A 112555-nucleotide genomic window follows, 5' to 3' on the forward strand; every position below is an offset into this window, starting at 1 on the left:
ACCTCTCCTGGTAATCTGGTAACGTACTATCTAGACCTATCCTGTTAACCTGTTAACATTGTAGTATCTATAGACCTCTCCTGTTAATCTGTTAACATTGTAGTGTATAGACCTCTCCTGTTAATCTGTTAACATTGTAGTGTCTAGACCTCTCCTGTTAATCTGTTAACATTGTAGTATCTAGACCTCTCCTGTTAATCTGTTAACATTGTAGTATCTAGACCTCTCCTGTTAATGTGTTAACATTGTAGTATCTAGACCTCTCCTGTTAATCTGTTAACATTGTAGCATCTAGACCTCATCTGTTAACCTGTTAACATTGTAGTATCTAGACCTCTCCTGTTAATCTGTTAACATTGTAGTATCTAGACCTCTCCTGTTAATATGTTAACATTGTAATATCTAGACCTCTCCTGTTAATCTGTTAAAATTGTAGTATCTACACCTCTCCTGTTAATCTTTTAACATTGTAGTATCTAGACCTCATCTGTTAACCTGTTAACATTGTAGTATCTAGACCTCTCCTGTTAATCTGTTAACATTGTAGTATCTAGACCTCTCCTGTTAATCTGTTAACATTGTAGTATCTAGACCTCTCCTGTTAATATGTTAATATTGTAGTATGTAGACCTCTCCTGTTAATTTGTTAACATTGTAGTATCTAGACCTCTCCTGTTAATCTGTTAACATTGTAGTATCTAGACCTCTCCTGTTAACCTGTTAACATTGTAATATCTAGACCTCTCCTGTTAATCTGTTAAAATTGTAGTATCTACACCTCTCCTGTTAATCTTTTAACATTGTAGTATCTAGACCTCATCTGTTAACCTGTTAACATTGTAGTATCTAGACCTCTCCTGTTAATCTGTTAACATTGTAGTATCTAGACCTCTCCTGTTAATCTGTTAACATTGTAGTATCAAGACCTCTCCTGTTAATCTGTTAACATTGTAGTATCTAGACCTCTCCTGTTAATATGTTAACATTGTAATATCTAGACCTCTCCTGTTAATCTGTTAAAATTGTAGTATCTACACCTCTCCTGTTAATCTGTTAACTTGTAGTATCTAGACCTCTCCTGTTATTCTGTTAACATTTTAGTATCTAGACCTCTCCTGTTAATCTGGTAACGTACTATCTAGACCTATCCTGTTAACCTGTTAACATTGTAGTATCTATAGACCTCTCCTGTCATACTGTTAACATTGTAGTATCTAGACCTCGCCTGTTAATCTGTTAACATTGTAGTATCTAGACCTCTCCTGTTAATCTGTTAACATTGTAGTATCTAGACCTCTCCTGTTAATGTGTTAACATTGTAGTATCTAGACCTCTCCTGTTAAACTGTTAACATTGTAGTATCTAGACCTCATCTGTTAACCTGTTAACATTGTAGTATCTAGACCTCTCCTGTTAATCTGTTAACATTGTAGTATCTAGACCTCTCCTGTTAATCTGTTAACATTGTAGTATCTAGACCTCTCCTGTTAATATGTTAATATTGTAGTATGTAGACCTCTCCTGTTAATCTGTTAACATTGTAGTATCTAGACTTCATCTGTTAACCTTTTAACATTGTAGTATGTAGACTTCTCCTGTTAATATGTTAACATTGTAGTATCTAGACCTCTCCTGTTAATCTGTTAACATTGTAGTATCTAGTCCTCTCCTGTTAACCTGTTAACATTGTAGTATCTAGACCTCTTCTGTTAACATTGTAGTATCTAGACCTCTCCTGTTATTCTGTTAACATTTTAGTATCTAGACCTCTTCTGTTAATCTGGTAACGTACTATCTAGACCTATCCTGTTAACCTGTTAACATTGTAGTATCTAGACATCTCCTGTTAACCTGTTAACATTGTAGTATCAAGACCTCTCCTGTTAATCTGTTAACATTGTAGTATCTAGACCTCTCCTGTTAATCTGTTAACATTGTAGTATCTAGACCTCGCCTGTTAATCTGTTAACATTGTAGTATCAAGACCTCTCCTGTTAATCTGTTAACATTGAAGTATCTAGACATCTCCTGTTAACAGGTTAACATTGTAGTATCTAGACCTCTCCTGTTAATCTGTTAACATTGTAGTATCTAGACCTCGCCTGTTAATCTGTTAACATTGTAGTATCAAGACCTCTCCTGTTAATCTGTTAACATTGAAGTATCTAGACATCTCCTGTTAACAGGTTAACATTGTAGTATCTAGACCTCTCCTGTTAATCTGTTAACATTGAAGTATCTAGACATCTCCTGTTAACAGGTTAACATTGTAGTATCTAGACATCTCCTGTTAATCTGTTAACATTGTAGTATCAAGACCTTTCCTGTTAATCTGTTAACATTGTAGTATCTAGACCTCTCCTGTTAACCTGTTAACATTGTAGTATCAAGACCTCTCCTGTTAATCTGTTAACATGGTAGTATCTAGACCTCTCCTGGTAATCTGGTAACGTACTATCTAGACCTATCCTGTTAACCTGTTAACATTGTAGTATCTATAGACCTCTCCTGTTAATCTGTTAACATTGTAGTGTATAGACCTCTCCTGTTAATCTGTTAACATTGTAGTGTCTAGACCTCTCCTGTTAATCTGTTAACATTGTAGTATCTAGACCTCTCCTGTTAATCTGTTAACATTGTAGTATCTAGACCTCTCCTGTTAATGTGTTAACATTGTAGTATCTAGACCTCTCCTGTTAATCTGTTAACATTGTAGCATCTAGACCTCATCTGTTAACCTGTTAACATTGTAGTATCTAGACCTCTCCTGTTAATCTGTTAACATTGTAGTATCTAGACCTCTCCTGTTAATATGTTAACATTGTAATATCTAGACCTCTCCTGTTAATCTGTTAAAATTGTAGTATCTACACCTCTCCTGTTAATCTTTTAACATTGTAGTATCTAGACCTCATCTGTTAACCTGTTAACATTGTAGTATCTAGACCTCTCCTGTTAATCTGTTAACATTGTAGTATCTAGACCTCTCCTGTTAATCTGTTAACATTGTAGTATCTAGACCTCTCCTGTTAATATGTTAATATTGTAGTATGTAGACCTCTCCTGTTAATTTGTTAACATTGTAGTATCTAGACCTCTCCTGTTAATCTGTTAACATTGTAGTATCTAGACCTCTCCTGTTAACCTGTTAACATTGTAATATCTAGACCTCTCCTGTTAATCTGTTAAAATTGTAGTATCTACACCTCTCCTGTTAATCTTTTAACATTGTAGTATCTAGACCTCATCTGTTAACCTGTTAACATTGTAGTATCTAGACCTCTCCTGTTAATCTGTTAACATTGTAGTATCTAGACCTCTCCTGTTAATCTGTTAACATTGTAGTATCTAGACCTCTCCTGTTAATATGTTAATATTGTAGTATGTAGACCTCTCCTGTTAATTTGTTAACATTGTAGTATCTAGACCTCTCCTGTTAATCTGTTAACATTGTAGTATCTAGACCTCTCCTGTTAATATGTTAACATTGTAATATCTAGACCTCTCCTGTTAATCTGTTAAAATTGTAGTATCTACACCTCTCCTGTTAATCTGTTAACATTGTAGTATCTAGACCTCTCCTGTTATTCTGTTAACATTTTAGTATCTAGACCTCTCCTGTTAATCTGGTAACGTACTATCTAGACCTATCCTGTTAACCTGTTAACATTGTAGTATCTATAGACCTCTCCTGTCATACTGTTAACATTGTAGTATCTAGACCTCTCCTGTTAATCTGTTAACATTGTAGTATCTAGACCTCTCCTGTTAATCTGTTAACATTGTAGTATCTAGACCTCTCCTGTTAATGTGTTAACATTGTAGTATCTAGACCTCTCCTGTTAAACTGTTAACATTGTAGTATCTAGACCTCATCTGTTAACCTGTTAACATTGTAGTATCTAGACCTCTCCTGTTAATCTGTTAACATTGTAGTATCTAGACCTCTCCTGTTAATCTGTTGACATTGTAGTATCTAGACCTCTCCTGTTAATATGTTAATATTGTAGTATGTAGACCTCTCCTGTTAATCTGTTAACATTGTAGTATCTAGACTTCATCTGTTAACCTTTTAACATTGTAGTATGTAGACTTCTCCTGTTAATATGTTAACATTGTAGTATCTAGACCTCTCCTGTTAATCTGTTAACATTGTAGTATCTAGTCCTCTCCTGTTAACCTGTTAACATTGTAGTATCTAGACCTCTTCTGTTAACATTGTAGTATCTAGACCTCTCCTGTTATTCTGTTAACATTTTAGTATCTAGACCTCTTCTGTTAATCTGGTAACGTACTATCTAGACATCTCCTGTTAACCTGTTAACATTGTAGTATCAAGACCTCTCCTGTTAATCTGTTAACATTGTAGTATCTAGACCTCTCCTGTTAATCTGTTAACATTGTAGTATCTAGACCTCGCCTGTTAATCTGTTAACATTGTAGTATCAAGACCTCTCCTGTTAATCTGTTAACATTGAAGTATCTAGACATCTCCTGTTAACAGGTTAACATTGTAGTATCTCGACCTCTCCTGTTAACCTGTTAACATTGTAGTATCAAGACCTCTCCTGTTAATCTGTTAACATGGTAGTATCTAGACCTCTCCTGGTAATCTGGTAACGTACTATCTAGACCTATCCTGTTAACCTGTTAACATTGTAGTATCTATAGACCTCTCCTGTTAATCTGTTAACATTGTAGTGTATAGACCTCTCCTGTTAATCTGTTAACATTGTAGTGTCTAGACCTCTCCTGTTAATCTGTTAACATTGTAGTATCTAGACCTCTCCTGTTAATCTGTTAACATTGTAGTATCTAGACCTCTCCTGTTAATGTGTTAACATTGTAGTATCTAGACCTCTCCTGTTAATCTGTTAACATTGTAGCATCTAGACCTCATCTGTTAACCTGTTAACATTGTAGTATCTAGACCTCTCCTGTTAATCTGTTAACATTGTAGTATCTAGACCTCTCCTGTTAATATGTTAACATTGTAATATCTAGACCTCTCCTGTTAATCTGTTAAAATTGTAGTATCTACACCTCTCCTGTTAATCTTTTAACATTGTAGTATCTAGACCTCTCCTGTTATTCTGTTAACATTTTAGTATCTAGACCTCTCCTGTTAATCTGGTAACGTACTATCTAGACCTATCCTGTTAACCTGTTAACATTGTAGTATCTATAGACCTCTCCTGTCAATCTGTTAACATTGTAGTATCTAGACTTCTCCTGTTAATCTGTTAACATTGTAGTGTCTAGACCTCTCCTGTTAATCTGTTAACATTGTAGTATCTAGACCTCTCCTGTTAATCTGTTAACATTGTAGTATCTAGACCTCTCCTGTTAATGTGTTAACATTGTAGTATCTAGACCTCTCCTGTTAAACTGTTAACATTGTAGTATCTAGACCTCATCTGTTAACCTGTTAACATTGTAGTATCTAGACCTCTCCTGTTAATCTGTTAACATTGTAGTATCTAGACCTCTCCTGTTAATCTGTTAACATTGTAGTATCTAGACCTCTCCTGTTAAGATGTTAATATTGTAGTATGTAGACCTCTCCTGTTAATCTGTTAACATTGTAGTATCTAGACTTCATCTGTTAACCTTTTAACATTGTAGTATGTAGACTTCTCCTGTTAATATGTTAACATTGTAGTATCTAGACCTCTCCTGTTAATCTGTTAACATTGTAGTATCTAGTCCTCTCCTGTTAACCTGTTAACATTGTAGTATCTAGACCTCTTCTGTTAACATTGTAGTATCTAGACCTCTCCTGTTAATCTGGTAACGTACTATCTAGACCTATCCTGTTAACCTGTTAACATTGTAGTATCTAGACATCTCCTGTTAACCTGTTAACATTGTAGCATCAAGACATCTCCTGTTAACCTGTTAACATTGTAGTATCTAGACCTCTCCTGTTAACCTGTTAACATTGTAGTATCATGACCCCTCCTGTCTCAGCCTCCAGTATTTATGCTGCAGTAGTTTATGTGTCGGGGGGCTAGGGTCAGTTTGTTATATCTGGAGTACTTCTCCTGTCCTATTCGGTGTCCTGTGTGAATCTAAGTGTGCGTTCTCTAATTCTCTCCTTCTCTCTTTCTCTCTCTCGGAGGACCTGAGCCCTAGGACCATGCCCCAGGACTACCTGACATGATGACCCCTTGCTGTCCCCAGTCCACCTGGCCGTGCTGCTGCTCCAGTTTCAACTGTTCTGCCTTATTATTATTCGACCATGCTGGTCATTTATGAACATTTGAACATCTTGGCCATGTTCTGTTATAATCTCCACCCGGCACAGCCAGAAGAGGACTGGCCATCCCACATATGCTCTCTCTAATTCTCTCTTTCTTTCTCTCTCTCGGAGGACCTGAGCCCTAGGACCATGCCCCAGGAATACCTGACATGATGACTCCTTGCTGTCCCCAGTCCACCTGACTGTGCTGCTGCTCCAGTTTCAACTGTTCTGCCTTATTATTATTCGGCCATGCTGGTCATTTATGAACATTTGAACATCTTGACCATGTTCTGTTATAATCTCCACCCGGCACAGCCAGAAGAGGACTGGCCACCCCACATAGCCTGGTTCCTCTCTAGGTTTCTTCCTAGGTTTTGGCCTTTCTAGGGAGTTTTTCCTAGCCACCGTGCTTCTACACCTGCATTGCTTGCTGTTTAGGGTTTTAGGCTGGGTTTCTGTACAGCACTTTGAGATATCAGCTGATGTACGAAGGGCTATATAAATAAATTTGATTTGATTTAATCTGTTAACATAGTAGTTTCTAGACCTCTCCTGTTAACCTGTTAACATTGTAGTATCTAGACCTCTCCTGTTAATCTGTTATCATTGTAGTATCTAGACCTCTCCTGTTAATCTGTTAACATTGTAGTATCTAGACCTCTCCTGTTAAATGTGCAACAAGGGGAAAAAGACCTCTGGACCATCTTTACTCCGCATACAGAGACGCATGCAAAACCCTCCCTCGCCCTCCATTTGGCAAATCTGACCATAATTCTATCCTCCTGATTCCTGCGTACAAGCTAAAATTAAAGCAGGAAGCATCAGTGACTTGATCAATAAAAACGTGGTCAGATGAAGCAGATTCTAAGCAACAGGACTGTTTGCTGGCACAGACTGGAATATGTTCCGGGATTCCTTCAGTGGCATTGAGGAGTACACCACATCTGTCATTGGCTTCATCAATAAGTGCATTGATGACGTCATCCTCACAGTGACCGTATGTACAAACCCTAACCAGAAACCATGGATTGCAGGCAACATTCGCACTGAGCTAAAGGCTAGAGCTTCCGCTTTCAAGGAGCAGGACTCTAACCCGGAAGCTTATAAGAAATCCTGCTATGCCATCCGACAAACCATCAAATTGGCAAAGCGTCAATACAGGACTAAGATCGAATTGTACCTCCCTGGCTCTGACGCTAGACGGATGTGGCAGGACTTGCAAACCATTACAGACTACAAACGGAAGCACAGCCGAGAGCTGCACAGTGACACGAGCCTACCAGATGAGCTAAATAACTTCTATGCTCGCTTCGAGGTAAATAACATTGAAACATGCATGAGAGCACCAACTGTCATGGAAGGCTGTGTGATCATGCTCTCTGCAGCCGATGTCAGTAAGACCTTTAAACAGGTCAACATTTTTAAGGCCGCAGGGCCAGACGGATTACCAGGACGTGTACTGCGAGCATGCGCTGACCAACTGGCAAGTCTCTTCACTGACACTTTCAACCTCTCCCTGTCTGAGTCTGTAATACCAACATGTTTCAAGCAGACCACCATAGTGACTGTGCCCAAAAACACTAAGGTAACCTGCCTAAAGGACTACCAACTCGTAGCACTCACATCTGTAGCCATGAATTGCTTTGAAAGGCTGGTCACGGCTCACATCTACACCATCATCCCAGCAACCCTAGACCCACTCCAATTTGCATACCGCCCCAACAGATCCACAGATGATGCGATCTCTATTGCACTCCACACTGCCCTTTCCCACCTGGACAAAAGGAACACTTATGTGAGAATGCTATTCATTGACTACAGCTCATCTGTAGATCAACACCATAGTGCCCTCAAAGCTCATCAATAAGCTAAGGACCATGGGAATAAACACGTCCCTTTGCAACTGGATCCTAGACAACCTGACGGGCAGCCCCCAGGTGGTAAGGGTAGGTAACAACACATCTGCAACACTGATTCTCAGCACGAGGACCCCTCAGGGGTGCGTGCTCAGTCACCTCCTGTACTCCCTGTTCACCCATGACTGCATGGCCAAGCATGATGCCAACACCATAAATGAAGTTTGCCGACGACACAACATTGGTAGGCCTGATCACCGACAATGACGAGACAGCCAATAGGCAGAAGGTCTGTATCGGTTCCCCCCTGTATATAGTCTAACTATTGTTATTTTACTGCTGCTCTTTAATTACTTGTTACTTTTATCTCTTATCCGTACTTTTAAAGCTGTGTTGTTGGTTAGGGCTCTCGTAAGTAAGCATTTCTCTGTAAGGTCTGTTGTATTCGGCGCATGTGATTAGTAACATTTGATTTGATTTGCTGGTTGAAGATGAGGTGGTTTCAAGTGAGAACATAAATAACTAAGCAATGACATTTAGTTCTGATATTTTTCAAAGAAACTGTGAATCAGACTTTATTAATGTATGTCTATACCATTCAACAACATTTAAGACTGCAGTCAAATTATTAAAAGAGACAGAAATATGTGTTCCAAAGGGAAATCTTTATTTTCATCTATTCATCAAAGCATCAAAGCAAACATTCCTACAGTATCTAACAGTAAAAAAACAGAATTCATCAAATCTAACACCGATTCAATCTCAGTCTACAGAGAGGATTGACACATGAACTCAAGCAAAGCCCCCTGTTAGTCTACATGTCAGTGATCAATAAGGCAAAGAACATCTGATCTCAGAACAGAACAGAACAGTCAAAGCAGAGGAACCAACAGCCTGGGATTTCTGCTGGGCTTCACAGGTCACCTCTCCTGCCTTGGTCCAAACAAGTATAAAGTGGTTTTAAATAACTAGAGTTACTAGTCATATGGTGTCAGTTATACATGTTATACAGATATTGTTTAGGAATGGATCTGATCAGAACAGCCAAGTCATATTAATAGTATTTACATCACATATCATCCATGTTGGATTATCAAGTCAGTTACAACCATAACTGAGACCCTTTGTCTTCACACTAACAGTGAAGTCTACCATGAACAGAATGCAACAATGATGAATACTATATACAATACTATTAGTTATTATACCAGAATTGGGAGTTATAGTCTGCAATCATTCAAACCAGACGTAAATAAACTTATAATTTATCATTTTGATTCAATAAAATGTTATTTGAAAGAAGGCTCATTCAAAAGTATTGACTCACGACAACAAAAGTGAATAAAATTATACATTTTGTTGTTTACTTACTTCCAACATCTAGTCTGGTGCCGCTACCAAAAGTGTACCACTGTGATACAATCCCTATTTGTAACGTCTGCTTCCAACTCACACTCTCAAACACATAGATCCCCTGAACACAGCTCACTTTCCAACTCACACTCTCAAACACCTAGATCCCCTCTAGCTCACTGTCCAGATCCCAATCACCTGAATTCTGTTCACACACCTGTATGTCATTTACACACACTACTTAGTTCAGTTCTTTTCACCCCGTCATTGTGAGGTATTGTTTGTTTTGTGACACACTTCTATTCAGAGCTCTGTTTGTCCCGTATTCAGTCCTGTGTATGATCGTTTTTGGCCTGCCTCACTAACGATGCCTTTTGCCTATTCCCTGCCTGTACTTCAGCCTAACGGATTTCCTGTTATCAACCTCTTGCCTGCTCTCCCGGACTACATTCCTAGCCTTGTCGCTGCCTGTACGGTTGCCTTTTTGGACCCCTGTGTATGACCTTCTGCCTGTCCCTGGACACAGCTACCTGCCTCCTCCTGTTGTCCTTTACAAACAAACACCTGCTGCGCCCTGCACTTGAAACCAGCTCTCTGTCTCCCATCGTGTTCATTACACTATTACTGCTGGTACAAAAACCTCTCTGTGTTGTGATGCTGCAGCTGTTACAGTGAAGATCACTCATACAGAATCATAATCAACACAGATACACTTTAACATCTTCCAGGTAGAACAAACACTTCATATAAGCTGTTTCTAGATAATACAAATATGAATTGTATCTTAAATCCAGATATGAGTCATTTTTCCTTCCTCTGTGTATCAGGTTCTCCTAGTCTGGAGGTACAGTCCAGCATTAGATCAGTGTTGCTAGTATTCCTCCATATTGTCCATATGAAAGACAACAGCAGCAGCAGTAGTGATAGTGATCCATGTTGTATATTCCTTTATTAAACATGTTGATCTCACATTTAACAGTGGTGGTAAAGTCACAGAGGACAGACAACACTACCAGAGGAATCCTACCAGCTTTAGTTTAGAGAAGTGTTCACTAACTGATTAGAGGAACTTACATGAGAGACCGAGCATGAGTGAACAGACAGTTCATTATATCTGATCATCACCAGAATAATAATATAATGGTGGTGTGACATAAAAGTTACCATACATTAGTTATCAGATAAAACAGTTGCTGTTTGATGTTGTAAAAGGGGCAGCAGGTAGCTAGCGGTTAGAGTGTTGGGCCAGTAACTGAAAGGTCACTAGTTCAAATATCTGGGTTGATAAGGTGAAAAATATGCTGATGTGACCTTGAGCAAAGCACTTAACCTTAATTGCTCCAGGGTCGCCGTTGGCGACGGCAGACCCTGGCCTTGACCCCACTCTCCGAGGTTGTCTCAGGGGGAGTTGGGATATGCAAAAATAAATAATTCCAATTCACACTTGGGCATACAACTGTGTGAAATAAGACACATTTAATTACCCACCTAATTATTATGAAATAAATCTCAAAATGTATTCTGATGGGAAACTACTTGAAACCTGAAATAGATTTGAAACATTAATTTGCATAATGCATCTTCCCTGCTGCTCTAAGAGCATTTATATCCCTGTGAGTTGAGCACTTCATGACTGAGAGCTGTCCTTCATGACAACAGAACCCACAATAACCATGACTTTTATCACCATCTTCATCTGGACACTTGTTTTCTACATACAAGGTTACAATTTTCAGAATGTATTGTTGAAAATGAATTAAATCTACAGTGTTTACATGTACAGTATATCAATGTTAATATTTATATTCAGAACTGTTCATTACAATATGTAATATTTAATTCATATAAATGTTTTTACTATATTTTTCAGAATCCAGAGGACAGTACGTCGTGACACAGACTCCGGTAGTGAAAGCTGTTCTCCCAGAACAGACAGTCTCTCTGAACTGTAAAACCAGCAGTGATGTTCACGGTGGTTACTATCTAGTCTGGTACCAACAGAAACCTGGAGGAGCTCCTAAACTCCTTATTTACTATGCTACAACACTTCAGTCTGGGACTCCATCTAGATTCAGTGGCAGTGGATCTGGGAGTGACTTCACTCTGACCATCAGTGGAGTCCAGGCTGAAGATGCAGGAGATTACTACTGTCAGAGTGCACACTACTCCAACAGTGTCTGGGTGTTCACACAGTGATACAGAGTCGTACAAAAACCTCTCTCAGATCTCACAGTAGCTGCACTAGTTGAGTGTGACTGTAGGTGCTGAGGGGGAAGAGACAGTGACATTGTCACACCCTGGTCAAAGTATTTTGTGTTTATCTTTATTTATTTGGTCAGGCCAGGGTGTGGCATGGGTTTTTGTATGTGGTGTGTATGTATGGGGATTGTAGCTAGTGGGGTGTTCTAGCTAAGTCTATGGCTGTCTGAAGTGGTTCTCAATCAGAGGCAGGTGTTTATCGTTGTCTCTGATTGGGAACCATATTTAGGCAGCCATATTCTTTGAGTTTGTCGTGGGTGATTGTCCTTAGTGTCCTGATGTCATTGTTCTGTGTTAGGTTACACAAGTATAGGCTGTTTCGGTTTTCGTTAAGTTTTATTGTTTTGGTAGTGTTTGTGTTTAGTGTGTTACTTCATTAAACATGGATTGCAATAGACACGCCGCATTTTGGTCCGACTCTCCTTCACACCTAGAAAACCGTTACAGAATCACCCACCACAAAGGGACCAAGCAGCGTGTCAACAGGCAGGAACAGCCCAAAGTGGAGTACAGTATGGACTATACTTCTTGGGAGGAGATAGACAGGTGGGCGGTCGACCCAGGGAGAGTGCCGGAGCCCGCCTGGGATTCGATGGAGCAGTGCGCGGAAGGATATAGGAGAATGGAGTTTGCGAAGCAAGCAAGGCGGCGCGGACGGAGGCCCCAGAGTCAGCCCCAAAAATTTCTTGGGGGGGGGGCTCAGGGAGAGTGTGGCAGAGTCAGGAGCCAGACCTGAGCCAACTCTCCCTGTTTATTGTGAGGAGCCAAGGAGGAGACCAGAACCAGAGCCGGTGTTGGAGGTGAACGAAACAGAGACTGTGAAGGAGTTAATGGGGAAATTGGAGGAGAGAGAAATGAGGGAGTTGCTGTGTTGGTGTTTTAAACATGGAATTCGCCCGACGGAGCGTGTCGGGGATTTGATGGCACCTGGGTCAGCGCTCCATACTCGTCCTGAGGTGCGTGTTCGTCGGCTGGTGAAGATGGTGCCAGTCTCACGTACCAGGCCTCCTGTGCACCTCCCTAGCCTTGCACGTCCTGTGCCAGCACCGCTCTCAAGATCTCCAGTACGCCTTCACGGTCTAACCCATCCTGTGCCACCTCCACACCCCAGCCCTCCGGTAGCAGCTCCCCGCACCAGGCTTCCTGTGCGTGTCCTCGGCCCAGTACCACCAGTGCCAGCACCACGCATCAGGCCTACAGTGCGCCTCGCCTGTCCAGCGCTGTCGGAGCCCTCCTCTCCAGCGCTGTCGGAGTCTCCCGCATGTTTAGCGCTGTTAGAGCCTTCCTTCTCTACAGCACTGCCGGAGTCTCCCGCCTGTTCAGAACTGCCAGTTAGCATAGAGCTGCCAGTTAGCATAGAGCTGCCAGTTAGCATAGAGCTGCCAGTTAGCATAGAGCTGCCAGTCTGCAAGGAGCTGCCAGTCTGCAAGGAGCTGCCAGTCTGCATGGAGCTGCCAGTCTGCATAGAGCTGCCAGTCTGCAAGGAGCTGCCAGTCTGCAAGGAGCCGCCAGAGCTGCCTGTCTGCAGGATGCCGCCAAAGCTGCCAGTCTGCAAGGAGCCGCCAGAGCTGCCTGTCTGCAAGGAGCCGCCAGAGCTGCCTGTCTGCAAGGAGCCGCCAGAGCTGCCAGTCTGCAAGGAGCCGCCAGAGCTGCCAGTCTGCAAGGAGCAGCCAGGGCCGCCAGTTAGCATGGAGCAGCCAGGGCCGCCAGTCAGCATGGAGCAGCCAGGGCCGCCAGTCAGCATGGAGCAGCCAGGGCCGCCAGTCAGCATGGAGCAGCCAGGGCCGCCAGTCAGCATGGAGCAGCCAGGGCCGCCAGTCAGCATGGAGCAGCCAGGGCCGCCAGTCAGCATGGAGCAGCCAGAGCTGCCAGTCAGCATGGAGCAGCCAGTCAGCATGGAGCAGCCAGAGCTGCCAGTCAGCATGGAGCAGCCAGTCAGCATGGAGCAGCCAGAGCTGCCAGTCAGCATGGAGCAGCCAGAGCTGTCAGTCAGCATGGAGCAGCCAGTCAGCATGGAGCAGCCAGAGCTGCCAGTCGACCACTCTTCCAGATCTGCCAGTCGACCAGACTCTTCCAGATCTGCCAGTCGACCAGACTCTTCCAGATCTGCCAGTCAACCAGACTCTTCCAGATCTGCCAGTCGACCAGACTCTTCCAGATCTGCCAGTCGACCAGACTCTTCCAGATCTGCCAGTCGACCAGACTCTTCCAGATCTGCCAGTCGACCAGACTCTTCCAGATCTGCCAGTCGACCAGGATCTGCCGAAACCGCCAGCCAGCCAGGATCTGGTAGATTCATCAACCTGCCTGAGCTTCCTCTCACTCCTGAGCTTCCTCTCACTCCTGAGCTTCCCCTCAGTTCCGAGCTGCCTCAGTCCCGAGCTGCCCCTCAGTCCCGATCTGCTCCTCAGTCCAGTGGGGTTCTGGGTGAGGACTACTAGGCCATGGTCGGCGGCGAGGGTGGACTATCCAGGGACGCGAGGAGAAGGGACTAAGACATTGATTGAGTGGGGTCCACGTCCCGCGCCGGAGCCGCCACCATGGACAGACGCCCACCCGGACCCTCCCTATTGTTTTGAGGTGCGTTCGGGAGTCCGCACCTTAGGGGGGGGGTTCTGTCACACCCTGGTCAAAGTATTTTGTGTTTATCTTTATTTATTTGGTCAGGCCAGGGTGTGGCATGGGTTTTTGTATGTGGTGTGTATGTATGGGGATTGTAGCTAGTGGGGTGTTCTAGCTAAGTCTATGGCTGTCTGAAGTGGTTCTCAATCAGAGGCAGGTGTTTATCGTTGTCTCTGATTGGGAACCATATTTAGGCAGCCATATTCTTTGAGTTTGTCGTGGGTGATTGTCCTTAGTGTCCTGATGTCATTGTTCTGTGTTAGGTTACACAAGTATAGGCTGTTTCGGTTTTCGTTAAGTTTTATTGTTTTGGTAGTGTTTGTGTTTAGTGTGTTACTTCATTAAACATGGATTGCAATAGACACGCCGCATTTTGGTCCGACTCTCCTTCACACCTAGAAAACCGTTACAGACATGGAACTCTGACTGAACTAAAATACACTGAGATAAATATATCAGTGATGCTGACAATAATGTCAACTCATCCACCTTCATGTTAAATCATTACTTAAGTGATAACACCCATATGTCCAGATTGCATTAGTATTCCTCCTATGTTGCTGTAGTTCATATGTAAACATTGCCTTTACATGTCACATAATACATTGAATGGACTCTGTGCAACAACAAGTGTCTCACATCATTTCAGAACAAAAACCCCAGTCTCTGTAAGATCCCTCTGTCAGGAAGTGAATTTCAAGCAAAAATTCATCCATGTTTATTGAGATGGTATAACAAAGTCATAAGCCCCTAAAAAAACATCTCTCCTGCTAGAACCTTCCAGCACCTTGCCAGACTCTAATTTAGCCAGACACTAATTTAAAATGCTGCTGCTCACACAAACCTCTTCAACAGGTCTCTTACAGAGGTGATGGAAATAGTTGTAGGAGTTGAGCTGAGGAACCTATGGCAGTGGATGCCCCAGAGCCTGAGTATGTCATTGAAGGATCCTGATACACTGATCCTGAGAAGGTGGATTTTGAGGCATTTATTGTGCAGGTGATAAATTGTACTGCCCAAACGAACAAGAAATCCAAGAAATTGGACATAATTGTATCTGCAGCTGAAAGGTTTTTGGGTCTTCAGGAATTAACAGCCGAAGCATTGCAGGGAATACTGTCTGAAGATGTTTCTCCCTGCCAGCCCCCTGAGACTGTGTCGGGACCTGATTAGACAGGTGACTTTGACCTATGGAGTACAGAAATATTTCTTGATTTTAGGAAAATTTTTCTCCCTCTCCCTTTTCTCGGCATAAATGAAGTACAGTAATACAACTTTTTGGGGGGTTGTAGTCTGAAAAAAAAAGAAGAACCTCTTTGTAACGGTTTTCTGTATGGGAAAGAGAGTCGGACCAAAATGCAGCGTGGTGGTTATTCATGTTTTTAATAAAGGCAACTATACATGAACAGACTAAACAAAACAAGAAAAGTGAAAACTTAAACAGTCCTATCTGGTGCAATCACCCACAAACACACAGTGAAACCCAGGCTACCTAAGTATGATTCTCAATCAGACAACTAATGACACCTGCCTCTGATTGAGAACCATACTAGGCCGAAACATAGAAATACCCAAATCATAGAAAAACAAACATAGACTGCCCACCCAACTCACGCCCTGACCATACTAAATAAATACAAAACAAAGGAAATAAAGGAAAGGTGCGGACTCCGGCCGCAAAACCTTGACCTATAGGGGAGGGTCTGGGTGGGCGTCTGTCCGCGTTGGCGGCTCTGGCGCGGGACGCGGACCCCACTTCACTATTGTCTTAGTCCGCCTCATTGTCCGCCTCCGTGGCTCTCTAACCATGGCAACCCCTCTCCATGACCCCACTGGACAGAGGTGCAGCTGCTCGGGACAGAGGGGCAGCACGGGACAGAGGGGCGGCTGCTCGGGACAGAGGGGCGGCTGCTCGGGACAGAGGGGCTCTGGCGCCTCTGGGCTGAGGGGCTCTGGCGCCTCTGGGCTGAGGGGCTCTGGCGGCCCCTGGCTGACTGGCGGCACTGGCGGCCCCTGGCTGACTGGCGGCACTGGCGGCCCCTGGCTGACTGGCGGCACTGGCGGCCCCTGGCTGACTGGCGGCACTGGCGGCCCCTGGCTGACTGGCGGCACCTGGCAGACTGGCGGCACTGGCGGCCCCTGGCTGACTGGCGGCACTGGCGGCCCCTGGCTGACTGGCGGCACCTGGCAGACTGGCGGCACTGGCGGCCCCTGGCTGACTGGCGGCACTGGCGGCCCCTGGCAGACTGGCGGCACTGGCGGCCCCTGGCAGACTGGCGGCACTGGCGGCGACTGGCGGGCACTGGCGGCCCTGGGCAGAATGGCGGCTCAGGCGGCGCTGGGCAGACGGGCGGCTCAGGCGGCGCTGGGCAGACGGGCGGCTCAGGCGGCGCTGGGCAGACGGGCGGCTCAGGCGGCGCTGGGCAGACGGGCGGCTCAGGCGGCGCTGGGCAGACGGGCGGCTCAGGCGGCGCTGGGCAGACGGGCGGCTCAGGCGGCGCTGGGCAGACGGGCGGCTCAGGCGGCGCTGGGCAGACGGGCGGCTCAGGCGGCGCTGGGCAGACGGGCGGCTCAGGCGGCGCTGGGCAGACGGGCGGCTCAGGCGGCGCTGGGCAGACGGGCGGCTCAGGCGGCGCTGGGCAGACGGGCGGCTCAGGCGGCGCTGGGCAGACGGGCGGCTCCGGCGACGCTGGAGAGGAAGGCTCTGGCAGCGCTGGACTAAGGAGCTCTGGCGCCTCTAGAATGAGGGGCTCTTGCGCCTCTGGACTGAGGGGCGGGAGCTCTGGCAGCGCCGAACAGGCGGGAGACTCCGGCAGCACTGGAGAGGAGGAAGGCTCCGGCAGCGCTGGACAGGAGGGAGCACCTGTAGGCCTGATGCGTGGTGCTGGCACTGGTGGTACTGGGCCGAGGACACGCACAGGAAGCCTGGTGCGGGGAGGTGGCACTGGATGGACCGGACCGTGAAGGCGTACTGGAGATCTTGAGAGCAGGGCTGGCACCAACCGCCCTGGCTGGATCTTCACCCTAGCCCGGCAGATGTGGGAAGCTGGGATGTAGCGCACCGGGCTAAGCACGCGTACTGGGGACACCGTGCGAACAACCGCATAACACGGTGCCTGACCAGCACCACGCCCGCCACGGTTAGCATTGCTAGGAGCACTGTAGTGCTGAGATGGCACAGGACGTGCAAGGCTAGGGAGATGCACAGGAGGCCTGGTGCGTGAGGCTGGCACAGTCTTCACCAGACCCCTAGCACGCACCTCAGGATGAGTATGAGAGCTGACCCTGGTGCCATTAAATCCCTGACACGCTCCGTCGGGCAAATGTCGTGCCTCATGCACCAAACCAGCAATTCCCTCATATCTCTCTCCTCCAATTTCCCCATTAACTCCTTCACAGTCTCTGCTTCGCTCACCTCCAACACCAGCTCTGGTTCTGAGCTCCTCCTTGGCTCCTCACGATAAACGGGGGGAGTTGGCTCAGGTCTGACTCCGCCACACTCCCCCTGTGCCCCCCCCAATACATTTTTGGGGCTGACTCTCGGGCTTCCGTCCGCGCCGCCGTGTTTGCGTCGCCAACCTCATTCTCCTGTAACCTTCCGCACACTGCTCCATCGAATCCCAGGCGGGCTCCGGCACTCTCCCTGGGTCGACCGCCCACCTGTCTATCTCCTCCCAAGTTGTGTAGTCCAGATTCTGCTCCCATGTCCCGAAATCCTGACCTCGCTGTTGCTGTTCCTGCTGCCTCTGTTCCTTCTTCTGCTGCTGATTTTGCTGTTGCCCGTTACCACGCCGCTTGGTCCTGTTGTGGTGGGTGATTCTGTAACGGTTTTCTGTATGGGAAAGAGAGTCGGACCAAAATGCAGCGTGGTGGTTATTCATGTTTTTAATAAAGACAACTATACATGAACAGACTAAACAAAACAAGAAAAGTGAAAACCTAAACAGTCCTATCTGGTGCAAACACAGAGACAGGAACAATCACCCACAAACACACAGTGAAACCCAGGCTACCTAAGTATGATTCTCAATCAGAGACAACTAATGACACCTGCCTCTGATTGAGAACCATACTAGGCCGAAACATAGAAATACCCAAATCATAGAAAAACAAACATAGACTGCCCACCCAACTCACGCCCTGACCATACTAAATAAATACAAAACAAAGGAAATAAAGGTCAGAACGTGACACTCTTCAACTACAGTTTCCTAGTAGGACCAAAAAAGTAAGTTTGCAAAGAGAGGACACTTTGCATTGGCAGCACAAGGTTCAGTGGTCTGGGAGTGTTTATAGCCCTGTGAGTTTAAGAGACACTTCATGACTGAGATCTGTCCTTCATGACAACAGAACTTCAACAACCATGACTTTTATCACCGTATTCATCTGGACACTTGTTTTCTGCTTCCAAGGTTACAATTTTTTTGAATGAATTAAATCTACACTATCGACATGTATATCAATGTTACTATTTTGTTAAAAATGTTTGATTACTATATGTAATATTTCATTCATGTAAATGTTTTTATTTTATTTTTCAGAATCCAGAGGACAGTACGTTGTGACACAGACTCCGGTAGTGAAAGCTGTTCTCCCAGAACAGACAGTCTCTCTGAACTGTAAAACCAGCAGTGATGTTCACGGTGGTTACTATCTAGCCTGGTACCAACAGAAACCTGGAGGAGCTCCTAAACTCCTTATTTACCATGCTACAACACTTCAGTCTGGAACTCCATCTAGATTCAGTGGCAGTGGATCTGGGAGTGACTTCACTCTGACCATCAGTGGAGTCCAGGCTGAAGATGCAGGAGATTACTACTGTCAGAGTGCACACTACTCCAACAGTGTCTGGGTGTTCACACAGTGATACAGAGTCGTACAAAAACCTCCCTCAGTCAGACACCACTATGGTAGTTCCAGAGAGCAGCCAGCTCTGGAGATCTCCCTTTTAGATAAGTTGGGCTACTGAGTGGCGCAGCAGTCTAAGGCACTGCATCTCAATGCTAGAGGCGTCACTACAGATGCTGGTTCGATCCCAGGCTAAATCACAAACAGCAGTGATTGGGAGTCATAGTAAAAAATGATTTGTTCTTAACTGACTTGCCTACGTAGTACATTTAAAAATATATATATTTATATGTTTTTAAATGAAGTCAGTCAGCAGCATTTAAGTCTTTGAATGCCAAGTTAACAAACAGATCACTGACCATTTCGAATCCCACCGTACCTTCTCCGCTGTGCAATCCGGTTTCCGAGCTGGTCACGGGTGCACCTCAGCCACGCTCAAGGTACTAAACGATATCATAACCGCCATCGATAAAAGACAGTACTGTGCAGCCGTCTTCATCGACCTGGCCAAGGCTTTCGACTCTGTCAATACATTAAAATATTGTTATTGGCAGACTCAACAGCCTTGGTTTCTCAAATGACTGCCTCTCCTGGTTCACCAACTACTTCTCAGATAGAGTTCAGTGTGTCAAATCGGAAGGCCTGTTGTCCAGACCTCTGGCAGTCTCTATGGGGGTGCTACAGGGTTCAATTCTCGGGCCGACTCTTTTCTCTGTATATATCAAAGATGTCGCTCTTGCTGCGGGTGATTCCTTGATCCACCTCTACGCAGATGACACCATTCTGTATACATCTGGCCCTTATTTGGACACTGTGTGAACAAACCTCCAAACAAGCTTCAATTCCATACAACACTCCTTCCGTGGCCTCCAACTGCTCTTAAAAGCTTGAAAAACTAAATGTGTGCTCTTCAACCCATTGCTGCCCACACCCGCCCGTGCGACTAGCATCACTACTCTGGACAGTTCTGACTTAGAATATGTGGACAACTACAAATACCTAGGTGCATGGCTGGACTGTAAACTCTCCTTCCAGACTCATATTAAACATCTCCAATCCAAAATTAAATCCAGAATCGGCTTCCTATTTCACAACAAAGCCTCCTTCACGTACACTGCCAAACATATATATTCTGCCCTTGAGTTGCGTTCCCATGCAAAACTAGACAGATAGCTAACAACTAAGTCTTCAATAAAACTCCCAAGGCGTGACTATTCTTGAATGAATATATTGAAAACGTTTATGTTGTGAAACTGCAAAATACAGAAAAGAATATACTTTAGTATTCAATTCACACCGACAGTAGCTGTACATTATACATTTGAAGTTGCATAAATACAAAGCACGTGCTAAGGTACCATGCATCTGGCATGATGCCAAACCATATAGCTAATTGTTACTCATATGGTAATTGGCTCCTTTCATTACTCTAATAGTGTACAACCATTTATGTAGAATAACAAAGCATATTACACTAGGAACAGTAACAAACTACAGTATTGTATATATTACAATTAGTTTGCATGACGCACGAGCAAAGTAATACTGCTAACGACATACATGAAAAGCATTGCAATTTGTGAGTAAATGCAACCAACATTGACATGTAAGCAACTCTATCAATAACAAGATTATAATCATTAGCTAAATGCTTGAATTGAACTTACAAACAAATATTTTCCAAGGCTGAAGCGTGACAAGAAATAACTACATTGAAAGACCTGCACCGTAGCGTTGTTTGTAGCTGCTTCTATGCGTGCAGAACAAATTCTCTACTTCCTGTTTGCGTTGTCTTTCTAAGTACCAGAAACATCCACTAGGGGGCAAATAACACCATTGCACACAATGAAAATCCAATTGAACCCTTGTAATAAAATAATCTGTTACCTTCTAACAGGATGGCAGCACACTCCCCGCCTGGTATAATGAAATTGTGCCACTATGAAATAAAACATATCAAGAAACAAATAATGCCCTTTCTATTTTTATCTTTTCTCTAGGATGCTTCAGAAAGAAGAACAACAATCTCTGAGATTGGTCTCAGAAACACCTTAGCAGCTCCTTGCTTGACAATTTTTAGTTCTACTTTCCTAACCTTTTTGTCACTACTGGGAAAGGTTTTTACCACAAGCCCGACTGGCCAGTCATTTCTGTGTGCCTGACTGTCTTTCAATAAGACAACATCTCCCACTTTTACATTTGGCTTTTCTGCTGTCCATTTTCTGCGTCTCTGCAGCGTTGTCAGGTACTCCTGTCTCCACATTTTCCAAAAGGTGTCAGCGAGACACTGGACTTGCTTCCACTTTTTCCATGTCTCTTCTTTTTCTGTGGGAAGAGGGGCATCCCACTCACTCTGATCAGAAGAGAGTTCTCTGGTTAAGGCTTTACCTTGCATTGTTATTGGAGCCACGAACCCATGGGGGTCATAAAGACTATTCACTGTGGACAGGATGCCTCTCCGCGTAAAAGGCTTCTCATTGTGGGACACCTGGAATGAGAAGCTGTCTGTTTCCAGGTTCCAGGAAAGTCCCAGACTCCGTTGAAAGGGAAGAGGATCCACTCCTAGGTCCAGATCTTTTAAGTCTTTCGCACGGTCCTCCATAGGGAAGGCTTCCATAACTGTTTTGCTATTGGATGCAATCTTGTGTAGTTTCATGTTGGACTCCGCCAACATTGCTTGTGTTTTTCTTAGAATGTTGATAGCTTCTTCTGTAGTAGCTACTGATGTCAGACCATCATCGACGTAGAAGTTCCTCACTACATATTGCTTGGGTTCTGACCCGTGTTCCTTCTCACCCTGTAGCGCTGCTCGTCTCATGCAGTAGATGGCTACGGCTGGTGAAGGGCTGTTCCCAAATACATGGACTTTCATCCTGTACTCGGTTATGTTTCTATCTGGGTTGTTGTCTTCATACCAGAGAAACCTTAAGTAATCTCTGTGATCCTCACGTACACCAAAACAGTAAAACATTTGTTGCACATCTGCTGTTAGTGCAATGCAATCCTTGCGGAAACGCATTAGGACACCCAAGAGTGTGTTGTTTAAGTCTGGACCACTGAGCAGAACATCGTTAAGTGACACGCCTTGACACTTAGCACTGGAGTCAAATACTACTCTTATTTGTTCAGGCTTTTGTGGATGGTAAACACCAAATATGGGCAGATACCAACGTTCTTTGTCTCCCTCTAGTGGCTGTGAAGGTTCGGCTTGGTCGTTATCCAGCATCTTTTGCATGAAGTCAATAAAATGACGCTTCATGTCAGGTTTTTTGTCTAAAGTCCTGCGAAGTGATGTGAGACGGTTCATGGCCTGCTCCCTGTTATTAGGGAGGCGACGTCTAGTGGGGCGAAAGGGTAGTGGAGCCACCCAGTTGTTTCCATCATCCTGGAAAACCTGTTTGTCCATAATGTCCAAGAAGGCTTTGTCCTCCACTGATGGTGCTGGTTTATCATCGTCTTGTGTTTTGTCGAACACGGAACATCCCAGGCTGTCTGTGTTCACAGTTGTGATTGGATCTCTCGAGTGCACTGTAGAGGGAGAGATGTGTTTCTGAGCTACGCTGTTGTAGTTCTCTTTTACCTGGATGATGTCAGGGCAAGGGCTCAGATAGGATGTGCGACCATTTTGAAGTATGTTTGTCCTGAACACGTTAACATTGGCTGGTTGGTGAGCCGTTCCCAGACAGACCTCACCCACGATGACCCACCCAAGGTCGAGTCGCTGTGCATAAGGAGTGTCGTGGGGCCCATTGATTTGCTCTCGTACCTTGTGTACCCTTAAGATGTCTCGTCCGAAGAGCAGGAGGATGGGAGCGTCTGGGTCCACTGCTGGAATTTTGTCCATAACTGGTTGCAGATGGGGATGATGATACGCAATGTCGGGGGAGGGAATCTCCATCCTATCGTCTGGCATCATATCACACTCTATCAGAGTAGGGAGAGTGAGCTGCATGTGTCCATCTATAGACTCCACCATGAAGTTGACGGCTCTCCTGCCCGAAGTCTCTGTTACCCCAGAACACGTCTTCATTGTGTATGGAGCAGAGTTGTCATTGATGTTGAAGAGACTGAAAAACTCTGTCTTGGCCAGAGATTTGTTACTCTGTTCATCAAGCACTACATACATTTTGACAGCTTTCTCTCTTTTCCCAGCCGGATAAGCTTTGACTAGGCATATTTTTGAACATGATCTTGGATTGACTGCCTCACCACAGATCTCTGTACACTTTGAGGTGACAGATAAAAGAGCATCGTCACCTTGCTCCCCGCCATGCTCCGTCTCTGCTGTAGCGGTGTCTGTATTTGAAGGGGCTGGGCCTGGATGCAGAGCAGCAAGATGCCTGTCGCTGTCGCACTCAGAGCACTTGATTGAAACCTTACAGTCTTTAGCTCTGTGCTGAGTTGACCCACAACATCGGAAACAAATGCCATTGTCTTTGAGATATGATTTGCGCTCATCTAGAGTTTTGTATCTAAACCCACAACACTTTTTAAGAGGATGAGGCTTGTTATGTATTGGACAGTGATGGTCAGGGTTTTCAACCTTTGTCTTACTGGGTTTGGTTTGGTGGTCTGAGGCCTCAGATGACACATCTGTCTTGTATACAGTCACAGGTGTCTTGCTGCTGTACCTGGCAGGTTTCTCACTTTTCATGGGCACCTGGTTAGTTGAGGTGTAGAGGGTGAAGCTGGGGTAATTTCTAATTTTCGCCTGATTCCTGATGAATCTCGAGAAGAACGAGAATGGTGGGAATGCTACCCGATAGTCCTCCTTATATTTGGATCCCTGTGCTATCCATTTTTCTTGTAAACTGAATGGAAGTTTCTCTACAATAGGGTTTACCCCCCGAGATGTGTCCAGATAAGCGAGGCCTGGAAGGTACCCTTCTACTTTAGCACACTCCAGTTCGAGAAGAATGTCACCTAGTTCTCTTAGTTTGTGATTGTCTTTGTTAGCCAGTTTTGGAAAATCCTCAATTTTCTTCAACAGTGCATTCTCGATCACTTCGGGTGTACCATAGCACTCTTCTAGTCGTTGCCAGACCATGTTAAGTCCTGCTGTTGCGTTGAAAATATGGACAGATCTAATTCTGTTTGCTTGCTCAGACGACTCTGCCCCTAGCCACTTGGTAATTAGATCTAACTCTTCCCTGGCTGATAAATTCAAGTCTCTGGTCGCATTGAGAAAGGATGCTTTCCATGCCCAATAATTTTCAGGACGATCATCAAACTTCAGGAGTCCGGAACTCACCATCTCACGGCGTAGGAGGTACTTGATGAGGTCTGGTGCCACTTGTGACTCAGGGAAGTTTTGTGTGTGTGACTGGAAGTGGGCTTGTTTTCCATTTCCACCATGCTGCTGTTCATTCCTTTTGAACGGAGAGTCTCTGCTTATGCTCCGTTGTTTGCTACTTTCTAGATTGTGGCATGTAGCTGGGTCAACACTAAGCTCTTGTTTCTCCACTTCAAATGGAAGTTCAGCAAAGTAGGGCCTAGCATGTTGTTGCACATACTCACATGTACATTGGACTGGACTTAAGGGCTGTGTCCCTGTGTCTAGTTCTTTGCGAAGCTCTCTGCGTTCTGATTCTACAGCTTCTTCAAAGGCTGCAGCTTCAGCCAACGCAGCAGCAGCTGCTCTCTCAACTTGGAGAACATATAAAGTTGCCTCGAGGTCAGCTTTTTGCTTCAACAAGCTGGCCTCTATTTCTGCCCTTTGTTTCATCACAGAAGCTTCCTTCTCAGCATAAGAGACTTGTGCGCGTGCTGCGTCCGCCTTGGCGCGTGCTTTGACGGCTGCAAAACTCACCGTTGAGGATCTGCTTGACTGTTTTGATGACCTTGATCTTGTAGATTGAGACTTGGTCCCAATGTGCTGAAGAGGCTCTTCCATCTCTCTCTGTTGAACACCTGACTCTGGTTGTTGCATCGTAGACTGCTGGTCTTCCCTAGGATAAGAGGCTTTGTTGGCTGATGAACGTAGAAACATAACCACCGTGTGCAGTTATTATTGTGCTTGAGCCCGCTGTGATGATGTTTTTTCACTATTCTGCCCTTGAGTTGCGTTCCCATGCAAAACTAGACAGATAGCTAACAACTAAGTCTTCAATAAAACTCCCAAGGCGTGACTTTTCTTGAATGAATATATTGAAAACGTTTATGTTGTGAAACTGCAAAATACAGAAAATAATATACTTTAGTATTCAATTCACACCGACAGTAGCTGTACATTATACATTTGAAGTTGCATAAATACAAAGCACGTGCTAAGGTACCATGCATCTGGCATGATGCCAAACCATATAGCTAATTGTTACTCATATGGTAATTGGCTCCTTTCATTACTCTAATAGTGTACAACCATTTATGTAGAATAACAAAGCATATTACACTAGGAACAGTAACAAACTACAGTATTGTATATATTACAATTAGTTTGCATGACGCACGAGCAAAGTAATACTGCTAACGACATACATGAAAAGCATTGCAATTTGTGAGTAAATGCAACCAACATTGACATGTAAGCAACTCTATCAATAACAAGATTATAATCATTAGCTAAATGCTTGAATTGAACTTACAAACAAATATTTTCCAAGGCTGAAGCGTGACAAGAAATAACTACATTGAAAGACCTGCACCGTAGCGTTGTTTGTAGCTGCTTCTATGCGTGCAGAACAAATTCTCTACTTCCTGTTTGCGTTGTCTTTCTAAGTACCAGAAACATCCACTAGGGGGCAAATAACACCATTGCACACAATGAAAATCCAATTGAACCCTTGTAATAAAATAATCTGTTACCTTCTAACAGGATGGCAGCACAATATACATACACTGCCAAACTGACTATCCTACCGATCCTCAGCTTCAGCAATGTAATTTACAAAATAGCTTCCAACACTACTCAGAAAACTGGATGCAGTCTTTCACAGTGTCATCCATTATGTCACCAAAGCCCCATATACCACCCATAACCGCGACCTGAATGCTCTCGTCGGCTGGTCCTCGCTACATATTTGTCGCCAGACCCACTGGCTCCAGGTCATCTACAAGTCTTAGCTAGGTAAAGCTCTGCCTTATCTCAGCTCACTGGTCACCATAACAACACCCACCCGTAGCACGCACTCCAACAGGTATATCTCACTGGTCATCCCCAAAGCCGCCTTTCCTTCCAGTTCTCTGCTGCCAATGACTGGAGCGAATTGAAAAAATATCTGTAGATGGAGTCTTATATCTCCCTCTCTAACTTTAAGCACCAGCTGTCAGAGCAGCTCACAGATCACTGCACCTGTACATAGCCCATCTGTAAATAGCCCATCCAACTACCTCATCCCCATATTATTACTTACCCTCTTGCTCTTTTGCACCCCAGTATCTATTCTTGCACATCATCATCTGCACATCTACAGTATCTCTCCAGTATTAATGCTAAATTGTAATTATTTTTGCCTCTCGGGCCTATTTATTGCTTACCTCCCTACTCTTCTGCATTTGCACAGACTGTACATAGCTTTTTCAATTTTCCTTTTCTTTTGTGTTATTTACTGTACGATTGTTTATGTGTAACTCTGTGTTGTTGTTTTTGTCGCACTGCTTTGCTTCATCTTGTCCAGGTCGCAGTTGTAAATGAGAACTTGTTCTCAACTGGCCTACCTGGTTAAATAAAGGTGAAATAAATAGAGGAATTGATCAGAGAAACCTGCATGATATAAGTGTCCGTCTCATTACACTTTTTTAAATGTTTATCTCTGTCCTGTAGGTGACAGAAAATCCACATACTCTTTCTACCATATCCTATATCCCCGACATGATTTATGTTACATGATTATTTTCGACGGAACGTTGGTAGAACGCCGCAGCGATGTGTCTCTCCAACAGCACCCTGGAGAGGCGCACTGGGAATGGACAAGCAAAATGTTTTGCGCCCCTGCCTTTGTCAAAGTGGGCACTGCTTACCAACCAACCAATAACAACCAATAACCAATAATAGCATTGTATTTATGCCCTTTTTATTCACGTAATTTAATATTACTTGAAAGTTACAATCGCTTCAGGCTCCCAAGCCCTCAAAAAATCCACAAATAGACCTTACAACCAGCTGTGGAAATCCAATGGATGTGATCATCAACAGCAGCATATTAACTTTTTTCATGAGTAGGTTACGGACTGTTAGCTCTGTGAATGAGACCTGACGCTGGATTCAACATGAGACACATGTAAACTACTTGTCCATAAACTATCATCATAAAGTATAATACCCATTTTATCTGTCATTCATTACATGGTGGCATATCTGTTATGTCTCCCTTCCTGCATCCACCATAGAGGTTAAAACCAGTCACTCCCTCACATCTGGCCCAATCCAGGGTATTTCAGACAGTGAAACTGTTCAACTGCTAGACTGGTCGCTGTGGGAGTGAAACTGAGATTTACATAGACAGGGTTGAGTGGTTCTGCTTGTTCCAGAATAGAGCAGCGCTGTCACCAGATGTTCACTCTGTTCCCAGTGGGTTGGAGGTAGAAAATACTCTTTGACTATCTTGACGATATGATACCGGTGAAATGATGTGGATCTTGTAAAACAAACATTGCTTAATGTAGGTGTGATCACATCGGTGAGAGTCCAAGATATGTGTCTTTATGAGTCTATAAATCAAGCAGGGTCAAAAAATGTTCCAAAAATATGAATCAAATTAACCATCACCTACCACATGTGGCTAAACCTGTCATGTTAATCTGTTAACATTGTAGTATCTAGACCTCTCCTGTTAAATGTGCAACAAGAGGAAAAAGAACTCTGGACCACATACAGTGGGGCAAAAAAAGTATTTTGTCAGCCACCAATTGTGCAAGTTCTCCCACTTAAAAAGATGAGAGAGCCCTGTAATTTTCATCATAGGTACACTTCAACTATGACAGACAAAATGAGAAAAAAAATCCAGAAAATCACGTTGTAGGATTTTTTATTAATTTATTTGCAAATTATGGTGGAAAATAAGTATTTGCTCAATAACCAAAGTTTATCTCAATACTTTGTTATCTACCCTTTGTTTGCAATGACAGAGGTCAAACGTTTTCTGTAAGTCTTCACAAGGTTTTCACACACTGTTGCTGGTATTTTGGCCCATTCCTCCATGCAGATCTCCTCTAGAGCAGTGATGTTTTGGGGCTGTTGCTGGGCAACACGGACTTTCAACTCCCTCCAAAGATTTTCTATGGGGTTGAGATCTGGAGACTGGCTAGGCCACTCCAGGACCTTGAAATTCTTCTTACGAAGCCACTCCTTCGTTGCCCGGGCGGTGTGTTTGGGATCATTGTCATGCTGAAAGACCCAGCCACGTTTCATCTTCAATGCCCTTGCTGATGGAAGGAGGTTTTCACTCAAAATCTCACAATACATGGCCCCATTCATTATTTCCTTTACACGGATTAGTCGTCCTGTTCCCTTTGCAGAAAAACAGCCCCAAAGCATGATGTTTCCACCCCATGATTCACAGTAGATATGGTGTTCTTTGGATGCAACTCAACATTCTTTGTCCTCCAAACACGACGAGTTGAGTTTTTACCAAAAAGTTATATTTTGGTTTCATCTGACCATATGACATTCTCCCAATCTTCTTCTGGATCATCCAAATGCTCTCTAGCAAACTTCAGACGGGCCTGGACATGTACTGGCTTAAGCAGAGGGACATGTCTGGTACTGCAGGATTTGAGTCCCCGGCGGCGTAGTGTGTCACTGATGGTAGGCTTTGTTACTTTGGTCCCAGCTCTCTGCAGGTCATTCACTAGGTCCCCCCCGTGTGGTTCTGGGATTTTTGCTCACCGTTCTTGTGATCATTTTGACCCCACGGGGTGAGATCTTGTGTGGAGCCCCAGATCGAGGGAGATTATCAGTGGTCTTGTATGTTTTCCATTTCCTAATAATTGCTCCCACAGTTGATTTCTTCAAACCAAGATGCTTACCTATTGCAGATTCAGTCTTCCCAGCCTGGTGCACGTCTACAATTTTGTTTCTGGTGTCCTTTGACAGCTCTTTGGTCTTGGCCATAGTGGAGTTTGGAGTGTGACTGTTTGAGGTTGTGGACAGGTGTCTTTTATACTGATAACAAGTTCAAACAGGTGCCATTAATACAGGTAACGAGTGGAAGACAGAGTAGCCTCTTAAAGAAGAAGTTGCAGGTCTGTGAGAGCCAGAAATACTTATTGTCCACCATAATTTGCAAATAAATTCATTAAAAATCCTACAATGTGATTTTATGGATTTTTTTCCCTCATTTTGTGTGTCATAGCTGAAGTGTACCTATGATGAATATTACAGGCCTCTCTAATCTTTTTAAGTGGGAGAACTTGCACAATTGGTGGCAGACTAAATACTTTTTGCCCCACTGTATACTACACACAGAAACGCATACAAAGCTCTCCCTTGCCCTCCATTTTGCAAATCTGACCATAATTAAATCCTCCTGATTCCTGCGTACAAGCTCAAATTAAAGCAGGAAGCACCAGTGACTTGATCAATAAAAAGTGGTCAGATTCTAAGCTACAGGACTGTTTGCTGGCACAGACTGTAATATGTTCCGGGATTCCATCAATGGCATTGAGGAGTACACCGCATCAGTCATTGGCTTCATTAATAAGTGCATCGATGACGTCATCCCCACAGTGACCATACGTACATACTGGTGTCTGGTTAGACTGTAAACTTTCCTTCCAGACTCACATTAAGCATCTCCAATCCAAAATTAAATCTAGAATTGGCTTCCTATATCACAACAAAGCATCCTTCACTCATGCTGCCAAACATACCCTCGTAAAACTGACCATCCTACTGATCCTCGACTTCGGTGATGTCATCTATAAAATTGCCTCCAACACTCTACTCAACAAACTGGATGCAGTCTATTACAGTGCCATCCGTTTTGTCACCAAAACCCCATACACTACCCACCATTGCGACCTGTACGCTCTCGTTGGTTGGCCCTCGCTCCATACTCGTCACCAAACCCACTAGCTACAGGTTATCTACAAGTCTTTGCTAGGTAAAGCCCCACCTTATCTCAGCTCACTGGTCACCATAGCAGCACCCACTCGTAGCAAGCGCTCCAGCAGGTATATCTCACTGGTCACCCCCAAAGCCAATTCCTCCTTTGGTCGTCTTTCCTTCCAGTTCTCTGCTGCCAATGACTGGAACGAACTGCAAAAATCTCTGAAGCTGGAGACTCATATCTCCCTCACTAGCTTTAAGCACCAGCTGTCAGAGCAGCTCACAGATCACTGCACCTGTACATAGCCCATCTATAAATAGCTTTTCTATCTAACCCACCTCATCCCCATACAATATTTATTTATTTATCTTGGTCCTTTGCACACCAGTATCCCTACTTGCACATTCATCTTCTGCACATCTACCATTCCAGTGTTTTAATTGCTATATTGTAATTACTTCACCACCATGGCCTATTTATTGCCTTAACTCCCTTATCTTACCTCATTTGCACTCACTGTATATATACTTTTTGTTTTCTTTTGTTCTACTGTATTATTGACTATGTTTTGTTTATTCCATGTGTAACTCTGTGTTGTCCTATGTGTCGAATTGCTATCCTTTATCTTGGCCAGGTCGCAGTTGAACATGAGAACATGTTCTCAGCTAGCCTACCTGGTTAAATAAAGGTGAAAAAAATAAACATATCCCTACCAGAAGCCATGGATTACAGGCAGCATCTGCACTGAGCTAATGGCTTGAGCTGTCACTTTCAAGGAGCGGGACTCTAACCCGGAAGCTTAAAAGAAATCCCGCTATGCCATCCGACAAACCATCAAACAGGCAAAGCGTCAATACAGGACTAAGATCGAATCGTACTACACTGGCTCTGACACTAGACGGATGTGGCAGGACTTGCAAACCATTACAGACTACAAACGGAAGCACAGCCGAGAGCTGCACAGTGACACGAGCCTGCACAGTGACACAGTGACACCTACTACTTCTATGCTCGCTTCGAGGCAAATAACATTGAAACATGCATGAGAGCACCAACTGTCATGGAAGGCTGTGTGATCATGCTCTCTGCAGCCGATGTCAGTAAGACCTTTAAACAGGTCAACATTTTTAAGGCCGCAGGGCCAGACGGATTACCAGGACGTGTACTGCGAGCATGCACTGACCAACTGGCAAGTCTCTTCACTGACACTTTCAACCTCTCCCTGTCTGAGTCTGTAATACCAACATGTTTCAAGCAGACCACCATAGTGACTGTGCCCAAGATCACTAAGGTAACCTGCCTACCAACCCGTAGCACTCACGTCTGTAGCCATGAAGTGCTTTGAAAGACTGGTCATGGCTCACATCTACAACATCATCCCAGCAACCCTAAACCCACTCCAATTTGCATACCGCCCCAACAGATCCACAGATGATACAATCGCTATTGCTCTCCACACTGCCCTTTCCCACCTGGAAAAAAGGAACACCTATGTGAGAATTCTATTCATTGACTACAGCTCAGCTTTCAACACCATAGTGCCCTCAAAGCTCATCAATAAGCTAAGGACCATGGGACTAAACACCACCCTAGTCATAGACTGTTCTCTCTGCTACAGCATGGCAAGCAGTACCGGAGCGCCACGTCTAGGTCCAAGAGGCTTCTAAACAGCTTCTACCCCCAAGCCATAAGACTCCTGAACATCTAGTCAAATGGCTACCCAGACTATTTGCATTTCCCCCCCTCTCCCCCTCTTCACACCACCGCTACTCTCTGTTGTCATCTATGCATAGTCACTTTAATAACTCTACCTACATGTACATACTACCTCAACGAACCGGTGCCACCACACATTGACTCTGTATCGGTTCCCCCATGTATATAGTCTCTCTATTGTTATTTTATTGCTGCTCTTTAATTACTTGTTACTTTTATCTCTTATTCTCATAATTATTTTTTTTAAGCTGTGTTGTTGGTTAGGGCTCTCGTAAGTAAGCATTTCTCTGTAAGGTCTACATCTGTTGTATTCGGCGCATGTGATTAGTAAACTGTGAATCAGGCTTGATTACTGTATGTCTATACCATTCAACAACATTAAGACTGCAGTCTAATTATTAAAAGAGACAGAAATATGTGTTCCAAAGGGAAATCTTTATTTTCATCTATTCATCAAAGCATCAAAGCAAACATTCCTACAGTATCTAATAGTAACAAAACAGAACTCATCAAATCTAACACTGATACAATCTCAGTCTACAGAGAGGACTGACACATGAACTCAAGCAAAGCCCCCTGTTACTCGACATGTCAGTGATCAAAAGACAGAGAACATCTGATCTCAGAACAGAGTCAAAGCAGAGGAACCAGCAGCCTCTCTCCACAGGGGTGTGTGACTAGGGGGCCTACCCAGAACAGTCAGCCCTCCTCAAGGTCTTGGTGACTGGAGTCTGGGAATTCTGCTGAGCTTCACAGGTCACCTCTCCTGCCTTGGTCCACTCCTGGCCAGTGAGAGTCAGGGTGCTGCTCCAGCTGTACAGGCCATCCTTCTCCAGGACCCCGGGACTGGTCTTCTGGTTGTTGCTGGTCCCGTCCACTTTCCAGCTCAAGGTCCAGTCTGAGGGGAAGCCCTTGTTGGCCAGACACGTCAGTGTGGCTGTTGTTGTACTGGACAGCTCCTCACTAGAGGGGGGCAGGACGGTGAGGGTGGGGGCACTGTTACCTGTAAACAAACAGAACACATCAACTAAGTAACTACATCAAGTACAACAACATTAAGAGATTATCTCCATTAAGGTCCACAACCAAATAAAGGTAATTGGAAATGCCCACTAAAAATGAATGTAGAAGTTAGATAGTTTAAAAGATGTGGAGAAAACACTGAAGTAATAGAATACAAAGCAGATTTATGAACCAAACAAGTATAAAGTGGTTAAATAACTAGAGTTACTAGTCATATGGTGTCAGTTATACATGTTATACATGTTATACAGATATTGTTTAGGAATGGATCTGATCAGAACAACCTACTCATATTCTTTGTCTTTGTCTTCACACTAACAGTGAAGTCTACCATGAATACAACGCAACAATGATGAATACTATATACAATACTATTAGTTTTTATACCACAATTAGGTGTAATATTATGCAATTTTACAAATCAGACATTCATATAAACCTACAATTTATCATTTTGAGTCAATAAATATTTATTTGAAAGAAGGCTCATTCAAAATCTACAATTAACCAAAAATATTTGAGTTAAAGATAATAAAAATATAAATAAAAAATGGCACACAAACAGTAATACACAATGCAACAACTATATTCCATATTATTAAATAGTTATCATACTGGAACTCTCCTCTGCAATCCATCAAACCACACATTTAACTAAACACCTACATTTGAACATGTTATTTAAATAACATTTCATTTGAAAGAAGGCTTAGTCAAAAGTAATACAAAAAATATATTTTTTAGGAAGGAAAATATGAAAAATAACAATATATTCAGATAGACGAAGTTTCACAGAGTAAAATACCCCCAAAATAATCAGAAAGAAATATCAAAGAGCGTGTTACTTACTTCCAACATCTAGTCTGGTGCCGCTACCAAAAGTGTACCACAGTGATACAATCCCTATTACTGCTGGTACAACAACCTCCTGCATGTTTGGCACTCTTCATTTCATTAGACTGTGGTTCAAATAATTAACTCTACTATAGTATGAATACATTTCAGAAATGAATTATTCTACTCAATTAGAAATAAAGTGTTTTTCATGTTGATTTCCTTAACATGGACCAAACCTGACTTTTTCTTGTACATCTCCTACTACTGTAGGTGCAGCATGTTTATTCATACAACTAATCTCAAATGTAGGCTAATCACTTCATAGTTTAAAGGCAGGTCAGATTTGATTAGATGTAATAACATTCATATTAAAAGTGGCCATAGTATGTGTAGGCCTTGTGTATTTTGTTTAAATCATCTAAAAAAGTTCATTTGAAAAATCCTCAATATCAAGTCAAAATGTATAGAGAAATTGAAACACAACATCAAAAGTTGAATAAATAGTTTGGAATAAATCATTTGGACTTTACTTACTTCCAACATCAAGTCTGGTACCGCTACCAAAAGTACACCACAGTGATACAATCACTATTACTGCTGGTACAAAAACCTCTGTGTTGTGATGCTGCAGCTGTTACAGTGAAGATCACTCGTACAGAATCATAATCAACACAGATACACTTTAACATCTTCCAGGTAGAACAAACACTTCATAATAACATTTCTAGATAATAAAAATATGAACTGTGTCTTAAATCCAGATATGAGTCATTTTTCCTTCCTCTGTGTATCAGGTTCTCCTAGTCTGGAGGTACAGTCCAGCATTAGATCAGTGTTGCTAGTATTCCTCCATATTGTCCATATGAAAGACAACAGCAGCAGCAGTAGTGACAGTGATCATGTTGTATATTCCTTTATTAAACATGTTGATCTCAGATTTAACAGTGGTGGTAAAGTCACAGAGGACAGACAACACTACCAGAGGAATCCCACCAGCTTTAGTTTAGAGAAGTGTTCACTAACTGATTAGAGGAACTTACATGAGAGACCGAGCATGAGTGAACAGACAGTTCATTATATCTGATCATCATCAGAATAATAATATAATGGTGGTGTGACATAAAAGTTACCATACATTAGTTATCAGATAAAACAGTTGCTGTTTGATGTTGTAAAAGGGGCAGCAGGTAGCTAGCGGTTAGAGTGTTGGGCCAGTAACTGAAAGGTCACTAGTTCAAATATCTGGGTCGACAAGGTGAAAAATATGCTGATGTGACCTTGAGCAAGGCACTTAACCCTAATTGCTCCAGGGTCGCCGTTGGCAACGGCAGACCCTGGCCTTGACCCCACTCTCCGAGGTTGTCTCAGGGGGAGTTGGGATATGCAAAAATAAAAAATTCCAATTCACACTTGGGCATAAAACTGTGTGAAATAAGACACATTTAATTACCCACCTAATTATTATGAAATAAATCTCAAAATGTATTCTGATGGGAGCCTACTTGAAACCTGAAATAGATTTGAAACATTAATTTGCATAATGCATCTGTCCTGCTGCTCTAAGAGCATTTATATCCCTGTGAGTTTAACACTTCATGACTGAGAGCTGTTCTTCGTGACAACAGAACCCACAACAACCATGACTTTTATCACCATCTTCATCTGGACACTTGTTTTCTACATACAAGGTTACAATTTTCAGAATGTATTGTTGAAAATGAATTAAATCTACAGTGTTTACATGTACAGTATATCAATGTTAATATTTCTATTCAGAACTATTCATTACAATATGTAATATTTAATTCATATAAATGTTTTTACTATATTTTTCAGAATCCAGAGGACAGTACGTTGTGACACAGACTCCGGCAGTGAAAGCTGTTCTCCCAGAACAGACAGTCTCTCTGAACTGTAAAACCAGCAGTGATGTTTACAACAATAACTATCTAGCCTGGTACCAACAGAAACCTGGAGGAGCTCCTAAACTCCTTATTTACCTTGCTACAACACTTCAGTCTGGGACTCCATCTAGATTCAGTGGCAGTGGATCTGGGAGTGACTTCACTCTGACCATCAGTGGAGTCCAGGCTGAAGATGCAGGAGATTACTACTGTCAGAGTGCACACTACTCCAACAGTGTCTGGGTGTTCACACAGTGATACAGAGTCGTACAAAAACCTCTCTCAGTCAGACACCACTATGGTAGTTCCAGAGAGCAGCCAGCTCTGGAGATCTCCCTTTTAGATAAGTTGGGCTACTGAGTGGCGCAGCAGTCTAAGGCACTGCATCTCAATGCTAGAGGCGTCACTACAGATGCTGGTTCGATCCCGGGCTAAATCACAAACAGCAGTGATTGGGAGTCATAGTAAAAAATTATTTGTTCTTAACTGACTTGCCTACGTAGTACATTTAAAAATATATATATTTATATGTTTTTAAATGAAGTCAGTCAGCAGCATTTAAGTCTTTGAATGCCAAGTTAACAAACAGATCACTGACCATTTCGAATCCCACCGTACCTTCTCCGCTGTGCAATCCGGTTTCCGAGCTGGTCACGGGTGCACCTCAGCCACGCTCAAGGTACTAAACGATATCATAACCGCCATCGATAAAAGACAGTACTGTGCAGCCGTCTTCATCGACCTGGCCAAGGCTTTCGACTCTGTCAATACATTAAAATATTCTTATTGGCAGACTCAACAGCCTTGGTTTCTCAAATGACTGCCTCTCCTGGTTCACCAACTACTTCTCAGATAGAGTTCAGTGTGTCAAATCGGAAGGCCTGTTGTCCAGACCTCTGGCAGTCTCTATGGGGGTGCTACAGGGTTCAATTCTCGGGCCGACTCTTTTCTCTGTATATATCAAAGATGTCGCTCTTGCTGCGGGTGATTCCTTGATCCACCTCTACGCAGATGACACCATTCTGTATACATCTGGCCCTTATTTGGACACTGTGTGAACAAACCTCCAAACAAGCTTCAATTCCATACAACACTCCTTCCGTGGCCTCCAACTGCTCTTAAAAGCTCGAAAAACTAAATGTGTGCTCTTCAACCCATTGCTGCCCACACCCGCCCGTGCGACTAGCATCACTACTCTGGACAGTTCTGACTTAGAATATGTGGACAACTACAAATACCTAGGTGCATGGCTGGACTGTAAACTCTCCTTCCAGACTCATATTAAACATCTCCAATCCAAAATTAAATCCAGAATCGGCTTCCTATTTCACAACAAAGCCTCCTTCACGTACACTGCCAAACAGATACATACACTGCCAAACTGACTATCCTACCGATCCTCAGCTTCAGCAATGTAATTTACAAAATAGCTTCCAACACTACTCAGAAAACTGGATGCAGTCTTTCACAGTGTCATCCATTATGTCACCAAAGCCCCATATACCACCCATAACCGCGACCTGAATGCTCTCGTCGGCTGGTCCTCGCTACGTATTTGTCGCCAGACCCACTGGCTCCAGGTCATCTACAAGTCTTAGCTAGGTAAAGCTCTGCCTTATCTCAGCTCACTGGTCACCATAACAACACCCACCCGTAGCACGCACTCCAACAGGTATATCTCACTGGTCATCCCCAAAGCCGCCTTTCCTTCCAGTTCTCTGCTGCCAATGACTGGAGCGAATTGAAAAAATATCTGTAGATGGAGTCTTATATCTCCCTCTCTAACTTTAAGCACCAGCTGTCAGAGCAGCTCACAGATCACTGCACCTGTACATAGCCCATCTGTAAATAGCCCATCCAACTACCTCATCCCCATATTATTACTTACCCTCTTGCTCTTTTGCACCCCAGTATCTATTCTTGCACATCATCATCTGCACATCTATCTCTCCAGTATTAATGCTAAATTGTAATTATTTTTGCCTCTCGGGCCTATTTATTGCTTACCTCCCTACTCTTCTACATTTGCACAGACTGTACATAGATTTTTCAATTTTCCTTTTCTTTTGTGTTATTTACGTTATGTGTAAGTCTGTGTTGTTGTTTTTGTCACACTGCTTTGCTTCATCTTGGCCAGGTCGCAGTTGTAAATGAGAACTTGTTCTCAACTGGCCTACCTGGTTAAATAAAGGTGAAATAAATAGAGGAATTGATCAGAGAAACCTGCATGATGTAAGTGTCCGTCTCATTACACTTTTTAAAATGTTTATCTCTGTCCTGTAGGTGACAGAAAATCCACATACTCTTTCTACCATATCCTATATCCCCGACATGATTTATGTTACATGATTATTTTCGACTGAACGTTGGTAGAACGCCGCAGCGATGTGTCTCTCCAACAGCACCCTGGAGAGGCGCACTGGGAATGGACAAGCAAAATGTTTTGCGCCCCTGCCTTTGTCAAAGTGGGCACTGCTTATCATAGGGCTGCATCAGTGCTCACCTAAAAAGCCCATATGCCACTGGCTGAGAGAAATTATCATTGTTTTTAGGCAGAATTATGGGAGGTTTTATATGTTGCTGTATGTGTGTCTTGGTCAGTTTAGCTCAGAAAATGCCGCCCTCGTCAATCTAACGCCATAGGTGGCCACCTAATCCTGCCTAATGAGCGGGCTGGCCGTGCCAATGATCACTGGAAGGTGGAAACTGACTGGTTTCCATGGATATCAATATGTTACCATAGCATATTACCATAACAATAATAAACAGATAAAGTGATATATGTTCAGAAGTTACATGATATATGACTTTTGAAAAACAATCTCCATTATTCATTATAGTTTTGTCTTGCTAAAAAAACAACCAATAACCAATAATTGTCACAACCTCCGCCGAAGTGGGCTCCTCTCCTGGTTCGGGCGGCGTTCGGAGATCGACGTCACCGGCTTTCCAGCCATCGCAGCTCCATTTTTCATATGTCCATTGGTCTTGTCTTGTTCCATACACACCTGCTTTTCATTTCCCCAATCAATCTATTTAACCCTCTGTTTCCCATCATGTGGTTTGTTCAGGCGCATTACTTTTGTTATTTTCCGTTATTTTTGCACGTATATGTTTTATTGTGCTGTATTTCTGAACGGTATTAAAGTGTGCCTGTTGTCTACACTGCTGTCCTGCACCTGACTTCGCCTCCACTTCACATGCCTAACAATAATAGCATTGCATTTATGCCCCTTTTATTCACGTAATTTAATATTACTTGAAAGTTACAATCGCTTCAGGCTCCCAAGCCCTCAAAAAATCCACAAATAGACCTTACAACCAGCTGTGGAAATCCAATGGATGTGATCATCAACAGCAGCATATTAACTTTTTTCATGAGTAGGTTACGGACTGTTAGCTCTGTGAATGAGACCTGACGCTGGATTCAACATGAGACACATGTAAACTACTTGTCCATAAACTATCATCATAAAGTATAATACCCATTATATCTGTCATTCATTACATGGTGGCATATCTGTTATGTCTCCCTTCCTGCATCCACCATAGAGGTTAAAACCAGTCACTCCCTCACATCTGGCCCAATCCAGGGTATTTCAGACAGTGAAACTGTTCAACTGCTAGACTGGTCGCTGTGGGAGTGAAACTGAGATTTACATAGACAGGGTTGGGTGGTTCTGCTTGTCCCAGAATAGAGCAGCACTGTCACCAGATGTTCACTCTGTTCCCAGTGGGTTGGAGGTAGAAAATACTCTTTGACTATCTTGACGATATGATACCGGTGAAATGATGTGGATCTTGTAAAACAAACATTGCTTAATGTAGGTGTGATCACATCGGTGAGAGTCCAAGATATGTGTCTTTATGAGTCTATACATCAAGCATGGTCAAAAAATGTTCCAAAAATATGAATCAAATTAACCATCACCTACTACATGTGGCTAAACCTGTCATGTTAATCTGTTAACATTGTAGTATCTAGACCTCTCCTGTTAAATGTGCAACAAGAGGAAAAAGAACTCTGGACCACATACAGTGGGGCAAAAAAAGTATTTTGTCAGCCACCAATTGTGCAAGTTCTCCCACTTAAAAAGATGAGAGAGCCCTGTAATTTTCGTCATAGGTACACTTCAACTATGACAGACAAAATGAGAAAAAAAATCCAGAAAATCACGTTGTAGGATTTTTTATTAATTTATTTGCAAATTATGGTGGAAAATAAGTATTTGCTCAATAACCAAAGTTTATCTCAATACTTTGTTATATACCCTTTGTTTGCAATGACAGAGGTCAAACGTTTTCTGTAAGTCTTCACAAGGTTTTCACACACTGTTGCTGGTATTTTGGCCCATTCCTCCATGCAGATCTCCTCTAGAGCAGTGATGTTTTGGGGCTGTTGCTGGGCAACACGGACTTTCAACTTTCTATGGGGTTGAGATCTGGAGACTGGCTAGGCCACTCCAGGACCTTGAAATTCTTCTTACGAAGCCACTCCTTCGTTGCCCGGGCGGTGTGTTTGGGATCATTGTCATGCTGAAAGACCCAGCCACGTTTCATCTTCAATGCCCTTGCTGATGGAAGGAGGTTTTCACTCAAAATCTCACAATACATGGCCCCATTCATTATTTCCTTTACACGGATTAGTCGTCCTGTTCCCTTTGCAGAAAAACAGCCCCAAAGCATGATGTTTCCACCCCATGATTCACAGTAGATATGGTGTTCTTTGGATGCAACTCAGCATTCTTTGTCCTCCAAACACGACGAGTTGAGTTTTTACCAAAAAGTTATATTTTGGTTTCATCTGACCATATGACATTCTCCCAATCTTCTTCTGGATCATCCAAATGCTCTCTAGCAAACTTCAGACGGGCCTGGACATGTACTGGCTTAAGCAGAGGGACATGTCTGGTACTGCAGGATTTGAGTCCCCGGCGGCGTAGTGTGTTACTGATGGTCGGCTTTGTTACTTTGGTCCCAGCTCTCTGCAGGTCATTCACTAGGTCCCCCCGTGTGGTTCTGGGATTTTTGCTCACCGTTCTTGTGATCATTTTGACCCCACGGGGTGAGATCTTGTGTGGAGCCCCAGATCGAGGGAGATTATCAGTGGTCTTGTATGTTTTCCATTTCCTAATAATTGCTCCCACAGTTGATTTCTTCAAACCAAGCTGCTTGCCAATTGCAGATTCAGTCTTCCCAGCCTGGTGCACGTCTACAATTTTGTTTCTGGTGTCCTTTGACAGCTCTTTGGTCTTGGCCATAGTGGAGTTTGGAGTGTGACTGTTTGAGGTTGTGGACAGGTGTCTTTTATACTGATAACAAGTTCAAACAGGTGCCATTAATACAGGTAACGAGTGGAAGACAGAGGAGCCTCTTAAAGAAGAAGTTGCAGGTCTGTGAGAGCCAGAAATACTTATTGTCCACCATAATTTGCAAATAAATTCATTAAAAATCCTACAATGTGATTTTCTGGATTTTTTTCCCTCATTTTGTGTGTCATAGCTGAAGTGTACCTATGATGAAAATTACAGGCCTCTCTAATCTTTTTAAGTGGGAGAACTTGCACAATTGGTGGCAGTCTAAATACTTTTTGCCCCACTGTATACTACACACAGAGACGCATACAAAGCTCTCCCTTGCCCTCCATTTTGCAAATCTGACCATAATTAAATCCTCCTGATTCCTGCTTATGAGCTCAAATTAAAGCAGGAAGCTTTGTATCGGTTCCCCCCTGTATATAGTCTAACTATTGTTATTTTACTGCTGCTCTTTAATTACTTGTTACTTTTATCTCTTATCCGTACCTTTAAAGCTGTGTTGTTGGTTAGGGCTCTCGTAAGTAAGCATTTCTCTGTAAGGTCTACATCTGTTGTATTCGGCGTATGTGATTAGTAACATTTGTTTTGATTTGATTTGCTGGTTGAAGATGATGTGGTTTCAAGTGAGAACATAAATAACTAAGCAATGACATTCAGGCCTGATAGTTTTAAAGGAAACTGTGAATCAGGCTTGATTACTGTATGTCTATACCATTCAACAACATTTAAGACTGCAGTCAAATTATTAAAAGAGACAACAGAAATATGTGTTCCAAAGGGAAATCTTTATTTTCATCTATTCATCAAAGCATCAAAGCAAACATTCCTACAGTATCTAATAGTAACAAAACAGAACTCATCAAATCTAATACCGATTCAATCTCAGTCTACAGAGAGGACTGACGCATGAACTCAAGCAAAGCCCCCTGTTACTCGACATGTCAGTGATCAAAAGACAGAGAACATCTGATCTCAGAACAGAGTCAAAGCAGAGGAACCAGCAGCCTCTCTCCACAGGGGTGTGTGACTAGGGGGCCTAACAGTCAGCCCTCCTCAAGGTCTTGGTGACTGGAGTCTGGGAATTCTGCTGAGCTTCACAGGTCACCTCTCCTGCCTTGGTCCACTCCAGGCCAGTGAGAGTCAGGGTGCTGCTCCAGCTGTACAGGCCATCCTTCTCCAGGACCCTAGAACTGGTCTCCTGCTTCTGGCTGGTCCCGTCCACTTTCCATCTTATGGTCCAGTCTGAGGGGAAGCCCTTGTTGGCCAGACACGTCAGTGTGGCTGTTGTTGTACTGGACAGCTCCTCACTAGAGGGGGGCAGGACGGCGAGGGTGGGGGCACTGTTACCTGGAAAAAACAGAATACATCAACTAAGTAATTACAACAAGTACAGCAACACTAAGAGATTATCTCCATTAAGGTCCACAACCAAATAAAGGTAATTGGAAATGCCCTCTAAATATGAATGTAGAAGTTGGATTATTTAAAAGATGTGGAGAAAACACTAAAGTAATAGGATACAAAGCAGATTTATGAACCAAACAAGTATAAAGTGGTTAAATAACTAGAGTTACTAGTCATATGGTGTCAGTTATACATGTTATACAGATATTGTTTAGGAATGGATCTGATCAGAACAACCTACTCATATTCTTTGTCTTTGTCTTCACACTAACAGTGAAGTCTACCACGAATACAACGCAACAATGATGAATACTATATACAATACTATTCGTTTTTATACCACAATTAGGTGTAATATTATGCAATTTTACAAATCAGACATTCAAATAAACCTACAATTTATCATTTTGAGTCAATAAATATTTATTTGAAAGAAGGCTCACTCAAAATCTACATTTAACCAAAAATATTTGAGTTAAAGATAATAAAAATATAAATAAAGAATGGCACACAAACAGTAATACACAATGCAACAACCATATTCCATATTATTAAATAGTTATCATACTGGAACTCTCCTCTGCAATCCATCAAACCACACATTTAACTAAACACCTACATTTGAACATGTTATTTAAATAACATTTCATTTGAAAGAAGGCTTTGTCAAAAGTAATACAAAAAATATATTTTTTTAGGAAGGAAAATATGAAAAATCGCAATATATTCTTATAGAAGAAGTTTCACAGAGTAAAATACCCCCAAAAAGAATCAGAAAGAAATATCAAAGAGCGTGTTACTTACTTCCAACATCTAGTCTGGTGCCGCTACCAAAAGTGTACCACAGTGATACAATCCCTATTACTGCTGGTACAACAACCTCCTGCATGTTTGGCACTCTTCATTTCATTAGACTGTGGTTCAAATAATTAACTCTACTATAGTATGAATACATTTCAGAAATGAATTATTCTACTCAATTAGAAATAAAGTGTTTTTCATGTTGATTTCCTTAACATGGACCAAACCTGACTTTTTCTTGTACATCTCCTACTACTGTAGGTGCAGCATGTTTATTCATACAACTAATCTAAAATGTAGGCAAATCAGTTTCATAGTTTAAAGGCAGGTCAGATTTGATTAGATGTAATAACATTCATATTAAAAGTGGCCATAGTATGTGTAGGCCTTGTGTATTTTGTATAAATCATCTAAAAAAGTTCATTTGAAAAATCCTCAATATCAAGTCAAAATGTATAGAGAAATTGAAACACAACATCAAAAGTTGAATAAATAGTTTGTAATAAATCATTTGGACTTTACTTACTTCCAACATCAAGTCTGGTGCCGCTACCAAAAGTACACCACAGTGATACAATCACTATTACTGCTGGTACAAAAACCTCTCTGTGTTGTGATGCTGCAGCTGTTACAGTGAAGATCACTCATACAGAATCATAATCAACACAGATACACTTTAACATCTTCCAGGTAGAACAAACACTTCATATTAGCTGTTTCTAGATAATACAAATATGAATTGTATCTTAAATCCAGATATGAGTCATTTTTCCTTCCTCTGTGTATCAGGTTCTCCTAGTCTGGAGGTACAGTCCAGCATTAGATCAGTGTTGCTAGTATTCCTCCATATTGTCCATATGAAAGACAACAGCAGCAGCAGTAGTGATAGTGATCCATGTTGTATATTCCTTTATTAAACATGTTGATCTCAGATTTAACAGTGGTGGTAAAGTCACAGAGGACAGACAACACTACCAGAGGAATCCCACCAGCTTTAGTTTAGAGAAGTGTTCACTAACTGATTAGAGGAACTTACATGAGAGACCGAACATGAGTGAACAGACAGTTCATTATATCTGATCATCATCAGAATAATAATATAATGGTGGTGTGACATAAAAGTTACCATACATTAGTTATCAGATAAAACAGTTGCTGTTTGATGTTGTAAAAGGGGCAGCAGGTAGCTAGCGGTTAGAGTTGGCAACGGCAGACCCTGGCCGTGACCCCACTCTCCGAGGTTGTCTCAGGGGGAGTTGGGATATGCAAAAATAAATAATTCCAATTCACACTTGGGCATAAAAATGTGTGAAATAAGACACATTTAATTACCCACCTAATTATTATAAAATAAATCTCAAAATGTATTCTGATGGGATACTACTTGGAACCTGAAATAGATTTGAAACATTAATTTGCATAATGCATCTGCTCCACTGCTCTAATAGTGTTTATATCCCTGTGAGTTGAACACTTCATGACTGAGAGCTGTTCTTCATGACAACAGAACCCACAACAACCATGACTTTTATCACCATATTCATCTGGACATTTGTTTTCTACATACAAGGTTACAATTTTGAGAATGTATTGTTGAAAATGAATTAAATCTACAGTGTTTACATGTATCAATGTTAATATTTCTATTCAGAACTATTCATTACTATATGTAATATTTAATTCATACAAATGCTTTTACTATATTTTTCAGAATCCAGAGGACAGTACGTTGTGACACAGACTCCGGTAGTGAAAGCTGTTCTCCCAGAACAGACAGTCTCTCTGAACTGTAAAACCAGCAGTAATGTGTATTCTAATAACTACCTAGCCTGGTACCAACAGAAACCTGGAGGAGCTCCTCAACTCCTTATTTACTCAGCTACAACACTTCAGTCTGGGACTCCATCTAGATTCAGTGGCAGTGGATCTGGGAGTGACTTCACTCTGACCATCAGTGGAGTCCAGGCTGAAGATGCAGGAGATTACTACTGTCAGAGTTTACACTACCCCAACAGTGTCTGGGTGTTCACACAGTGATACAGAGCCGTACAAAAACCTCCCTCAGTCAGACTGTACAGTGACTGTACTGATACAGCTGGGACCTACTGCAGGTGCTGAGGGGAGGAGATGATCCAGTACAATGACTTGTGTAGTAGACCTGAACAACAATAGAGTCAAACCAAAGCTATGTCTAGAAGACCTTACATCATAACTGATCACTAAATGTTTCTCCTGAACATTAACTACATGTTGACTCTGTTAAGTAACCATCAACCAATCTGAATGGAGATATTGTGCAATTATCAAAACCCCTAAAGATGACTTGTGTTTTGAAAAGCTAGAATTCAATCAACATGATTCAAAGAGATACAATAAAGCCACTAAACATTACCCATACATCCTCCCTCACACTACTGTGGTAGTTCCAGAGAGCAGCAGGTGATGCAGGAGACTAGAGACGTCAGAGCTCTGGAGATCTCCCTTTTAGATCAGTCAGTCAGCTGCATCACAGACTGCAGTTACTGAGCCTGACCACTGGAGGGAGACATACTACTATCTGGTCTAATAACACAGTAATAACAATATGCTCCATTTGTAGATGTCTATAATCATTGCATCAGTCCTCATTCAGCACTTATATCAGAAACCATGTCAGTGATTACATAGCTATCAGGTTTCTACATCACACAACATTTATTAATAACATCTGACTGTCCAGGAAGAGTATTTCAGTGAAAAAGCCAGAGGAGGTGTTATATATGGCCAATATACCGTGGCCAAAGGCTGTTCTTAAGCACAACGCAACACGGTGTGTCTGGACACAGCCCTTAGACAGGTATATTGGCCATATATCACAAACACCCAAGGTTCTTTATTTATATTATAAACTGGTTACCAACATAATTAGAGCAGTATAAATAAAAGTTGTTTTCATACCCATGGTACACGGTTTCATAGACCACGGCTGTCAGCCAGTCATCGTTCAGGGCTCGAAACACCCAGTTTATTATTACATATTAGACACTTTGATTTGAGATATTATAACAGGATTATAAACCCACTTAAACAATCTAAGGTTCTGTCAAGTTATAACCTCTCTCCTGCTACGCCTGGCTAGAATCTTCCAGAACATTCCCAGCCTTTGATTGAGCCCAGATGAGGCTTGTTTACCATTCAAGGCCATGACTGGCTGGACAATCAGCCTCAACCATTAAAATGCTGCTGTTCACACAGATCCCGTCAACTACATTATCCCTGTGGCACCAAAAAGTATGTTTGAATAGTAAGGACACTTTGCATAGACAGCACATGCTTCAGTGCTCTGGGAGTGTTTATATCCCTGTGAGTTTAACACTTCATGACTGAGAGCTGTTCTTCATGACAACAGAACCCACAACAACCATGACTTTTATCACCGTATTCATCTGGACACTTGTTTTCTGCTTCCAAGGTTACAATTTTTTGAATGATTTAAATTTACACTATCGACATGTATATCAATGTTACTAATTCTTTCAAAATGATTGATTATTAAATGTAATACTTCATTCATATAGATGTTTTAATTATATTTTTCAGAATCCAGAGGACAGTACGTTGTGACTCAAACTCCTTCAGTGGAAGCTGCTCTCCCAGGACAGCAAATCTCTCTGAACTGTAAAATCAGCAGTAATGTGTATTCTAATAACTATCTAGCCTGGTAGCAACAGAAACCTGGAGGAGCTCCTAAACTCCTTATTTACCATGCTACAACACTTCAGTCTGGGACTCCATCTAGATTCAGTGGCAGTGGATCTGGGAGTGACTTCACTCTGACCATCAGTGGAGTCCAGGCTGAAGATGCAGGAGATTACTACTGTCAGAGTGCACACTACTCCAACAGTTTCTGGGTGTTCACACAGTGATACAGAGTCGTACAAAAACCTCCCTCAGTCAGACACCACTATGGTAGTTCCAGAGAGCAGCCAGCTCTGGAGATCTCCCTTTTAGATAAGTTGGGCTACCGAGTGGCGCAGCAGTCTAAGGCACTGCATCTCAATGCTAGAGGCGTCACTACAGATGCTGGTTTGATCCCGGGCTGAATCACAAACAGCAGTGATTGGGAGTCATAGTAAAAAATTATTTGTTCTTAACTGACTTGCCTACATAGTACATTTAAAAATATATATATTTATATATTTTTAAATGAAGTCAGTCAGCAGCATTTAAGTCTTTGAATGCCAAGTTAACAAACAGATCACTGACCATTTCGAATCCCACCGTACCTTCTCCGCTGTGCAATCCGGTTTCCGAGCTGGTCATGGGTGCACCTCAGCCACGCTCAAGGTACTAAACGATATCATAACCGCCATCGATAGAAGACAGTACTGTGCAGCCGTCTTCATCGACCTGGCCAAGGCTTTCGACTCTGTCAATACATTAAAATACTCTTATTGGCAGACTCAACAGCCTTGGTTTCTCAAATGACTGCCTCTCCTGGTTCACCAACTACTTCTCAGATAGAGTTCAGTGTGTCAAATCGGAAGGCCTGTTGTCCGGACCTCTGGCAGTCTCTATGGGGGTGCTACAGGGTTCAATTCTCGGGCCGACTCTTTTCTCTGTATATATCAAAGATGTCGCTCTTGCTGCGGGTTATTCCTTGATCCAGATGACACCATTCTGTATACATCTGGCCCTTATTTGGACACTGTGTGAACAAACCTCCAAACAAGCTTCAATTCCATACAACACTCCTTCCGTGGCCTCCAACTGCTCTTAAAAGCTCATAAAACTAAATGTGTGCTCTTCAACCCATTGCTGCCCACACCCGCCCGTGCGACTAGCATCACTACTCTGGACAGTTCTGAATTAGAATATGTGGACAACTACAAATACCTAGGTGCAAGGCTGGACTGTAAACTCTCCTTCCAGACTCATATTAAACATTTCCAATCCAAAATTAAATCCAGAATCGGCTTCCTATTTCACAACAAAGCCTCCTTCACGCACACTGCCAAACTGACTATCCTACCGATCCTCAGCTTCAGCAATGTAATTTACAAAATAGCTTCCAACACTACTCAGAAAACTGGATGCAGTCTTTCACAGTGTCATCCATTATGTCACCAAAGCCCCATATACCACCCATAACCGCGACCTGAATGCTCTCGTCGGCTGGCCCTCGCTACATATTTGTCGCCAGACCCACTGGCTCCAGGTCATCTACAAGTCTTAGCTAGGTAAAGCTCTGCCTTATCTCAGCTCACTGGTCACCATAACAACACCCACCCGTAGCACGCACTCCAACAAGTATATCTCACTGGTCATCCCCAAAGTCGCCTTTCCTTCCAGTTCTCTGCTGCCAATGACTGGAGCGAATTGAAAAAATATCTGTAGATGGAATCTTATATCTCCCTCTCTAACTTTAAGCACCAGCTGTCAGAGCAGCTCACAGATCACTGCACCTGTACATAGCCCATCTGTAAATAGCCCATCCAACTACCTCATCCCCATTTTATTACTTAGGGTTGAGCCTGACTCCCATGGTAAAGCTGACTTTGGGCAGGAGTGTCACTACTGTCAAGGTTCAGGTCATTGGAAAAACGAATGTCCACCTCTCAGGTCAAAGGGTGCTTACGCTAAATCCAAGCCTACCGCGTTAGCTGCACCTGTTCCACATCAGTTCACTCATGACTCATTTCCTCAGGCCCAGGAGAATGTGAAAGTCCATATTGATCCAGACTATTTACCTTTCATTACGGAAGGTTTTGTGTCTATGTTAGGAAGTAAAGACCTAGTGCCAGTAAAGATCCTGAGAGACACGGGTGCCTCTGAATCATTTGTGTTGGAATCTGTGTTACCCTTTTCTGCTAAGACTGATTCGGGGAATAGTGTTCTAATTAGGGGAATAGGTTTGAACACTCTGTCAGTTCCATTGCATAAACTGATGTTGGATTGTGGGCTGGTGAAGGGTGAAGTTGTTGTGGGGGTGCGTCCTTCGTTGCCTATTGAGGGTATCAACGTTATCCTTGGGAATAACTTGGCTGGTGAGCGTGTATGGCCTGTCGTGTTTCCATCTCTAGTGGTTTCCACTAAGCCGTCATTTGTTGGGATTCCTGATGAGTGTGTACAGAGTTTCCCAGAGGTGTTCTCTGCGTGTACACGTTCTATGAGCCGTGGCGAATTGGTCACTGCGCTGACTAATGATAATAATACAAAGAAGTATGTCACTGTTTTCCCTGTTATTCCATTATCTGTAACCCGTTCAGATCTAATTAATGCGCAACGGGATGACCCCACGTTAGAAGAGTTGAGTGACCAAATTGTGCCTGTAGAACAGTTGGGAGATTTTCTCCAAGAGGATGTCCTGATGAGAAAGTGGGTGTCTCATGATAATTGTTTTCTGGGGGAGGCAATTAGTCAGGTTGTTGTACCAGTTAAGCTTCGTGAGTTGGTGTTGGAAACTTCCCACAGCGATGTTGCTGGACATATGGGGGTGAGGAAAACCTACAATCGCATTTTAAGACATTTCTTTTGGCCTAAATTAAAGAGGGATGTTTCTGATTTTATCAAAACTTGTCACACCTGTCAATTAACTGGTAAGCCTAATCAAGCTATTAACCGGTACCATTGTTTCCTATTCCTGTACTCAGCCAACCTTTTGAGTATTTGATTATTGACTGTGTGGGTCACTCTCCGATCTATCACAACTAAATCTGTGTTAAAAGCTTTGACTCAGTTTCTCTCATTGTTTGGAATCCCTAAGGTCATTCAGAGAGATCAAGGATCTAATTTCATCTCTAATCTGTTTAGTCAGGTTCTTCAACAGCTCCATATTAAACACAATTTGTTTAAAAAAAGTCAAGGAGCACTGGAACGTTTCCATCAAACTCTTAAGTCTTTGTTGAGAGCTTATTGTACTGAGATGGATAAGGATTGGGAGGAGGGGTTGCCTTGGTTACTGTTAGCCGCTAGGGAGGTTTCACAGGAGAGCACGGGTTTCAGTCCAAATGACCTTGTGTTTGGACATAGGGTGCGTGGACTTTTGTCTGTTCTCCAGGATGACTGGAAGTCTCCCGAGCCTCCTCAGTCCCTGTTATCGTATGTGTGTGATTTCCGGCGACGGCTGTATGCCGCTGATGAAATGGCTAAAGAGGAGTTATCATCTTCACAGGAGAGGATGAAGGGCATATTTGATATCCGAGCTGAGTCTCGTCACTTTAGTCCGGGTGACCAGGTTCTTGCTCTGCTGCCAATTGTTGGTTCTCCTTTTCAAGCCAAGTTTCAAGGTCCATATACAGTGTTGCGCCAGTACACTGAGCAAAATTATCTAGTGGCCACTCCAGAACGGAGGAAAGCACACCAGCTGTGCCATGTAAATCTGTTAAAACCCTATTATGCACGTTCCTCTGAGACTGAACAGTGGGATTCTGCAGAGGACGCTAAACCTGTTCTTTTGGCTGATACCGTTGTTTCCTTGGGTTCTTGTCGTGCTAGATCTGTGTATGAGGAGAAAGATGTTCCTGGTCCTGACGATTGTATATTGCAGGGTAGATTGAAAAATTCAGAAACACTGGATATCTTAGACAGTCTTCTCACTCACCTACCTATTGATGGGCGGAAAGAGATGGTTGGTCTGATTCAGAGATTTCCAGGTTTGTTTTCTGATACACCTACACGTACAAACTTAATGGAACATGATATTGACATTGGAAATGCTGACCCCATTCGTCAGCGGTTCTATAGAGTTTCTTCAGAGAAACTACGTTGTCTGGATGCTGAGGTCAAGTACATGCTGGAGAGTAAGATAGCAGAGCCTTCTTTCTCCAGTTGGGCTTCTCCCTGTATCTTGGTCAGTAAACCGAATGGAACAAACCGATTTTGTACCTACCGTAAGGTAAACAGTGTCACAAAGCCAGATTTATTTCCTCTTCCTCGGATGGAGGACTGTGTTGATCAAGTCGGTGCAGCTAAGTTTGTGAGCAAATTTGACCTGTTAAAAGGCTATTGGCAGGTGCCACTGACGACTAGGGCACGTGAAATCTCTGCCTTTATTACACCCTTTGGTCTGTACTCGTATTCGGTTATGAGTTTCGGTCTGCGTAATGCACCTGCGACTTTTCAGCGACTTATGAACAGGGTTGTCGCCGGTCTGACCGGGTGCGCTGTTTATTTGGACGATGTAGTGATATATGCAGATACTTGGGAAGAACATCTGTCCCGTATTCAAGTCTTGGTCGACCGTCTGGCTGCGGCTCGCCTCACAATCAATCTGGCTAAATGTGAGTTTTCTCAGGCAACCGTTACATACCTTGGAAAAGTGGTTGGGCAGGGTGAAGTGTGTCCTGTTCGGGCTAAAGTGGTGGCTATTGATGCTTTTCCATCACCAACTGCTAAAAAGGAACTGATGCGTTTCTTGGGCATGATTGGTTATTACCATAGTTTTTGTAGTAACTTCTCTACTGTGGTCGCTCCCTTGACGGATATGCTGAAAGCTAAGGCTGTTTACGTTTGGTCTACTCGTTGTCAACACGCTTTTGAAGATGCAAAGAGGTTGCTTACCTCAACTCCGGTGCTGGCTGCTCCTCGCATGGATTTGTCATTTACCTTGCAGGTGGATGCTAGTCATGTGGGGGTAGGTGCAGTTTTGCTGCGAGCAGATGTGTCTGGGGTTGAGAGGCCTGTTAGTTTCTTTTCCAAAAAGTTTAATGATTATCAGTTGAATTATTCGGTTATTGAAAAGGAAGCGCTAGCACTCATTTGGGCGCTACAACACTTCGAAGTGTATGTCGGGTCGGGGGCAGTACCTATTGTGGTCTACACCGACCATAACCCCCTCACTTTTTTGAGGTCCATGATGTGTCCACCAGAGGATAATGCGATGGTGTTTATTTTTACAATCTTTCCATCTCGATGTGCGGCACATCAGGGGGAATGAAAACGTGATTGCTGATGCGCTCTCTCGTGCACCCTGTTCCTAAATGTTTACGTGACTGACCATTGTTTTGTATTGTCATGTTCTCTCTGTCCTGTCTTTTCCCTCCTGGTCTTGTTTCCTTCTTTCCTCTTAAATGTTGCTTCCTGTGCGAAGGTTGCTGAGGTTTGGGGAGGAGGTTGGCTGGGGCAAATTGTAAGTGTAACACATAACCCCTCACCAATTTGGGACGCAGGAGGCTGTGTCAATTTGGGACTGCAGGGGCTGGTATGTTGTTCCGGGGTCCTTGTTGGTCCCCGGTTTTATGGGGGGGAATGTGACGACCCTCCCACTCTGTCTGCCGTATTCTGTCTTTGTTTTTGTTTCCTTATTAGGATGCCGGTGGGCGGAGTTGAGAGGGTCGTCAGCTACATGGGCCCAGGTGTTTCCCAGGATAAATACACCACTTCCCCATTCATGGGGTAGACTCTCTCCATGCAGACACATTTGTAGATTGTGTTGTGGTTCTTGGTGGCCTTTTGTTGTTTGCTTTGGCACCTTTCAACACCCTGCATTATCACATTCATGCATGCAAAACACTCACTTACACTACTGATTACACACATCATTGTATATTTTCCTTAGTTGCTTTAGTTAATAAATGTATATTTTGTTACTCCTTATCTCCACGTTGTCTCCCTTTGTTACGGGCTTTGAGCCGGTTCGTGACAATCTCATTACACTTTTTTACATTTTATCTCTGTCCTGTAGGTGACAGAAAATCCACATACTCTTTCTACCATATCCTATATCCCTGACATGATTTATGTTACATGATTATTTTCGACGGAACGTTGGTGGAACGCCGCAGCGATGTGTCTCTCCAAGAGCACCCTGGAGAGGCGCACTGGGAATGGACAAGCAAAATGTTTTGCGCCCCTGCCTTTGTCAAAGTGGGCACTGCTTATCATAGGGCTGCATCAGCGCTCACCTAAAAAGCCCATATGCCACTGGCTGAGAGAAATTATCATTGTTTTTAGGCAGAATTATGGGAGGTTTTATATGTTGCTGTATGTGTGTACTGGTCAGTTTAGCTCAGAAAATGCCGCCCTCGTCAATCTAACGCCATAGGCGGCCACCTAATCCTGCCTAATGAGCGGGCTGGCCGTGCCAATGATCACTGGAAGGTGGAAACTGACTGGTTTCCATGGATATCAATATGTTACCATAGCATATTACCATAACAATAATAAACAGATAAAGTGATATATGTTCAGAAGTTACATGATATATGACTTTTAAAAATCTCCATTATTCATTATAGTTTTGTCTTGCTAAAAAACAACCAATAACCAATAATAGCATTGTATTTATGCCCCTTTTATTCACGTAATTTAATATTACTTGAAAGTTACAATCGCTTCAGGCTCCCAAGCCCTCAAAAAATCCACAAATAGACCTTACAACCAGCTGTGGAAATCCAATGGATGTGATCATCAACAGCAGCATATTAACTTTTTTCATGAGTAGGTTACGGACTGTTAGCTCTGTGAATGAGACCTGACGCTGGATTCAACATGAGACACATGTAAACTATCATCATGAAGTATAATACCCATTATATCTGTCATTCATTACATGTTGGCATATCTGTTATGTCTCCCTTCCTGAATCCACCATAGAGGTTAAAACCAGTCCACTCCCTCACATCTGGCCCAATCCAGGGTATTTCAGACAGTGAAACTGTTCATCTGCTAGACCGGTAGCTGTGGGAGTGAAACTGAGATTTACATAGACAGGGTTGGGTGGTTCTGCTTGTTCCAGAATAGAGCAGCACTGTCACCAGATGTTCACTCTGTTCCCAGGGGGTTGGAGGTAGAGAAGACTATATCTTGAAGATGTGATACATTTGTCCACATAATATTAAATGTATTGCAATTAAGCAAAATACAGGAATGATCACATTGGTGAGAGTCCGACATATCGAACAAATGTTCAATAGCATTAGACTAAGTCTATAAATCAAGCAGGTTAAAAAACTTTCCAAGAAAGATGAATAAGGAGTACCATGTACTACATGTGTCTTGACCTCTCCTGTTAATCTGTTAACATTGTATTATCTAGACCTCTCCTGTTAATCTGTTAACATTGTATTATCTAGAACTCTCCTGTTAATCTGTTAACATTGTAGTATCTAGAACTCTCCTGTTAATCTGTTAACATTGTATTATCTAGAACTCTCCTGTTAATCTGTTAACACTGTATTATCTAGAACTCTCCTGTTAATCTGTTAACATTGTATTGTCTAGAACTCTCCTGTTAATCTGTTAACACTGTATTATCTAGAACTCTCCTGTTAATCTGTTAACATTGTATTGTCTAGAACTCTCCTGTTAATCTGTTAACATTGTATTATCTAGAACTCTCCTGTTAATCTGTTAACATTGTAGTATCTAGACCTCTCCTGTTAATCTGTTAACATTGTATTATCTAGACCTCTCCTGTTAATCTGTTAACATTGTATTATCTAGAACTCTCCTGTTAATCTGTTAACATTGTATTGTCTAGAACTCTCCTGTTAATCTGTTAACATTGTATTATCTAGAGCTCTCCTGTTAACATTGTATTATCTAGACCTCTCCTGTTAACATTGCATTATCTAGACCTCTCCTGTTAACATTGTAGTATCTAGACCTCTCCTGTGAAAATAGTAGTATATTGTGTTAGTATGAACTACTGGTTGATGACGATTTGGTTAGAACATAAATAACTAATCAATGAGGTTTAGATCTGATAGTTTCATAGAAACTGTGAATCCGGCTTTATGAATATGTTGCTATATCATTCAACAATATTTAAGATTAAAGTCTATTTGGGTTTATTGAAAGAGACAAGGGCAATATTTGTTCCAAAGGGAAATCTTTATTTTTATCAAAGCAAACATTCCTACAGTATCTAATATTAATAAAACAGAACACATCACATCTAACACTGATACAACCTCAGTCTACAGAGTGGATTGACACATTAACTCAAGCAAAGCCCCCTGTTAGTCTACATGTCAGTGATGAACAAGACATAGAATATCTGATCTCAGAACAGAATCAAATCAGAGGAACCAGCAGCCTCCCTCCACAGGGGTGTGTGACTGAGGGGTCCTACCCAGAACAGTCAGCCTTCCTCAGGGTCTTGGTGACTGGAGTCTGGGATTTCTGCTGGGCTTCACAGGTCACCTCTCCTGCCTTGGTCCACTCCAGGCCAGTGAGAGTCAGGGTGCTGCTCCAGCTGTACAGGCCATCCTTCTCCAGGACCCCGGGACTGGTCTTCTGGTTGTTGCTGGTCCCGTCCACTTTCCAGCTCAAGGTCCAGTCTGAGGGGAAGCCCTTGTTGGCCAGACACGTCAGTGTGGCTGTTGTTGTACTGGACAGCTCCTCACTAGAGGGGGGCAGGACGGTGAGGGTGGGGGCACTGTTACCTGTAAACAAACAGAACACATCAACTAAGTAACTACATCAAGTACAACAACACTAAGAGATCATCTCCATTAAGGTCCACAACCAAATAAAGGTAATTGGAAATGCCATCTAAATATGAATGTAGAAGTTGGATTGTTGAAAAGATTTGGAAAAAACACAAAAGTAATTGATACAAAGCAGATTTATGAACCAAACAAGTATAAAGTGGTTAAATAACTAGAGTTACTAGTCATATGGTGTCAGTTATACATGTTATACAGATATTGTTTAGGAATGGATCTGATCAGAACAACCTACTTATATTCTTTGTCTTTGTCTTCACACTAACAGTGAAGTCTACCATCAATACAACGCAACAATGATGAATACTATATACAATACTATTAGTTTTTATACCACAATTAGGTGTAATATTATGCAATTTTACAAATCAGACATTCAAATAAACCTACAATTTATCATTTTGAGTCAATAAATATTTATTTGAAAGAAGGCTCATTCAAAATCTACATTTAACCAAAAATATTTGAGTTAAAGATAATAAAAATATAAATAAAGAATGGCACACAAACAGTAATACACAATGCAACAACTCTATTCCATATTATTAAATAGTTATCATACTGGAACTCTCCTCTGCAATCCATCAAACCACACATTTAAATAAACACCTACATTTGAACATGTTATTTAAATAACATTTCATTTGAAAGAAGGCTTTGTCAAAAGTAATACAAAAAATATATTTTTTTAGGAAGGAAAATATGAAAAATCGCAATATATTCATATAGACGAAGTTTCACAGAGTAAAATACCCCCAAAAAGAATCAGAAAGAAATATCAAAGAGCGTGTTACTTACTTCCAACATCTAGTCTGGTGCCGCTACCAAAAGTGTACCACAGTGATACAATCCCTATTACTGCTGGTACAACAACCTCCTGCATGTTTGGCACTCTTCATTTCATTAGACTGTGGTTCAAATAATTAACTCTACTATAGTATGAATACATTTCAGAAATGAATTATTCTACTCAATTAGAAATAAAGTGTTTTTCATGTTGATTTCCTTAACATGGACCAAACCTGACTTTTTCTTGTACATCTCCTACTACTGTAGGTGCAGCATGTTTATTCATACAACTAATCTCAAATGTAGGCTAATCACTTTCATAGTTTAAAGGCAGGTCAGATTTGATTAGATGTAATAACATTCATATTCAAATTGGCCATAGTATGTGTAGGCCTTGTGCATTTTGTTTAAATCATCTAAAAAAGTCAATTTGAAAAATCCTCAATATCAAGGCAAAATGTATAGAGAAATTGAAACACGACATCAAAAGTTGAATAAATAGTTTGGAATAAATAATTTGTTCTTTACTTACTTCCAACATCAAGTCTGGTACCGCTACCAAAAGTCCTCCACAGTGATACAATCACTATTACTGCTGGTACAAAAACCTCTCTGTGTTGTGATGCTGCAGCTGTTACAGTGAAGATCACTCATACAGAATCATAATCAACACTAATACACTTTAACATCTTCCAGGTAGAACAAACACTTCATATAAGCTGTTTCTAGATAATACAAATATGAATTGTATCTTAAATCAAGATATGAGTCATTTTTCCTTCCTCTGTGTATCAGGTTCTCCTAGTCTGGAGGTACAGTCCAGCATTAGATCAGTGTTGCTAGTATTCCTCCATATTGTCCATATGAAAGACAACAGCAGCAGCAGTAGTGATAGTGATCCATGTTGTATATTCCTTTATTAAACATGCTGATCTCACATTTAACAGTGGTGGTAAAGTCACAGAGGACAGATAACACTACCAGAGGAATCCTACCAGCTTTAGTTTAGAGAAGTGTTCACTAACTGATTAGAGGAACTTACATGAGAGACCGAGCATGAGTGAACAGACAGTTCATTATATCTGATCATCATCAGAACAAAATATAATGGTGGTTTGACATAAAAGTTACCATACATTAGTTATCAGATAAAACAGTTGCTGTTTGATGTTGTAAAAGGGGCAGCAGGTAGCTAGCGGTTAGAGTGTTGGGCCAGTAACTGAAAGGTCACTAGTTCAAATATCTGGGTCGACAAGGTGAAAAATATGCTGATGTGACCTTGAGCAAGGCACTTAACCCTAATTGCTCCAGGGTCGCCGTTGGCAACGGCAGACCCTGGCCTTGACCCCACTCTCCGAGGTTGTCTCAGGGGGAGTTGGGATATGCAAAAAGAAATAATTCCAATTCACACTTGGGCATAAAACTGTGTGAAATAAGACACATTTAAGTACCCACCTAATTATTATAAAATACATCTCAAAATGTATTCTGATGGGAGACTACTTGGAACCTGAAATAGATTTGAAACATTAATTTGCATAATTAATTTGCTCCACTGCTCTAAGAGTGTTTATATCCCTGTGAGTTTAACACTTCATGACTGAGAGCTGTTCTTCATGACAACAGAACCCACAACAACCATGACTTTTATCACCATCTTCATCTGGACACTTGCTTTCTACATACAAGGTTACAATTTTCAGAATGTATTGTTGAAAATGATTTAAATCTACAGTGTTTACATGTACAGTATATCAATGTTAATATTTCTATTCAGAACTATTCATTACTATATGTAAAATTCCATTCCTATAAATGTTTTACAATATTTTTCAGAATCCAGAGGACAGTACGTTGTGACACAGACTCCGGTAGTGAAAGCTGTTCTCCCAGAACAGACAGTCTCTCTGAACTGTAAAACCAGCAGTAATGTTTACAACAATAACTTTCTAGCCTGGTACCAACAGAAACCTGGAGGAGCTCCTCAACTCCTTATTTACTATGCTACAACACTTCAGTCTGGGACTCCATCTAGATTCAGTGGCAGTGGATCTGGGAGTGACTTCACTCTGACCATCAGTGGAGTCCAGGCTGAAGATGCAGGAGATTACTACTGTCAGAGTTACCACAGTGGTGATGTGTTCACACAGTGATACAGAGCCGTACAAAAACCTCCCTCAGTCAGACTGCACAGTGACTGTACTGATACAGCTGGGACCTACTGCAGGTGCTGAGGGGGAAGAGACAGTGACATGGAACACTGACTGAACTAAAATACACTGAGATAAATATATCAGTGATGCTGACAATAATGTCAACTCATCCACCCTCATGTTAAATCATTCCTGAACTGACAACACCCATTTGTCCAGACTACATAAATATGCCTTCCCTTTTGCTGTGGCTAACAAACCTTTTATTAACATTTCAGACAATATATTGAATAGACTCCATCTATGTGAAGTAATAATGTCTCACATAATTTCAGAATAAGTATCCCAATCTCTGTTAGGCCCCTGTATTGGGTAGTGCATTTCAAGTTAAGATTGAACTATATTAACTGAGATCATATAACATGATTATGACCCATAATAACAACCTGAGGTTCTGTCATACAAGAGACAGTGACATGGAACACTGGTTAGTGAAGTCAACTTTGAATATGTTTAGAAAGCATCATTCTAATCACATGTTCCCCATCATCATCATCATCATCATCATCATCATCAATGTAGTGCACCTTCAAAAGTTATTTGAAGTTCTGAAATAGTCACAATACCAGTCCAATATGCAAAACAAGATGTAGAGACGTAAATAAAAAGAAGGTGGTGTTACATCAGCATCAGCCCCCTAAATCAAATCCCCATATGAACCTCACAACCAAACATGTGATGTGATCATCTAGCATTATATTAACTATTTTAATGAGCAGGTTACAGCAGGCTGTTACATCTGTGATTGAGAAATGATGCTGGATCTGTGAATGAAACAAGCTGCTGGGCTCAAACAGACATACAGTATTATCTATCATTAATTACATGGAGGCATATCTGTTGTGTCTCCCTCCCTGAAGTACCTCAGTCAGGTATTGAATTTCTAGCAAAGATTCAACAATATTTATTGAGATTATCTAACGTTATTATAACCCTTTAAAACGTCCTGTGGTTATGTCAAGGCAAAACGGCTCTCCTGCCACACCTGGCTAGATCCTTTCAGCACGTTCCCAGGCCTTTAATTGAGCCGATCTCAGGCTTGTTAACCACTTAAGACCCTGATTGGCTGAACAATCAGCCTCAACCTTTAAAATGCTGCTGCTCACACAGATCTCTCCAGTGAATGGAGGTTGTGGGAAGGTGAAGGATGCAGGGAGAGGTCAGGAACAGAAGTTGGCTCTTGGAGAAACACCATCAGTGCTCTGTAAGCAATGTAGCTGATGGAGAGGCAGGAGCTTGGTGAACAGATAGATATGATTGTGGACAGCGAGGAAGAAGGAGAAGATGTGGGAAGATGTGTGTTGAGGAAGAATGGTGTCAGACATGATAAAGAGAAATCTGGACCAATAGGAGTGACATTTCTGATGTGGACCCTTGCCTTTTGGCAGATCCATTTCTGATTTCAGGTTGGGGCAGAAAGGAGTTGGGTGCAGTTGAATCAGTGAAGGTAACCTGTAGTGGACTTGTGATGTTTGTGTTTCTTCTTATTAGAGGGAGCAGGTGCTCTGTGTCACTCAATTTGGGTCATGATCTGTTTCTTGCTTTGCTTTTAGCAACAGGATGTAATGTAAAAATATTCCCAGTGTGAAGTAGCTCTTAATTGTTGTGATTGTGAAGTCATGTAAAACTTTTCAGTGTGAAAATGTTTCTAGTCAGTTGCACGCGTGTCTGTGGATGGCTGAGCTCCTACAGATGTTTCTCTCACACCACCTCGCCCTTGATTTAACTAAGTAGCATAATGAGCTGTAAACTGGTCAAGATAACTTGTTCTCAGAGGTGTACGGTTTTAACATGTTTGTATAGCTAACTTACTAACAAATATATGCACTTTCAATCGAAAATGTAGCATCCAAGTCTTTGCCATCGCTGTTAATTCTCTCCTCACATCAACCCTCAGCACTTTGACGTTCAAGTCCGGTTGTTTATATGCTGACCTCACGCCTCAACAAGCTTCTGATTGGTCAGAGTCAATACCCCTGGCCACCATTGATTGGCAGATGTGTGAAGCAAATGTGCGTGCGCACAGAACTGTTTGTCGAGGTCAGGGGACACAGGTTACATAAAGAGATGCGCATGCAATTATTGTATTGGGAACATTTTCACACTGGGAGAGATTTTACAGCATGATGTACAATCGGAAAACAATCAGAACGGTTGGACTATTTCACACTGGGAAGATTTTTACATGACACAGGGCACCATTGAAAGGGGTGAATTCTGGGCTATTGATAAGTGTGGAGGTGGAGCAATTGAAGTTTAAAATTCCTGGTGTTTGTGACGCCCGCCGTTTGGTGCGTCGTAGATCCGGTGGTGAAACAGAGGAGTCATTGTCTGTCCTTTTGAGTTTTGAGTCTATATTAGTTATCCTGTTAGAGCTTTTGTGCAGAATCCACTGTACTGTTTCAGGTACAACGTTCATGGTCATGTTGCAGCAGTGTGTAGGAGGGAGATTCCAAGATGTGGGAAGTGTGCAGGAGGGCATGGGACAGAGGATTGTGTAGTTTTGCTGGATAAAGTTGTGTCAACAGTAGGGGTGCTGATGTTGTTGGAGATCGTAAGTGTCAGGTGCGAGAGAGGCAGGTTGACATGACCAGAGTCAGAGTAGTGCAGAGGGTGTCGTATGCTGAGGCAATGAAGGAAGAGGATGGTTGAAGGGTGAGGGATCCCAGTGAGTAGTAGATTTGTGCCAGCACAGGGGGATAGGGCAGCGAGTGAATTATGCTTCAGTAAGGTTGTCTTAGCGTTCATAGCATTCATTATCAACTGTACCATAGAAATGGAACGTACATTTTTAGAAAATAGCTGTTGTGGTGGCAGCTGCAGAGAAGTATTTGGGTATATGAGATTTCACTTAAGAAAAGTTGCAGGGTGTGTTGAGTGGTGGTGTCCTGCCAGGTCGTTGGCATGGTGCAGGAGTAGATGGGGTCAAAGTAGTAATGGGGTAGTGGGTTTTAATGGGTAGGTGGTAGCTGAAGAGAAGTACCTGGTGTATGAGGTTTTACACTAGAACAGTTAATGGGGTGATGATTTTTATTTGTATGAAATAGTGGTATGTAGGGTTAGTTGGTGGTGCAAGTTTGTCCTTTCAGGAACAGGAATAATAAAGATAATTTAATGTTGATATTGTAGGCAGTGACTGGCCTTACAATTTAGTACAGTAGGGGGCGGTGTGTACACCTTTAAATTAGATGTGATCCTCTAACCCAATCCCAAAGAAGAAGAGCTCTTCAACTACAGTTTCCCTGAGGGACCAATAGTCTGTTTGCATAGAGAGAACACTTTGCTTCAGTGCTCTGGGAGTGTTTATAGCCCTGTGAGTTTAACACTTCATGACTGAGAGCTGTTCTTCATGACAACAGAACCCACAACAACCATGACTTTTATCACCATATTCATCTGGACACTTGTTTTCTGCTTTCAAGGTTACAGTTTTTGGAATGTATTGTTGAAAATGAATGAAATCTACAGTGTTTACATGTACATTATATCAATGTTAATATTTCTATTCAGAACTATTCATTACTATATGTAATATTTAATCCAAATAAATGTTTTTACTATATTTCAGAATCCAGAGGACAGTACGTTGTGACACAGACTCCGGTAGTAAAAGTTGTTGTCCCAGAACAGACAGTCTCTATGAACTGTATAACCAGCAGTAATGTGTATTCTAATAACTACCTAGCGTGGTACCAACAGAAACCTGGAGGAGCTCCTCAACTCCTTATTTACCGTGCTACAACACTTCAGTCTGGGACTCCATCTAGATTCAGTGGCAGTGGATCTGGAAGTGACTTCTAGATGTTAATCCTGTTAATCTGTTAACATTGTAGTATGTAGACCTCTCCTGTTAACCTGTTAATTTTGTAGTATCTAGACCTCTCCTGTTAAATGTGCAACAAGAGGAAAAAGAACTCAAGACCACATACAGTGGGGCAAAAAAGTTTTGTTAGCCACCAATTGTGCACGTTTTCCCACTTAAAAAGATGAGAGAGGCCCGTAATGTTCATCATAGGTCCACTTCAACTATGACAGACAAAATGAGAAGACAAATCCAGAAAATCACATTGTAGGATTTTTTATAAATTTATTTGCAAATTATGGTGGAAAATAAGTATTTAGTCAATAACAAAAGTTTATCTCAATACTTTGTTATATACCCTTTGTTGGCAATGACAGAGGTCAAATGTTTTCTGTAAGTCTTCACAAGGTTTTCACACACTGTTGCTGGTATTTTGGCCCATTCCTCCATGCAGATCTCCTCTAGAGCAGTGATGTTTTGGTTGTGCCGTGGCGGAGGTCTTTGTGGGCTATACTCAGCCTTGTCTCAGGATGGTAAGTTGGTGGTTGAAGATATCCCTCTAGTGGTGTGGGGGCTGTGCTTTGGCAAAGTGGGTGGGGTTATATCCTTCCTGTTTGGCCCTGCCCGGGGGTGTCCTCAGATGGGGCCACAGTGTCTCCTGACCCCTCCTGTCTCAGCCTCCAGTATTTATGCTGCAGTAGTTTGTGTCGGGGGGCTAGGGTCAGTTTGTTATATCTGGAGTACTTCTCCTGTCCTATTCGGTGTCCTGTGTGAATCTAAGTGTGCGTTCTCTAATTCTCTCCTTCTCTCTTTCTTTCTCTCTCTCGGAGGACCTGAGCCCTAGGACCATGCCCCAGGACTACCTGACATGATGACTCCTTGCTGTCCCCAGTCCACCTGACCGTGCTGCTGCTCCAGTTTCAACTGTTCTGCCTTATTATTATTTGACCATGCTGGTCATTTATGAACACTTGAACATCTTGGCCATGTTCTGTTATAATCTCCACCCGGCACAGCCAGAAGAGGACTGGCCACCTCACATAGCCTGGTTCCTCTCTAGGTTTCTTCCTAGGTTTTGGCCTTTCTAGGGAGTTTTTCCTAGCCACCGTGCTTCTACACCTGCATTGCTTGCTGTTTGGGGTTTTAGGCTGGGTTTCTGTACAGCACTTTGAGATATCAGCTGATGTACGAAGGGCTATATAAATACATTTGATTTGATGTTTTGGGGCTGTTGCTGGGCTACACGGACTTTCAACTCCCTCCAAAGATTTTCTATGGGGTTGAGATCTGGAGACTGGCTAGGCCACTCCAGGACCTTGAAATGCTTCTTACTAAGCCACTCCTTCGTTGCCCGGGCGGTGTGTTTGGGATCATTGTCATGCTGAAAGACCCAGCCACATTTCATCTTCAATGCCCTTGCTGATGGAAGGAGGTTTTCACTCAAAATCTCACGATACATGGCCCCATTCTTTCCTTTACACGGATCAGTCGTCCTGGTCCCTTTGCAGAAAAACAGACCCAAAGCATGATGTTTCCACCCCCATGCTTCACAGTAGGTATCGTGTTCTTTGGATGCAACGCAGCCTTCTTTGTCCTCCAAACACAACGAGTTGAGTTTTTACCAAAAAGTTATATTTTGGTTTCATCTGACTATATGACATTCTCCCAATCTTCTTCTGGGTCATCCAAATGCTTTCTAGCAAACTTCAGACGGGCCTGGACATGTACTGGCTTAAGCAGGGGGACACGCCTGGCACTGCAGGATTTGAGTCCCTGGTGGCGTAGTGTTACTGATGGTAGGCTTTGTTACTTTGGGCCCAGCTCTCTGCAGGTCATTCACTAAGTCCCCCCTGTGTGTTTCTGGGATTTTTGCTCACCATTGTGATCATTTTGACCCAACGGGGTGAGATCTTGCGTGGAACCCCAGATCGAGGGAGATTATCAGTGGTCTTGTATGTCTTCCATTTCCTAATAATTGCTCCTACAGTTGATTTCTTCAAACCAAGCTGTTTACCTATTGCAGATTCAGTCTTCCCAGCCTGGTGCAGGTCTACAATTTTGTTTCTGGTGTCCTTTGACAGCTCTTTGGTCTTGGCTATAGTGGATTTGGAGTGTGACTGTTTGATGTTGTGGACAGGTGTCTTTTATACTGATAACAAGTTCAAACAGGTGCCATTAATACAGGTAACGAGTGAAGGACAGAGGAGCCTCATAAAGAAGTTGCAGGTCTGTGAGAGCCAGATATCTTACTTGTTTGTAGGTGACCAAATACCTATTTTCCACCATAATTTGCAAATAAATTCATTAAAAATCCTACTATGTGATTTTCTGGATTTTTTTTCTCATTTTGTCTGTCATAGTTGAAGTGTACCTATGATGAAAATTACAGCCCTCTCTCATCTTTTTAAGTAGGAGAATTTGCACAATTGGTGGCTGACTAAATACTTTTTTGCCCCACTGTATATATATTTGTTTTATTTTACCTTTATTTAACCAGGCAAGTCAGTTAAGAACAAATTCTTATTTTCAATGACGGCCTAGGAACAGTGGGTTAACTGCCTGTTCAGTTAACCCACTGTTAAATATATATACATATTTTGTTTTAGCTAAACAAGTGGGGCTGCTCAGTGGTCTAAGACACTGCATCGCAGTGCTAGCTGTACCACTAGAGATTCTGGGTTTGAGGCTCTGTCGCAGCCGGCCGCGACTGGGAGGCCCATGGAGCGTCGCACAATTGGCCCAGCGTTGTCCTATTTAGGGAGGGTTCGCCGGCAGGGATATCCTTGTCTCATCGCGCACTAGTGACTCCTGTGGCGGGCCGGGCACAGTGCACGCAGACCAGGTCGCCAGATTCCTCCGACACATTGGTGCGGCTGCCTTCCAGGTTGGATGTGCATTGTGTCAAGAAGCAGTGGGGCTTGATTGGGTTGTGTTTCGGGGGACGCATGGCTCTTGACCTTCGCCTCTCCCGAGTCCGTACGGGAGTTGCAGCGATGAGACAAGACAGTAACTACTACCAATTGGATACCACAAAATTGGGACGAAAAAAGGGGTAAATATATATATATATATATAAACAAAAAAACAAGTGGAACTGAAAATAAGTGCACCTGCCCTGAATGACGGGTTGCTACTAAATATATGACAATATGGTTAGAAAGCAATTATTCAGTTCACATGACCATCATCATCATGGTTATGACTAATTATATTTGTCGTCATAGCCTGAAAGTGTCAATTATTAAAGTTATTTGATGTTTTCTAACACAATACCTGCTCTGTGTGTTCACACAGTGATACAGAGCCATACAAAATCCTCCCTCAGTCAGACTGCACAGTGACTGTACTGATACAGCTGGGACCTACTGCAGGTGCTGAGGGGAGAAGAGCCAGTGCCATGGAACACTGGTCAGTAGAGGAGGTCAGCTGTGACAATATTGTCATGATGACCAAAAAATGTCAAAACCTTAACTCCTATCAAATACTGTAGATATAACTTTTCCCCAAAAGTATTTAATTATTTGCATATACTCAGTTATGGGAAAATTACCTAATTGTCATACTTGAGTAAAAGTAAAGATACCTTAATAGAAGCATGTGTTTAGTGAGTCCACCAGATCAGAGGGAGTAGGGATGACCAGGGATGTTCTCTTGATAAGTATGTCAATTAGACCATTGTCCTGTCCTGCTAATCATTCAAAATTCAAATGTATGGTGTAAAAAGTACATAATTTTCTTTAGGAATGTAGTGAAGTAAAAGTAAAAGTAGTCAAAAATATGAATAGTGCAGTACAGATACCCCAAAAAACTGCATAAGTAGTACTTGAAAGTATTTTAACTTAAGTTCTTTAAGTTCTCACCACTGCATATATTTATTTTGCTCAAACACTCCACACAATAGCCAAACCAGTCTCGTTCCTCAAAACTGACCAAGCGTCGTTACTGTATCTGACCACTAGAGGGGAGCAGAAAATAGCTGGTGCATCTCATGTTATAACCCTTCATCCATTAGCTTTGGTATGTGACAGACAGCAGCTTTTTAGAAGAGTGATTCGAGTAGTCTTCAAGCTAAGACAAACATGGAGAGAAGATAGACTATTGAAAAATACACCCTGCACCCTGACAAGTACTAGAACTAGCGTTTTCTAGAGACAATTCCATATTTTACCATATATATAGTCTTATATCTCTCTCTAACTTTAAGCATCAGCTGTCAGAGCAGTTTACAGATCACTGTACCTGTACACAGCCAATCTGTAAATAGCACACCCAACTACCTCATCCCCATCTGCACATCTATCACTCCAGTGTTAATGCTAAATTGTAATTATTTTGCCTCCATGGCCTATTTATTGCCTTACCTCCCTACTCTACTACATTTGCACACACTGTACATAGATTTTTCTATTGTGTTATTGACTGTACGATTGTTTATGTGTAACTCTGTGTTGTTGTTTTTGCCGCACTGCTTTGCTTTATCTTGGCCAGGTCGCAGTTGTAAATGAGAACTTGTTCTCAACTGGCCTACCTGGTTAAATAAAGGTCAAATAAAAAAAATATAGACAAGGGCAGTTTTAATTTACATTACACCAGTATATGGAACTGTATTGCATTGTGTAGTCATGTTAAACAATTTAGCCAAAGTGCATGTAACTGTTTATTTGTACCTTTATTTGACAGGGAGTCATGCTTGGGGTGGCAGGGTAGCCTAGTGGTTAGAGCGTTGGACTAGTAACCGGAAGGTTGCAAGTTCAAATCGCCAAGCTGACAAGGTACAAATCTGTCATTCTGCCCCTGAACAGGCAGTTAACCCACTAGGCCGTCATTGAAAATAAGAATTTGTTCTTACCTGACTTGCCTGGTTAAAAAAAAAGACCAAGGTCTATTTTACAGATTAGCCTTGTATACACATCAATACACATCCAGTTCTATATTTATTTATTTTTGCTCTTCTGCTTCCCCTTTGGTGCCTGTCAATACCCTTGTGGCAGGATTAGACCTTCCTTCCTACCACCATAATGCGTATCCCATCCAAGGTCATGTATAACCTCCCACATGATCGGTGTCCTTTATCATAACATACCATCCTGCCTGCCTACATGGCCAGCCAGTGAACCAGCTTCAAACTCGTACAGTACATAGTCAGACCTAAGATACTGTATCTCTGGTCAGATTTAGATCTAACCACAGAGTTAAAGTTCTGTTTTTGTCAAGGGTATTCCGCTACATATTGACCAAAAGTTGTATCTTTCGTTGAAACTACGAATTTGGTCCTCAAACCTTTTTCACGTTCATTTCAAACATTTTAATTGAAGGGAAAGTGGCCTTGGTTTTCTTGAGCAGTCATGTTTGCTTCGGGAAGTTGGTATGATCCATCCATAGCTGTACTCGATCAAGCCACAACGAGACAGATATTTCATCAATGTATAAATGTGAAGCATCCGCTTGGCGTTTCCACTCACTACCAAATATTGTAGTGAGAACAAGCCCAGTGGCCGGTAGTGGGAGAACATGGAACGAGATCGATTTTGGCCGAAATTCTGTACATTTTCTCATCGATGAAACATTTGACCTCAATACACTTTTCTGTTCCCAAAACTATAATCTTTTACGAATATAGTGGACTACGTTTTGTAGACTTTACCCTTTGCCAAAATAAAAAACGTGTTGTTTAGAAGAAGTGACAAGTCGTATTGAGTTTTGCACACACTCACCTCGCCTAACGGAAATATGCAAATTAACCAGAACGCGCCAATTGGATCTCGCTAGCTCGTGCTTGGCTCTGCCCTCCTCTTTGCTTGTTCTGCCCACTAATGCAATTTTTCCCCATTGGAAACGACAGGATGTGGTCTGTCCTAGTTATAAACAACACGGGAGACTTTTATTTTGAAGACTCATGAATAGTCGTCACACAATAAAATGTTTAACGTTACCAGCCTCCAAGTTAGCTAGCTACCCACCCAACGTTAACATACGGTCGTAGCAGCAGCTTGGTTTGCTGGTGAAATGGATTCAAAAACTCAAGGTTCGTCATCTTTTCCTGAAAGGCTTCACCCAAAATGTATTTCTGTTCAAGCTTAGATCAGGAATATGCGGGGCAGTATGTGAAATAATATTTGGTTAAATTCACATAGCTAACGTTATGCATGCACTAGCTAACGTTATGCATGCACTAGCTAACGTTAGGCATGCACTAACTGGGTAAAAGCCATAGTGGAGTCAACACCTGAAAGTGTTGCGACATAAAAGGTCTGCAATTGCTACAGGGCATTTCCATCGAAATGGACCCATGCGCACCAACATGTTACGTTAATAGGAGCATATCCATTTCAGTGTCAAATGAAAGCTAAGAGTATATTTTGGGGAAATGAAGGCATGATAGATACATTTTTCAACCATTTTCTATCTTAAATATGGGTCCTAAGTAAATACTTTGATTTCTGGATAAACTGAAGGGGTCTTAGAAAATGTGTCTTAGAAAACATCTAGCCTACCAGGAAACAATTAGAAATACATCAAAACACAATAATGTTGACGTAAAGACCCCTACCAACTAATGACAACATTTTCGTTTTTAATTAATTATTTACCTTCTGTAAGTTTAAGAAATATTGCCTTGTAATTCCGTTAACAAAATGTAATAAAAGTTCACTGAAGTAACAAGAAAATGGTAGACTTACCAATTTAGTTATAGGGATTTTACAGATTTATGTGTTAGTTAATTATTAAGTGATTTAAAACTTGTAATTCTATTACCAAATTGGTATGAAATTACACCAAAATTAGTAACAGAATTACTGCAACTGAATTGGCTACAATGGGGAAATTGTAATAGTCACAAAGCCTCGTCATTGTTACTCTAACTTCCGCGACGCATATAAGGCCCTGCCCCGCCCCCCTTTCGGAAAAGCTGACCACGACTCCATTCTGTTGATCCCTGCCTACAGACAGAAACTAAAACAAGAGGCTCCCACGCTGAGGTCTGTCCAACGCTGGTCCGACCAAGCTGACTCCACACTCCAAGACTGCTTCCATCACGTGGACTGGGACATGTTTCGTATTGCGTCAGACAACAACATTGACGAATACGCTGATTCGGTGTGCGAGTTCATTAGAACGTGCGTTGAAGATGTCGTTCCCATAGCAACGATTAAAACATTCCCTAACCAGAAACCGTGGATTGATGGCAGCATTCGTGTGAAACTGAAAGCGCGAACCACTGCTTTTAATCAGGGCAAGGTGTCTGGTAACATGACCGAATACAAACAGTGCAGCTATTCCCTCCGCAAGGCTATCAAACAAGCTAAGCGTCAGTACAGAGACAAAGTAGAATCTCAATTCAACGGCTCAGACACAAGAGGCATGTGGCAGGGTCTACAGTCAATCACGGACTACAGGAAGAAATCCAGCCCAGTCACGGACCAGGATGTCCTGCTCCCAGCCAGACTAAATAACTTTTTTGCCCGCTTTGAGGACAATACAGTGCCACTGACACGGCCTGCAACGAAAACTTTCGGTCTCTCCTTCACTGCAGCCGAGGTGAGTAAGACATTTAAACGTGTTAACCCTCGCAAGGCTGCAGGCCCAGACGGCATCCCCAGCCGCGCCCTCAGAGCATGCGCAGACCAGCTGGCCGGTGTGTTTTACGGACATATTCAATCAATCCCTATACCAGTCTGCTGTTCCCACATGCTTCAAGAGGGCCACCATTGTTCCTGTTCCCAAGAAAGCTAAGGTAACTGAGCTAAACGACTACCGCCCCGTAGCACTCACTTCCGTCATCATGAAGTGCTTTGAGAGACTAGTCAAGGACCATATCACCTCCACCCTACCTGACACCCTAGACCCACTCCAATTTGCTTACCGCCCAAATAGGTCCACAGACGATGCAATCTCAACCACACTGCACACTGCCCTAACCCATCTGGACAAGAGGAATACCTATGTGAGAATGCTGTTCATTGACTACAGCTCGGCATTCAACACCATAGTACCCTCCAAGCTCGTCATCAAGCTCGAGACCCTGGGTCTCGACCCCGCCCTGTGCAACTGGGTACTGGACTTCCTGACGGGCCGCCCCCAGGTGGTGAGGGTAGGCAACAACATCTCCTCCCCGCTGATCCTCAACACTGGGGCCCCACAAGGGTGTGTTCTGAGCCCTCTCCTGTACTCCCTGTTCACCCACGACTGCGTGGCCACGCACGCCTCCAACTCAATCATCAAGTTTGCGGACGACACAACAGTGGTAGGCTTGATTACCAACAACGACGAGACGGCCTACAGGGAGGAGGTGAGGGCCCTCGGAGTGTGGTGTCAGGAAAATAACCTCACACTCAACGTCAACAAAACTAAGGAGATGATTGTGGACTTCAGGAAACAGCAGAGGGAACACCCCCCTATCCACATCGATGGAACAGTAGTGGAGAGGGTAGCAAGTTTTAAGTTCCTCGGCATACACATCACAGACAAACTGAATTGGTCCACTCACACAGACAGCATTGTGAAGAAGGCGCAGCAGCGCCTCTTCAACCTCAGGAGGCTGAAGAAATTCGGCTTGTCACCAAAAGCACTCACAAACTTCTACAGATGCACAATCGAGAGCATCCTGGCGGGCTGTATCACCGCCTGGTACGGCAACTGCTCCGCCCTCAACCGTAAGGCTCTCCAGAGGGTAGTGAGGTCTGCACAACGCATCACCGGGGGCAAACTACCTGCCCTCCAGGACACCTACACCACCCGATGTCACAGGAAGGCCATAAAGATCATCAAGGACATCAACCACCCGAGCCACTGCCTGTTCACCCCGCTATCATCCAGAAGGCGAGGTCAGTACAGGTGCATCAAAGCTGGGACCGAGAGACTGAAAAACAGCTTCTATCTCAAGGCTATCAGACTGTTAAACAGCCACCACTAACATTGAGTGGCTGCTGCCAACACACTGACACTGACTCAACTCCAGCCACTTTAATAATGGGAATTGATGGGAAATGATGTAAATATATCACTAGCCACTTTAAACAATGCTACCTTATATAATGTTACTTACTCTACATTATTCATCTCATATGCATACGTATATACTGTACTCTATATCATCGACTGTATCCTTATGTAATACATGTATCACTAGCCACTTTAACTATGCCACTTTGTTTACATACTCATCTCATATGTATATACTGTACTCGATACCATCTACTGTATCTGCCTATGCTGCTCTGTACCATCACTCATTCATATATCCTTATGTACATATTCTTTATCCCCTCACACTGTGTACAAGACAGTAGTTTTGGAATTGTTAGTTAGATTACTTGTTGGTTATTACTGCATTGTCGGAACTAGAAGCACAAGCATTTCGCTACACTCGCATTAACATCTGCTAACCATGTGTATGTGACAAATAAAATTTGATTTGATTTGAAGCACAGTTGGGTCCCCTGCTACTGACCTCCACTGGCGTACTGTTATGTTCAGATAACAGTTTTTTATTTTATTTTTTGTCGTCTTAGAACAGTCATGACTCTGGACAACACCTCTCCTTTCCTCACTCTCCAGTTAATGCCACCTCTCCCAGCTCTTACTGACACCTACCCTTGAGCCCCCTCTTTCCAGTTACTGTAACAAGCATCCTATCCCACTGAGCACCGACCAACACTGGATGTCCATGGACGTTGAAAAGTAGTTAATATTTGGTCAGTCCACCCTGACCTTGATGTTAATGTACACTGGCGGACTGGATTGGAACAAATGGGTAGTACAGTGCAGAGTACAATGCTGAGTACAGTACAGTGAGTAGAGCACAGTACAATAGTGTACTGTACAGTGAGATGACTTCAGTACAATATAGTAAAGAAAAGTAGAGTACAGTGTACTGTACTGAAATATACTATACTTCACTGTACTAAACTCTATTCTACTGTGCTGTATTGTACTGTGCTCTGATGTCCAAACTTGTAAAGGTTTACAGCGGAATCGCCCCTTCATCCATTTTCAGTCATTTTAAATGAGTTGTCTACGTATACCCATTTATTTTTGAAGAATATAACTTACACATGCCTCATGAACTTAGTTCAACTTAGCTACAGATTGTTACACCAGATAATGTAATTTAACCAAAGATGTTTTGGTATCCATTACTCGGAGTTACAGGATAGGTACTGTTGTGGGGTAGCACAGAGAATTTTCGACCAACCTTAGCTTGGCTATATGGTCTTCGTCCTGGATTTGTGGAAACCAGGAGTCTCATAAAATGTCTGTCTAGTTGCAAGGGTCTTTATTAATTTGATGGCTTAAGTTATGTTAACAAATTCCTCCCTTTTGTTTTCATGACAGGTCTCAATCTCCCTCTATCCTCCTTGTGTCTCCTGGTTCCACCAATACGCTTGATGTCAGCATCTATGTGGCAAGTGGCTGAGCAGCGTAATGTGATGCAGTATGGGAAGCTGGAGGAATTTGTGACTTTGGTGACAGAGATGGTCCCAGAGCTGCTGAGCTCCAGGCAGAGGACCCAACTCATCCTGGGACTGAGAGCAAGGGTGAGAGAGGTGGAAATGTTGAGGGTTGGGAGGGGAGGATGTAAAAGTGACACGTGGGATGAGATTCAGACCTTAATTCCTCATAAGCGCCTGGATCTTGAAGGCCAGGAATGTGGACAAAAGATTGTTCTTGTCACATTTTCATGATCATCTTCTGTTATTGTCTTAAGACTTCTTAGTTTGTGTCCACTCTGTCTTTAAATGGTCAGCGATCTGCTCCCCTCACTACTCCCCCTATGAACATTTCTCCCCACCCCCTTAATGGTCACTTAACTTACCTGCTGTTCCCCCTATGGATATTTCACCCCCCCAAATGACTTTTACTCTGCCCTCACCCCAATTATACTGAACAAAAATATATGCGCAACATGCAACGATTTCATATATTTCAATTGAAATAAATTCATGACTCCATAATCTATGGATTTCACATGAATGGGCAGGGCCGCAGGCATGGGTGAGCCTGGGAGGGCAAAGGCCATCCCACTTGGGTGCCAGGCCCACCCACTGGGGAGCCAGGCCTAGCCAATCAGAATTAGTTTCTCCCCACAAAGTCTTTATTGGAGACAGAAATACTCCTCAGTTTCATCAGCTGTCCGGGTAGCTGGTCTCAGACAATCCCACAGGTGAAGAAGCCAGATGTGGAGGTCCTATACTGGCGTGGTTACACATGATCTATGGTTGTGAGGCCAAATTCTCTAAATCAATGTTGGATGTGGCTTATGGTAGAGAAATTAACATTCAATTCTCTGGAAACAGCTTTGTTGGCAATTTCTGCAGTCAGCATGCCAATTGCGTGTTCCCTCAAGTTGAGACATCTGTGGCATTTTGTTGTGTAACAAAACTGCCCATTTTAGAGTGGCCTTTCATCACAAGATTAAATGGCATGTAATGATCATGCTGTTTAATCAGCTTCTTGATATGCCACACCAGTCAGGTGGATGAATTATCATGGTAAAGGAGAAATGCTCACTAATGCTATGTAAACAAATTTGTGCACAAAATATGAGCGAAATACGTTTTTTGTACGTATGGAACATTTCTGGGTGCTTTTATCTCCGCTCATGAAACATGGGACCAACAATACATATTGTGTTTATGTTTTTGTTCAGTATACATTCATCACTGTTAGTTGTTAATAAAAAAGGAAAATTATATATATTATAATTGTTATAGTTTTTATTTTGCTTGGTCCCCACACCCGCTCAATGGTAATTTAGTCTGCCTGCTGCTCCCCTATGGTCATTCCCCTTTTCCCCTCTACAGTCTTTACTCTGCCTCCACCCCATTGGATATTTTATTTATTCATCACTGCTACGGTTGTTATTATGTATATAGTTCTATTTCTATTGGTTTTTTTTATGATCATTTTCATTCATTTATTTCACTTAGTCCTGCATGTTGGAGCTCGGAGCCTAAGATTTTCACTGAACCCTGCAATCACACCTGCAACCCTGTACATTAAACACTCTGACTCTGAATGTGTAATGTTTCCATTCCTGCATATTAAAGTGTGCCTGCTATTTCAGCTGGTTCTTGAGTTGTGCTGTGGTAAAGAGGACATGGTGGACCATCAAACCATCCAACGCCACTTGGATAGAATCCAGTCATGCACAGTAAAGCACAAAGCGGTAAGTTGTGTGCAACACACCAGAGTATGTGGATTATGTTAAATCTCTATCACAACATTTATTTTTTGTAATTATAGTTCTTAACTCACTTTTTTGGGGTGTAATTACATGTTCAGAGAGAAAACAAGAAAGTGGAGGCATCAAAGTCTAACTTTGTGGAGCTGGTTCAAACATTGCTGGAAGACCCAGCGAAGAGGGAACACTTTTTTCAGGTGAGATAATATCGAACATCTAACTTCTCACAGTTGGGTAGTTCTGTGTCATAATCAAGCAAAAGTGTTGGAAATGCCTGAAGAGCAAGCAGGCAGGCATGCATCTGAAATTAAATGTAATGCTCCCAAGCGTGTGTTGTGTGTCAAGTTGGGTACTATGACAAATATCAAGAATATTAGCGCAAATGGACAAAACAAATATTTTATTAAACGAATGCATTTTGACGGTAACATGTTGTAGGCAAGACCATTCACCTAACTGTGTAATAGCTCTCTACATTTTCATTAAAGGAGGTGTTCCCAGTGCAGTACGGTACTAAGTATGACACAGCACTGCAGATTCTGGTGTGGGAGTTCTTCTCCAGATTGGAGGAGCTGCTGCCGGTACCCAGCTTTACACAGGTACTGATATGACTGCATCTTCATCCTATCAATTCAAATGTTTAAAAAAATGTTGTGTTTACAGTTGTGAATGAATGAAACCCCTTTTAATAAATGGACTGAACATCAAGTTTCCAGTGGGTAGAAGTTTTCCCCTCTCACCCTCAGACAGCATCTTGTCTCAGCCTTGCATTCTCTGACCTGGAGGAGTGTGTTCAGTCTGTCTCTGACCCTGAGCACCTGAAGACACTGCTACAGCATCAAAGACACCTGGGACACCTTAACAGAGGTAGGTAGCCTTCAGGTTATCTATTTCCACTGGGGTAAATTCTTTGACCCTCATTAGATTTGATTGCATTTTCCACCAATGAAATGTGCTTTGTTTTGTTAAAGATGTCTTCACCTTCAATGTTGCACAAACTGTATTCACCTCCAAGGTATTAGTAAATAAAATTGGTTTGGATTCTCCCTCTTTTCCAGATAATTTGTTCTACGACTCTGACACCATCCTGTCCGCTCTGTCCCTCACTTCCTTGGTAAACTCGAAACAAACTTCAGTGGAGGCTCGAGGTCATGACACTAGGAAGAAAGAACAGGAGGGTAGAGAAGAGTGGCGACCAGAAATCAGTTACAATGGAACTGATCAGGACGTTGAACGACTTGAAGAGGCTGGTGAATCCAGTTCTGGACAGCAGAAACCAGGATCATCACTACACGCTCGTCCAGTGGCCATAGACGGTAAGGACATTTGGAGCAGAGCACATTACATACATCTGTGCACTGTTCATGGCGATTGCCAAACTGTGTTATTGATAACTGGTTGTTATTACTAGTTGGAACAATATTAAGTTAAGCGACAGTGCTTTTTCCATTAGACTAGTCAGGCTACTTTTATCTGCTGTTTCCATTGTGGCTATAGCTACTCCACCAACAGAGCTTTATTTGAGCCGGATCCTGCCAGAACAGGAACATGTTGTCCCGGATCCGGTACCTCTCGTGGCATGAAACATAATTTTCACTGTTTGCTCTTATTAGAATTTCTAGAAGCCGACATGTTTCAAAATGTTACGTCCACATTGTTGGGAAGTTGTGATTTTAACAATGAGTTGACCTCCTAGAAAAACCCATCTGCTTGAGCTGCTCTTTGTCGAGTTCTTCTATGGGGGTGTATTTATGATGGATGAGTTGACCGTGGTCTGGCCATTGCATGCTGAAAATACCTATTAACCATTTGGGAAGATGCTGTGTAATCAGTCACCACAATAGGTTTTGAGTACATTTACAATAATCGTTTGCTAGCTAGCCAGGGTTATGGCAGTTCGACAATATACTGTAACAGTTGACCATGGTCCAGGGCTGGCTTGCCCTATATGCAGACCACACACTACACTACGTGTAGGGCCCCTGACTTAAAAAAATAAGGAAAACACTCCAACATGAATGACCAATATTCAGTATATCTTATATTGCTTGTTCAGCTGAAGCACTATACTGTACATACTGTACATGTAGCAGACATAAGTCGGGCTCAAGGTCTCGTGATGAGGTAGCCCTGCCTCGGCCTTACAGAGAGTATCCTCTTGGTCTCACTGTCAAGGTGTTGGTTTCTCCTGTGGGAGACCCGGGTTCAGATCCCGCCCGTGACAGTAGCCGTACTCATTTTACCTCGCTGTGAAATCAACATGCCCTTCCTGGTGTTCTCCTGCCCCCACCAACAAGTTCAAAAAGGAGAAGGGCCTTATATTTGCTCACCTTGTGTCAGGGGGTTAGAACATCACAGATCTTAAAATCACATTTACACATTCATATTGTGTGATTGACACAATCCTACTTGGAGTGTGTCTTCAAGGAAAAGCATAGTAAACATACAAATGAACAAAAAGAAAGCTAAACAGCGCAGGACTTCTGAAAACAATAGTGATTTCTTTGGGATTTTGATTGCCGGAAATATACTAAAGCATTCTGAATACATTGGTGAATAGTTCAATGTGTGAATTAGGGTTTGTTCTTCTAGGAGTTATCAAGGTAGTGGTTAGAGGGATGTCTGTCAAACCCATTTTTGCCTCTGGAATGTCTTCAATAAAGTCTCAAAATTCGTTAAACAAAGGTAACTTTTTTTTTCAATTCAATTTTTGATTAGATTTTTTACAAGGATTACCTTTTTTTGGAGGTCATTGCCTTGTCAACTATTATATACATATCAACAACAATCTGGGAAAAAATGCTTAAAATAGCAGCACTGATTTTATATACTGAACAAAAATATAAAGGCAACGTGCAATAATTTCATTGATTGTACTGAGTTACAGGAAATCAGTCAATTGAAATAAATTAATTGAGTCCTAAATCTATGGATTTCACATGACTAGGAATACAGATATGGATCTGTTTGTCACAGATCCCTTAAATAAATGGGACTCACAATTGGCCACAGAAAATTCATTAGGCCCTTATCTATGGATTTCACATGACTGTGAATACAGATATCCATCTGTTGGTCACAGATATAAAAATTGCCATTGATAAAATGCAATTGTGTTCATTGTCCATAGCATATGCCTGCCCATACCATAGCCCCACCGCAGGACCTCTGTTCACAACGTTGACATCAACAGACCACTCGCCCACACGATGCCATACACGTGGTCTGTGGTTGTGAGGCTGGTTGGACGTATTGCCAAATTCTCTAAAATGACATTGGAGGCGGCTAATGGTAGCGAAGTGAACATTCAATTCTCTGGCCACAGCTCTGGTGGACATTCCTGCAGTCAGCATGCGAATTGCACGCTCCCTCAACTTGAGACATCTGAGGCATTGTGTTGTGTGACACAACTGCACATTTTAGAGTGACCTTTTATTGTCCCCAGCACCAGGTGCACCTGTGTAATGATCATGATATTTAATCAGCTTCTTGATATGCACCCCTGTCATGTGGATGGATTATCTTGGAGAATAATTGCTCACTAACAGGGATGTGCACAAATTTGTTTACAACATTTGAGAGAAATAAACATTTTGTGTGTATGGAGAATCTTGGTACCATCTCATGAAAGATGGTACCAACACTTTACATATTGTGTTTATATTTTTGTTCAGTGTACTTCCATGTGCTTTTTACTTGCAGAACTGGATAGTAACATGCCCTCCCAGGTCTTCTCCTGCCCCCAGTGCCCATTCTCCCACAGGAGAGAGGTGAACCTTCAGCAGCACATCAGGAAGGAACATCTAACAGAGGAGGACAGCAGGAACCTGGACTCTGGAGGAGCTGAGAACTCACTGCCATCCAGTCAAACAATACAGAGACCCTCAATCAAGACAACCAAGAAGTACATCTGCTTTAAATGTGGAAAGGGTTTCAGAAGCCCATCGGACCTGAAACGACATAAGGGTGTTCACACAGACATGCAGCCGTTCCATTGCAACCAGTGTGATAAAAGATTCAAAGCGAAGGGTAGTCTAAAACAGCACCAACGGGTTCACTCAGGAGAAAGGCCTTATGATTGCTCACATTGCGGCAGGGGGTTTAGGACATCGGATATCTTAAAATCTCATATACGCATTCATACTGGGGAGCGACCTTATGGGTGTACAATGTGTGGGAAGAGATTTATTCAACGGCAAGTACTAACAAGACACATCAGGATGCACAGTGGAGAGAAACCATACTTGTGTAGCATTTGTGGAAAGACCTTTGCTTGCTCAGGGGAACTGATGGTACACTCAAGGATCCACACAGGGGAACGACCATATCATTGTGAACAATGTGGGAATACTTTTAGTCTAGCAAGTAAACTGAAAGTGCATCAGCGAAGTCATACAGGCGAACGCCCATACCCCTGTACACAGTGCCCCAAAGGCTTCTCCACCTCCACCAGACTAGTGAAACACATGCGAATTCATACTGGGGAGAAACCTTACCCATGTGTAAAGTGTGGCAAAAGATTCTCTGAAAGGGGAAACATGAGAATACATCAACGAATGCATGAAAAAGAGAGAAAAGGGCGACAAATGTATTGATAAACCATAAGCTGTTGAAATGTTCTTTGTAGATTCTGCTCTATATAGTTCTCTGCTACATTTTCAGGTGATTATGACATGTTTGTAGATCTTCTAATTTGTCACAATACCAGGCGGTGTAACTTCAGAGATGATTGGCAAAATTTGTGTTCTAAATATTGTAACCGTTCTGTAAAATGTTAGTTACGTCTGGTTATATGCGAACAGATCAGATTTTACCCTGAAATAATTTCCCGAGTTCAATGCTACCCAGTTGGAAAACTAACAATGGGCAAAAACACTATTATAAACCACATTTCTAATATAGCAGGGCATCTTAAACAATACCCTCAAATAAAAAGTGACATTGTACTTTTGCCTCATATTTATAGTTTACACACCTGGCACCACCTCTGTTGTGTTTCCTATAGACCCAAAATATATTTAGATTAATTGAACAATTGCTTAATTCTATTTAGCCTTTTTCCACTTGTTAACTTCACTATATACAGTGCCTTGGAAAGTATTCAGACCCCTTAACCTTTCCCACATTTTGTTAGGTTACAGCCTTATTCTAAAATGGATTAAATTGTTTTTCCTTATCTATTTTGCTTTGTCATTATGGGGTATTGTGTGTAGATTGCTGAGTAAAAAAAAAAGTGTATCCATTTTAGAATAAGACTGTAATGTAACAATGTGGGGAAAGTAGAGGGGTCTGAATGCACTGTAGGTGATTTGGTGGTAAACACAGATTCAATAAAAGCACCATTATTGTACTAACAAAGCTGGCTAGTGGTGTGTAGGGTCCAGTGATTTGTGGACATCTATCAGCTTTGCCTTTCTCCCAGTGGCATTTAATGCCTCCATGGAATTTACGGTGAGTTCCAAAAGCATTGGGACAGTTACACATGTTGTGTTGTTTTAGCTCTGTACTCCAGCACTTTCAATTTGAAGTGATACAATGACTGAGGTTAAAGTGCAGACTGTCAGCTTTAATTTGAGGGTATTTACATCCATATCAGGTGAACTTTTTAGACATTGCAGCATGTTTTGTACATAATACCCCCATTTAGGGGACCAAAAGTATTGGGACAAATTCACTTACACTGAGTGTATAAAACATGAAGGACCCGTTCCTAATATTGAGTTGCTCTGAACTCTGGAGGAGCTGAGAACTCACTGCCATCCAATGAAACAGTAAAGAACTCCTCAGCCAAGACAACGAAGAAGTACATCTGTGTTCCACCAAAGGGAACATGAAAGGCCATAAACGTGTTCACACAGAGGAAAAGCTGTTTCATTGCGACCAGTGTGAGAAATTCAAAAATCTAATGGTACTCTAATACTGCACCAAAGTGTCCACACAGGAGAAAGACCATATATTCTTTGCTCACGTTTTGGCAGGGGGTTTATGACATCTGGGACCTTTAACTTCCCTTATACTTACTCATACTGGGGAGAGACCATTCACCTGTTCTATATGTGGGAGGAGATTTATCCAACAGCAATTACTAACACACCACCTCAGGATGCATACAGGGGAGAAATCATACTTACTGTATGTAGCGTTTGTGGAAATACATTTTATTTCTCAGGGGCCTTGTTGGTACACTCATGAACACACATGGGTAAATGCCCCCACAGATGTCAACTTTGTGGGAATGTTTAGAATGTATTGGATACTCATGTTGCAGCGAAGGACTCACAGACGAGCTCCCATTCCCCTGCTCTCATTGTGAAAAACGCTTTATCTCAAAAGCGCCCTTAGATGACATGCTTATTCATACTGGAGAGAAACCTCAACCATAAATAAAACTCATAGGCCATAGTTCAGGTAGTTGTCTTGTTCGAACACAACATTTCTTCATAGATGTTCATTTTCAAACTCTGTTTGACTCTCTCAAAGCCTTTGTTAAGTTCTTGGTTGTTTTTCATTTAAATATAGACTCAACCACAATCTTGTATTTTTTGTAAATTGATGTGTCCATTGTTGAAAACCCTGGCCTGGAGAAATGGTCCATACAATCCAGGATCCTTGAGACGTCCCAAATCTGACGTTACCCCATTGAAATTTACATTTAAAATGGTTAAGGTAAGGGTTATGGAGGGGTTACGGTTTAGGGTAGGGATATCCCAAGTATCCCAGATAGCACTTACCCTGGAAAAATGTGAATGTGAAGGCAAATATGTGTGGAGTCTTTATTTTAACCTTCATTGTTAGACATTTGAACATTCTAGATAGCTTAGTGCCACTGGATAGTTGTAACAATATGCTTGTGTCAACTTCCAGGGATACTCACATGCTCTTCCTAAAGGTGTGCATACACATGTGAAATAGGGGCATCCCTCTTTCTATTCTGGTTAGAGACAGTTTGCGCTGTTCTGTGAAGGGAGTAGTACACAGCTTTGTATGAGATCTTCAGTTTCTTGGCAATTTCTCGCATGGAATAGCCTTCATTTCTCAGAACAAGAATAGACTGACGAGTTTCAGAAGAAAGTTCTTTGTTTTTGGCCATTTTCAGCCTGTAATTGAATCCACAAATGCTGATACGCCAGATACTCAACTAGTCTAAAGGAGACCAGTTTTATTGCTTCTTTAATCAGAACAACAGTTTTCAGCTGTGCTAACATAATTGCAAAAGGGTTTTCTAATGATCAATTAGCTTTTTAAAATGATAAACTTGGATAAGTCAACACAACGTGCCATTGGAACACAGGAGTGATAGTTGCTGATAATGGGCCTATGTAGATATTTCGTTAAAAGAATCTGCCGTTTCCAGCTACAGTAGTCATTTACAACATTAACAATGTCAACACTGTATTTCTGATCAATTTGGTGTTATTTTAATGGACAAAAAAATTGCTTTTCTTTCAGAAACTAGGATATTTCTAAGTGGCCCCAAACTTTTGAATGGTAGTATGTATATATATATATATATATATAGTATCAGTCAAAAGTTTGGGCACACCTGCTCATTCCAGGGTTTTTCTTTTTTTCTTCTAAATGTTCTACATTGTAGAATAATAGTGAAGACATCAAAACAATGAAGTAACAGATATGGAATCATGTAGTAACCAAAAAAGTGTTAAACAACTGAAAATATGTTATATTTTAGATTCTTTGCACACTCTTGGCATTCTGTCAACCAGCTTCATGAGGTAGTCACTTGGAATGCATTTCAATTAACAGGTGTGCCTTGTTAAAAGTTAATTTGTGCAATTTCTTTCTTAATGCATTTGAGCCAATCAGTTGTTGTGACAAGGTAAGTGCTGGTATACAGAATATAGACCTTTTTGGTGAAAGATCAAGTCCATATTATGGCAAGAACAGCTCAAATAAGCAAAGAGAAATGACAGTCCATCATTACTTTAAGACATGAAGTTCAGTCAATCTGTAAAATTTCAAGAACTTCAAGAAACTGAAAGTTTCTTCAAGTGCAGTCGCAAAAACCATCAAGCGCTATGATGAAACTGGCTCTCATGAGGACCACCACAGGAAAGGAAGACCCAGAGTTACCCCTGCTGCAGAGGATAGGTTCATTATTCACTGCACCTCAGATTGCAGCCCAAATAAATGCTTCACAGAGTTCGAGCAACAGACGCATCTCAACATCAACTGTTCAGAGGAGACTGTGTGAATCAGGTCTTCGTGGTCAGTTTGCTGCAAAGAAACCACTACTAAAGGACACCAATAATAATAAGAAGAGACTTGCTTCGGCCAAGAAACACAGGCAATGGACATTAGACTGGTGGAAATCTGTCTTTTGGTCTGATGAGTGCAACTTTGAGATTTTTGCTTCCAACTGCCATGTCTTTGTGAGATGCAGAGTAGGTGAACGGATGATCTCCGGATGTGTGGTTCCCACAATGAAGCATGGAGGAAGTGTGATGTTGTGGGGGTGCTTTGCTGGTGACACAGTCTGTGATTTATTTCAAATTCAAGGCGCACTTAACCAGCATGACTACCACCACATTCTGCAGCGATACGCCATCCCACCTGGTTTGCGCTTAGTGGGACTATCATTTGTTTTTCAACGGGACAAAGACACAAAACACACATCCAGGCTTTGTAAAGGCTGTTAAAACACGAAGGAGAGTGATAGAGTGTTGCATCAGATGACCTGGCCTCCACAATCACCCAAACTCAACCCAATTGAGATGGTTTGGGATGAGTTGGACCGCAGATTGAATGAAAAGCAGCCAACAAGTGCTCAGCATATGTGGGAACTCCTTCAAGACCATTGGAAAAGCATTCCAGGTAATGCTGGTTGAGAGAATGCCAAAAGTGTGTAAAGCTGTCATCAAGGCAAAGAAGAATCAAGAATAAAAAATAACATATTTTGATATTTGTTTAACACTTGTTTGGTTACTATGTGATTCCATATGTGTTATTTCATAGTTTTGATGTCTTCACTATTATTTCGACAATGTAGAAAATTGTAAAAAATTAAGAAAAACCCTTGAATGAGTAGGTTTGTCCAAACTTTTGACTGGGACTGTATATATATATTTATTTTTTTCAATTTTGTAGTAAAGTATAATTAATTTATATTATAGTCCAGTTCTGGCCGTTAATGTAACATATTGCATGCCAACCGCTGTTAAACCGGAAATGAACGTTTTTGGCCTAAAATGTCATATATAGACGATGACCGTGAATGTTCGGTTATTTTGCTTCTTATCTAGCTAGATAGCTAACCAGCTTGTGAATTTTGGGAAAATTGCTGACTCGTTCGAAGAACGTCTCGTAATCGCTGTTAAAGAGCATACACACTTGTATGATACCTCAATGAGTTTACATTTCGACAAAGAGACTCTCGGAACACAGTTCGCGCGAAATTACTACATATTTCAACTCCGATCCAGATACTTGCAGGAAGAAATGGAGACTTGCGATGGACCGTCATGTGAGAGCACTGATAGCACTTAGCACTGATAAAGTCTAAGGATATGCCAGAGGGTGTACCGAGGCCTGGAAGCCTGAGTTGGCTCAACATTTTTATAAAACATCGGCAAACCAACCCAAACTTTCCCTAGGTAGCGAGCTAGCGAAGATACAGAACATGTGTCTTTACAGTAACTTAACGTAAACTCGTACATCGCCTTGGTCCGTACAATTGCCCTTATTTTAGCCCCCAAAAACGTAATAATTCCAGATCAACTGTAATGTCAATACCATTGTAAAGAACAATTTCTCCCCTTTCCAACATAATCTATCACATGACCTAAACGCTGCCCGTTATTGCATAATTCAAGCAGGCAATGAGCCCCATCGGGTCTTTTTAAAAATGGCGGGTGGGGAAGCGAAACTAATGCGTGATAGTGAGGACAGATGTAGTGTGGGAAAATTGCTTTTTTCACTCGATCTGTCCACCTTATCGCCTCTATAATGTAAATAAAACTCTATAAATAGTTTAGATAATGTGTCATTACATACCTATTTGAAGGGTTGTGTCGAATTTGAATCGGGTTTTTAGGGCGGTGCTAAAGTGATCTAAGAAGTAAACAGCGGCTTTGAGAATGATGACGCAAAAAATGACTAGGTATTCCCACCCTTACCCCCGTCACTGTCCATTTCTTATTTTTAAAGGATGATAGAAGTGCTACATCTAGTGGAGAGAGATTGTAAGACATAAATAGTAGCTTTACGTCTAGATGTAACGGAGGGTCCGTTTTTTCATCTTTTCTCCAATACTATAGAGCCATTACCATGTCGATCAACGCTTGAATAGAAACATGGTTCACACCCCCGATTTTGAAGTCGCTACATACAGTCAGTCCCATTCGTTTTCTTGGTAGCTTCGTTTGAATGTCGCGGTTGTGCACATTTGTACGGAATGGGGTGAGTTTACGTTACCTAGTTGCCAGCCAGCTAGCTACTGCTATCATGACTAGTTATGTGTGTAATACCATAGACTTATAGGCCGGTAATTATCGGTATTATCAAAGAAGATTATCTAATAGTTCGACTGAAGAAACCACTATTCTTGGCACTGGGTTCGCGGTTCAAATGAGTGCAATATCAACGCCAGCATCATCAGTACCAACATACATCAGTACGAGATTAATGTAACATTTTCTTTTTGAAAAATTAAGTCAACTGTTTATCGCAATCGGCTTTATTCAGAACATATGACAATGACAATGATTAATTTAGTCATAAAATGAGAACGTACTGTTTTGTTTGCAACAGGCTAGCCTTACTGTTAATCTTTTAAAGATGTGCAATTACTGCCTCTTGTTTTGTTGGTTTCCATAGATTTCAGCAGACAGAGTTGAGAGTCCTGATGACAACCTGGATCAGACTCCCTTGTTTTCAGACCAGACAGGTAAACCAATATTAGTGGTTTGTAGTTGGCTACAGGTATTGTGTAGTTGGCTACAGACACAATCCTTATGTTTCCATACTGGCTCCTTTTTTATTTTACTGTAGGTCCACTGTTCCCTTTATCATCTTTCCGTCTCCTGGTTCCACCTCTACGACTGATGTCAGCTTTCATGTGGCAAGTGGCTCAAGAGCGTAATGTGATGCAGTATGGGAAGCTGGAGGAGTTTGTGACTTTGGTGACAGAGATGATTCCAGAGCTGCTGAGCTCCAGGCAGAGGACCCAACTCATCCTGGGACTGAGAGCAAGAGTGAGAAGTGGGAGGGTGGAGAAGGAGTGGAGGCATGGGTGTTCAGAAATGATCTTAGTCCAATGACTATTATTCTCATAAAATCTACTTTCAGATGGTTTTAGAGTTGTTTCGTAATGAAAACCCACCGGACCCCCAGACCATCCAACTTCATTTGGACAGAATCAAAATGTCTTCAGTACATGCTGTGCATGAGGATGTATGTAACTTTCGGTGTCTAAAGTAGTCTGGATGCTGTATCATTCATTTTACATGCCCAGTCACAGAGTAGAAAATAGTTGGAGTCTTCAGAGTCTAACTTCGTGGAGCCGGTCAAAACCCTGCTCAAAGACCCTTCTCAGAAGAAGCACTTCTTCCAGGTTGGAAATACCCTAATGAATCATAGTTGTCGCTTTCAGAGTCAATAGGACAGCATGTTCCAGCAATGTAAAACTCAGTAGTGAAATGTTGCTTGTTTTACTGTAACTGATGAAAGGCCATACAAAATGAAAAATCCAGCAATGTGTTGGTTTCAACTACGCATGTTTTTATTTTTCACTCTCAGGTGGGGTTCCCAATATGTTACACCCTCGGTATGACACAGCACTGCAGATACTGGTGTTGGGAGTTTCTCTCCTGATTGGAGGAGCTGCTGCCTGTACCAGACCTCAGAGGTACAGGCTCAATATCTTAATAGCATGAAATCTTTAGAGATGGTCAGGCTTGTCATGTTATTTCTTCAGTATCATACGCTTAGGTGTGTCATTGTTTTAGTAATGGCACTGTATAAGATCCAGTCTTTGGGAACAGAGTTTCTTGTTCATGACTGTCCTTTTTGTCAAGTAAAGTTGAATCCTTTGTGATTAATGTAAAGACACAGGAGAGGAGTGCTTCTTTGATTGAAGACCATGGTGCTTGCCTACGAAGCAGCAAAGGGAGCTAAACCTCCTTACCTTCAGGCTATGCTGAAACCCTACACCCTAACCCAAGCACTCTGTTCTGCCACCTCTGGTTTCTTGGCCCTCGCACCCCTATGGGTGTGCAGCTCCCGCTCTGCCCAGTCAAAGCTCTTCTCTGTCCTGGCATCCCAACTACACCCCCTCCACTAACTGTATGTCACTCTGGATAAGAGCGTCTGCTAAATGACTCAAATATACAATCCATGAGGTGCTCTATGATTATGGGATGAAATATTATAGAACAAAATTAAGTTGATGCTGGATAGTAAGTAATGCTGTAAAAGCCTTTGTGAAAACAAACTTTCAGAAGTAAGCAAGGCACACATGTAGTGGAAGCATGTATAAGCCTTTGTTTTACAGCTTACGCATGGCAAGAATAAAAAAAACACCCACCTAATATGATGAATGTTCTGTGAGAGAGTGCTGCAGAAACCTTTCTAATGTTCCTTTTCTCCTTTCAGACAGCATCTTGTCTCAGCCTTGCCCCCTCTGACCTGGAGGAGTTCTGGCATTCTGTCTCTGACCCCGAGCACCTGAAGACACTGCTGCAGCATCATAGACATCTGGGTCACTTGAGCAAAAAGTGAGTCTTATGAAGAGGATATCAACCATGTTATCCGTGTGCTCTTCTGTAAATAAGTTGAGTTGCATTTTTCCATTTCCTAAGATGAATATTCTCTCTCCCTTCCTCCCAATGAATTCTCCAACCAGGTCGCAGACAACATCTTGTCCACATTGTCAATTCCTCAAATTCATGGCCTGAAGTCAAGTCTCGATGGACATGAAGGCATGAAAGGGAGCACAGAGGGGTGGAAGATCAACAGTGAGGAAGGAGGAGAGTTGCATTTTGAAAAGAACTTGTAGGATGATGGAAGTGAAAGAAATGAAGACCCTGAGAGAGGATTGAAGGATGAGGATGATGCAAACTGGACTTCCCATCTGAGTGAACCAGAGGACTCGGATGGTAAGGAGATTCATAATGATAGTCCATTTCCACCATGTATTTTTAAGTGGTTTTCTGAAAGCCTGACTTGTTACATTACATTACCTAAAGGTATTATTTGCGGTTTTAACGCTCCTTGACATTCAGGTGAAAAATCAGGAATTGCTTCACACCACTGTCCGATTTTACACTTATGATAATGAATTAGAGTATCAGTTCCTACTTATTAAACCTTCAAATATAGAGTGGCTATGTCTATTGTTTTGGAGAAGGACATTTTTGTGCTTTTGAGAGCACCACACTGAAGGCTGTGTCCAACAATGGCTGCCACCGATAGCGGATAATAGCTAAATAATAAGCTAATGTACTTTAAAAAAATGTCTGGCTGGATGAACAATATAGCTCTCCCTAAATCGGGCACATTCAGCATGACTGCAGCGTGCTAGCTCATTTACAACTGGCAGAAATGTCCAAGTGATTCGCATTTGCTGCATCACAATGCTGTACATGCTGTACATGCTGTTCTGGTCCAAGATCTTGGACCCGCCACTCGGGCAGGTCCCAGATTCATTTGGGTCAGGCTTTGTTTGCCCTTCGCATATGTTTTGTAACGCGGATCATGGTACCAAGAACTCCAGGAACTGGGTCATAGAAGGATATGTATAAGTGTCTGAATTATTGTATGTCTACTTTCTGCCTACAGAACTGGCTAGTGGCATGCCCTCCGAGGTCTTCTCCTGCCCCCAGTGGTGAACCTTGGTGAACCTTCAGCAGCACATCAGGAAGGAACATCTAACAGAGGACAGCAGGAGCCTGGACTCTGGAGGAGCTGAGAACTCACTGCCATCCAGTCAAACTGCCAAGAGCTCCTCAGCCAAGAGCTCCTCATCCAAGAGAATGAATAAGAACACCTGAACATCTGACCTGAAACGACACCAAAGTGTTCACACCAGGGTGCACCCGTTCTGTTGCAACCAGTGTGAGAAGAGATTCAAATCGGAGAGATATCTACAACTGCACAAGAAAAGTCACGAAGTAGAACCGATGCACAGGCCTATTTGCCAGCACTGTGGTAAGAGTTACACTAGTGCAGCTGTCCTCAAAATACACATACGCACCCACACCGGAGAGCGGCCTTACTCCTGCTCAGTCTGTGGGAAGAAGTTTAATCAAAAGCACACATTAGTTAGACACCTCCGGATGCACAAAGGAGAGAGACCATACCTGTGTAGCGTATGCGGGAAGCCTTTCTTTGTTTCCGGGGAACTCTTAGTGCACATGCGTTTTCACACAGGGGAACGACCTTACCGCTGTAAACCGTGTGGAAAGGCTTTCAGCACGTCATGCGCTCTCACGTCGCATAAGCGATGGCACTCAAATGAGCGCCCGTTCACCTGCTCCCTGTGTTCAAAGGGCTTTGCGGAAACTGGTGGCCTTAAAAGACACATGTTTATTCATACCGAGGAGAAGCACCATTGCTGCCACGTGTGGGAAAGGATTTAGTCAGTTGAGCAACATGAGAATACATTTGAAAACTCATAAAAAAATATAATTGGATCTTTGTAAGACTAATGGAATTTGTACGCTATTGTAGTGTTTCTCCTTGAGCTCAAAGCCAAAAGCAAGAAAAATATGAAATTGCATTATAGGTAGTGTACATCGCCCTGAGAAGGTTTTCACACTGACTAAGTAGCCATTCTGTTATTTTCCCCTTGGAAAGGTGATCGGTTGTTCAGGAACTTTGGGCACAGACTTCACAATGACACTGAGGTTCAGACCTGGGTTCAAATACTATTTCAAATACCTCAACTTTCCCCTACATTGTCCAAGTAAGTATTCAGATATATTTTATTTCAGAAGACAAGTAGTTGAATATTTTAATGTATTTGAAAATACTAAAATACACTGACTCAAATACACTCCCATGCATTTTACCCAGGTATTTGAAAATAGTATTTAAAATAAGTGTTTAAAAATACTCTTACTGTTTTTTTTTACAAATAGCCATTCAAATAGAAGTACTTGTTTTGTTTTTGAAAATGCTCAAATACACTGAAAAATGTATTTGAAATACCAGATATTGAAATGCATATTTGAACCCAGGTCTGATTGTAATAAAAATCACTCATTAATTGTCTGTGGTGACTCTAATTAGTAAATTAACTAATACTACAGCATGTGTATGTATATTATGTACATGATGCTACATTTATTATCTGTCATACACTTAATAAAAACTTTATGTGTAGGAAAGGATTTACTCGGATGAGCAACATGAGAATATGTTTGAAAACTCGTAAGACATAAACTCATTTGTCAGACTGAAGTGATTTTCTTTTACACTCGTGTTAGGTGTTTGTATTTCTCCTTGAGCTCATTGTATTATAGGTAATGTACAATGAACAAAAATATAAATGCAACAAGTGTTGGTTTCATGAGCTGAAATAAAAGATCCCAGAAATCTTCAATATCCACAAAAGCTTATTTCTCTGAAATTTGGTGCACAAATGTGGTTACATCTCTGTTAGTGAGCATTTCTCTTTTAAAAAGATAATCCATCCACCTTTGATGAATTTTTTTCAATTTATTTATACCGTTTTTTCTCAGTGAGATAACATCTCTTTTCCAAGAGAGACCTGGTCCAATAGCAGCAGGGGGAACAACGTTTCAGACAAAACAACTTACATAAACTAACACATCATTAAACACAACTATAAACACACATACAGTACAACAAAAACATTTTATATTAAAAACTATTTGTGACTAAAAACAGCTGGCCTAAAAACAATGACACTCTTCTATGATATAATCATTGATCAAGTGTTTAAACTCCACCAATGAAACTAGATCATCAAATTTTAAAATGTTCAGGAGAGAATTCCAGGACCACGGTGCTAAGTAACTCAAACTATTTCTACCATGACCTGTTCTAATTTTTGGTACTGTTAGAAGCAAATGAGAATGGGACCGTAATTGATATTTATTTACCGACCTGACTAAAAAAAACAGATTAAATGTCATTTTACCCAATATGGCCTTAGAAGTCAGTGTATACCAATGTTCCAGCCAACAGCGCTGTAGAGATCACAATGATGTGTTAGATGTTTTGGATTTATAATGAACCTGAGGGCTGCATGATACACTAAATCAAGTGATAGGTGTGACATATCAAAAAGCTGATTAAACAGCGTGATCATTATACAGGTGCACCTTGTGCTGGAGACACAAAATGGCCACTCTAAAATGTTTTGTCACACAACACAAGGATCTGTACACAAATGTCCCTGTTTTTCCATGGCCTGCATGCTCACCAGAAATGTCATCCATTGAGCATGTTTGGAATACTCTGGATTAAATACGATACCGTGTTCCAATATACAGAAACATCACACCGCCATTGAAGAGGAGTGGGACAAAATTCCACAGGTCACAATCAGCTCCTTGCACAACTTTGTGCAAAGGAGATGTGTCAAATGAGGCAAATGGTGGTCACACCAGATACTGACTGGTTTTCTGATCTACGCCCCTACTTCTTTTTAAGGTATCTGTGACCAACAGATGCATATCTGTATTCCCAGTCATGAAATCCCTAGATTAGGGCCTAATTTATTCATTTCAATTAACTGATTTCCTTAACTCAGCAAAATCTTTGAAATTGTTGCATGTTGCGTTCATATTTTTGTTCAGAATACTTAACAATGAAAAGCTGAGATGTCTTGAGTCAATAAGTATTCAACCCCTTTTTTTATGGCAGGCCTAAATAAATTCAGCTCTTTGAGCATGGTGAAGTTATTAATTACACTTTGGATGGTGTATCAATCACTAAAAAGATACAGGCGTCCCACTCAGTTGCCGGAGAGGAAGAAAACCTTCTAAGGATTTCGCCCAACGAGTCCAGTGGTGACTTCAAAACAGAGTTTAATGGCTGTGATAAGAGAAAACAACATTGTAGTTACTCCACAAAACTCATCTACTGGACAGAGTCAAAAGAAGGAAGCCTGTGCAGAATACAAATATTCCAAAACGTGCATCCTGTTTGCAACAAGGCACTGAAGTAATACTGCAAAAATACAAAGTGTTATGTTTAGGACAAGTCCAATACAACACATTACTCAGTACCCATCTCCTTATTTTCAAGCATACTGGTGGCTATATCATGTTATGTGTATGCTTGTAATTGTTAAGGACTGGGGAGTTTTTCAGGATAAAAAAGAAACAGAATGTAGCGAAGCACAGTAAAAATCCTAGGGGGAAGCCTGTTTCAGTCTGCTTTCCACCACACTGGGAAATTAATTCACCTTTCAACAGGACAATGGCCTAAAACACAAGGCCAAATCTATACTGAGGTGATTCTACAAAGTATTGAGCCAGGGGTGTAAATACTTATGTAAATGAGATATTTCTGTATTTCATTGTCAATACATTTGCAAAAATGTCTAAAAACAATTTGAATTCAGGCTGTAACACAACACAATGTGGAATAATCAAGGGGTATTAATAGTTTCTGAAGGCACTGTTTGTTGAAATATGGGTGGTATTACCCTCCAGTTCATTCCTTTAAGTCAAAGTTGTTTAAAGACTTCCCCCAGCTACGTCATCGGCCTCAAACCTTGCTTGAGGAACAATATAGAACAAAATACGTTTTGTTAAGTAAATCAGGTGACAGATCAGGTGAAAAGGAGACTGGAGTGCCACTTTAACAAAAAAAAGTGCAAGATCAAGTTTTTCTGCTCCCTGCCATTCAACGCCCTCCAACATAAAAAAGGTGCTTAACCTGTTCCATAGTGTGTTTGTTGTTCTATAGATATATGCTGCTTTTCTTACCTTACACATGAGCTTTGGTCACACCCATATGTACATGGTCCACTGGCACTGGATAGGCCTACATCCTTGCTGGTGAAACAGTAAAAGGCACAGATTCTACTGGCTTTGGGATACAGTCCTGCATTACTTCAAACACTCAAAGTTTGATTTAATAGAATTGCAAACTTTGGGAGGAACAATGCGTTTTTTCACAAAAATCCGTCCTTCCATCACTCTGCCACTTTTTGGAATCGTACTTTTGGGGTATGTTGCGTTTTCTGTGTTTTATTAAGTCAAATTAGTGATATCGGATCTTTGGAGAAACTTCATCATAGAATAACATCAGAATACAAGTATTCTCATTCTGAATATATCAGAACAACATCAGAATACACTTGTAATGAAACAGGCTGTATGAGTGTTGTCATATTGATGGTTTCCACGATGATGATATTATCATTCATTATGTCAATCTATGAATTTTGCGAGTACCTCGTAATGCTTACACTGCCAGAAAGATTTACATCTCATCTTTCTAGTAAAAATTTTTTTATAATTTGCTGAGGTGAAGTCAATTTTGAGGACACGAGCTCAAGTACACAGTATGAAAAGGATATGAAGATATGAAAAATCATATGATTTATTTTCTATTCAACAAAAGTGTGGGAATTGGGCTTGAAATTATTGAAATGCTTTCTAAATATAGTAACAATCAGATTTAAATGACTTGCTATAATATTAAACATTTCTTATACCTGTAAAATACATATAATCATACTTAGTGTTTTATTTTAGTCTGGCATTAAGGCGGCGCTAGTGTCAAATGGCGTTTAAACTAGCGCTCTGCTATTTTCCATCGCTGGCGCCTAGGTTAGTAGTTTACCAGTTTTAGATCAACTGGTTTGCTTTGAAATATTTGAGGTGTGGGCTTAACAAGGTTCGCCAACGTGCGAGTTTCAAGCAGCGATATTGGTGATATTTAAGACTCATAAAGATGGTTTTAGTGGTAACGTAATTGGTTATGGCATTGATTTAGCAAGCGGAGGGGCAAAGTAGCTTAATGAGTAGCCTATAACCAATGTTTTAGTAAAATAACACGAGCAGTCAACAGACTTTCACATTTGTTTAAATTAGTTTTGTCCATGTGACCTCTGTGAAGATTTTGGACTCATTAGGTCTATGTGCAATGCACATTGAATATAAGGTGTCAGTAACTGTATGAAGTCAGTTTAGGGACGTCAAGTTATTACCATAGACTGGCCATATCAACGGCGATGGTGGGCACATTTTATTATAAGGTTTGGGTCGAACATGCAGTGCATTTTCGAAATGCAAATTGCTCCAGTGCTCCATTCAGTGCGAATTCCATGGCCAATGGAGCCATGCATTTCCGTATTGTAGCAATGCAGTTTGAAAAATGTGGACTGCAAACATGTTCAACATATTTAGCAAATATGGGGCAGGCTATTTAACAATCTAGGTTAAAACGGACTAACATTCGAGTCACTTCCTAATGTTTAACATCCTTAATGTTGGAAACGAACATCATTATTGTGTCATCCAGAGTCACGTTTATTTATTTTCCAAGCCATAGCACACACTATTTTAGATAGCCGACAGCAGGTTTTTAAAGGACCAAAGCGTTCGATCTGATCCGTGTTTACCATGGAAAACTGACTAAAATGCAGGTATCATCACAGCCCCAGCTAACTTCCTGCTTTCCAACGCATTTTACCATGTGGCAGAGAGAAAAATGTCCAGTTTTATAATGCTATTCTACACATCTAGCCTTGGAGATAATTTTGTCACAACTAGTTTATTCATCAAAACCCAGACACACCCCTGAACCTTTAGTGTTACCGCCAGTGCTAAGATTTACCATTGGGTTATGTTTGTTAAAATAGAGCCCTTAGTAACAATACAAAATTGGCACAATTTCATATAACAAAAATACAACATAATTTCATAGAATTTAAGCAAGATAACCTTCACTAGGTCACGGAGGGGGTAGCCTACATCATTCTTCGGGGGTGGAACCTATACAAGTTTTTCTGCTCTAGAACAGGAATTACAGTGCTTTCAGAAAGTATTCACACCCCTTGACCTTTTCCACATTTTGTTGTGTTACAGCCTGAGTTGAAAATGTATAACATTTAGATTTTCTATCACTGGCCGACATACAATACCCCGTAATGTCAAAATGGAATTATGTTTAAAACATTTTTTTGTTAATTACACTCAACTAAAATATAAACTCAACATGTAAACTGTTGGGCCCATGTTTCATGAGCTGAAATAAAATATCCCAGAAATGTTCCATATGCACAAAATGTTTTATTTCTCTCAAATTTTGTGCACACATTTGTTTACATCCCTGTTAGTGAGTACACACTAAAGTGTGTTCCAGTTCCCGACGATATCCAGCAACTTCACACAGCCATTGAAAGGGAGTGGGACATCATTCCACAGGTCACAATCAACAGCCTGATCAACTCTATGCGAAGGAGATTTCACGCTGCATCAGGCAAATGATGGTCACACCAGATACTGACTGGATTTCGAATCCAAGCCCCTACATTATTTTAAGGTATCTGTGACCAACAGGTGCATATCTGTATTCCCAGTCATGTGAAATCCCTAGATTAGTGCATAAGTTATTTATTTAAATTGACTGATTTCCTTACATGAACTGTAACTCAGTAAAATCTTAGAAATTGTTTCTTCCTGCATTTATTTTTTTTTTCAGTATAATTAACCATGAAAAGCTGAAATGTCTTGAGTCAATAAGTATTCAACCCTGTTATTTAAAAATATATATTTAACTCGGCAAGTCAGTTAAGAACAAATTCTTATTTACAATGACGGCCTAGTAACAGTGCCTTGTTCAGGGGCAGAACGACAGATTGTCAGCTTGGGGATTTGACCTAGCAACCTTTCAACACTCTAACCACTAGGCTACCTGCTGCCCCAAAATTATTATGGAAGCCTAAATAAGTTCAGTAGTAAAAATGTGCTTTACAAATGACATAAATTGCATGGACTCTGTGTGCAATAATAGTGTTTAACATGGTTTTTGAAAGACTACCTTATACCATACGCATTAAATTATCTGTAAGGTCCCTCAGTCGAGCAGTGAATTTCAACAACAGATTCAACCACAGACCAGGGAGGTTTTCTAATGCCTTGCAAAGAAGGGCACCTATTGGTTGATGGGTAAAATGAAATAGAAAACAGACAGTGAATAGCCCTTTGAGCATGGGGAAGTTTTTAATTACACTTTGGATGGTGTATCAATACACCCAGTCACTGCAAAGATACAGGCATCCCACTCAGTAGCCGGAGAGGAAGGAAACCGCTCAGGGATTTCGCCATGAGGCCAATGGTTACTTCAAAACAGAGTTTAATGACTATGATAAGAGAAAACAACATTGTAATTACGCCACAAAACTTATCTAATGGACAGAGTCAAGATAAGGAAGCCTGTACAGAATACGAATATTCCAAAACGTGCATACTGTTTGCACCAAGGCACTGAAGTAATACTGCAAAAATACAAAGTGTTATATTTGGGGCAAGTCCAATATAACACATTACTCAGTACCCCTCTCCTTATTTTCAAGCATACTGGTGGCTGCATCATGTTATGTGTATGCTTGTAATCGTTAAGGACTGACGAGTTTTTCAGGATAAAGAAACAGAATGGAGCTAAGCACAGTCAAAATCCTACAGAAAAACCTGTTTGTCTGCTTTCCACCAGACAGTAGGAGATGAATATACCTTTCAGCAGGACAATAGCCTAAAACACAAGGCCAAAACAACACTGGACTTGCTTAACAAGAAACCATGAATATTCCTGAGTGGCTGAGTTACAGTTTTGACTGAAATCTATTTGAAAATCTATGACAAGAATCGAAAATGGTTGTCTAGCAATGATCAGAAACAAACTTGACAGAGCTTGAAGAATTTTGAAAAAAAATTATCTTAGAGACTTACCCAGAAAGACTCAAAGCTGTAATCGCTGCCAAATGTGCTTCTACAAAGTTTTGACTCAGGGGTGTGAATACTTGTGTAAATTGATATTTATGTATTTCATTTTCAATAAATGTACAAAAATGTCAAAAAAACATATTTTCACTTCGTCATTGTGGTGTTGTGTGTAGATGTGAGATGTTTTATTTATTTAAAACAATTTGAATTCAGGCTGTAACACAACACAATGTGGAATAATCAAGGGGTATTAATAGTTTCTGAAGGCACTGTTTGTTGAAATATGGGTGGTATTACCCTCCAGTTCATTCCTTTAAGTCAAAGTTGTTCAAAGACTTCCCCCAGCTACGTCATTGGCCTCGAACCTTGCTTGAGGAACAATATAGAAGCAACAAAGAACAAAATATGTTTTAAAAAAAAAAGTAAATCAGGTGACAGATCAGGTGAAAAGGTGACTGGAGTGCCACTTTAACAAAAAAAAGGGGAACAGCTTATGTTATCTCTGCCATTCAACGCCCTCCAACATAAAAAGGGTGCTTAACCTGTTCCATAGTGTGTTTGTTGTTCTATAGATATATGCTGCTTTTCTTACCTTACACATGAGCTTTGGTCACACCCATATTTACATGGTCCACTGGCACTGGATAGGCCTACATCCTTGCTGGTGAAACAGTAAAAGGCACAGATTCTACTGGCTTTGGGATACAGTCCTGCATTACTTCAAACACTCAAAGTTTGATTTAATAGAATTACAAACTTTGGGAGAAACGATGCGTTTTTGCACGAATGTCCGTCCTTGGCTCTGCCAGTTCTTGAAATCGTACTTTTTTATTAAGTCAAATTAGTGATATCTGATCTTTGGAGAAACTTCATCATAGTCTTAGAATAACATCAGAATACAATGTATGAGTGTTGTCATACTGATGGTTTCCACGATTAAGATATCATTCATTTTGTAAATCTATGAATTTTGTGATGTCCACTTTTGATAATCATGCTATTTAATTATAATATACTTCTGTTATTAGCGCTGCTCACATTGTTGAATTACGTCCACTTGTTGTGTATGTACTCTGATTACGCACCATTGTTCTTCTGTGTGTGTTAACACTTGTGTTTGCACAGAGCTGATAATGGCATTTAACCAAAATTTACGCTTCTCTGCATATCACTTCTTTTTACATAAGTGTTTTTGGGCATTGTCGATATCATAGCTGATGTACATGGTGTTAATCAATCCTCTTTCTATCTCCTTTTTAGAGTCCTGGTTTTAACATATTGTTACTCATCATTTGGGTAAGTTCGGAACTTGTTTAGTGTTCATTTGTTTGTATCTTTGTCGATGATATAATCCAATCTTGATAGAAATCCCATCCTGTATATAATCCCATCAGAAAGACACTATGCCATCATCTATTTTATAGGTGGTTGCTGAAATGTAGCTTTCTTAAAAAAAGCCCAGGGGGCTCATGACAATGAGAGTCAGGACCACAGATTAAGATCTCATTTGAGATCACATTTTCTGATTACAGTACCATTGTAAATATGGAAATAATTACATTTTGTACTTCTTTTCTGTTTGATTTGACATAAGTCACCTAAAATGTTAATTTTTTTCTTCAACAGTGAGGTGAAAAATAAGGATGTCAGAATTCTAGAAGTTTTGGGGTAAGACCATTTGTGTTACTGAACAAATAAACAAACAACTTATTTTTGTATACTTTTTTTGTGAACCCCTAACCCTCCACAACCTCTCCCGATGCTATCATTCAGTATTAACACAGTATTAACATTGAACCCCCTCTGAAGGTTGTGTCAGCAGGACCCTGTCAATTTCAGGCGGGAAAACTGTAGTTGTAGGACCCGGGACATGCTGTCCCCACAGGGGTGAGACTCTTCTTTGGTCTACTCTAATATAATAATCTCACCCGATACCACCTCTTTGCAAAACTCACCAACTGCAGCCATTTTGAATGCAGTACGCTATTTTACAATGTCATTGTTTGCATGGTCTTTTCAGACTCCTGTATAAGCAGCCCAGTGTGTTAAAGGGGTAAGTTATTATGAATGTATTATTGTTAGTAGTAGACATAGTATCAGTAGGAGAAGGTGCATTTGGAAGTACAGGAAATGTAGTCACTATGAAAGAGTTGCTTTAAGATGCATTGAATATCTCTGGGCGTTCACAAGCTTTTAACATGTCTTTTGTTTTTTCAGGCGCACCAATGTGGTAACTGTTACCCCTTGGTTGGCACCAATTGTCTGGGAAGGCACCTTTAATCCCTTGATTGTTGACAGCATTTACAAGCCTATGCACCTCAGCATTGCCACAACTGTCTTTGCGGTTGGCAAGTAAGTAGTCTCACACACGTCAGCCGTCCCTACCAGCATGTCTGGTAGCACTGAGCCTCAAATGTAGAATAACATTCGTAGTCAGTCATCAAACATTTCTGTAAAGAAAAACAATGATAAAGCCTTGCATTCCTATTTTTTTCTCGTTGTGTTCCCATGTTGAACCATTTCATGTGTCTGAAGGTAGAACTCCGCATATCCGGCAGGCCCAGAGAGAAAATCAAGTGCACGTATAGGTCTACCGCTGGCCAATCAGATACCTCATATCACCGTGTCTTTATGGTTTCCTCGAGCCTTAGGCTGTATAAAGAAGCCTCAAGCACACAGCAAAGTTGATACTGTGAAATTTCGAAACCTGTAAAGTCATGACTAGAGAGAGACTCAAGGGCACATCGACATATTTTCCACCCAGTCTGCTCAGGGATTTGAACATGCAACCTTTCAACTACTTAACCACTAGGCTACCATGAGTAACAACATGAATTGGTGCATGAGGCAGAAATAATGTAGTGCAACTTGAGTTTCGCCATCAGCTGGAAGAATGTCCCCTTTTTGTCAGCAGAGCGAGGGAGAGCGGAGGGATGATGAGTCGGATGAGAGACAGCTTCACTGCTGCTCTCTCCCTCCCTCCCCTCAGAATGGCCCCATCAGATGCAGACTATCAATCCAGTAAAATAAAATAAAAAACAAATGATTATGCTCTCTCAGCTGTGCCTCAAGTAATATAACAAATTATATATTACCAGTGTGATCATGTACCTACAATTTTGAAATATAATTTCAAAATGGTCTGAGAAGAACAGCATTGGAATGGCAATTCAAGCATAGCCCATATGCAGTGATGATAATGTATTGGGCCTATAGCCTATTGCACAAACCACATTGCTACAGAACTGTTTTTCTATGTTAATGTTGTTTAGGTATAGTCACGGGCAGAAGGGGTGCTGAGGGTGCTGCAACACCCCCTGATAAATTGAAAAACATCTTCCTGCAGCCATATTTTTTAAGTTATCTGAGTGGTAGAGCTTGGCCTGATGCTGTCAAAACGGGTACTACGTAATCATATTGGATGATAAATATCCTAGCTATGGCAGCTATTAGTCTACTATAGCGCCTGTCGGCTTGGTTGGTTGCTGTCTCTCGTCTCTCCCTCCCTCCTCCCTGTTCCCTGTGTCACTCACTCACACTCACAGTAGCCTACACATAGAGCATGGCCCCTGCTAGACCATCGCTTCTCTTTACCTCTCTCTACCTCCTGGGTACATAAAAATACATGTCACCTGGACATGTACAAGAGTGACCGGTAAAAATAGGTTTAAACTTAGTTTGCACTTGCTCTGGTTACCTGAGAAGAAATGTTTAAAAAATGTACAACCCACACATTTTGTTCTTAAACGTTCCTCGCTGTTAAGTTCCACACTTTGACTGCCAACCTTTGAGTGCCTTAGTCTCCACTACACCCTTTTCCCAAACTAGTGAGTCTCAGTCTCAGCAGGCCTACCTCAAAGTTGGAAAATATATTGATTTAGATTATACAGTCGTGGCCAAAAGAATGACACAAATATTTATTTCCACAAAGTTTGCTGCTTCAGTTTCTTTAGATATTTTTGTCAGATGTTACTATGGAATACTGAAGTATAATTACAAGCATTTCATAAGTGTTAAAGGCTTTTATTGACAATTACATGAAGTTGATGCAAAGAGTCAATATTTGCAGTGTTGACCCTTCTTTTTCAAGACCTCTATGATCCGCCCTGGCATGCTGTCAATTTACTTCTGGGCCACATCCTGACTGATGGCAGCCCATTCTTGCATAATCAATGCTTGGAGTTTATCAGAATTTGTGGGGTTTTGTTTGTCCACCCGCCTCTTGAGGATTGACCACAAATTCTCAATGGTATTAAGGTCTGGGGAGTTTCCTGGCCATGGACCCAAAATATTGATGTTTTGTTCCTCAAGCCACTTAGTTATCACTTTTGCCTTATGGCAGGGTGCTCCATCATGCTGGAAAAGGCATTGTCCGTCACCAAACTGTTCCTGGATAGTTGGGAGAAGTTGCTCTCGGAGGATGTGTTGGTACCATTCTTTATTCATGGCTGTGTTCTTAGGCAAAATTGTGAGTGAGCCCACTCCCTTGGCTGAGAAGCAACCCCACACATGAATGGTCTCAGGATGCTTTACTGTTGGCATGACACAGGACTGATAGTAGCGCTCACCTTGTCTTCTCCGGACAAGCTTTTTTCCGGATGGCCCAAAGAATAATTTTCATCAGAGAAAATGACTTTACCCCAGACCTCAGCAGTCCAATCCCTGTACCTTTTGCAGAATATCAGTCTGTCCCTGATGTTTTTCCTGGAGAGAAGTCTTCTTTGCTGCCCTTCTTGACACCAGGCCATCCTCCAAAAGCCTTTGCCTCACTGTGCGTGCAGATGCACTCACACCTGCCTGCTGCCATTCCTGAGCAAGCTCTGTACTGGTGGTGCCCCGATCCCGCAGCTGAATCAACTTTAGGAGACGGTCCTGGCGCTTGCTGGACTTTCTTAGGCGCCCTGAAGCCTTCTTCACAACAATTGAACTGCTCTCCTTGAAGTTCTTGATGATCCGATAAATGGTTGATTTAGGTGCAATCTTGCTGGCAGCAATATCCTTGCCTGTGAAGCCCTTTCTGTGCAAAGCAATGATGATGGCACGTGTTTCTTTTCAGGTAGCCATGATTGACAGAGGAAGAACAATGATTCCAAGCACCACCCTCCTTTTGAAGCTTCCAGCCTGTTATTCAAACTCAATCAGCATGACAGAGTGATCTCCAGCCTTGTCCTTGTCAACACTCACACCTGTTTTAACGGGAGAATCACTGACATGATGTCAGCTGGTCCTTTTGTGGCAGGGCTGAAATGCAGTGGAAATGTTTTTTGGGGGATTCAGTTCATTTGCATGGCAAAGAGGGACTCTTCATAACATTCTGGAGTATATGCACATTGCCATCATACAAACTGAGGCAGCAGACTATGTGAAAATTAATATTTGTGTCATTCTCAAAACTTTTGGCCACGACTGTACATTATGTCATAATTACAGAAAATTGAGTTATCCTCTTATGAGACGGGCAACTGAAACCTACTTGGTTCTCCTTGTATTTTAGGTATGTGCGCTTCCTGCGTGACTTCCTAGAGACTGCCGAGAAGCATTTCATGGTGGATTTCAAAGTGCACTACTACATCTTCACTGACCGGAGGGAAGATGTGCCAGCGGTGGTCCTCGCTCCCGGGAGAAATGTAACCATCATCCCAGTCCCTGGCTCCAACCGCTGGCAGGAGATCTCCTCCAGGAGGATGGAGATGATCCAGACCGCCATCGAGAACCAGATAGGCAAGGAGGCGGACTACATCTTTTGCTTGGATGTGGACACGAAGTTCCACGGACGGTGGGGGGCAGAAACATTGAGCAGGCTGGTGGCCACTATTCACCCAGGTTACTATGAGCAGACCCACGAGCACTACCCTTACGAACGCCGTCCTGCCTCGCGGGCCTATATCCCCGCGGGGGAAGGAGACTACTACTATGGAGGCGCCACCATCGCTGGCTATGTGAGGGACGTGCACAAGCTGACAAAGTACTGCCGCGAGCAGCTGGAGGCCGATGCCGCCAACTCCATCGAGGCGGCATGGCAGGAGGAAAGCCACCTGAACAGATATCTCCTTTACAACAAGCCCACTAAGATTCTGTCTCCGGAATACCTGTGGCAGGACTTCAAGGCCAAGAACAACGAAGTGCAAATAATCCGCTTCTCTCAGGTCAACAAGAACTATGCAGAGGTTCGGCCCAACGTGAAGAAAAGAAAGTAATGCTGTGGCCACTGTCGCACCAAGATTCAGGATCTAGGCCAGGGAGGAGGATACTGCTATTTGTATACATTGACGGTGGCTGGATCAGTAAACAAGCTTATGTTGTTCCGCTTTTCTCTCAATTAGTTTATATCCTTTACCGCTAAAGATGTATTATAGACATGAAGGGCTGTTTCCATGTAGAAATGTTTGTCATAGGAGCAGAAGTGTGGATAGAGGGCGAGTTTGTGAAATGAATGTGCAATTAATACTGATAATACATAATATTTGTGATATTTGTGTTATTCTTTGTTTTATATATATATATATATATATATATATATATATATATATATACAGTGGGGAGAACAAGTATTTGATACACTACCGATTTTGCAGGTTTCCCACTTACAAAACATGTAGAGGTCTGTAATTTTTATCATAGGTACACTTCAACTGTGAGAGACGGAATCTAAAACAAAAATCCAGAAAATCACATTGTATGATTTTTAAGTAATTAATTTGCATTTTGTTGCATGACATAAGTATTTGATCACCTACCAACCAGTAAGAATTCCGGCTCTCACAGACCTGTTAGTTTTTCTTTAAGAAGCCTTCCTGTTCTCCACTCATTACCTGTATTAACTGCACCTGTTTGAACTCGTTACCTGTACAAAAGACACCTGTCCACACACTCAATCAAACAGACTCCAACCTCTCCACAATGGCCAAGACCAGAGAGATGTGTAAGGGCATCAGGGATAAATTGTAGACCTGCATAAGGCTGGGATGGGCTACAGGACAATAGGCAAGCAGCTTGGTGAGAAGGCAACAACTGTTGGCGCAATTATTAGAAAATGGAAGAAGTTCAAGATGACGGTCAATCATCTGGGGCTCCATGCAAGATCTTACCTCGTGGGGCATCAATGATCATGAGGAAGGTGAGGGATCAGCCCAGAACTACACGGCAGGACCTGGTCAATGACCTGAAGAGAGCTGGGACCACAGTCTCAAAGAAAACCATTAGTAACACACTACGCCGTCATGGATTCAAATCCTGCAGCGCACGCAAGGTCCCCCTGCTCAAGCCAGCGCATGTCCAAGCCCGTCTGAAGTTTTCCAATGACCATATGGATGATCCAGAGGAGGAATGGGAGAAGGTCATGTGGTCTGATGAGACAAAAATAGAGCTTTTTGGTCTAAACTCCACTCGCCGTGTTTGGAGGAAGAAGAACGATGAGTACAACCCCAAGAACACCATCCCAACCGTGAAGCATGGAGGTGGAAACATCATTCTTTGGGGATGATTTTCTGCAAAGGGGACAGGACAACTGCACCATATTGAGGGGAGGATGGATGGGGCCATGTATTGCGAGATCTTGGCCAACAACCTCCTTCCCTCAGTAAGAGCATTGAAGATGGGTCGTGGCTGGGTCTTCCAACATGACAACAACCCGAAACACACAGCCAGGGCAACTAAGGAGTGGCTCCGTAAGAAGCATCTCAAGGTCCTGGAGTGGCCTAGCTAGTCTCCAGACCTGAACCCAATAGAAAATCTTTGAAGGGAGCTGAAAGTCCGTATTGCCCAGCAACAGCCCCGAAACCTGAAGGATCTGGAGAAGGTCTGTAGGGAGGAGTGGGCCAAAATTCCTGCTGCAGTGTTTGCAAACCTGGTCAAGAACTTCAGGAAACGTATGATCTCTGTAAATGCAAACAAAGGTTTCTGTACCAAATATAAAATGCTCATGAATTACTTAAAAATCATACAATCTGATTTTCTGGATTTTTGTTTTAGATTCCGTCTCTCACAGTAGATGTGTACCTATGATAAAAATTACAGACCTCTACATGCTTTGTAAGTAGGAAAACCTGCAAAATCGGCAGTGTATCAAATACTTGTTCTCCCCACTGTGTGTGTATATATATATATATATATATATATATATATATATATATATATTTATTATTATTAAAGGGGGAATATGTGATTGGTGCATACATTTTTTGACTTTTTAATTAATGATATATAGCCATTGCTTCTTGCAGAATAAAACTTACAGTATAAATGCCTCATGACCTTAGTTTAGTGGTCTCTAACCCTGTTCCTGGAGAGCTATCGTCCTGTATGTTTTCACTCCAACCCTAATCTAGCACACCTGATTCTAATAATTAGCTGGTTGATAAGCTGAATCAGGTTAGTTACAACTGGGGTTGGAGCGAAAACCTACAGGAGGGAAGCTCTCCGGAAATAGGGTTGCAGAGCCCTGCCTTAATTCAACGTCTGAACCGCAACAGAATCCAAAATATAAGCTTGTTGTTCTCCATCTTTTGTAAACAATGTAATCGTAAAAACAACAGCACTGTATTGTCTCAAAACATGGTTAAAACTATCATTTTGATCTCATCGATGGTCAATGTATGAATTTGAGAGCATGTATTGATTTATATTATCCTTTTCCCTCTGTATTACTTGTGACCCGCACAAACACTTGCCGTGGCATCTCCCTTGGGTCCATTCACCATTTGTTTCTTCTCACAGCCGTAACAATGGAGATTGGCAGGAGCTTATGGTCGTTGACACATTTATCTGGACCAGTATAACTGGTCCATAACTGGTCTTTTCACAGTGTCTCCACCACTGTGAAAAGTAACTAATGGTGACTCAATGTTCATTTCAACCAGCTTATGGTGAGTTGCCATCAGCTCCTGCCAGTCTTCATTGTCTCACATTGAGACAGAACAGGTTGTCCGTCTGGGAGTGGTCATATGTATGTATGTATGTTCTCTTTTTCTGGGTTATTGGCTGCTCTTAAGACAGGGGTTTATGAAAACATTCACCCTCTTCCAGTTCCATAGAATTGTTGTTACAAATCTGAATTTACTTACAGTGAATGAAAAGGGTAATTCATTCATTTAAATTAGTGTGACTGCAGTGCTCTATATTGGCACAAAGTGATTGGAAATGAAGGACATGGAGAAATCTACGTCAGACTTGTTTTAATATGAATATCATTATGACCAACACAGGTGCACGCAGGTACATACAGTTGCATACAGTTGTGGATAACTTACATACGCACAAATAACATACCCCCCCAAAAAGACACTAACCTCCCTTGTTATTGTAATGGTGAGAGGTTAGTATGACTTGGAGTATGATATTTGTGCATCTGTAACTTTCTCACTTATCATTATTCACGATTCACTCAGGATCATCCGTAAACATGGTGCCATCCCCATTAATGTAGAAGTGTTTAGAAACATATTCTATTCTTATTCTTATTTACAATAAAGTGATTCCGAAATGACACAATACATTATTTACCATTAATTTCTATTGGGCACAAAACTATCTCAAACACAACCAAAACAAAGAGCAAATGTGTCCAACAGAGTCACAAGCTTGATGTAGTCATTGTGTGCTATGAATATGGGAACGCAAATACTTAACATTTTAATAATTTAATATACATGTAAGTGAATTTGTCCCAATACTTTTGTCCCAATACTCCCCTAAAATGGGGAGACTATGCAGAAAAAGTGCTGTAATTTGTAAAGGATTCACCCGATATGAATGAAAATACCAAATTAAAGCTGACAGTCTGCACGGTATTATTTTTTATTTTAAATCCAACCTTTTGGAGTATAGAGCCAAAAGAAGAAAAAATATTTACTGTCCCAATAATTATGGAAGGGCACTGTGCATAAGGTTTACATAACATATTTCATGGCCCCATGTCCATCAGGTCAGTGTTTATAGACCTGGTGTGGTATGGTGCCATCTAGTGGTGTAGCGTGGCGCCATTGAATACAGCAACTAATAATTCTCTACTAATAATTCAATAGAGGTTAATTCATTGTGTATGTATACCAAATCTGGAGTCAATCTGATTTATGGTTCATGAGAAGAAGATTTTTACAAATATTTTTAGCATTAGCATATGTGCTAACGTGCATCTATAAGTACAGTGTGGCCATATTTGAAATGAGCAACAACAATTTTTTTATTGATACCATAAAAATTGGATGTAATGAGTCTAAATACAAAATCTGGACTGAATCTGTAAGGCCTTACAATCTTATCTTATCTGTCCAACTTGTACTATCTGGCCGCTCGGCCAAACGTATCTTATCTGGCCTCCTGGCTAAACTTATCCTATCTGGGCAGCCGGCCAAACTTATACTATCTGGGCAGCCGGCCAAACTTATACTATCTGGGCAGCCGGCCAAACTTATACTATCTGGGCAGCCGGCCAAACTTATACTATCTGGGCAGCCGGCCAAACTTATACTATCTGGGCAGCCGGCCAAACTTATACTATCTGGGCAGCCGGCCAAACTTATACTATCTGGGCAGCCGGCCAAACTTATACTATCTGGGCAGCCGGCCAAACTTATACTATCTGGGCAGCCGGCCAAACTTATACTATCTGGGCAGCCGGCCAAACTTATAATATCTGGGCAGCCGGCCAAACTTATACTATCTGGCGAGGCGGCTGAACTGATCCTATCTGGCCGTCCGGTCAACTTGCCCTATCTGGTCGACTTGACCTTATACTATCTTGGCAGCCGGCCGAACTTATCCAATGCGGCCAACTTGACCTGTCTGTCCAGCCGGCCGAACTTGTCCTATCTTTCCGGCCAGACGGACTAATCCTATCTGTCCTTCCGACGAACTTGACCTATCTGGCCAACATGTCCTATCTGGCCATCCAGGCTGAATTTGTCCTATCTGACTGGCCATCCAAACTTATCCTATCTGGCCAAACTTGTCTTAACTGACCAATTTGTCCTGTCTGTCCGGCCGTCCGAACTTGTCCTATCTGACTGACTTGTCCTATCGAACTTATGCTATCTGGCCCGGCCGAACTTATCCTATCTGGGCAGCCGAACAAATGTACCCCATCGTTCCGTCCGGGTCGAACTTGTCCTATCTGGCTGATGGGCCAACTAATTCAAACATCTTCCTTAAACTACACTACTGGTCAAAAGTTTTAGAACACCTACTCATTCAAGGGATTTTCTTTATTTTTACTATTTTCGACATTATAGAGTAATAGTGAAGACATCAAAACTATGAAATAACACATATGGAATCATGTAGCTAGCAAAAAGTGTTAAACAAATATTTGAGATTCTTCAAATAGCCACCCTTTGCCTTGATGACAGCTTTGTACACTTGGCATTCTCTCAACCACCGGTAGTGTATATATATTTTTATTTATTCAAATGTTAACGTCCCCACTACAACAACAAAATACAAAATGTAATTTTGTCCTTGAAACGTTTAATTTAAATATTGTAGAATTCCATTAATTCCTATGGAGGAATGCAGAAGCTTCAAAGCCTCATTGGCCAATACATAGCAGCAGCAATCCAGGGTTAATATTCACTGAGTGTACAAAACATTATGAACACCTGCTCTTTCAATGACATAGTGAATCCAGGTGAAAGCTATGATCCGTTATTGATGTTAAAGATGCACAATGCCGAAATCGCTTTGCCATTTCCATGTTGCAAAAATGATAATAGTTTGCCTAATTTCAGTTTATGTGTCATGTTTTGACCTTAGTTATTTTGTTATGTCTTTGTTTTAGTATGGTCAGGGCGTGAGTTGGGTGAGTTGCCTATGTTAGTTTTTCTATGATTTGCTATTTCAGTGTTTGGCCTGGTATGGTTCTCAATCAGAGGCAGCTGTCAGTCGTTGTCCCTGATTGAGAACCATATTTAGGTAGCCTGTTTTCTATTGTGTTTCGTGGGTGATTGTTTTCTGTTGCGTGTCTGCACCAGCCAAAACTGTTTTTCGGTCGTTTCTCTTTGGTATTTTTTGTTATTTCCGTGTTCATTTTAATAAATATGGACACATACCACGCTGCTCCTTGGTCCTCACCTTCTCCGTCATACGACAACCGTTACATTATGTGACAAAACAAGCAAGTATAGTGTAGAGAATAATTGTACCATGTAAATCGCTGTGAAATGTATTTTCCATAATCAAAATACAACATTTTTGATTAGGCAAAATATATTTCATATATTTAAAAAAAAAATGTTTGAATATATTTTCCTTTTTTCCCCTAACCCGCTCTCCTTATTGGAGTAAACTAATGGACAACAACATTTAGGCTTCTACTTCCAGTTTTTACATACTGTATACATTTTACAGACACAATGTATTTTACAATAGTTTGTTTTTAATCCCATGCTTCAGCTACCATCAACCCCTCCCATCTATCTCTGAAGCTCATTTTTTAATATTTTGCCCTATATTTTTAACTGTGCTGTTTCACAAAAGTTCTGAACCTATATACATTTTACGGACACAGAATATTTTACACTAGTTATCTTGTTGTGTTTAATCCCACCCTTCAGCTCCACTCAACCCCTCCCATTTATCTCTTAACACCATATTTTTTTATATCTATTTGCCATCTATTTTTAAACTGTGCTGTGATGTTTCACAAAAATTCTGAAACTTTCTATTCTCATAGTTTTTACAGATTGTAAATTAAAAAGACAATATTTTGCTAAAAATATTATTGATCGATTGAAAAGTAATGGTCAAATCACTCAGTAGTGCTATCTGCAGAGTTAGCTCCAGGTAAATGTTGCACTTCTTCAACCATTCCTAGGCCTTCAAACATTCCTAGACCTGCGACCAAAAACTTCTACATCCTGTGCCGACAGAGATGGCCGCTTCGCGTTCTCAGGAAACTATGCAGTATTTTGTTTTTCTAATGTATTATTTCTTACATTGATACCCCAGTAAATCTTAAGTTTTATCACATACAGCTGGGAGGAACTATTTGATATAAGGGCAACGTCAATTTACCAACATTACGACCAGGAATACGACTTTCCCGAAGCGGATCCTCTGTTTGGACCACCACCCAGGACAATGGATCGGATCCCAGCCAGCGACCCAAAACAACGGCGCCGCAGGAGGGACATCCGAGATTGTAACGTTCTTTGTTTCACGGAAACGTGGCTCACTCGAGACACGCTATCGGAGTCAGTACAGCCACCTGGTTTCTTCACACATCGCGCTGACAGAAACAAACATCTCTCTGGTAAGAAGGGCGGGGAGGTATGCCTTATGATTAATGAGATGTGGTGTGATCATAACAACATACAGGAACTCAAGTCCTTTTGCTCACCTGACCTAGAATTCCTTACAATCAAATATCGACCTCATTATCTACCAAGAGAATTCTCTTCGATTATAATCACAGCCGTATATATCCCCCCCAAGCAGACACATCGATGGCCCTGAATGAACTTCATTGGACTATGTAAACTGGAAACCACATATCCTGAGGCTGCATTCATTGTAGCTGGGGATTTTAACAAGGCTAATCTGAAAACAAGTCTCCCTAAACTTTATCAGCATATCGAATGCGCTACCAGGGCGGAAAAAATCCTGGACCATTGTTACTCTAACTTCCACGACGCATACAAAGCCCTGCCCCGCCCTCCTTTTGGAAAATCTGACCAAGACTCCATTTTGTTGCTCCCAGCCTATAGACAGAAACTAAAACAGGAAACGCCCATGTGCAGGTCTGTTCAACGCTGGTCCAACCAATCTGACTCCACGCTTCAAGATCAAGTCAAATCAAATGTATTTATATAGCCCTTCGTACATCAGCTGACATCTCAAAGTGCTGTACAGAAACCCAGCCTAAAACTCCAAACGGCAAGCAATGCAGGTGTAGAAGCACAGTGGCTAGGAAACACCCCCTAGAAAGGCCAAAACCTAGAGAGGAACCAGGCTATGAGGGGTGGCCAGTCCTCTTCTGGCTGTGCCGGGTGGAGATTATAACAGAACATGGCCAAGATGTTCAAATGTTCATAAATGACCAGCATGGTCAAATAATAATAATCACAGTAGTTGTCGAGGGTGCAGCGAGGGTGCAGCAAGTCAGCACCTCAGGAGTAAATGCCAGTTGGCTTTTCATAGCCGATCATTAAGAGTATCTCTACCACTCCTGCTGTCTCTAGAGTTGAAAACAGCAGGTCTGGGACAGGTAGCACATCCGGTGAACAGATCAGGATTCCATAGCCGCAGGCAGAACAGTTGAAACTGGAGCAGCAGTACGGCCAGGTGGACTGGGGACAGCAAGTCCACCTGGCCAGGTAGTCCTGAGGCATTGTCCTAAAATTGTCCTAAAATTGCTTCGATCACATGGACTGGGATATGTTCCGCATAGCGTTGAACAACAACATTGATGAATACGCTGATTTGGTGAGCGAGTTTATTAGCAAGTGCATCGGTGATGTTGTACCCACAGCAACTTAAATCCTTCCCCAACCTGAAACTGTGGATTGATGGCAGCATTCGTGCAAAACTGAAAGCGCGAACCACTGCTTTTAATCAGGGCAAGACGACCGGTAAACATGACCGAATACAAACAGTGTAGCAATCAAACAAGCTAAGCGTCAGTACAGAGACAAAGTAGAGTCGCAATTCAATGGCTCAGACACGAGAGGTATGTGGCAGCGTCTACAGTCAATCAGACTACAAAAAGAAAACCAGCCCCGTCGTGGACCACGATGTTCTGCTCCCAGACAAACTAAACAGCTTCTTTGCTCGCTTTGAGGTCAATACAGTCCCATCGACAAGGCCCGCTACCAAAACCTGTGGGCTCTCCTTCAACGCAGCCAACGTGAGTAAAGCATTTAAACGTGCTAACCCTCGCAAGGCTGCCGGCCCAGACGGCATCCCTAGCTGCGTCCTCAGAGCATGCGCAGACAAGCTGGCTGGTGTGTTTACGGACATATTCAATCAATCCTTATCCCAGTCTGCTGTTCCCACATGCTTCAAGAGGGCCACCATTGTTCCAGTTCCCAAGAAAGCTAAGGTAACTGAGCTAAATGACTATCGCCCTGTAGCACTCACCTCCGTCATCATGAAGTGCTTTGAGCGACTAGTCAAGGATCATATCACTGCCACCCTACCTGACACCCTAGACCCACTCCAATTTGCTTACCACCCCAATACAGTGGGGCAGAAAAAGTATTTAGTCAGCCACCAATTGTGCAAGTTCTCCCACTTAAAAAGATGAGTGAGGCCTGTAATTTTCATCATAGGTACACTTCAACTATGACAGACAAAATGAGAAATCCAGAAAATCACATTGTAGGACTTTTAATGAATTTATTTGCAAATTATGGTGGAAAATAAGTATTTGGTCAATAACAAAAGTTTATCTCAATACTTTGTTATATACCCTTTGTTGGCAATGACAGAGGTCAAACGTTTTCTGTAAGTCTTCACAAGGTTTTCACACACTGTTGCTGGTATTTTGGCCCATTCCTCCATGCAGATCTCCTCTAGAGCAGTGACGTTTTGGAACTGTTGCTTGGGTCCTGGACATCCTGATTTTGGATTTACAAACTACAGGCCACTAAATTCCCTGGTTTAAATGAAGATATGGATTTCTTACCCTTCCTGTAGGTTTGTGATAGGTCCATTTGTTGTCATCTAGTGGAGATTTTGCTCAATTGCCCTCAGCCATGTTTAGACTGTTGTTGTTCATGTTTTGCTGTGTACTATGGAATATATTGCTTTCTTATTCTTGACACTTCTCCCAGTCATATTTAAGGTTAGAACTACCTTTCTAAGTGTTCTGATACTTCTAGCTTGGAGTTGAATGTTTATGATAACATAGCTACAGTATTTCACTTTTTAATGTGTATAGTATTGCTTACTAGGTGTGTCCAATCAATTTTGTAACCACTCCATCTTCTAATTGGAAAAGCTGTCAAACGAGGACATTGTATTATTTCTTTGCACTCCCTGACGAAGGCCATGCAGCCGAAACGCGTCAGATTTTTAAAACTTTGTTTCTATTGAACATGCCATACAAATAAAGGTATTTTAATTAATTATATTAAGAGTGCCTT

The 112555-nt window shown here is 41.9% G+C and overlaps 3 protein-coding genes, 1 pseudogene and 3 gene segments (V, D, J or C); 3 read left to right on the top strand and 4 right to left on the bottom strand.

The window, feature by feature from the left end:
• Positions 1-20396: 20396 nt before the first annotated feature.
• LOC149972977 (uncharacterized) lies at positions 20397-25873 on the bottom strand. The gene is made up of 2 exons (XM_090213707.1): positions 25767-25873; positions 20397-25352 (listed from the first exon to the last, which is right to left on the bottom strand). The coding sequence occupies exon 2, from the start codon at positions 25169-25171 to the stop codon at positions 21179-21181; it is 3993 nt and encodes a 1330-aa protein (XP_090069833.1). The 5' UTR covers positions 25172-25352; positions 25767-25873; the 3' UTR covers positions 20397-21178.
• A 6429-nt stretch (positions 25874-32302) lies between these two features.
• On the bottom strand, positions 32303-34793 carry LOC110499925 (Ig kappa-b4 chain C region-like). The segment is given in 2 exon segments: positions 32303-32889; positions 33759-34793. Coding segments are annotated over 2 exon segments (402 nt in total).
• Positions 34794-41734: 6941 nt separating this feature from the next.
• LOC149972978 (Ig kappa-b4 chain C region-like) lies at positions 41735-43464 on the bottom strand. The segment is given in 2 exon segments: positions 41735-42315; positions 43177-43464. Coding segments are annotated over 2 exon segments (396 nt in total).
• Positions 43465-54968: 11504 nt separating this feature from the next.
• Positions 54969-56866, bottom strand: LOC110499924 (Ig kappa-b4 chain C region-like). The segment is given in 2 exon segments: positions 54969-55541; positions 56403-56866. Coding segments are annotated over 2 exon segments (402 nt in total).
• An 11351-nt stretch (positions 56867-68217) lies between these two features.
• Positions 68218-81123, top strand: LOC110499917 (uncharacterized). Of its 2 annotated transcripts, none has more exons than XM_021576977.3 (8): positions 68218-68433; positions 72744-72946; positions 74476-74577; positions 74694-74789; positions 75060-75191; positions 75339-75459; positions 75651-75908; positions 78295-81123. In XM_021576977.3, the coding sequence occupies exons 1-8, from the start codon at positions 68415-68417 to the stop codon at positions 79185-79187; spliced, it is 1824 nt and encodes a 607-aa protein (XP_021432652.3). In that variant the 5' UTR covers positions 68218-68414; the 3' UTR covers positions 79188-81123. The 2 variants fall into 2 exon arrangements, with proteins under 2 accessions (XP_021432652.3, XP_021432654.3); XM_021576979.3 differs by having other exon boundaries at positions 75081-75191.
• Positions 81124-85652: 4529 nt separating this feature from the next.
• LOC110499934 (uncharacterized) lies at positions 85653-90151 on the top strand (annotated as a pseudogene). The gene is made up of 3 exons (XR_016490424.1): positions 85653-85802; positions 87202-87323; positions 88436-90151. The product of XR_016490424.1 is annotated as an uncharacterized LOC110499934 (transcript).
• A 2366-nt stretch (positions 90152-92517) lies between these two features.
• Positions 92518-102948, top strand: LOC110499918 (globoside alpha-1,3-N-acetylgalactosaminyltransferase 1-like). Its single transcript, XM_021576981.3, has 7 exons — positions 92518-92753; positions 97737-97772; positions 98103-98144; positions 98286-98363; positions 98497-98529; positions 98694-98828; positions 101971-102948. Exons 1-7 carry the CDS (start codon positions 92689-92691, stop codon positions 102671-102673), a joined length of 1092 nt encoding a protein of 363 aa, XP_021432656.1. The 5' UTR covers positions 92518-92688; the 3' UTR covers positions 102674-102948.
• Positions 102949-112555: the final 9607 nt, after the last annotated feature.

This window comes from Oncorhynchus mykiss, chromosome 21 (assembly GCF_057628025.1).
Source record: "Oncorhynchus mykiss isolate SJ-2025 chromosome 21, ASM5762802v1, whole genome shotgun sequence".
Classification (NCBI taxonomy): Eukaryota; Metazoa; Chordata; class Actinopteri; order Salmoniformes; family Salmonidae; genus Oncorhynchus; species Oncorhynchus mykiss.

What these genes read in the sequence shown, in the direction of transcription:
- LOC110499917 (XM_021576977.3), top strand. An exon ending in GCACAGTAAAGCACAAAGCG is followed by an intron (nt 74,578 to 74,693) that starts GTAAGTTGTGTG and finishes TTACATGTTCAG; the next exon opens with AGAGAAAACAAGAAAGTGGA. An exon ending in AGAGGGAACACTTTTTTCAG is followed by an intron (nt 74,790 to 75,059) that starts GTGAGATAATAT and finishes ACTGTGTAATAG; the next exon opens with CTCTCTACATTTTCATTAAA.
- LOC110499918 (XM_021576981.3), top strand. Translation starts at nt 92,689, where the DNA reads ATGCGTTTTTTCACAAAAATCCGTCCTTCCATCACTCTGCCACTTTTT. An exon ending in GACATGCTGTCCCCACAGGG is followed by an intron (nt 98,364 to 98,496) that starts GTGAGACTCTTC and finishes TGGTCTTTTCAG; the next exon opens with ACTCCTGTATAAGCAGCCCA. An exon ending in ACTGTCTTTGCGGTTGGCAA is followed by an intron (nt 98,829 to 101,970) that starts GTAAGTAGTCTC and finishes CTTGTATTTTAG; the next exon opens with GTATGTGCGCTTCCTGCGTG.
- LOC149972977 (XM_090213707.1), bottom strand. Translation starts at nt 25,171, where the DNA reads ATGTTTCTACGTTCATCAGCCAACAAAGCCTCTTATCCTAGGGAAGAC.